Genomic DNA, 144,179 nt, shown 5'->3' with positions numbered 1-144,179 from the left:
TTAAGACTTCTTCTGGACCCAGGATATATGTCCCTGTAAATAGGGAATCTCCAGGGTGATATTAGCGGGGAAATTAAGCAGAAGGCAAGGTGCAAGAGAACATGTATATCTATGTAAAGCAGCCAATGATATCTGTGACTGAAGCGGCTGGGGAGAATGTTGTAACCAAAGAGATGTATTGTCACCATAACAAAATGCTTCGTGCTTTACGTTGCATGAGATGTGGCACCTGTCCCTCAGTGAGAAGTACCGTAGGAGTTTGCCTGACTGGCCAGTCACAGGGATCACAAGCATCCTCTGTGCAGCTGCATCCAACTGCACTGCTCTGCTGATCTCATTGCTCTGTCACTGCAACTGAAACAAGTCGCCATTGCAAAATGTTTCTTGCTCAGAACTCTTCTTTCAAGCATTTGTGTGGTGTCATGTTACATAATACACACCGTTCAGCAGTTGATGCATAAATGCACTTGCCTTGTGTTACTAGGAGGGATGTTAGCCTACAGGTATTTCTCATGTGTGTCTGTGTGTGTCAAGAGAGATTGATAGATTAGGAAGTCTAAAAGAGTGTTGTTCCACAATAGAGCAGTACAAAGTCACTCAGTGTCTGCTTGTTTCTGCACCGACCTCTGCAAAACGTTGTTACTTGACAGTCTAGGTGGTGGAAGGTAGATTTTTAAAGTACTTTTTTTCCAGTGAAACCTGTCAATTCAGACTTCTGCTTGAAGATGGGGTTGTTGTACTCAGCACCCAAGCAGAAACCCTTTTGGAAAGCACCAGACAAGCAGTCAGGTGGCTGATCTCTTGCAGCACCAACTGCTCAAATCTTAAAATAATTAAGTAATAAGCAGTAGTTCAAATCCTACCATTTTTTTTTTTTTTCCTCTGACCATCTTTGAACAAAAGTGTCTCTTCCCTCAGTAGACGGAGGATTTACCAGGCAGTGGAGACCACAAGAAAAATGACTGAAGGACTTTGGGGCCTGCTGGGATGCTCATCACTGGAGAAGAAGAAGTGGTATCTGAAGAAATACAAGCAGTACCTATTAGCTGACCTTCTTTCTCAAAAAAAAAAAAAGCCCTGCCTTGCTCCTTCTCTGAAGGACAATAAGAAAAGACCCACTACAGTCTGCATCCATGGGGAAGTTGGGAGGACAGAAAATGAAAAGCCATCTTTTCCCAGAGAAGGATGATCACAGGCACATCGAACTGTCAGGTCTACCATTTCAGGGTGTGAGCAGCCTGGAAGAATAAAACCTCAAGGAGTCTTAAACACATTTAAAAATGCAAGGACAAAGTGAAAATGAAAGAAGAAAAACTAGGTGAATAAAAAGGGGAAAATATGTCAAATAATATGGAGCTTAGCAGCCAATTAAATGATGGAAAGAGGTAATTACTGAAAGACATGCAAACAAACAAGAAAGAAAAGATTAATGAAAAGCCTTTAAAGAAGAGTAGGAACAGAAAGCCAGTGTCTCCCACAAATATTTTTGGAAGCTTTTTTTTCTTAGTTCAGTTCCATATGCTTAGAACTGATCCCGTCTTTAGAGTTGATGGCTTATGCCTTTCTATCAAGCATTTTTTCTCAGCTGTGCTAACAAGTTTTTTTGGGCAGGAATGCAGTGCTGTGTTTAACATAGAAAATAGAAAAGCCTGCTTTAAAGACTTTCAAGCTTCCTGAAACTCCGCTTTTGAAAAGCCGTTCTCTCCAAGATACACTCTATAGAAGAATAATAAGCTAAGGCGAACTGCTTGCTGTTCATGGCTGGTTCTGTAGCCAGGAGTGGTGTATGGGCCTATTTGCTGAGAAGTGTTAACTGTTGTTCAAGCTCATTTTTTGACAAAAATAGGATTCCTTATGGTTTGTGCCATAGCATTTCCATGCAAAAAGCATAAACAAAAACCAGGCAGTAACAGACAAACTCTATATGTTTTAAAGTAATAGTCTTAGATTCTGCTTTAAAGCACTCTGAGAACCTGTTATGGCAAAGCTGATTTCTCCAAACTGGTACATCTCTTACCGTAGGTAACATTCTTTAATAAGGTCTTCAGCAAGGTATTCACAATGCATTTGCAATAGAGAATTTGCAGTTCACATCCACTGCTGTTCAGAGAACTTTTAGGGCATGAGGTGCAGAGGAATGATAAGCAGCATTAGCTGTCATCAGAAAACCAACCAAAAGAAACCCAAGACTTCAGCTTTATCACGTATGGAGATGTGAGTATTTTTGCAAGTGATGGGATGGATATTGCATCATTGCAGTGAGTTCAGCTCCCAGTTAGCAGGTGCTGAAGCTGACAGCGTGTGCCTTGCTTGCTTGCATGAGCAGGGAGCAGGATCTCTGCCAGCTGCAGTATCCTGCCAGCTTCCCAGATCACAGCCTGCAGGGGCTGGAGGGATGGCACAATACAGAAACTCATTTACAAGTGCCTGAATTTCCACATTTCAGCTGCCCGGCTGAGGAATCAAGAATTTCTCATCTCAAGATATTTCAGGGTCTTTTCTGCACTGGGGACTCAGAGAACTTTTCCAAATACAAGGGAAGCATTTTAAATGCAGCAGTCTAAAGTGATTTGCAACTAGGGGTGACATCAGATTTCCAGGAGGCCAAGGAAGATATGAGTTTGCTGCATGAGCATATCTGCTATCAATTTTACATGTGCTGAAGAATTTTTCTCTGACTTTTCCTTTCTTCTTAGGAGCTCACAACCATTTCTCCCCCACATTGCAAGTCACGACCTAAACAAACACAGCAGATCCTGTCTGCGCTCCTCAGCAAGCAAAGGCCTATTTGTATTTCCGTACCATTGCTGAGTTCAGTGGAATATATTTCAAAAGAGGATAGCTCTCCCAGCTGCAGCCTGCAATCTGACTCCATGAAAAGCTGTGGTATCAAACCTGATCTCAGTGAACTATGAGCCACCTGAGTTCCTAACTCAGTAATCTTGGCTGTCCAAGTTCAGGGTGGGGTTATTGGCTGGTTAGATATAAACCTGTGAGTTTTCAAAGAAGCAGACGGAAACGTGATGGAAAGGGGGAAAAGAGTTTGGAAACTCAGCTCTTTCGCAGTGTTTAGGGTCAAATCCTCCTGTCCTTGCTTCTGCTGAATAGCACTAATTAGCTTCCCTGGTGGGTCCCCAGCAGTATTTGGGTGGAAGGAGAAAATGAGGATGTCAAAATCACTCCTTTATGTTGTTTTGCACCAGGAGTGCTGGTTCAGTGCTGAAGGTGACAGCAAGTTATAAAATCTTGTGTCCCTTCTGATGCTGGGAGCCCTGGGATTGATGCAGCATCGGAATGACCTCTGGTCAAGGCACAGCAAGCTGCGCAGACTTCCCATCAGGGGCAAGATTCACAGGAACTGCAGTCTTCAAAGTTTTTATAGGACTTTCTTAGAAATAAAATATGCTGCTTCCTTTCCAGATAAAGACAAGGACGTGCTAGTGGCATCATCACTGCTGCCAGGTGAGAGTGACCTCCAGGCTCTTCTATTAAAATTACCCAGTTTAGATTTAAAGGATATGTACAGCACAGCATGGTCCTGAAGGCCAAGCAATACGTGCAGCACAGTATGGTACAGCATAACATGTGCCTGCGTCTGCTCAGGGCAACCCGTGCATGGGTCACAGTCTCCTCGATGGACAGTAGTCTGCTTAGGGCAACTACATAGGTCCTGCAGTCCTAAGTGGATGCGAGACATCCCAGGAGGAAAACACATCCAGTTCTGGACAAAACTGGTAAATGGTTTAGCTTTCATGGCTGATTTTTTGTGGGGAATTTTCAGGGTAATATCAAGTTTTCCAGTGCTTTCTGCCTAGAATTGTTTGTATTGCAGTGATTAAAAGAGCTGTAATTGCATGGGGAGGAGTATTTCCACATCATTTACACTAGCTGTGTGTTGGTGACTGGTCATAAATAGGCACAGGACTCAGGCAGCTGTGTTGGTAATTCCTGGAAGAAAGCACATGGGATCCAGCTTCTCTGCATTGCTTAACCCCTCGCATTGCTTAACTCCCCTTTCAGGGAGGAGAGGACAGTTTATTCTCCCTGTTTGCTTCAGTGATCTTAATCAGTATGGACACTGCCAAGGAATAACTCCTGGTGCCAAATCTTGGCTGTGAGAAACAGGCCTCCGTCTGCTTGGAAAGCACCACAGCCTGCCACCTCCTGGCCTGCAGATGCAGGGTGAATGGTCTGGGCTGGCAATGTCTCCCTTCTCTCTCGTTTGGTAGTGTGTGCTGAGCTCTTGCCAGCCAGAAGGAGCCCTTGCAGCAGCTGCTGCTCCCAGGGTGCTGATGTTTCTCCTGCGCTGCTGGGGCCTCCCTGGGCTGCAGAGGATCTCCCTTCTCAGCCAGAGCCACAGGATACCAAATTAGACCTCCTGACCAAATTTAAAAATTAGCAGTGTCTAAAAAGAGTCTCCCTTTCCAAGCTCTGACCATTTCAGCCAAGAGTATGAAACTTAAAAAATCCTATTACCTCTTTTTTGTCTCTTTCCCTCTGCTGTGCAAGCACACATCATAAGGCTAAAATCTGGGCTGTGCTGAAGCCGGTGGTAAAAAGCCTATTTACTTTATCAGAGCCTGGGTTTTACTTCAGAAATAAACTGAAGAGCTATGCAATAAATTAATTGAACATGCTTGATGCAAACTCATACATTTTACTGGTTTAAATTGCATTACTTTGAGTTTATGGTAGTGCTATGGGAATGTAAATTATTCCAGTGTTTCTTGTATATTATTGAAAATCAGATGCCAAACACAATCTGCCTAAACTCCAAAACTAGCGACACACAATTCTTTTATAAATTGTGTGCAAAATGTGCAAGCTGCCAAAAGCAGTTTCGGTCAAATATGTGCCCAGGGGCTCAGTAATGGATACAAGGTTATGCTTGCTGGTTTATTGCTGTCTATACTTCCCTCACGCATACATCCTTGATTTATATTTTTACCTAACTGTAGGCTCATTTCTTTCTTCCTAAAATACTTAGAAGGGAACTGAAATGAAAAATTAAGATAATTGTATAATTTTGTACTAGCTGAAGGTTCTTTGGCATAGATCTACAGTGAAACAGGCATTATTGACAGCTTTGTCAAGTTTCCCATATGGACAGTTTATGCTGATTTCCAGGCAGTTACAAATAATTGAAGTCAAAGATCTCTGTAGCTTGTCTGACAAGGCTGAAACAAGAAACATGTATATGTCTGACTTTGGAGACCTTATCATTTGTGTTGCTGCTGGTTTGCTTCTCCAAGGAACTGGCAGGCTGTCTTCCAGCACAAAACAGTGGAGGCTAATTCAGGACTACCAGAAATGATGACAAAGTGACTTTCATAAATGATCACATGATGCAGACTGAGGAAAGCCGGCAATGTTAGGAAAGATGGAGCAAACCTTTCTGTTCAGTATGTGTTCAGCAAGAGCCTGTTTCACCTGGTTTTGCTGTCCTACAATCTCATTTCAATATGCAGTAGAAAGAGTTCTAGGGAAGGGGAAGCTTGCCAGCCCGACTAGACATCTTTTATACGGTGACGATGGCTGTGGCAGTAAAAATCTGTTTATTAAAATCTCTGAGTATGTATAATTATAGGGTACTGTGTGATGAATAAAGATGAAGTTGGGCATGAAATAAATGGTCTTTTAGACACTTTGAGATTGCAGTAACTGTAAATACCTTGAAATCTTCCTAGCTCACGTTGATAATGTATGAACAAAATGGACTTCCCTTGATGACAGAAATTGGCAAAAATACACATGATCAGATCTAACAAGCAGAATCACCCCAGTGATTATTCCTATTTTTTTTCTCTGTGTGTGACAAGCTTTGTGTCATCTGATATGTTTGCACTTTTCTTCTAAGAAAGTCAATAGGGGCAGGATCAAGAATCTACTGAAAACTGATCTGTGTTGTAATTATGTTGGGTCTGGTTTATGTCTAATGATAAGATTCCTGTGTTTATATAATTTAGACACCTGAAAAGAAAAATGGGTGTTTGGAGCCTCAAGAACCGAGATTTGTACAAGAAGGGAGTTTCTTTTTCCGCTGATTCATAGAAAATAATAGGGTTGAGGGTTGAGAGGTTATCTAGTCTATTCTCCTAAGTCAGTGTAAGTCCAGTGAGTTTTGTGCAGCTGCCATGGAATTGGGAGCAGATGAACACAGTTTACATACTCGTAGGCTACTATCATGCCCAGTCTTCAGTGTTCTTTTTTCAGACTGCTGCAGTAGTCTCTTCTATACCAGTGGTCCTAACCTTTTCTTCTTCCTCCATAAGGTTTATTAGGCAAGAAAAAAAAGTCCAGAAGCACCTACTGTTCTTGAAGAAAAGAATCCACAGTTGATCTTTTCAGTGAAAACGAATGCAAAATCTTGGATTGTGGCACCTTCAGTCAATAGCTTTACCCCCACGTGTCAGACTGGTGCATTTATGGAATGTCACAACTTGTTGCCCTTGTTAGAGGCCTTTAAGGTTAGCTGGTTTCCTACAAGAAATAGGTATTTTTTATCTTCATTGACATAGAAGCTCTCAGTGAAGCTCAGGTTCACACCTCACTGGTAAGTTTTAATGGGAGTACATACTAGAAAAGTCCACCTCCCAGTGTTAGCAGTATGGTATATTTGCTGACTGTTGGGAGCGTTCTCTCTGAAAGAAAAGCTCTGAAGTATACATGTTCGCTGCTTACTTTTAGAAAGATGTAACAGAGTATGTAGGTCAGGTATAGACAAATATGTTGAGGTATCCTGCACTTCTGTCTGGCTAGGGGCACTTTGCCTTTTGTTTGTTCTGATAGAAATGATGAAAATCATGAAAATGAGAAAAATGTTATCTCATTTGCCAGGTCACTGTTTCTGTTCTAGACCCATTACAGTTGTATTGACTCAATTGAGTTGATGTAATTAAGAATCTGAAATTGCCTCCAAGCTGTGATACTGCTCAGTTCTTTGCTTCACCTCACAAGAAGAGTCACATTGGAGTTAGGTGTCTTACAAATGTATGACACCTTTGGTAGCAATTGCTTCAACCACCACTACATATGATTTATTTTGAATGAGAAATTCTAGGAGATTCTATGAAATCTAAGACTAGGTGTAGTAAATGATAGTAGTATTTCCTTTTATACCCACAGTCAAGGTCTTCTCTTACTCCTTGCAAACCTTGTCCTGCAGTGTTTCTTCCAGTAAATTTCAATCACAACCTTCTGAAACCAGTGAGATTTTTTTTCATTGACACACAAAGGATGTGGTACGGTTGTCTTTGGACTATTCTGGTTTTTTCTCTCCTCATTGTTGTGCTTAACCTTCTCAGTGTCACCTCCTAAGGCTTAGCCAGAGTTTTCTGCTGGCAATAAAACTGCTGGCTTCTGCTAGGCTTCCCAGGGATGAATTTGGCCCTTAACCTCAGAGTGCTCTCTGAAGCATGTGACTTCTTTCTGAAGTCACTTTGATTGTCCTAAAAATCTCATTCAAATATCTAAAAGCCTACTTGACCAGACTCTTAAATGGCAAGCAGTGACATAGACCTCCAGAGTTCGTCCACTGGTTGCTGCCAGAGCTCAGCACCCAAATATCCTGATTGGCTGTACCTAATTGATGACTGTAGATAGAACTAGTGAACCTTTATAGTGCCAGCACATAAAAAACTTACACTGTATCTTTTCCTCTTCCTCACAAGTGCAAATAGGTTAGGATTGTAAACCATATTTTAAGTCATTAAAGATGCAGAGAATTAACCTACCTAGTTTTTCACTTAAAAATAATGTTCTCTTAAAAAAATCCCATTTGCAAATCTGTTGAGGCAAATCCATCAGTCTCATACTTCTGCACTGCAGCTTTTCACTGTAGTGTCTTATCACTTTCCACCATCAAGTGTGTAACCCTTAATGGTTATAAGGAATTTCTCCCTTTATGAGCCCAAACTTTATTTGTAAGGAGCTGGAATGAAATTCTTATCCTCTGAGCGTTTTGTCTTTTAAAACAACTAAGTTTTCCTTTAGCCTAAGATTAACTTCTCAAGTGTATCATCCTCAGGACAGATAAGGCTTTGATGTCAAAGCAGTAAGTCATGAATCTCTCTTGGAAAGTCAGTGTGCATTTCCAGAAGTCTTTGTGTTTTCCTTAATTTCTATCAATTAACGTGTGCATTCTACATTTAATGTGTGCTCTTTTTTTTCTCTGCCCTAAAACTTTGTACATCTTCGTCTGCTGATGGCAATTTCTTTCTTGTCTTTTCTTCAATTTTTGCTTCTTCGAGGAAATAAATTATCAAGTTTTTAATTAATTCTCCTAGCACTGTCATTATAATTGGCATGAGATTTTACAGTTTTGGCTGATCTAATTGGCCCAGTGACACCCTCCTCCTGTATACTGAATTCCTCTCCTGACTGCAGAACCCCATTTGTTTTGTCGGGGTGACAGAGTTCTCTCAGTTGCAATCCTTGAAATTGTTTCAGAAGAGCTTTTTCTTTCTTATCACTCTCTTCTTTCTTTCAAAATAAATTGTATTAATTAGTTTTTAAATCAGAAGTGTAAGGATCTCTGTGTAGTCTCATTCTTATCTGTCAGTTCTTTACACTGTGGCTGTCCTCAATTAGGTTTTGATGGCTATTTATATTACTCCTGAATGTTCATCTCCAATTATAAATCTGTACAAAAGGCCAAGTCTGAATTTACATGGAACATACTTCAGCGTTTCTCATAATATAAATGACTGAAATGTGATTAAAGAAACTAAAAGAGACTTGTGAAGGCAATTTAAGCTTCTGTTGAAGTCATTTGAGTTACTGAAGCTCTATTAAAGTGATGAAATCAGAATTTGATACCAGAACGGGGATTTCACATTAAATTTGGAATTCTAACTGTCAGGCTGTGGATTTCTTTTCTATAATATGGAAAAGAAATTATAAAAGATCTCTTAATATCATTGTACCTAGTTTACAAATGTGGGTTTTGTTCATAGATGCAAATATAAATGTTAAGATTTGGCTTGAGAATGGATTTTATCCAGCTGCCTAAGCTGGAAAAAAACCCCCACCTGTCTCTTTTTTCCCAGCTGAGTACCCAGTAACCTCAGGTGACCTTCATATGATCAGGGTTTTTGTCATAAAGCATTTATTTTCAATTGAAAAACTTGTTTTTAAATACAGCATAAATGAATGGCATGATACATTTAATGTAATAACCCTCTAGATAAAAGGCAGATGCAATCAATAGATTGAGCATAAGTGAAATCAAGATAAATATACAAATGTGAATGGAGGGCAGTAAATTGATCCTTGGATCTCATTCTTGTTTTGTGTAAAGTATTTAGATGGTATCCATTATTCAGATTCTATAAATAACACACATCTTTGTGTTGGTGTGTCTTCCAAAAATGGCACTCTCAGCAGTATTTTCTCTCCTTCATAAATAATCTGAAGATTGTCCATAGGCGTTCAAACCCTATCATTCCTCTATATGATTAACCCACAGTGGCTTTTGTCTTGCTGTTTTATGTATTCTTCAGTCAGATTCTGTTGTGGAGACTGACTTCAGGATTTCTGTAGCAATCTAGAAATATCTGCTGCACTGAGGTCTGCAGAGAACTGTAGCCAGAAAACTGTTTATTTCTAGACCCTGATTTTGCTTGGGCACTGTCTAGAGCTGTGTTGCTCAGCTATGTCACGACGGGGGGACCAGTGAAATATCTATAGACAAAATGTGCCTCCAGCATTAGCACCTAACTAAAATGTCAGGGCTTTAATTTTGGGTGTAGGCATCTAAATGACACTTCACTCTTCACTCAACTTCATCTGATTTTTTCCCTCTTTGAGACCCCGGTCTGTGTGCTTTCTTGATTAGGCTCAGGGTGAGGAATTAATCTGACTGAAGTTGTAGTAACTGGATAGCCCCAACCAATGGTTGCGTTCCTGGGCCTAATGTCATTGGGATTACACTAGTGATGAATTTAATGCGAGTTTAACAAAGATAGCCCAACTACAAAAATGTCTTCTACAAAGCTGAAAATCCCTTCACCCAGTTCATTAAACAACCTCCATGTTGAAGAGTAGTTCAGTGACACTTGTCTTCCATTTGTAAACATTTTCTTCTTGCTTTAAAAAGTCCCATTTATAATATATCTCATTGTAGATCTAATCTACAGTCTAGGGCAAACTGTACAGTGACACCCTTTAAACACTGCAGCATCTTCCCCCTAAGTGCTATTGCTCTGGATTGGTTCTCTTTTGCAAGCTTCTGCAAGGGCTGGGATGATTTTCCCTAATACTTTTCACTAGATCACAGAACCTCTCCCCTGCTTTCCTGCTAAACAGGACCATGTCTGGTCTAGCATTGGTACCGAACATAACTGTTGCCTGCTAATGCCTGCTAAATTCTCAGAGAATTCTTCAAACAGCAGAACTCTCTGGGAGTTCAGATTTGTTCAGAAGGCTCCCAGAAATATTTTACTTTCTGGAGGGTTATAGTTATGACTTATATCTTCTTTATAGCTATCTTGAAGTGATGGACTTCATGTGGGCAATGTTGTTGTATGAATGGCAGAAAAAACCAGCAGCTGTACTAATAGCCCTCCTATTTCTTATACTCCAAGTCAATGTGACTCAGGCAGTGTGTTTTGATCACTGGGGTCAAAGCGGAGGAGTCTGGGATCTTTACAGTTGAGTCTAATATCCACCTTGGTGTGACTGATGTCCTGTCAGCAGTTAAAAATAGCTTTTCTCCTGACTTGTGTAAACACTTAGAAAGGAAGGCACTGCAAAAGGAGATGCATCTGCAAAAAGTTTAAGAAATGCTGCTTTAGAGTTTGTAGAGAAAATAACACTCAGTTTCCTGAAAACTGGTGAAGCGTTCGTAGCCTAAACTTGAGGTCTCAGAATAGACTTATACAAACGAAGAATTTGATGTGAACTGTGAATTTATTGATGTAGGCTAAAAAATAAATCATGGGGATCTGAAATATCCTGATTGTAAATGTCTATTTTGAAGGCACTGGTCATGTGTTTTCCTTTTCTGTGTGAAGATTTACACTTGTTTTCATTTAGTACAGTTGACTAGACCAACACACTCTGAGTTCTCTTGCAAGCTTTTAATGACTTTTCATCCTTTCCCTAGTTTACAAATCAAGCAGGAAACTTCCATTAATAGCTGCCAGAATTTTTCTTCTGATTCCCACATCAAAACTAAATAATCCCTTTTATCAGTCTACCCACCACCCTCTGTTTTCCTGCACAACAGGACTGAGAGAAAGAAATTTAGTGCAGGTGATTATTAGGTCTTTCTTTCCATTATCCTTGCTTCTGTCCTTAGCATGAAAAAGAAAAAAGATTGTGAAACCGAGAGGAACTGATAAGAAAAGCTGATCCTTTTTGCTTAGTGAAGGAAAGAGAAGCAGGTGAGAAACATTGTGCATGTAGCCCACTCTTAGCAGTTCCCATCTAGCAGCACTCTTTAGCTCAGAAGCCACTGTTTTCATTTTGTACTTACACCTGCAATTGATGCACAACTCCTATATAGTACTGTCTTGAGAAAATAAATCCTTTTCTATTCCTCTAATGGTGCATTCGACTTCTTGTGCTCAGTTTATTTAAAACTCTCTGAGCATTGAAGGTCTAATATGTGAATAACCTCAGGCAGTCCAATCTATTGGGAAGAACATCTCCAGTTATTTATTGTGTTTCTAAAACGGCATATATGCAAAAGCAGGCTGTGAAAAATATCACTGCATAATAACGTTATCTAATTGTGTTTATCATAAAGAGAGCAATGTGCTATCTACTCTTAATAGCCAGTTCCACTATAGCATCTTGGGGCACAGATCTCTTTCTTTCTTTCAGTAATACTACTTGTTTGCTAAAAGAGTAACTCCCAGCCAGACAAATGGTGCTGTCACCTTTATTACAACCTCATAGTAATTTTGTATGTGCAGTATTGGGGCAGGATTTGAAACTACTTCATTTAGCCACATGTATTTCCCTTGTGAATAGCTGTGTTTCTGGGAATGGCTAATACACAGTGATCGCTGTATTTTGTGGATAGTTGCCTCTTTGCATTAACCTCTCTTCAGTTTTGTGGGGGTCTGCCTATGGGCAGCTCACTGTAATGCAAAAGGTCAGACTTTTCAAAGTACGTTGCAGATAAAAGCTGTGTGTAGGTGTTAAGTATTACTTATTCTGTGTTTTCTGTAGTATCTGCATAGTGTGATCACTCCTCTGGCTCTAGTCATCTGTCTGGAGCAGGCAAAGAAAAAGGAATTCCAAGGAAAGTAAGCCAAGACTAAATTGTGCCATGTGGGAGGCCATTACAAACTATTTCCCTTTAAAAAAAAACAAACAAACAAAAAAAAGCAGCAGAATTCCTCTCTTTGTATTTGCCTGAAACGGGGATAAGCCCGCACAGCGCTGAGCTTACTGCTCTTTCACATCCAACTCTCTATTGGAAAATGTAGTCTAGGTGCTTGGTGCAGTGGGCTAAGCTCTGTCAATGCCTCTTAATAGAGCCAAGTTGCACCATTCCAAAACAAACTTCAAGCACATCTAGAGCTTCAAGGAGTTCCAGGGAGTGCTGATCCTGTGTTGTCTTCCCTCCATAGACATTGTCTTCTCAGGGAAGTTTGGCTGTCTTTACCTACTTATTTCATATGGTCCACATAGTGCAATGTATTGGGAGGCCCAAATAAGACCCCAGGAACAAAATATTTCGTTAGCTGATCTCCCTTGGTCTGTTGAGGAGCTGAAGATGCTTTGAGTGAAGTTTTCCTACATGACACAGGTCAGAAGCAGAGACAGATATTCCCACCAAATTAGCGTGGGCTTCCCCTGCCATGTTCTTGTGCACAAGAGTGGTGACCTCCTCCCCCAGTTTTTCACATGGCTAAGACTAGCTAACACCTCAGGAATCCCTCAGAACCTCTCTAAATGGAATACAAGTCAGCCAAAACAAAGATATCACTGTTCAGGGCTATAGCTGGCCATCCTGCAGATCCTATCTACATTGCTTTCCTTAGTATGTGTTGGCTGAGATAATACCATGGGGTAGGCAGATCCTGAAGACTGTCCTGGAGTCTGAACCCAGGAATTTATGGGACATGCTGTGACTCCCCCATGCAAGGGTCTTAGGTTTCTTCTGATAAGGACTCCTTCAGCCTCATTGCTGGACCAGATCCTGCCCATGCCTGGCAAGGGATCTCTGAAGACAAGTGGCCTTTCTAAGTGAAGACCTTCCTGGTGGCTTTGAATCTATAGCTGAATCAACAAGGACCGTTGTCCTCTGTTATAACTTAATAAATCTATCTATTAGACCTTAAGGTTTATTTTGTGTGTGATCAGAAATGTGGCTACATGACTGCTGCTGCAGCTGTTCTTATTTGCTTGACTCTCTTTCCTACAACTTCCTTGAGATTTATCCTCTTTTTGGCACCATTGGATGTGAAAGCCTGAGATTGTTGGGTTTTTTTAACTTGATAGTAGGTAGAAAAGGATTGTTTTAACACTTGGAAATTTAAACCCATTTCTTAAATTTCTAACTTTCAAGAAAGAAAAAAAAAATCAATTCCATACACTCTTAGAATCGGAGAATTGTAGAATAGTTTGGTTTAGAGAGGACCATTAAAGTCCAACCCCCCTGCAGTGAGCCCGGACATCTTCAACTAGATCAGGTTGCTCAGAGCCCCGTCCAGCCTGACCTTGAATGTTTCCAGGGATGGGACATCTGCAACCTCCGTGGACAACCTGTGCCAGCACTTCACCACCCTCATAGTAAAAAATTTCTTCCTTACATCTAACCTGAATCTACCCTCTTTTAATTTAAAACCATCATGCCTTGTCCTATCTCTACAGGCCCTGCTAAAAACTTTGTCCCCATCTTTCTTATAGTCCCCCTTTAAGTACTGGAAGTCTGCTATAACATCTCCCCGCAGCCTTCTCTTCTTGAGGCTGAACAACCCCAACTCTCTCAGCCTGTCCTTGTAGGAGAGGTGCTCCATCCCTCGGATCATTTTCGTGGCCCTTCTCTGGACCCACTCCAACAGGTCCATGTCCTTCTTGTGCTGAGGACCCCAGAGCTGGATGCAGCACTGCAGGCAGGGTCTCACCAGAGCGGCGTAGAGGGGCAGAATCACCTCCCTCGACCTGCTGGCCATGCTTGCTTTGATACATCCCAGGACACAGTTGCCTTTCTGGGCTGCGAGCACACATTGCCAGCTCCTGTCCAGCTTTTCATCCACCAGTACCCCAAATCCTTCACTGCAGGGCTACTCTCAGTCCCTTCATCCCCCAGCCTGTATTGATACCGGGGGTTGCCCTGACCCAGGTGCAGGACCTTGCACTTGGCCTTGTTGAACTTCACAAGGTCATGGTCCCACACCTTGAGCTTGTCCAGGTCCCTCTGAATGGCATCCTGTTCTTCAGGCATGTCAACTGCACCACTCAACTTGGTGTCACGAATCTTAATTTATTTTAATCTTTTGAATCTGAATTTATTCAGCTGGGACTAGTTCTCATTAAAGTACCCCAAAGGTATCGACTGCACTTTTGTCCATAAAGAACAGCTCCCTTTCTCTTAAAATATAATAGTATAGTGCATATTTGCAACAGGAATTTAAGCTGCATTCTAAGCTTGATTCTTTTGGACATAGAGGGATTTGGGATTTCTGCAAATGGAATAAAACTGTACCTGAAAATATAGTTTAGTGCAAGAACACAAGCTGAGTTAGAAAAATATTATTTTTTACAACTAGTGGGAATTAAACTTTAATTAAATAAAACAGAGAAGGAATTGCTAACTGTAATACACAACATTAAATTAGCAACACATTTGACAAGGATACATAAAATTCTGGACTATCTTTGCAATTTACAACTATCTAAATTGTTTCATTATTAAGAGGGCTCAGCAAGGCAAAGAGAAGTGGCATAGGAGCAGAAAGTTGAAGGAAAAAAGAGTAAAGGTGAAAGGAGAGAGGAGAGAAAAGTGAGTTAGGCATCAGCAAAAGGATGGAAGGAGGCCTCCAGCAATTCAGCTGACCATACAGCAGCTTGAAAAAAATATATTAAAACTGTGAAAGGCAGCCTGCTATTGGCAACATCAGTGGCCTTTAGAGACACAAGGGAAAAAGCAGAAAAGCTCTCATGCACCACCCCTTGCTGTACCGATTCACACCTGCTGCTGGGGACATCCCAGCTGGCAGTGGCAGCTGCCTTGGTGGCAAAGAGGTCCTGCTGTGTTTCATGCCCCTGCCCCTCGAGGCTGGCAAAAGGAGCTGTGCCATGGTGACTGCCTGACCCCGTGTGTGCCGGACCAAGGGGCTTCCCTTTCACTGAGTGCAAAGTTACTCTCTCCTAAGTTTCACCCGGCTCATGCAGGTGGTTTGGGTTTGGTTTGGTTTTTGTTTTGTTTTTTTTTTTTTAAGCTTACAGTGAAAATAGGTCATTGCAGGAAACAGCTATTATGTCAACTCCTGACACATTACTTTTGGATACCGAAACTCTCAGAATTTTCAAAAAGCAGCTGAGTGAAGAGCTGGTGCTGCAGTATGTGATCAACTTTGTCACTGTCATAGCCTTCTTCTTATCAACATCTTTGATAACCTTATTTACAAAGTAGTAGTAAAAGTTAATGTTGAGCGTATGGTTTGAATTTCAGCACTGTCAAAACATTACTTTTTTTAGCAGACTTGCAGCTGCTTTTCAAGTGTTAGCATCAAAGATTCCACGCAAGTGCCAGAAAGCAGATAATCAAAACACATATCAAGGTCTTTTGCAGGCTCCACAAAGGTAGGCATAGCAGTGTCAGACACTGGTGGATGCAGAGGTGACCAGAGTAGCTCCCACTGCCCTGTTCTGGGGCCTTCCTTGAGCAGGTCAGCCAGCTCCTCCTACCCAGCCTGTCCTGCCTGCTTTGGGGCAGGGCTGTCCCTTCCGCTTCTGGTGTCCCGCACCATAAGGCCATTAGAGACATAACTGCTATGTCTGGAGTTTTGGAGGGAGTCAGGGCTGGTAAGCAAAATTCAGCTACAGCACTTTCATTTACGTGTATTATCACCTCTTATCTCTAAGCTATATTAAATCGAAGGGCCTCTCTGCCTTATCTGCTGCCAAATAAAAAGGGAGTCCAGATATCCTGGCAAGGTTTATAGGCAGGCTGTAGGATAAGATCTAAAGAAATACAGGCAAAATAGGCTAGAGACAGCATATTACTAGCCCCTTTAATTAAGTTGGTTTACTGGAGAAAATGGTTTATTTTAGGTCATTCCATCTTTTCTCCATCTCTTGGATGGCAGAGTTGCAGGCAGACAGTGGTAGTTGGAAATGCCAACCTCCTCCTTCCACTGAATTAGCAGAAAGGCAGCATGTCTGTCAGGAGAGTACAACAGAAGAAATTGCTAAAACGGTTTTGAATCATTCAGCAAGACTGCAGAACCTGGAATAGCAATGCTTCCACAGGTCCCTCAGCACCACCTTCCTGTTTCACTCAAATAGATTCGTACATTTTAGTCTGCTCCTGCATATTATGCCCGGCGATTGTACCAGAAAGTCTGCTACCTGTCTACATCCATTTTTAGCAGCTGAGCAGACCTTTCTGTTTTGAGTCGGGTTTTCATGTGGGAGACAATCTCAAGAGAAGCTTCAGTAATCTGAAAGAGCAGTAAGTTATTTAGTAGTCATGAGATGCTGCCATGAAGAAATGTAATCCCCACATTTTAAATATTCAAAACACAGCCCCGCAGTTTTGATCAGAAAACAATCTTTCAATTTCGATTGTCCTTCCATTCAGACAGGGGCATAATTTGGGTCACAAGGGAGGGCTGCAGTTTTGTGTTAGCAGAGATGCAAGCAAGGCAGGAAGAAACAAAGCCAAATATTTTACCACACTATTTCCCATTGTTTTTTTGATAGGTCTCCATATATTTGATATAGTATGGGTGCTGGAATCACCCATGCAATTAGCCAGTCCTATAAACTTGTTCAAGGAAACAGAGTAGACCAGATGCAACTCTTCATACCTTTGGCATTTAGTTGTCTGATAGTAAATAGAGTTTGGCACCTATTGTTATCTGATTATATAAAACAAGCTTAGTAGTACTACTAGGCACTTATTTAAAGCTGAGATATTCAAGGTCACAAATCCACCATTTACTTGCGCGGTCTGTCAAGTGTTGAGGCATATTTATGGGAAAGTGTGGGAGGAAGTTTGTGCATTTCCAGTGACTCTCTCAGACTGTTGGTCAAAGAGCTTTGAACACAAAATTAATTTGATTTTATTTTTAATCCCGTTCATTTCTGCCACTGCAGAAATGCTTGTTTCTCAGATAAGCTTTTGAAACAAGCAGTCATACCGAGGGGAAGACGTGAGGACTTGCATTTGTTTGAGGCCATTGACCTCCCAGGCTCCCTGTCATTCACACCGATGGAAGTGTGCAAGGAATTAACCCCAGTTCAAATTTCCATCATACTTTGCAGTCTTTTTTTTTTTTTTTTCCCTAACAAAACCTGGAAGTTGCTTAGCCACAAATATCTTTATATCCTTGAAAAAGCAAATGCACGTTCTTACTGATTATGGATAAAATGTTATGATGAGCATCTCTGGAGATTTTTTTTTAAGAAAAGTAAGATTGATAGGCAACTTTTAAAAGGAAAGAGCTTGCTGAGTCAGACCAGCTTTGACGCCAAGTTCTGTAATGGAAGCAGAAGATAATATAATTTCCAAAGTATTACTACTTTATTCCTTAATTGACAGTACCATGCACATGGGCAAAACCCACCTTCCCCATGGGGACTATATAATAAGAGTCAGGACGTGCTTTTGTCAGGACAGTAGAGCAGGAGTTATGGCTGCAGAAGGGCTCTTTGCATACTTGAAGCAAGATGTAAATATCTACCTGACCTGAAGCAAAGAAGGTACTTGCTCATACTGCAGGGCATGTTCACTCTGGGAAAAGAAGGAAAGTGTCATTGATTTAATTTCAGCTGAAAATAACTAACCAATAGTTAATAGTTAATTACATTCCACTTAAAGCACTGTAGGAGACATTGGAGTGAAACAGCATTTAGCTGAATCTAGTATACAGTGATCTAATATCCTTCAGCTGTATGCAGTTCCCAGCTGTTTATTGGGATTTTTTTAAATTTCAGTGTGCAATTCGGGAGGAGAAAAGTGGGTAACAATTCCACCAACGTAATTTCCCTTTCACTACTCCATCATTTCATATATTTTTTCTTCAGTTAGTATCCTATTCTGTCTGAAATGCTCAAGCTACTATTGGGATCAGCTCCAAAATACCTATCTGTAATTAGCAGCAATGTTGAGTTCCAGCCACTTTGTATTTGGGATCACCCAGGGATAATCAGTACTAGCACTCTCAGGGACAGCTATGGGCACTGCCCTGCAAGAGCAGCTAGTTCAGTTCCAGCCCCAGTTCTGACTGTTAAATTCAGCTGTCTGCTTTAACTGTGAAAAAAACCTTATTTTCAGGAACAAGCTGGAGCAGAATATCTACCCTGTGATATTCACTTTACATTTTTTTTCCTAGAAATGGGAATGGAGCTGGGCCAACAACAGCAAAAATCAGCTTTTTGTTTAAGAAGTTGCTGTAAATGGAGGTGTAAAATACTGGGCATATAAATTTCTAAATAGCTAATGAAGTGTGCTTGCAAGATGCTATCTCAAGAGCAGGTAAGAAGGAGCTGGGGTCTCTCTTGGCATGCTGCTCTTGGAAAGGCTCAGATGGGGCTCCATGGCTCAGATGGGGCTCCATGGCTCAGATGGGGTTCCATGGCTTATCTTCCTTGCTCCACTGGAAAGACAGGACAAATCCTTGGCAGATCCAAAGTGTTATTCTCCCTGTGCCTAGGCAGCTCCAAAGAAAATTCAGTTTGGTGGTACATGCAGGCTTCTGCCCAGACAACAGCCCTCTCTCTCTACCTGCTTACACAGGAGACAGTGTGCTGTCAGCATTATATTGTATAACTGGCACCATGTTTTTCCCTTACAGCTATTGCCAAGGCAAAATCACTACTTATATGTAACACGGGGGTCTTCATGCCCCTTAGACTACTTAAACTGCTTGCTGAAAATGAAATATGTAGCCTGAATGGACACAGGCTTATATGACTGCTTGGTGATACCAAGTCTTCAGAGAGAAATATTACACAAGCAGATGGTAGCTGTTTTCAGTAACCAGGAGATGAAGGGACCAGCTGGAATCTTACTAGCGATCAAAAAGCAAAGGCAGCCACTCATCGACATTTCCCTGAGCCACCCGGTTTCCACCAAAATGATTTTTAATGTGCAGAATTCCAGCCAGGAACTACAGCCCAGCGTGCAGGAAGGCAAGAAGAGGTTTTATCGGCAGAGACTGATACTGATGCTGTCACTGGCCGTGAGCAGAGAAGTTGATTGCCATATAGTCATATGACAGAGAGACATCTAATTCAGGAATTAATTCTTGGCTAGGCATCCCACTGACAACTGTAAAGTGCTGACAGGGCTCCTACACTGAAATGTGCAGTGGTTCAAAAGTAGCCAGCACGTGCCTCATGCAATCCAAATTCCCCTAGTGTAGGGTGGCTTGCTATTTTTTTCAGACTGAAAACTGAACAGCAGCCTAATTTTTTATACTTTACTCAAAAGTCTCAAAATTTCTCTGATAGTATAGTGCTGTTTGCAAATTGTTACGCTGGTTACAATAGGAAAAAAATTGCATAGAAACTGGGATTGCTTGGAATTCAAGCACACAGGTTATTTCAGTCAAAGTCTTAAAAAAAAAAAAAAGAGGTTTTCTCCTTTTAATTTGGACGGTCCCCCAGTCCCCTCATCATGTGTGCCAGGGCCAGCCTAGGAGCAAATCCCAGTCCCTTCCCTTTCTGCTCACAGTCCTTCTAATGACTACAGGCAGTATTTTGGCCTCAGTTGAAGTACAGATTTTAAAAGTAATAGAACAGATAATTTTGGAAAACAACTGGCAGACGTGCACGTGTATGTGTGCAAGGGCACTGAGCAGGTATTGCTAGTTCAGAAAAACTGCCAGCTTCCACTTGACTGCTGTCTGGAGGGCAGATTTCTGCTCCACTCCTTTGGAAGCTGTGAAGCAGGGGCTGGAGGAACTCTGCTGCCGTGCTGTGCCCTTCCCTAAAGCCTCCCTGTGGTGTGTGCACATCAACACTTGTATAACCAATGCCCAACTGACCACCAGATGGCCTTTGCAGAAACAAGAAGATAAGGTCAAGATTTTTATTTCCAATTTGTGGGTAGACACTGTTTCCAGTCATGCATAATCAGATTCTCTGTGCACCAGCTGATTTCCTAAGGCATAATGTAATTGATGAGTAGAAAATTGCTTGAGTTGTTATCCTCAAAGCACTACAAAGGTGAGCAACAATCCTCAGTATCCTTCTTGTACAGCGGCAGAATAGAGACATGAATTGTTAATCACAGAGGTTCTCCATTCACTCCCAACAGGCACTGCAGGGTAGTGGTGTCTCCAGCTGGCTCAGGAGGGCTTAGCTGGCAACAGAGTGGCTAACATCTGTGTGTTGTACCCACAACATCACAGAGTGCAGAATGTGCTGCAAAACAGGTTGGAGAAGCTGAACGAGTAGCAGAGTGGTTACTTCAACACCGAGTTTTATGCTACAGTGCAGCAGTAGCTAACCTGAAGAGTCCCTAACTTAGGTACACCTGCACTATTTTGTCATTGTGGCAGTGGTGCCTGACCGAGAGGCCGGGGCAGAAATAAAACCCAGATCATCTGACGTCACTGTCAGGAAGCTGATCATTGAGCTGTGCAACTTTCAGCATTGGTAATGTTAACGATGCCAAACTTCAGCCTTTACCTCTGCACTATGTGGAAAATAGGAGCATATACAGGCCTGCACTGGAAGGAGTTGTGCCTAGTTTCAAGGAACTGGATCCTGAAAAGAATTTCCATGCGGTTCCAGCCCTAGTTAGAAGTTGCCCATCCTGTGCCAGACTGGCACAAGGTTCCCACTCCTCCTCCCACTAGCCCCCTCGTGTCTAGAGAATCCCAAATCCTTCTCTGCTGCCATCTCACTTTTGTGTCTGCTGCAGCTCAAGGCCATCATTCTGTGTGTGCATGTGTGCGTGTGAGCGTGCAGTACTGCCTCCCACAGCAGCACCAGGTACCCTGGATGAATAGGTGTGCTATTTCATCATTCATTTGGCTCAAGGGGTATTTCTTTCTTCCCCACTCCAGGTGAGGCAAAGGATGCTTGTGACTCTGTGTTTGTGTCTCAAGGTGTGCTGCTGGGAGAGAGACATGGAATTTCTAGTTGTGCTCATTCAGCAGATGGGGCGAAAAGAGGAGGATGCTTGTCTGCCTTTTTCCTCAATGCCGATGGGTTAGCATTTAAAGCCTTCAGAGATTCACAGCAAAGGGTGGACTTGAAAACATACTAGCAAATTCAATCCAATTGTTGGCTTCAGATTAGATGGCAGGAATAATCTGCAGCTCCTCTTTCACGTTCAAGTCAGACCAAAATACTGATAGATTTTGCCTTTCACCATCAACAGAGACTTGTGAAATGCTCTTGTATGTCCTATAACTGCAGGTCACATCTTTCAATGAAGTAAATCACCACCCAGTTCTTGCCACTGTCAGAAGTATGCCGCTTTACACAAAGCGCGAATGAGTAGCACTACTTCTGAACATATACATATACACAGATTCACATCAGTGCATGTGGATTTCTGTATTGTTACACACCTCTGTGCCTTAACAGTCCTCCGTTTTCAATCTCTAGCGACTGCAATAATGCTGTTTTCTAAATTAAATGCTGCTTTACTCAGTTCCTTCATACATTTTAGAAAATGAATAACAAAAGCATTAAATGCTTTGTTCATAATTAGTTGGCATTTGTGACAGCTGTGGAAACTATTCAAGATTCAGAAAAATAAAGGTATCGAGCTGTAGGGACCAAGCTGAAGCACAGCTGTTTCTCACAGCATCCTGGCTGAGGGAGATTTGCCTTTCCATGGGAGGGAGGAGTTTCAATTTTGCAGGTGCAGGAAGAGGTTAAAGCATTATACCTTTGTCAGAGGACTTCAAGGTTTGTAGTCCCAGAGAGCAGTGGAGTTTACATGCTTGCAGAAAGCTACAGGTCAGGGTCTAGCAAGGCAGTTATGTGTGGTGGTCTCAATGAATGTACCCCCCAAAGAAATTGGGGGCAGAGGGCTATGAAGGAGCTGCCAGTGGTCTCCCAAGGAAACAGGAAGACAGTACGAAATCTGTGCATCCCGCTTGCAGAATACCACCATCACGGCAATGGAGAGGCTCATGGTGTATCTTATGAGAAAAGTTGTTTTACAGTATTCCTTACCACACAGGTTGAGATGTCAAACCCAGATCATGACTATTAAATGAATAAAAGTGTGAGTCCTGAGCAGAAACTATTGCAATGGCTGGATTCACAGGTCGAATCTGCTTAATTCTGTGCCATCACTAATTGTTGCCTTGTAGAGTGCAATCAAGCGTTGGGTGAATAAAGCCAAGAACAGAGTCTTTACTTGTATGAAACAATCATGCTTTTTGCTAGGTGACAGATCAAAACCATAGTAGGTATTTATGGGTTTTTTCCCAGCTCAATTTAGAGCCCAGTTTTGGCACAAAATCAGGACATACCTCATTCAGATCTTTGGCCAGCCAGGAAGTTTCACCTTTGGTTTCTGACCCAGCACTGTTCTCCTCATTTCTGTTCTGTCCCCAAGCCAAGTTTCAGTTAGCACATCATGGGCAGAGACGCGGGCCCCACATGACAGCATGTAACTCAGTGTGGAAACCATGGGGGATTGCTGGGCGACCAGGACTGCTAAACAGTCATTGGGAACTAGTGCAGAAAGAACTGAGGAGCAAAGGAGGAGTTTGTGTGGCTTGCTTTCACACAGGCGTACATAAGCCTGTTCTCAGTTGCAGTAGCTGCAGCTAACAAGTCTCAGCTGAAACCGCTGGTTTTACAGTTGACAAAGGCTGTTTGTGCAATGTCAAATAGTTGAAATGTAACATGTCTTGGTATTTTTTTTCCTCATTTTTAGGGTACTATTTGTCTTCTGAAAGCAATCTCTTATAAATCTCCATTATCTAAGGCTGTTTTAAAACACTCTTAGCCTCCATGAAAAAAATCTCTCTAATTACATGATCAATTTCTTCTTTTAGTGTGCTTTTTTTGCATGCTACATACCTTTCTTTCTACTGCGTTATCTTCTCAAGAGGGTAAAGAATAGCACTATTACCACATCTAAATAGGATTAGAATTATTTTTCTACTTATTTTTTAGGTGGATTCTTTTTATATAACTTATTCTCACCCACCCTTTCTGTAGTACCAAAGCCGCTTTAAGCTCCTCACCTGCTTCTCCCCTTGCCTGCTAAACATTTTCTTAACACAGAAGTCTCTGAATAAATCCAGACCCCAGGTCATGTATGACACAGGTTTTGAACCTTTTATTTTTATCTGGAGCCATAAACTTAAAAGTCTATATCTCTCCTTCATCCTTTCCTTGTGCTTCCCACCAGGAAACATGCACTAAATGGGGCAGTTCAGGAAGGGAAACATGCCCTCCCCGAGGCTGAATTCCCAGGAGAGGTTTTACAGGCTGTGCCTGGAGCATGCTGACAGTGGGGCTGCATGCGTCCTTGGCTGCACAGAGAGCTGGGCCGTAAGCAGCAGGAAGGGGGTCCTTGCTAGGCCTTGGCCCCAGCTGTGGGAATGGATGCTTTAGGGAGTGTGGCTTGAAGCCTTCACCTCATTTTAAATCTGGGCTGGTGGGAATCCATTTGGGACACTCCAAGCAGGAGCATTCCCCACAGATAAGGACCGCAACTAGCTTCCATCTCACCAAATCAAACCGAAAAGCCCCAAGAAATGGGTGCTTTTGCCTTTCATACCACAGGTCACTTCCCTGGAAAGGGGGCATATGGGGGGCTCAGACTTCCCACTCAGCTTTGAGCAAGGCCCAGACTAAAGGGGCTACTGGGAGATGCCTGGCGTGTTTGTTCAGAGGATGCGTGCAAGAGCTGGATTTGCAAGTATGATACACAAGCAAAAATACTGGTTTGATTGTTCAGAGAGGATTAGCCCAGAAAGAGAAATACAGATGCAATGGGGATACTACTGCTTCCAGGGCAGGTGGCAGCCCAGAGAAGTCTTGAGAATACCTACCTGAAACACAGAGCCATTACTGACAGTTTTGTTAGGCAGTCTCACTGTGTTCCCAGACAAGTCTGAGACAAAAACTTTGCTAAAAATCTCTATGAAAATGAAAGAAGGAAAGTATTTTGCTTTCTCGACACCCAGGAGTTTTAAATGAGCTGGTTGAGGACTTCAGTATTTTTTAGGATGAATTTTAAATAGCTCTTTAGACAAAGAGGAATCTCCAGCACTATGCCAATGTTTACAGTCAAAAGATGGCATGACCCAGATGCTTTCAACTGCTGTTTCTCATTCTGACATTCATTCTGGGTAAAATATTTTAAATGGGATACAATAAGAAAATAGAGGGGAGAATTAATGGGCTTATAATTATTACTTATTACTATTTGTTAAAGAGCTTAAATTGATTCTTTCATATTTGAAAGAGATTGCTAGATAAAGATAGGATAAATTTGGATAGCATTGGGGATGTAATGTACTTAGACATCTGGTAAGATTTTGACTAGATCTTGCATAATATTTTGCATAATAAATAAGAATGTCACAAAATTACCATAACACATCTTAAAAGTAAGATGGATGACAGGTCTTCAGTCATGGCTATAAGCGGGTACCCATAAGCAAGCATATGTGCTTCTAAAGTGGTCAGCTGGTAACCACTTCTTGGACATGGACTAACTGCCAGTAACCAATAAGGTTTACAGTGACAGCAATGTTGGGCTTAAAAGCCGTACAGAACAATGTGGTTCTCTGGATAAACCGAGAATAAGCTAAACAATGTCGGTCTTAACATGAAGTTTAATATACAGATACATGATCTGGATGCAATTTAGAATAAAAATGGCGGGAGGAAAGCTTCCTGCACCCCAGAAAGCAGCATCTCTGTAAAGGGTTGGGAGCATAATTTGAGCTGCTTTGGTAATAAGCTTCTCCTTGATAGGGCTGTGTCTAATCAAGTCCTCGGATGTATAAGCAGAGGTAGCTCAAATAGCAATGGAGTGATGACATTTGTGTTTGGCACTGGAGAGAGCACAAATGGAATACTGTGCCCAGTTCTGTCATCTGCAATTCAAGAAGGATATGGGCAAAATGAAATGGGTTCAGAGAAGAGTTATGAGAACAATTAAGAAGCTCAAAAATATTTATTATGGGCAGAAACCCTGGATCTAGGAGCTAGCATCTATTTTATAAAAAGAAACTCAAAGGGTGACTTATTTGTAGTCCATAAGGGTTTACAGGAGAGGAAAGCTTTGGTGATAGCTCTCTGCAGTCTTGAAGCCAGAAAAATGGGTCTAGAAATAAGACACAGGATTTAACAGAGTTTGTCTCATTAAAATTTATAGTAGTAATTTGTAAAACTATTTTTGTTGTGGTTTTTTTTTCTTACAGCTACACTTAAACTAGAGTTAACATGGGGGAGTGCTGCTCAAGAGTCATCCCTGTTGGCCTCGGGAGCTATGAATCTGAGAAAACTGCTGAGAGTATCTCAAGCAACACGTGAGTTAAAATCACGTGATCATTCACACACTCCTAAATCCAAGCATGGGGTCAGGGTCTTAATTAAAATAAATTCTTTCCACTGCTTTGAACATTGCGAATATTGTGCTAGACTGCTCACGTGTGCATAGAAAACAGACACCGGCTGTCACGAGAGATATAAGAAGGTTCCAGTGTTTGAGGCTAAAATGAAGAATCCAGTATTGGAACTGAAAAGGGTTGGTTGGGCAAATAACACAGGTAAGGTGTGGAGCAATGAGAGTAGCAGAGAAGCCAAGTAACCTCCTGCCAAGGAGGTCTGAGAAGAGTGGGGTTTCACACAAACACATGAGGGTAGAATGAATCCTAAAAGGAAAATGGATGAGGTAGGTATTTGTATTAGGCTTGCTTTTTATGCAGGTGTCCTAATTAAAGGGAGAGTAATGGAAACTGCAGATGATGTGAAAGTATAAGTAACTGCCCTAGAGGAAATAGAAAAGAAGAGACAAAAAAAGCTGTCGAGGATAACAACATGGGCATAGAATAACAGTGTGAGATTCAGAGTGAAAATATGTAAATTAACTCATTGAGGCAGAGGAAAAGATGGAAATAATCCAAAGGAAGGAAAAACTGTACAGAGCAGCTATGCTTAAAGATAAGAAATGTGCAAAGATAGGAGCACAGAGCCAGTGAAATGAGTCTGCAGATATTATATGCATATGTGATATAGTGGCATGAAAGACGGCATTAGTTCTGGATTTCGTATGTAAAACCACAAGCTCGGAGTCTAGGCTCTACCTGTAGGAAGGACTGCTGCCAGTTCCCAGGCAAAGCATCATGTGCAGTTGCCCTGCTAACGTTTTGCTTTCCTGGGAACAGAACTACCCCTCTGCAAGCTGAAATATCAGTAATACAAGGCAGTTTTGAAATCATTGAAATAAGTTCGAGCAAGACCCAGATGTGGGTTGAAGTATGTCCGGATCAGAATTTAGCTGGGGTATTTTGATACTTGACTGGCTTTAGCCAAACTCCCCTTTACACACTGAGAAGTAATGCAGATTGGATTAAGGCACGTTGCTGGAAGTTACAGGCTGCAACTGGGGGAAAATGAGGCTGAAACTGATCTGGAAATCTGGTCTTCCTTGGTTGTAAGACAGGGGATTTCCCTAGAAAACTTCTAATGACATTTTTGCCAGCTTAGATACAGCACTGTCAAAATTGTGCAATAAAGAAAAATCATTCAGAGGCAGGGAGATAGATTAGATGACCCACTAGGCTTTTACCATCTTTAACTTGCAATGACTTTATGAAAGCACTTTGTCAGCTCTTCACTAACTACTGTGTACTTAGCTCTGATCAGTCCTGTCAGACTATGGGTTGGGAAGTTAGATTTAGCGATAAGTTACTATCTGAGTCTCTCTGAAATCTAAAAATAGAATAGTTGAGAATGTATGGGCTGAATTATGGATCAAATGTGTCACTGCAGGAACCAAGGACAAAATGTATGACATTAAACTGGTGTCAAAGAAAAATTTTCTACTTGAGTATTTCTCTACTCATGGAGTGCATTTTTCATGCACAGAGCTCTGTCAAGACATTAGCTAATTAATCCTCATGGGATGTCAGTGGATCATTACTTACACCTCCATTTTTCTGACAGAAAAGAAAGCTTAGAGAATCTTTCCATGTTACAACTGGAATCAGAAATACAAATATCTTGCCCATTGCCCCATGCAGAAGTCTCCAGCCCATACTGCCACCTAATGCCTGTCCAATATATGTGAGAAAATGCAGCAGGTGCTTTGAAAAACAAATGAAGTAGGTATTTTCAAACTATCCACAATGTTTAATAGTTAAATTATATGATACATAAATTGACTTCAGGGAGGGAAAAGCAGGAGAATATGTGGTTGATGGTAATTGCATAGAGAAACATTGTTTGCTCCTGTAGGAGGCTGCAGACAGCCTTCCTGTGCTGGTTTGGTACAAATGTGACCCCTAGCAGCACAGTGCACAGTCCAGGCTCTTCCTTGCCGTTTTGAACATCGCTAATGTATCGCCCTGATACCTCCTGGCTGGGGCAAGCAGTGACTGGGAGGAGTTTCCTCATCACTTAGGGAGGCTTCAGGATTGATATGCTCCACCATTACCGAGGCAAGCATTGGTGTATGATCTCCTCCTTTCTGGTAGAGGGGGAAACTAGGCCAGCCTGTGTATTGCAAGCCTTCTTGGAGACTTCATGAGCCCTACATACTGATGAGGCCACAAACTTGTCATGGGACTGCAATGTCGAATTGCTGCTCCCTCCATAGCAGTAATTTCTATTGCATCATCAGTCACAGTTTCATCAGTTTCAGATCTGCCACAAACAGTTACAGTACCTATTATTCACAGATTCAGCAACAGCACGCTAATATTCATAGCTACACAGGCCTCTGTGTTGCCCCTAGATTGTTTGCAGCTGCTGAAGCAGATGGATGCATCCACGCTGGTGCTGGACCAGTAGCAAACAGTTTACGCAGACATCAAGTGGACATCTGCAGGATGCAAGTGTCCTTGAAATAAAAGGATGTAGCATACTTGTTGCACTGAGTTAACATTACAGTTCACTCTCATTATGTACCTACCCTCTAGACTAGCTAGGGAAACATGCGTATAACTACAGCGTGCAATTAGCAGTTGACCAGAGGCAGTATAAAGCAATCGTACCTCTTTCCTCTGAAATTCTGTAGCAGCTAGAATATTGCATTAACAGTAATATTTGCATGGTCTTGCTACTCATTCAGCAATTTTCCTGTAACTATTAAGTTTTGTTAGTATTAGTTTAAAAAATGCGGGTATTTTATTGTCCAGGCAGTGCTAACAGCTTTGCCACTGAAAGCAAATAACAAAGGAAAAGAAAACTATTTTGTCATCTTGGTACCATTGTTATGAAGGTGAACTTCTGTTTTGCTATGGTTGATTAACCTTTAAATGGGGGAAAAATCAGGCCTATACAAGCACTCTCTGTTTTTGAATACAATATGTTGAATGTAGGTGTTTGCTGACAAGCAGGGGAGCCTTTCATAGTGAAAACCAAGCTTTTACCATTGAAGAATATTTCTAATTGCCTTTCTGACCATCATTCAGAAATCCCTTATTACTGTAATCAGTGACTTGTCCAAAACTAGAAATCTATGCAGAGAAATGTAATTCTATGCCTTTGAGGATATGGAGATTTCACAGTTTGGTTTTGCCCTAATTTGAGTGGAAAAACCAAACATTTTGAGTCCCCTGTGTCAGCACCGAAGGCATCTTTACCCTTGACTAACATCTTCTGCATAGCAGGCTCTGCTAGAGCCTTCAGTCCTGGAAGTCCCCAAAATTTTTGCCTGCCAGGGATCTGTGTGCCAGGCAGACTAGCTTCCCTGGCATCTTTTCCCCAGGGATGAGAGCAGCCAAGTGACTGGGAAGTGGGACAGGCAAGAAACCTGCCAAAGAGATCTTGCTTACTTTCCTTCTAAATTTCACTGGCATGGGCACACATTTGCAAAGTATTTCAGGTTCAGTTAATTCGGCAACTTGCAGTGAAAAGAGAGGTTCCTCTGTTCTACACCACCCCCCCCCCCCGCAGCAGTTCTAATCTTACCAGAAGATGGCTAAAATTACTGATTATGAACTTTCATTAGAAAATGTCAAAGAGAAAAATTCATAGCCTAATATTTAAAAGGTAATGACTGCAAACTTTCCCACTGGAATGCTCATAGCCCAAGAAATTGGGTTATTTTCCTGTTTCAGTATCTTCCAAAATAGGCCAGATTCAGCTCTGGAGGAAGTAACTATTTGTTGCAGGGAAACTCAAGTTCATGGGATGTCAGGGTTTTTTCCAGGATAGCCTTGTGTCATTGTTTTTGTTGTTTTTATTTCTCTTAATTCTGTATGGCAGTCCCACTATGCTAGGTAATATAAGAGCACCCAAGAAAAAATACCCCCTACCTCAAATCAGGTAGTTCCCAAGCAGACGAGAGCAGAGAAAAGAGAGGAAGGGAAAGGAGAGGAAGGGAAATTGAAGTTCTTGCTTAGGATTTTGTGTATAGGCCTGGTTGGTCCTTGTCGGTCGTCTTCCAACTTTCCCCCACTGCCACTCATGTTTAAAAAGCAAATATTTTTGATGGCATCCACCTGTACCCCAGAGCACCACAGTGAAGGAGATAGCGTGTCAGTGCTCTGCTGCCAGGTTTCCAAGTGCATTCCTAGGCAGCCAATTAAAGCAGACAAGATAGGTACCAAAGGAAAAAATAAATATTCGTCAGCCTCCACCTCGTTATGGAATCCAAGCGCCTGTCTCCTGCCAGAATCACTGAAAGGTTTTTGGGAGTGCATAAATGCATAAATTGTGTCTGCGCGATTACAGCTACCATTGCTCCTGGAGAAGCACCGTGTGTCTTGCTAGCTTGCTTTTGAAGTGCAATAATTAAAGGCATAAGTGAGGATTGTGCAAAATTCAGAGATGCGGAAACCAGAACATGGACTTTTACAATCTTAACGGTGCTGCTGTCCTCCACATTTCTTGGCAAATACACTCCTTTGCCAATCATTTCCACTCAGCTGTTTACTAGACCTGGGATGGACTGAATTCAGGAAGAAGCAAAATCCTGGTTTTGCGTAAGAGTGCAGACCCAATTTCTTGCTTGCATAGTCAGGTAGACGCAGCAGTCACTTAAATGTTGGGACTTAGGTATGTTAAAAAATAAAAAATTCTGCCTCAGAAGAATAATATCTTATACCTATGAGGCAGCAGAATTCAACTTAGATTATTTATCAGGGATCAGCTGTAGTTAGCATAAGGGCTACACACTAGGCTTGATCATTTTGTCACCAGAGTTATATAGATACTGTATTTGTATAATCAGAATACTATGCTTTTTCTTTTGTTGCTGTTGCTAAAACCACTGTGCGATAGTGTGATTTGTTCTGAAATAGCAACTGTGGTGTGTAGGCCTCCCCTCTCCCCGCTGAGCAGAAGGTGGGAAAGAGGGTATTTCAAACTGTGATTTCTACCAAGGCCTTTAATTGCTACTATTTTGTGCTTAGAGGTAGGTTAGAAAGAATATGTATTTCTCAGCCTGATAAAAGAAACCAAGATCAAATGGTTGATCTTTTTCTTCTTAGTGACACTGCTGTAGCTAACTATATTACTTCGGAATGCAAACACAACAGATACAGAAAATGGATTGGAAATGTTCCCAGAATACCTTAATGAATGTATAAACAAAATAAGCATTTCAGCAACACACAGAACTTTCCCTTACGAAGTCCCCTTGCACAACAGTTAGCGCACAGTGCAAAGTACAGGAGGGAGGGAGGGCTTACGACAGTGACCCACTTCCATTAAGGAATGAAAACCTAATGACCGAACGTGTTTGCCTCAACTTCATCATTGATGAAGCTCGATAACGTCAGTGAAATTTCTCAAGAAACTTCAGGTTTCTTAGGTAGTTTTAGGGGACAGCAGAAGAGAAAATCTTTCCATTATAGTTCATTGGTTTAAATATAGTCCCGGTCACTAGTGACCAGACACATCGCTGCTTGACAACTGCCTGGTGGCACACACAGCCAACTCTGGCAGCCCAGTTCTGATGAGATGAATGTCCAGATCCCGAAGGTCACTATGACTGGCTTTACTTGCCCTTTCAAGGAAGGATTGTAGCTGGAAACTGATGTACCTTTCCAATTCTGGAGGCCAGTAAGATTACGCACACTGATTTTGGTATTTCTTCTCTGGAGACAGATGCTTGGCCTTCAGTCCTGAAGTCCGAGGCTCTGAAGGACATCTTACTGCCTTGCTGAAAGGGAACTGCCGGAGCAATAGGAGTGAGAGGAAGAAGTCCATTTCATTTGCACATTTGCAAGAAATCTGGCTATAAAAAATAATATCCACAGACCTTTGCAGAATGAGTAAAAACACCATTTCTGTGCCAAAATTCAAATGTCAGTTAGCATTTTGTCTTAAATGTTGAAAATCAGGAAATACTGACCAATTCCAACAGGGTCCAATTATTATTAAATGAAATGGAAAATGTATTTGCTTCCCTTAGCACTTAAGAGGAACTTAGGTGCCCATTAAAGCTATTGCTTGCTTCAGCTCCTACATTCAGTGGAGAAAAACATGGTTTCCCCCACGCCCTTTTAACTCTATGTCTCCTTATAAGCATAACCCTTACAGACTGAGTACCCCATAATAATGCAGTAGGAATAAAACAGCACCTCAGCTCTGTCAGTTCTCAGGTGCTTTCATGTAGCTCTTAAAAGCCTGGCACCTTCGGCAGCAAAACCCTGCTTTGTAAAATCTGGGTTGCTGTTTTTCCGGCAGAGCTGAGAAAGTTGTCGGCCGCCGAGCTGCACAAGAGAGCACCTTATTGTTCTGCTTGTCAAATACGATGCCAGGATCATTGCCTGCATGCTTCAGTGCACACCTCACAAATTATAGCTGTACCTGCACGTGGGTTTAATTAGGTACATTCATGCACAGGGGAGCTGAAACATTTCCATGCTGGCTCTGGCAGTACTGATTCCCAGCACTCTGACGTGGAAAGAAAGATTAAATGGACTCCTTTTCACAAGAAACAGCAGAAGAGCCAGAAAGGAAAGCTACAGTTAAAGCTGGTCAGTGCTTCCCATTATAATATTTACAATGCAGGTGGAAAGAGCCAGGGTAGCAGCGGGGGCCTGAGATGTGCACAGGTGATAGGGAAGGCAGGAAAAGGAGTGCCAGTGCTGCCACTGGGAAGCCAGGGCAGGCGTGCAGGGCCAGAGAGAGGTTGGGAACAGAAGCAATGAGCTTGAACCTGATGTATAGTGGTCTTTTTTTTTTTTTTTTTTTTAATAAATAATGGAACCACAAAAGATGATTTCTCTGGCTTTCTGGTAACTGAAGCCTTTAATTTTACTCTTGAGGGGAAAAGCAAAATGAAAAACCTCTTCAGAATGAAAATGTTAACTTTTAGGTTTCAATGGTGTTGAGATGAAATTTGGGATTATCCTAAAATATGTTATTGTGGGGCAGAGAGGAGCACAGGATCTAGTCTAATTCAGCTGAAGTCCTGTGTGATCACCTGAGACTGAATTCTCTATTACACTTGGCTGCATTTGCTAACAAAATTTCATCCAGCCTTGCTCTTTTTCTTTTTTTTGTTTAATAATTAAAGTTTATGGTACAACTGTGCTCATGCTGTACTCTAGATAAATCCTACACATCTGTGCCTGGCTCTAATGTTACTCCTCATAAATTTGCACTCCTCTTTATTTTTTATTTCTTTCTATTTAAATGAAGATTATTTCTGATCTGAAATAGTTTTAGATGTTGTTTAGATGTTAAAGAAAAATTGTTATAAAAATGACATACTGCATGTTTGAATATTTGATTTTGGTGAAAAACAGATGTGTTTTAAAAGTGTCAGCCCTTGCTTTGGTCAAATTAGACAAATCTTATCAGAAGATCCAATAAATATTTCTACCCCGGGGGGTGAAGGATGCTTATAATCTAGAGCAGGGTTTGCCCTTGAAGTATCTTCTGCAGTTAAGGTCCTTATGCCACTTCTATTTATGAATTATTTGAATAAGTGAGATATCAACCAACAGGTGATGGCTTCAGTTCCTTAACACCTGAATGAGGCCACCAGTTGTCAGCCAAGCTCTGAAAATGTGAAGAGAGCGAAAAAACAGATGCTGGAGCAAGGCGGTGATTATTATGGCCAGCAGGAGGACAGGGGCTACAGAGATGCTATACAAGTCCAGAACCTGCATTTCTGTCATCATGCTGTACTCTGACCCAGTCTTCCCTGCACCTTGAGCTACCACACAGCTTTTTTTAGAGAGGGTTTGCCCTGTTAGAAGAAGAGGGTGGTGACCTTCCAGGCTGAAACTGCAGATGAATGCCCTTCAAAAGGCAGTAGGAAAACCATCCTTAGTTTCAGGTGTCAAAAATAAAAGGTGTGTCCATGTCAGTAATGATATGTGTAGGTATATACAGTGCTGAATCAACCTCTAGTCCTACTTCATTTCAGTGCTAGAAACAGGTCACAATATACAAAAGACTACTTTATTGCATGACACGTTGCATTTTACAAAATACCTAGGATATATTTTACATTAAAGGTAAATGTTGTTTACCTTTAATATGGTGTATGGTAAAGTAAGGTGCGTGGTTGTTTAAAACACAGGTATAAAAAAGAAATTTATTTTTTCATTAAGTATTTCTATACACACAATCAGTGGTGTCAAAGATGAATTGAATATAGTTATTTAACACTCTCCCAAGAAAAATTCCCCTTTTTCTTTGGTTGCCTTTCTCTCCTTTCTTCATGGATCCTCAGCAGTTTTGTCCCTGCTCTTTGTCTTCTAGTTCAGAGCGTCGGCTCCCCTGTAGAGAAGAGTTTTGCCACTGATTTCAAAAGGGGCTTGATTGGACTCCAGATCGTCTTCCTGGCCATCACAACACAAGAGTAAGGGCCAAAAGACAAAGTCTCACAGCCTTTCTGGAAATTCAGGGCTTTATTTCAAATGCACTCAGGTGCAGCATTTCACAGGAATTTTCCAAGGCTCCAGCCAGGCAATACAAATCAAAAGTACAGTCTCACAGCCAGTCTGACCACTTTGCCTGAGACTGAAAATGATGAGGATTTCCTTCGAGCAGTGCTGATCCCAGCAAGTGCATCAGGCCTTTGAGGTTAAATGTAGCCTTTGTGAAAGCCAGTCATTAAATGTCACTGGAGTTACAGCAAGGATGTATTTAGGCCAATGTGTTTAGAAAAATTTGTGGTGTAGAAGTACAAAATGCCAAGTGCAGTTGAAAGGTTCTGGGGCATGTGTGTGCAGATGGGTAGAAAGATGTGATTTTTTCTGCCCTGTTTGGTATTTAGTGTTTTATAATTTTATTAAATTTTTGGAGTAATAATTTATTCTGTACAGTATGTAGTGCTGTTTGTCATCTTTATTCCCTCAACTATTCCAAAATCAAGGCTTACTAGTTTTGGGTGAATTGAGAAGTGACAGGTTTCAGGTCACTAAATCAGGAAATGAAATGAAACTGGAAAGTCTGTAGAAGAAAACCATCACAAAAAAAATCCTAAAAGACTGATATAATCAGAAGACTAAAGAACAAATATGGAAAAAATATGTCTGTGTTTCCTATTTATCTGAGTGAAACCGTGACTGTGACCTACATAAGCTGTGGGCCTGATACACTACAAGGTCTGTTTATCTAGGCACCAGCCACAGCTCCAACACATATAGCACTGGCTTCAGGGCTCCTCAGAGGATGCTTTAGACTGTCCATGGCAAGTCAGTCTGGAAGCTTTTGTTTAAGATGCCAGAATGCTGTTAATATGGGAGGATTTTCCAGTATGGCTCTGCAATTGGATTGAAATCTCTCCCATCACTATGTGTAGACCACAGTAATTTTGTGTGTGCATGAATATTAACTTTCATGGAGCACAATTTCCCTACCAAGGAGTCTCCCCTTGAAAGTGCTTAACTATTCTAAGGTAAATTCAAGGTGATCCCACAACCTTTCTTGTATGTGAGAGCAGAAACTATCCCCCAAATGCAGACCACATGCATCAATAGAGGCATCTCAGAGAGAATAAGCCAGTAACACGTTTTTCTATTCATTTTGGTCTCTAGGAGGTCTTCACAAAACCATGTAACAAAAAAATTATTTGGGATGTTTGCACTGGATGCAAAGGTGAAATAGAGTCCTCCCCTATGTTGCTGTCAGCAGTGGAAAAAGCTGTGATGGAGTTCGTAGCAGACTTTGACCAGCTGATGTATACTGCTGTGCTGCCACTGATGCCCACACAGCTAAAGCGGTTGATCCTCAGTAAAAACCTGCCCCAGTAATTCTGGCCCTTACCCAAATCTGTCTCTTATTAGCAAATGAGTTTCATGAAGTGCCTTCATCCATCTTGCACCCCTCATCCTACCTAACTATTTTCCAGAGTAGGACATCCTTCAGTAAAATATATTTCACTGGGTTCATTCCTCTAAGGTTTATAAATAATAAGTCACAGATGCAGAGCATCGTGTTTGCTGTATCTGCTTTGTTTAACTCCATATGAGCTGTGTTTCCCTGAGCCGAAGGAAATAGGTTGCAAGTACCTAACAATACTCAGGACAGTACAAAAGATGGTAGTGAGTAATGAACTCAGCATAGCTCAAACATCCAGTGAAGCCTTGACAAAAACCTCCCACAGTCTGCATCTTACACAGCCAAACTCCAAATTACCTCTTGGTGCAATAGTCTTGATTCTCCCTGCCAAATCAAGGAGGAAGCAACACTATGAGCTAGCTCAGCGGTAGGACCCACTTATCAGCATTTCCCAGTCCCAAGATTGGCACTTGCCTTCCCTCTATTCAGCGCAGGAGAGAGAAGCAGTCATCACCAGAGAAGGAAGCACGCTAGCAGGCTGGAAATTTTTGTACAGACTGCAGGAATTAATTAAACCCCTGCTGGAGCAGAGAGGAACCAAAGGAGAGTGTTTCTGCACACTGTGCCTAAAACTCACCTGGGAACAGGGAGCCAGAGCTTAGGTGCCTGCCCCTAGGGCTGCTGGGGGCGTTTATCCAGTGACCGTCCCACATCCAGCAGTGGCACCATTGCAACCAACGGGGACTTTAAAACCCACATGGCAGAGCTGCTACCAGCCCCATCCCTGTAGCACCAGCCTGGGAAGCACAGCCTACCTGACCCTAAGGGGCAGACACTGGTGGGAGTGGCAGGGGGCTGCGGATGACTCACCTGGACTTTAGCACTGGCTGGCATCTTTGCCCAAGCCTGATTTTGAGCCTGGTCCTTACCCAGCAGTGTCCAAAACGCAAGCTCCGCCACAGGGCACAGCACCCAGCAGAAGTGGGACGCTGGGGCAGTGGCAGTGGCAGCAGCAGCAGGAGGATGCTTCTGGGAGCAGAGATCCCCCAGCAGCTAGTGGGGCTGGCTCCTGTGGATGACAGCTACATCCTAAAAGGAGCTGAGGTTCTCCCTGAAAAACACACTGGTCCCTGCCACTCTCAAAAGAGATGCAGCATCTGCTTTGGGCATCGGAGCACATGATCCCCTGGTCTGGGCAGGTGAAAATAAGTTAACCCAGCCAGAATGATGCTTTTCTGCAGCCTTATATTTGATTTTATTTTGAATATGTGCATCAGGCAGGCTTCCCTGAGGCAGCAACTGAGGGTGACCATTTCTTCCCACTTGTATGGTACTTGAGCCAGGGGTAACTGATATGAGGTCAGGATGTATGACTGAGATCAGAATTTGGCTCTTGTTCTCTATATACAAAAAACTTTCACTAATTGGAGGGCTGCCTGGAGACCAGTGTGCTTCAATGATTAATTTTCTTGCATTGCATTGCAAGAAAATTAAAAACCACCAGCTTTAACTTGTAAGATGATAAGCTTTTGTAGCTGTTATGCCCAGTCCACCTGTGAGCTGTGGGACTGAGAGGGAGGGCACGGAGAGCTTTCCTCTCTGATCTGGGACTGCTCTGCCCCCTTTCCCCTCCATTAGCCCATGCAGCATTTCAAAGGGGGCAAAGCAGAGAAAGGGCATTCCTCTTTTTGAGCCAGCATGTGCAGGGGAACTGATGTACTCACAACAGGGAGGTACAAATCAGTAGATGTGCCCTCGTTGTGTGAGGAAGAGCTCAGGGAGTCCTTCCTATGATGCCTCCCTTTGCTCATTTTAGCTCTGCATTCTCCCCAGTCAGGGATCTCCCTCTGTGGCATAATTAAACACACACGTAGGTTTTCTCTTTTTGGCTCAGTAGATCATCATGGCAAGTGCAATCCTCATATTATACAACATGACAGTAATTAACACATAGCTACAGCACTATGGCATCTAGATCTTTCTTCACTGATGACCACAAATCACAGACAAGCTTTTATACATGTGATGGGAAAGTTCTTAGTTCTGCTCATCAGAGAAAAACTGAAGCAGAGAAGTGAGTTGTCAGAAGCATCTTTGAAACTCTGCCATTGACTCCTTTATGCTCAATGAATAAAAACCTTTAAAGTTCACATTTTTATGGTATAACCATAAATTACGTTTGTGTGTGTCTGCTTCTGGGGCCTGACTGAAGTCCAGCAAATGTTCTGTAGATTCCTGTAATTAAGAATAGGCAATTTGGCCTTTGGAGCTCATGCCATGAGTTTCTGGTGACACAAGTTATACACATATGAAGGAAATGATGACATTTCCTGTCTCCTGGGTGTTGGTGTGAACAGGTGAGATGGTTAGCTAAGAAATGTGTTGATTCACTGCCCTTCCTAAGGAAGATGGTGAAAAGCCCTAGATGGAAATGCAAAGAATTTGCTTTTTGTCAGGTCCCCATGGTGATCAGTGGTCATATCTGACCTCTGTGTATTCAAACCTTCATTTGATAATCATATGAGCATGCCAGAAAACTCATCTAGCTTCTTCGGATTGTCCTGGAAAAGGGAGAGGGAAATGACTGGGAAAAGGAGTATGGGATCAAAGAGAGACAGTGGTAGAGTTTGGTATCCTGCTACGGGACAGCATTTCTTACCTCTGGAAAGATCTTTCCCAACATCTGCACCTTTAAAAAATGCTGAAAAAATAACAGTTCCAGATTTTATCACTCTTTTTCCATATCCAATAATACTCACACAGATGTGTTCACATCCTACCTTATGTCCATGTGACAACTTATGACTTAACCCTAATACCAGAACTCTGAAACCCCTAATTTCCAAATCAGGATCACTTCAGATGAGGCCCTCTCCCACAAGGAGTGCAGGTCAGCCAAGCCAAGCCAACCCGAACTTGCCTCTTTCTGGTCAGAATAGCTGGCCTAGGGCTAACCTGTTTCAAGCACTCTGCTCCTATTAGTGAGAAGTTGTTTCTGCTGTAAGCTTGCACTGCTGCAGGCTTATCCTTAGACAACACCTGGCTGTAGCAATACGCATTTCCCAACTTACAGATCAGTAGATAGATGACTGAAGCAGTAAAACAAGATAAAGACAACCAGATAGCTGAAACTGAGAAACAACTTGTCTGCTTGTATACATAAAACCCAAAGAGGATTAACACTTCACATGTGAGCACCCTTGCCGTACTTAGCAGGTGCTCTTTCTTTCCCTGCCCATCCCGCAGCCCCTCGGCCAAGTGCATTGTTGCAAGAGTTGGCCACTGCAACCCGTGGACTCGTTTGGCCCCCTTGAGGGAGAGTGCAACGGCACATCCCAGCTCCAGCTCCACCACCAGCCACACTAGTCAACCCCTCCATGAGCCAGACCTGACCTTTCCAGGAGCCAATACAATTCACTACAGAAGCTATTTACTTGTTTTTTTAGGTGACTTACCCACTCGCTGTAGAGAGTTGAATCAGCTGACGGAGGGGTCAGGGGAGTGCCAGGTGTGGGGATGCAGGGGGACTGCATGACCTACAGCAGAGCAGGGAGCAGAAACTCCCCTCCGTGGCAACCAGACTGGCTCGGCCTTTCCACCCAGGCAGCCTCTGCCTGTTAGTGTGGCAATCAGCTGGAGCGCAGAGAGCAGGATGACCTGTTATTTTAGAACACTCCCCAAATAGCATTCATCCTGCAAATGACAGTCTCCAGAAGAGCCATTCCTGTGGCTCCTCTCTTGGAACACAAACAGCTTGTGGCACACAGGCATGGTCATGTACCCAACTGCACGTGTCTGCTTCCACAGGTAGGTAGGCTAGGGTATCCAGCACATCCCTGGGGCCAGCAGATAGGACATGGGATTTAGAGTAACAGCTGCTGGAGGCCAGGAAGAACACTGGAGGACGTCTCAAATGGCTGTACCAGATGCCTGCCTCTCTCAAAATGAGTTGAGACTGAAGTGACTAATGTTAGAGTCCTCAGCAATGACACAACATAGCTCCAGCTACACTGATGAAACTGCCTGCGAGATGGGGTACTCCTAGGCTTGAGTAGCAGTGGCAGAGCCTGCCCACAGACTTCCCCATATCTCTGAAATAGTAACAGCTGGGTACAAAAGCTTCCCTTTGACCCTACTGACTTCCTACAAAAATCCTGGCATTTTTGTTATTATCTTAATTTGTTCTTATTTCTTTATGTATTCAATTTAATGCTAACATAGAACACTCTTTCATGCCAACGAAAAGCACTTCTGAGGCCAAAAAAATACCTGTGAAGTCCAGAAGATGTTCAAAGATGTGTTTAAAAATTAAAGGCAGACCTTTAAAAACAGATTCTTTGTACAACTGTGCAACTATTTTCCTGTACGACTTTTCTTTCTTGTACTCTAAAGTGCATCCAACCCTAAATTGCAAAGTTCTTTTATAGGCTGTTTTTGCACAGATTCCAGATGGCACAGAGCAGGTGACTTTGCTATGTAAAGCTAAAGATGTTAGAGAGGGTGACTATAAAGATTTACTCTGCTTTTGTACCCCACTTCATCACTGACTGCAGGATTAGTCTGACTGATGAAGCGAAAGAACAACAGAAAAGCTCAGCAATCATTTCCCATTTTCAGCTTTGAAGAATCAGCCTAGGCATCTTTTGTTGGGTTTTTTGTGGGACTTTTTTTTGGGGTTGTCATGGTTTTAGTTGGGTTGGGGTTTTTTGGGGGGGATTTTTTTTTTCCTAAATCCCTAGAATAGAATACAATCAATATTTGTACGGTTAAATGTCTCATTGTTACATGGAAGGGCAAGACCTTCTTTCTTCCCTTTCTAATCAGTGAGCCTTTGTGCATACCTGTATGATCTCATCAGCAGCAGGGAGATTATACAGCATAACTGATGACTGAGTCCTGTCCTTCATTTTAAAAATCTCTGCATCGGATTTGTGTAGCGCATTCAGATTTGATTTAGTGACAGTGGTAAGCAATAGTAATCTTAAACGTAATAGTTAAGGAATAATTAATAAGAATTAATCCTGTTACTGCCTTCCTTCTGAAAGAGCCCAAGTGATGGCTTTAGTCTTCAAATGGGCAGCGAATGGGCTAAGCGCTATTTCCAAATCCCATCGCTGACTCCATTGCCTCAGACAACAAGTGTGCTACCACATCTTGTCCCTGCTGAGGTCAGCAGGACATTCCAGGGCCACTGCAAGATACAGCACAAAACCCTGTAAGAGAATCATGATCTGTATGTGCTGCATGCTGTGACGGTCTGGGGCAGAGCCTAGAACCATTTGGCTCTGTACCACTGTTGCATTATCAGGTTTTCTTTAGGGAAGGGAGAGAACGGATTTGTTCAGGAGAGATAGCAATATCACTTGTGCTGGCTCTGGAAGCAGCCAAACCTGCACAGAGCAGAAGCAGGTGAAGAGCCTAGGCCTGCTCGATGACACTTTCCTTACCGCAGTTGGCAGGTGAGCTCCATACACAGCAGAGAGGAAAACCCGACCACAAGATTTTCAGGGTGCCCCGTATTTTGCTCTGCAGCCACTTCATCAAAGTGCCTGTCGTTTTTTTGCTCGCTTTCCAAGACTGTGAAATATGCAGAAAAAGGCCTTCAAGAAATTCAAAGTATAAAAAAGCATGGAAAGTTAAGGTTGGAGTACACACACTTGTCATTATCTTTGTATCTCTCCACTCATCACCCAAAAGAGACACATACCCACCCATAATTAGACAACTGTAATAACAGCACTAATCACTTGAAGCAGTGCTTTCTGCTTCTATGGCTCTTCTGTACTGCAACATAAAATTAAATTAGTCTCTAGAACATGATTGCACAGACCCCATTACTTCAACCACCCTTTCCATTTTTAACCTAATACAGTTAAAAAGTAATATGTAGGAATGTCAAGCAAATACATGGATTGGCATCAAACATCATAAAAGTCAGTTCCTATTCCAACCTCCACCATAGACTTTTAGCATCACCTCAGCATTCAGACGTAGGAGGTTCAGTAGAGGCATCCAGCTCCAAACCGAAGTGCCTGTGTTTGAACCTTCTGCCTTTTGCTTCTCCGCCTCGCCTTGTTTCCTTAAGAAACAGATCATTTCTGTTGACCTCTCAGCAAAGAAAGTAAAATTATTTTCTCTCAGATTTACTGATATTGTCCAGCCCAAGGTTGTAAGGAAGGAAGTACGGCTGTTGGTGTCGTGCTCTCCTGGCTCGTAGGGATGAAGGTCTCTACAGGTCTGCAGATGTACTGGCAGATAATGTAAAAAAAACCTCGTGGTTTTTGCCTGTGAATGAATACCATCTGGGATATGCTTAGAACTGCTACTACTGTACACAAAGATGGGAAATTCAGATCCTGTGATTTATGTGGAAATGGCTATAATGAGGGAGGTCTCGCTGTTGGATTGCATTTTATGCACAAGACTTCACGTGCTTCAAAACCACAGAGATTTTCCACTGCTTGCCACAAACCATGGCCTAGAGCTTCGGCACAAATGGAAAAAAGCTTCTGCTTCTTGTGGCCGTGAAAAAAATACTGAAAGGGGCTGAAGAGGTGAACCGTGTGAAGACAAAGATATAATTACCCCACCTACAACCACAGTGAGATTTATCGAGCCAATCTAAGCCATGGCCCCGACAGTGAGGAGGGGCAGATTTCCGTCCGAGCTACCCACAAGGGCTGCATCCTGGAGCTGCTGCCTGGCCCCTGTGGTGCACTCTGCAGCTTGCTCCTGCCCATTGTCATTTCTGTTGTAACTGGCATGAGCTTCATTAAAAATATTGCAGAAGAGCCTAGATCTAGGTGATTTCAGCGCACACAAGTGATTTTTAATTGCATGATCAAGCTGAAGTCCCTGGATACTGTAGCACGATGGCACGGGAGTACGGTGAGACATGGGTTATTCTATAGACCTGAAAGATGACACAGTAATTCTGCTTTAAATTCCCTTATAACATTTTAATTCTGATTAGTGCTTACTATTGATTTATTATGAGCTGACACTTCCTGAGTACAACAATTTGTTCATATGGTCTGCTTAGGCTTACCAGGGCATCCATCCAAGCGGCTTCCCAGCGGTCTGTGGTTGAGTCCAGGCATAATGCAGTAGCACAGACTAGCCCGATTCACAGGCTTGACTTGCCAGGTAGACTTGGGCCACCCATAAACATCCCTTGGTCATTTTTTGTTTATTCCCTGGCACTTGATGAAACTTTTTTTGTTAGGATCAGTCAGGACCAGCTAGTAGTCCCTTATTCATTTTTGATACCAGCTCCTATTATCTTATTCAAGGGCACCACCTAATTGTTTCTAGATTATGGGGTATATTTTCCATGGCTTCCATTATTTGTATGTCACTTTGCTTTCAAGTACAGCAAAATCACAGAGAGATTAAATCCTTTAATGCATTGATTGATACAGCTGGAAAAAAAGCTTTCAAGCACACAGGCCTCCTTCAAGTTTTTGTTTGTTTTAGTAATTGATGTTACGTTTAAATCACAATGTCTACTCTCATTGCCACTTACTATACCCTAAGATGACTTGTCAGCGATATAGCATCCCATTTCCAGGCAGCTGCTAAGGGTTTAGTTGAGACTTTGCTATACATCAGTACGACAAACTATTCACAATTACTCCTTACAGCAATAGAAGCCTAATGGTTTTTGCAATAAATTAACACTGTGACAGGGAGGAAAAATATTTGCTTAGTAACAGGAATGATAATGGTAAGGTGCCCAACCTGATTAGAGAGTTCTTTGTAAATCCTGAATGACACTGCTTGCATTATTCCACCAAAGGGTCGTGGGTAAGACGGAGATGGCATTAATGCCTATCCAGTATAAAATACAGCATTTAGCTGCTACGCTTTCTATACAGCCTTAGGAGACATGCTAAATAAGGGGAATAAAAAGTAATGCTCAATAACTATCCACTTACTGAACGAGATGGGCAGCCAACAGAAAAAAAGACACAAAGGTATGTGCACGAATGCACGCAGAGGGACTAAGGTTGTACTCCCTGTCTCTTGAAACCATATCGCTCTCCCCACATCCGTTCTCCTAAAAGGTATTTACAGCTTTCACTTCAAGTTCCTGCTTTAACGTGAGAATTAATTAAATTACTTCAAAAATGGTTACATGAAAGTTATTTCCCCTTAAAATAGACTATATATTTTTTGTTTACCATTCTTGACCGCTGTTGATATAAGCAGCTAGAAGCAGGGCTTACAAACTCCTCAAGGCCAAGAAGATTTTATATATTCCTCAATCGTCCATGCAGATTTTGTAAGTGACCTTGAGCTTCGGTATTAACCTGCAGATAGTCACGTGCCACGGGGAATTTTCAGGTAGCCCCGCGGGACCAGGACAGGAAGGGAAGAAGGATTCAGTGCAGATTGTTTAACCTATGTAGAAGTCCTGTGAGCTATCGAAAACCTGGAGAAGCCCCTTGTGAGCCGTAGAGGCTCATATGAATCCCAGCAGGGTTTAGCATTTTGAGGCTGTTACTGTATTTCCTGAAACTGCTACAGCTGATTTTCAAGCATTGCTGGGATTTAACTCCTTTGTGATGCCTTGCATGGTCAGCGCTCCTGAATGAGCGCCAAATGCCACACGGATGCTTTGCGAGTCTGGATGGTAGCTGAGCTCCCAGGGTAGATATTTCCAGAGAGAAACCCTGCGGGCAATAGTCAACCTCATCTGAAGGCCCATGGCTGGCCTAACCCTAGAGGAGCCCTTGCCATAGCATTTTATAACCTTCAGCTTCATCCTGCGCACCTCGCCAGCTCTGGCACTGGCTATAGGAAGCTGGCAGTGTAAGGGAGCAGGTCTCAACCTTCTGGCTAATCTGCCACTTCAGGGTTTCTAAAGTCCATCCACGCGTTCTGGAAACTTCACATTTGGGGCACTTCTGTTGTGGACAACCATTTTCTGGGAGAAAGAAACCCATAGACCATAAACTTCAACCCACCAGATACTAATGAAATAATCAGGTGGGACAAGTCATTAAGTCACTCAAGTTTCTAATCCAAAATATTTTGGAGTTGGAGAAAAAGGGATATTGAATTTTTTCCCCAAAAAAATAAAATTTCATAATTTCTGGTAAAATTTCAATTTCTGGTAACCATCTTTCTGTAAGAACTCGACTTTTAAGATAGAAAAAATATGTTGTCACTCAAGGGAGTAAATGTACAAGACACACAATATTGTCTCAGAATTGGGATCCAGATTTCCATGTTTATTTCCTAGTCATTTTCAACCAAAGAGAGTTGACATACACCAGCATTTGTTGTGTCCCAGATTAATTTCTCCACATCTTTGTATTAAAGATGATGTTCAGATGGATGAGCCGAATCATCTGAAGCAAGCGGAGCAATGGAGCAAGTGCTGATACACGCTGTGGTGAGGGCACCACCAGGAGATATTTCAGCTGGAGGTGACACATCCGTGTATAATCCTATAGGAAGCACCTGGCAGAGGAGCAGGGGATGGAGGCCGATAGCTGCCATGGGGCAGCATTTATCCTCCAGCATGATGGCAAGAAGCAGCCCATGGCTCAGAGCCCAAGCATTGCAGCTGCAAGGAGCCCTTCAGCCTGTGCTTCATCCAGCCGCGCAATGTCACCTGTGGCTGCGCTGGAAATTCCTCCTTCTGTCTTCTCCCACCTGCCTTCAGATCCCCGTCCGCTGAAACTACCTGCTGGTGGAGATTTGGAAGACTAACATGCACCCTTAGGGGCAGATCTTGCGGAGCAGGAGTGCAAATGAAGAAAGATTTGCCCAAATGCCGCTCCCCTGGCCAGTTCAGTGGCCACTGAAAGCTGATGCGAAGCTGTTTTGAAAACCCTTGCAAGCTCTCTGAGCTTCTTCGTCTGGAAAGCAAGGCTGTGACTGTTTCTCTTCCCCTTCGTCTTGTCTATACAGACTGTAATCTCTTTGGGAAGGGGACTATGGGACCTTAATCTGTTGAGGGCCTCTGGGTACAATAGAATTAAATAATAATTTAGCACCGCCTTGCCGTTTCAGTGTGAGCAGCATGATGCTTGGTGTTTCGCTTAAAACCCACAGTCAGGTGACAATGCAAGAAACTCGGCCCTCATTAGGAAAGAAGAAAAGTTCTAATTGTCAGGAAAAAGGAAAAGCTTGAAAACATGAAAACATGACTATGAAGAGCACAATAGTCAAAATGCAAGCAGGAACACCACACTGGTCAGCTGTTGATGTCCCACAACTTGAGGGCTCTCTATTTTTCTTGGTGCTTGCGTTTGATGACATTAAGCAGTTCATGTCAGTGAGGACTAACAGCGAGCCCACGACAGTCAGGAGCACGCTGACCTGTGCCGGATCCGCTCGCTTGAAAGCTGTTCTCTTGCCTTCAGACTGCAGGCTCAGTGGGGGCTGGGACCGCTGTTTTAGCCCAGTTCGTACTGTAGAGCACGTCCAGGGTGATGCCGGAGTCGGAGGAACTCAGCTGGAGTCATCAGCATGTGGCAGATGAGACGGGAAGGCAAAATTAAGGGTGCATAAACACTGCGTGCCCCAGCTGCGAGAGGAGCTCAGCAGGCGATGGTTGGTAACGCTCGGGGTGCCTGCCCCACGCTCCGCCAGCCCCACCCGGGCCATAACACCGGGAAGCGTGTCCGTGCGCCGTGGGGAGCCTCGGGCTGCCCGTCCGTAGAACGGTCTGTGTCCCCCCCCTCAGCGTGGGGACCCCCCAGCTGCAGCCCCCGGCCTTGGGGCGGGCCGGGCCGGGTAGCGGGGGCCGAGGGCCCGCCCGGGGGGTGGCGGCGGTCACAGCAGGTGCACATTGAATTTAAATACAAAAAGTAGGGGGGGCGTAGTGGGTTTTGGGGGGAGCGCGTGCTCTGCTGGCTAAACCTCAGCTTGTGCTTTTTTATTTCCCGGGCGGCCGGGTCGCGGGCGATGCAACGCAGGGGTGGGGGGGCCGTGTTTTTGTAGTTATTTTTGACGGCCTGGGGGGGTTGGGGTGGGTGGGTGTTCCTCTGTGCCAGGCCGAAGCGCAGCCCCGGTGCGGAGCGGCGCCGCCCGCCGGGGAGCGGCGAGGGACGTGCGGGGGTCGGCGGCGGGGGGGGCGGCGTGGGGCGGGTGTCCCAGGCGGCGGCGGCGGCAGTAGCGGCGGCGGGCGGGCACTAAGACCGCACCGCCCCCGGGCGCTGCGCGGCGGCCGCAGAAGAGGAGGAGACCGGCGGGCCCGGGAGGAGAGGAGCGGAGCTATGCTAAACCCGGGGTACCGCTGAGGCGGGGCGGGCCAGGCCAGAGGCGGGGGCTCTCCGGCGGCGGGCGCGCAGGGGCCCGGCTCCCGAGGCGGCGGCAGGCAGCATTTCGGCGCGGGGAGCGGCTCCGCAGCCACCGGGCCAATGAACATGTCAGTGTTGACTTTGCAGGAATACGAATTCGAGAAGCAGTTCAACGAGCATGCGGCCATCCAGTGGATGCAGGAGAACTGGTGAGTGCCGCCCGCGGGGCCCCCGCCGCCGAGCCCATCGGGCTGCGCGCTGTGTGCGCCCGGCCGGCGCTGCGCGGCGCTGCGCTGCGCGGCTGGGCTCTGCGCCGCCGTGCGCGGGCACACGGGCGCTGCCTCCCGCCCGCCCCACCTGCGCGCCCGGGCGGGGGCCGCCCACGCAAGGCCGGGGCATCCCGCCGGCAGCGCGGCGCGGTGCGGGCCCCTGGCCCCGCCGCCGGTCCCCGCCGCCGTGCCCCGGCCCTCCGGCTGGCCCGGCGGCGCGGAGCCGCACACGTGCCCCGGCGCTGCCCTCGGTCTGCCCTGCCGCCATCCCTGCCCGCCCCGTCCCTCCGTGCCCGTCTTTGCCCGTCCCGTCCCTCCCGCTCCCCGCGCGGCACAACAAGTTGCGCGTGTGCCTGCGCTCCCCGCGCAGCCCCTTTTCCATCCCCCTCCCCTCCCCCAGCTCCTAATAAAACTTCATTTGCAGCCGTGCGGGTGTTAACTTTCCCGGCGTGTGCGTGCGGCCGGGGAGAGCCGAGACGCGGCGGGACCCGCCGTGCCGGGGCGCTGCGCAGGGACCCGGCGGGGCTTCCCGGGCCGCGGCGAGACGGAGCCTCACGGCCACGCACACGGCCACACGCACGCCCACGGCCCTGCCCGCCGAAGGGGAGCGCTGTGCCGGGAGCCTGCTGGCTGCCCCGCACGCATCCCCGGTCCCGGGCGTGGCCCGCATCGCCTCTCGGGCCTCGGCCGGCAGCGTGGAGGTGAGGGTGGAGGGAGTGCCCCAGCTGCCCCTGCCCCCTCCCGCGGGTCCCCGGGCTGCCCTCGGGGCCGGGGTCCCCGTCTCCATCATGCCCACCCACACCTTCCACCTGGTGCCCGTCCTGGCTTTGCCTGCCTGCGGGGGCCTTGTGTTCACACCTTGCCTCTCTGCTGCACCATCCCCGGCTGCCCTCGCCTGGTGCCATGTCTTGCCCTTTCTGCTGCTCCCGCGGTCTCCCTCCCCACCTTGCCCCTGACTTTCCCACTGCCCTCATGCCCTCCCCTGGCAGTGCTGCCTGCCCTCTCGGGCTCTCTCATCCCCATGTCTCCCAAGTGAGGACCTTCCCTAGGCCACCCTCTTTTGATGATGGCAGGACAGGACTGTCTCTGGGTCCAAGCTTTGGTGCCTACATTTGCAAGGGGCAATTGTCCCAGGTCCTAGGTGCATCTGAGCCAGGGACTTGTCAGTATCCTCCAGTGATTTGTCTGGGGACTTTTAAGGGCAGTATAACTGGAATGACCATTTAAGTGTGTGTATGTCTCCTTCTGTTCTCCTGCAGGTGAGCTCATGAGCTCTTGCAGGGTGTCTAGTGTCACTCATGTTTCAGGAGAAAGCAGACCACGTACATAGTCTTGGGCTGGAAGTGTTGGATGCTTCTTATTTTGTCCATGTTCCAGAAGAAAACTAGCATCAGTATAGGACGAAGTGGTAAAAGAGGATTGAGGGGGTGATACTTAAGTGTGTATAATAGCCAAATAACCCAGGAGAGATGCAGTTTAGGTTAAAGAACACAACTAGGAAACAGGACTCCTGTGTTTTCTTGGCTCTCCTGCGCTTCATGACATGACCTTGGGAACGTTACATAACCTCTCCTAGGCCTCAGTTTCCCCAGCAGGGAAAGCCCGGTGGGGGATAATAATGCTGAAATGCCCTCATGAGGCACTTTGATGACTTGGGTAATGTTTGCTGAGTGCCGTGAAGATGTTGGGTACTATATAAATGCTAAGTAGTGTTATTAAAATCTCCCTGGCAGTCTCATGTGCTGCAGAGGCCGCCAGCTGGGACTCCTGTAACACCAGGCTCGCACTTCCCAGGTTCAAAGGAAGAGATCATCAGTTTTATGCTGTTGCTGTACAGCTAAAGAGACATGATGATCCATGCGCACACGCTTTTCGGTCTAGTTTTGCCTTCTCTAAGGGAACTGATGAATTAATGCCTTTGATTCACATGAAAGTAAAGGAGGTGAGTGATCTGCTTGTGGCCTGGGAACATTTCTGGAAACGAAACGGGGCTGTGCCTGCCGAGGTCTCTGTCGTGGCAGGCTTCTCCTAAAAATGCTGCTGAAGACTCTTCTGAGTTTCAGGTTAAATTGTGTGGTTTTTGTCTTCAGGAAATACACTCACTTAATGAAACGGGTCCTGTTCCAGCTCTTGAATTTTGCGGGGGAGCTTAACTGGTAAAATACAGGAGTGAAGAGACATACAAGAAGGCTGTTCTGCTTTATATCGGGATGACACGATAAGTTTGCTCACACAGATGTTGGTGGCGGTACATGGCTTCTCCTGCCTTCTTGACTTTGCAGGTGTAGCCTTAATGTACACATCATTAGTGTAAGAGCGTCCTAAGATGAGGTTGTTAAGTAGTGGTTTGTAAGGATAAACACGGTTGTTCTTTTTTTGGGCAGGAAGATGGACTAAGTGGACTTGCTTCAGGAAAGACTGTGGCAGGATTTTATGCTGTAATCACCGTTTAAATTAGGAAGCAGTACTATTACAATGCCTAACATGGAGGTAAACAAATTCTATAGGTGTGGCGTTTGTTATTTTACTTCTATCTTGGAAATATTTCTTTTACAAATATTTGCTTTTACAAAGCAAAAAAAAAAAAAAAGGCTGTCGGGCGTTGTGGGGGGGTGAAGGGACTCTGAGGATTTGACCCTGTCTTTTGGATTTTGAGAAGTGTCTTTGGAGTCTGACTGGGTCGCACATGGAGATGTAGCCCAGTTTGTGGCAGGGCATGAATCCCTTTACATACCCTCTGGGTTCTGAGCTGGTTAAAGCACTGGCAAGCCCTTTTAATTATAACTACGTCAGCCTAAAGCTGGAAAAGCTTGAATGCAAAGCCTAGGGGTAGCGGCATACCCCTTGGTACTGGTATGGTTGGTCTGGCTGGGTCATGGTGCAAGAAATGAAGTGGCTGGTTCTGTTCAGCCAAGGCTCTCCCCTCCTTTGCCTCTGTCCTCTGAGCCTGCTCCAAGCACCATCACTCCCTGGGGCACGTGCCTGTTCTCTGCACTCACCAATCGCTGACACCCAGGCTTTTTTTCAGCACACCCCCATCGTAGGGTTTGTTTCCTCACTGCCATCTGCCCTAGAAGTTATCCCTCTGAGGCTGGTGTGAATGGAGCCTGTCTGATGGCAAAGTGGACTTGCTGCAGTGAATGAGATCCTCCTTGCTTCGTTCCAGATGTTCCTGCCTCACTTTAGGGAGGGCCTCCATCCTGCAGTGTGCATCGTGCTGGGACATCTTTAGAACCTGGGCCTATATTAGCAGTGCTGTAAAGAGGCTACTGTTTTGGCGTGGGAAAAATGAATAGTCTGTTCCCTGATACTTATAAGCTGATGGGTTTCATGCCTCCCTGAATGCTTGGCTTTATGTGTATGCACGCCCTTATGGTGTAGCCCCCAGGCTGCCTGGTTTTGCTGCAGGGAGGCATGAACGAGGTTGCAGGCTGCAAAGGCAGACTGCAGCCTGCTGGTGTGTCAGGGCGAGAGCCACCGGATAGTTGCCTTCCCTAAACAAGGGATAACGGGTTTGGAGGATGTTAAAGAGCTAACAGGTCCATTTACTCTCATAAAACTCCTTAAGCTTTATTTTGTAGGAAAGCTGTTGTTGATGTACATTTACGTAGAGTGCCATCGGGTAGGTTGCTTTTGATATAAGATATAGTGTCACTTTGATCTTATCGTGCTCGGACCGTGGGAGGTTTGATTTCAGTAAGACCAGGATTAAGCTAAATGTTTATTAAAATAATTGCTTAAAATGATTTCTCAAACCAAACTCTCCCAGCACCTCCTCCAGACTTCTTCAGAGGGGGAAGAGGGATGAAGTAAATAATCTGCAGAGGATTTTTTTTTCTCTTAAACTGCTGCATGAGAATTAATGCAGATCTAGTCCTTTTATTTCTTGTGAATAAATATATTACTACTTTTGCAGTAAATCTGCAGTTCAGTCAGACATACAGCAAAAAGGGTTGCAGTGCCGACATCCCGATTCCCAGGGGCAGCCAGTGAGGTAGCAAAAACCGGCTGGTGCTTAGGAAGGCAGGAGTGACAGAAACGCATGGACGGAGCGGTGACCGCCGGGGTCCTTCTCCATCGTGCTGCAGCACCAGGTTCGGGCATCAGCACAAAGTGACAGTTGTTCCTGTTATAATTGTCTGGCCAATAATAATTATCTTCAGATGTCTGCTGACGAGGGGCTCGCCAATGGGGAGGCAGGAGGCCTGCGCTGACTGCGCCGAGATATCTGGGCGAGATGACGTCACGTGAGGGCTTGCCTAAAATCACAGAAACTTTTCCTCTGCTGCTCCGCTGGCTGCTGCAGAGCTCCAGCCGTCCCTGCCCCTAGCGCCCTACCCTGCTGCAGGCTGCTGCCCGAGGGCAGGCTCCCCTCCATCCCCTCGCTTTTGCCTCTCCTGTTTTTCTCCCTGAAAAGCCAAGATTTAACCCTTGGCAGCCAGCAGCATGCTTGCAGGTAATAGCAGGAACCAAACTGGAGCGGAGGAGGATGAGCAGGATGAAAGCGGAGCTGGTTATTCCCCAGAGAGGCTGTGGGGCTCCACTGCAGAAAGTGGCTGTTTTTGTTGATGAGCTTTCAGTAAAGACAGTAGCACCATGTAAGGGCAGCTGGGCATTTTTTGGCTTTAAAGGGCGCTGGCAACTCGAACTGGACTCTGAAATTTACTTTGTAAACCTCAGATGAGTATAAATGCCTGTGTATTTGAAAAAAAGCCATCCTGGTTCAGGAAGTTACTTTTAACCTTTTGTTACCTGAAACCTTTATGTGGTGAGAGACAGAAAGTGCAGCTGATGCTGAGAGAAATTTATTCTTTGTAATTTTCTTTCTGGTCAAACCTGGAGATAGATGTGGAAGAGCAGAGGGTCAACTAATTTGGATTTGAAGGCGTGCTTGCCTTTTAATAATTCACACAAGCATCATCATCCTAGACAGATTTGTTTCTTAAATGCAGAACAAGCTTCCCTCATCCACTTAAGCTACTCTTACTTTGTGCAGAAATCAAGAGTGAGAGGCTGTGTGCGTCTCTCTCCAGGCATACGTGTGTGGCAGCCAAAAACTGATGTAAATTACTTTTTCTCCACACACCCCACCCCCCTCCCCAAGCTCTTGCGAAATGCCAGTGAAGGATGTGGAGGGGACACTGCAGTTACCCTGTCCTTCTCTGTGCCACAGCAAGGACTGAAAGGGAAGATGTATGAGTTGCTCTTTACCATAGAGAGACACTTTTACCTGAGGAAAATTCAGTCGGCCCAAGAATTTAGCCTGCCTCCACATTTCATCCCCCAGAGGGGCTTTCTGCTGCTCTCTTGTGCAAACTGGCCATAAAGCTGACAGGGCCACCAGTGTGTGGCAGCTTTGGTGCTGCAGAGATTAGAGAATACCTGCTCCTTTGCCTTCCCTCCATCCCACAGGCCTTCCTGAGCAAAAGGCTGATGTATTGGAGCATCACAGAGCGTTGGCTCCTTGAAAATACAAGGATGGAGTCTATGGGGAATAACAGTTCATGTCCTTTCAGAATTCAGGTATTTTCTGCCTGTGTGTGTGCTTGTGGGGCAGGGGGTGGGGGTGGGGAAAGGAAAACATAGTGGCACAAAAATGTCACCCTGAAGATAAATACATCAGCGTCTTCTGGATTCAGCCTAGCACTGAAACATAGGCATTGGCCTTTTGCTCACCCTATCCTTAGAGTATGAACACATCTCTTATCATGTTGCTTCATTAATTTTTAAGTGTCTGAGAGTGAAGACATCTCTTCTACTTTCTGAAACACCATGTGCTTGTAGGAATAATAAACTTGTAAGAATGGAGCAAGAAGTAATTTAGGAGCTGCCATAATTGTCAAAAGTGACTAAGGACATTCAGGAGCATTTTGTTTTGGGCTGAGATGTAGGACACTGAATTGTTTTGGCAGTTCTGAAAAAGTAGCTCATATCCTCACCTAGGCGTACGCTGTGAAAGCAGAGGGGTGTTTGTGCAAGCACAGGCTGAGTAGCAAGTGGTGGCGTGAACCCCTGCAGTCAGGGTGCTTTCTGTGGGTGGGCAGAGGAGCCGTGGGAAGAAGCTTATTTCCTCTGGGATTGGGATGCAGAGTGCCCAGCTGTCTCTTCCTTCTCTGAACACCCTGGCCCTGTTGAGTCACATGGAACTTTTCCCTTGGAATATGGTATTTTCACCTCTGTGGCTATTTCTGCTAACTTGTGGATACAGGCACCCACACCTATCCTGAGACAGGCAGGCAGACTTTATCCTTCACTGGTTGAATCCATGTGGAGTCAGTGGGAGGAGGGACCCTGCACACCGGTCCAACTTCCCAGTCTGCCAAGCTGGAGCTTCCCAAGGATGTGGAGTTAGGGCTGTTGCAATGACATGAGGCAGATAACATTTCGGTTACGAGGTAAAATCTCTACCTGACCAGTCCTGGTAAAAGTGCAACCTGAAATCAACTTCCACAAGGCTCTTCTGCAGCCTGAGCGCAAAGCGCATCTTTGGCCAAGGTCATTGCCCCACAGTGAGAAGACAGCAATTTGTAGGACGGCACATGAGTTGCTGTTGGCTGTTTTGCTGTCAGGTTGCACATGCTTCTGGGCAGTTCCTAGGCACCGCAGCAGCGTTCCTTTCCCCATTGCAACTTTTAATCATACCTTGGTGATGTGCAGTTGTTATGTAGGTTGGTTTTTCTTCCTGTTCAATTTTCTGAGGTGGACACTACGTGTACATGTCCCTTGCAACCTAGAAATCTTTAAAAGAGTCTTCTTTAAAAGCAGTGAATAAAATTCGCATGGAGACAGCTTCCATAGTCACTTCCTCCCTCAAACAGACACAATCTGGTTGCCCATAATCTGGTAAGAAACACACTGTAGACAGGCTACAATAATTTGTTAGATCCTGGACTTTTAATGAACTCTGTGCTGGTAGATGTTGCCTTTTAATGGGGCTCAGGGTAAGCAGGAGATCAGCGTGAGTAACTCATTGCGTGATTAGGGGTCTTGGTTACTTCGTTTTCTGCAATGCCTAACACAACTGGCCTTTTCCCTGACCCCCCTGCTGAAAATGCAGTGAGGAGTCACGTCCAGTACATCTACCACTCTTTAAAAAGTCAAACGTGGTCATGTTCCCGTTGGTCTCAGAAGAGGAAAGTCTAGCTGAGTGTTTAACTCTCAAATTTATGCACTGCGTTTGCTGTCGCTCTCTTCTCCACAGCCGTCTATAGTGGTGCTGGGAATAAAAGGATGTTTTGTACTTTTTCTTCCTTTATGTCATTGCGCAGTCTCTGCCCCTTGCTCAAGAGTCTATCCTAAGCCCTTTTCAGCTGACTTTGATCTGCTGACTCTTAGCAATAAATATAGAGATTAAAAGGGGGAAAAACTTGTAAGGGAAAGGCTGTATTATTTCTGTCTTCGTGACTGTGTTAGCCCTGGCAGGCTGCTACCCCTGGTGCGTTGGGAGTCCGGGGAGGGGGGGCAGACTGATGGGGAGTGCAGAGACCCTTGTCTGCAAAGGTATTGTCAGTACAGAGCTGGAGACATCGGAGAGTACAGAGCTGGGGTTTCTTATTTGACTTTGAGAGTAAACTTTTATTAGTGGTTATGGAGCTTTCTGTGGCTTTGAGAATGATTTTGTAGTGCAGGGTCCACTGGGACTGCACAAGGCAAGATGACGTAAAACGCTTTTTGGAAAGCTTAATCAAGAGATTTTAGATGCTTTTGCTTTTAATGGAAATGGACAGAGGTTAAAACATGTTATTATTTCTAAATGTAAATTAGCATTGGCTAAAATGTAAAATAAACTTTTCACTGACTCAGACTATATCAACGTGTGAGCTATTAGTGTAACCACATTACCCGCATCCTGCTACCCAATGCTTTTTTTTTTCCTTGCGAACTATTTTGTCAGCCCGCTTGAGCCTTGTCCCGGGTCAGAGTAAGAGCAGAAGGGTTTTGCATTTGCTTGGTGTCTACACAGCACCTAGCACAGTGGTGCCCCATCCCAGACCCGCTGCTACGACGAGCCATGCTGTTTGCTGGCCGAGGCCGGTGCAGCCTGGTGGGGTGCTCTGCAGGGACACCCAGGTTAGCATTATGCAAGCCGGCAGCAGAATGGGAAATAGCAGGCCTCTGACTGCACCCAGGCTAATTCAGGGAGAAAATTGTGTCGCTTCATGTGCAACTTTTGCCAATGTGGTTATTGCTGCCTTCAGATCCAAAATAGCAACGGTTGATATTGCCGTTTGCTGTGTGCCTTGTACTATACGCTCCACTGCAAACCTTCAACTGCGAGTCTTGTTGACTTTTGTGCAGACCTCTTACGCTTCGATTGCCAAAAGTCTTACTTATGCACCAGGGGCAAGGTGGAAGGACTCCAAAAACATTATGACCTCGGTTTGGCTACAGAAGGGACCCAGATCCTGCAGAGCAGACATGCCATGAAGTATGCATCTGCTGAGCAGTCCTGACCTGCTGTGGGAAGAAGAGAGGGTGATGCAAGTTAAAAGTTTATCTTATGCCAGGGGACTTGGGGCTTTGCAGAATACATGTAATGATTTATGCACTACACCGCAGGCAGGGGAATGATGATCAGTACGTCTCCAAGGACATGGGGAGCCTGACTTCAAACTGAATGCAGCCATAGGCGCTTCGTACAAGTCGGGCATCAGTCAGTCAGGCCCAGTTCTTTGGAAAGTGCCCGAGTCCCACCATTTTGATGGAAATCAAGGATCTTTGTCATCTCTGAAAATTGCTCTTTGTGCCTCTGTTCCTCAGCTGTAAAATAATGAACAATTCCCTTCAGGGATATTCAAAGATGGTTTTTTTACCACGTCACAAAGGTGATCCCGAGGTGGTAAGACATGTATGAGTAACTACATTAAAAGAGTACAGAAATCATAATGGCCTTACAGTATTACTATGCAGCTCTATACTTGTACTAGTACTGAAGAATCCTTTATTCTCACCAAGGATGTGGGGCAAAGTTTGTCTCCGTGATTGCGGTAACCGAGAAGTAAGAAGAGCTGCTGTAATATCAGAGGCAAGGCAGTTTATTGTTGGTATCATGGGATTAAACTGCAGAGGAACTGTCCTTCAAATAGTCCAATAAAACATCAGACTATTCAACATCTTCTGATGATAACTTTTAAATAGAATTTTAAAAATTTGTTGGTAATTAGTTTCAGCATATGAAGCCTTTAAACTGAGTGAAAAATGATTTGGACATCATCCATGATTATGAGCTCCTCAAATTGAATGCGTTGGTTTTGATATCTGATGGCCTCAGTTACCCCTGGACATAAAAGTTAAAAGTCTGTCAAGAGCATTATTAAGGTTAAATATCTGCCCTGTATGTCTTGAGCTGTATAAATACATGTGGAAAGAGCAATCCCGGGGAGTGTCAATTAACATTTTAAGGGGAAGAAACAATGGGGCAAGTTCATCTCAGTAAAAACACCAGAGTGATACTTTTGCAGAGTCTGATCTTCTGTCTAATAAAATTGTCTGGTTTTCTACCTCTATTTTTTTTCCTGTTTTATTTTTTATGTAGGACTGTTAAGAGATACTTAAGGTGATCGTAAAATCCTCCTAAGTATAAACAAAAGCATGATGCCAAAGTTGTTGCACTGTTCCTTTCAGATAGTGGATTTATTAACAAATCTTTACAAAGTCTGGCTTTTCCCTTGAGTAATTTTCCTTTTAGCTTTAATTGGGAATTTTCCCTCTAGGTGTCCTGTTGTGCATCTGCTGAATGCAGGTCCTCTGTAAACATTAATTGGGATTTTGTGGTTGCCAACATACGAAATCTCCAGGCAGCTGCAAGTCCTCGGTTTTCTTCCTTTTTGTTCTCCCTGGAGTGGCTGGCTGTCCGTCCAACTCCTTTTCCATGTCTTTGCAGGTCACAACCAAGAGAGGCACTGGTTATTAGCAGGAAATTCTCTGGACACCTTACACTTCAATTCCTTACTTCTTTCTTCATCCTCCTTGGCTTCACAGCCAAGCAGAAAACTCCAAGCTATTTTGTACGCCACAATGATGTCTAGATCCTCTTGTCTTCATTACCTGCCTTCACTTTTGCGAAGACTTTTGCTCCATTGACACAGTAACTCTGGGGCTGATGGCTGCTCCGGCCCATGTTAGACCTCAGGGTCTCGTCATCAGTGGGGCTTGTTGGGTCCCCTCTCCTGGGTGTGGATGAGGACCCAGCCCTTGTGAGGGCATCTCCGTGCTCATGAGCAGCTGACCCAAATCCAGCAAAGCCTGTGGAGAATTCACTGCATTTCCTAGGTAAAAGCTGAAGCTGTGAGGATGTGCTCAGTGGAACTGCTGATGAGAATGCACAGCATTGATTGCAGACTCTGATGAAACAGTTGTTTAACAGGTAGAAGTATTCTGAGATACATAATGTTTTCTTTACATTATTTTGTGAGGGCATTGCCCCATTACATTTTTTCATAAGATACTGCTGTTGGCCACTGTCTGAAACAAGGTATTGACCTAGTTCAACCTTTGTCCTGACCTGATCGCTCCTGTGTGCTTAAATACCCTTTTTTGATCACATGCCTGGTAAAGAAAATACTATTTTTGGTACCAGTCACGCCAGAACTGTCTGAAAGTGACCATCTCTCTTGCAATGGCTCCGTGTACGTAGGCCATCAGTTTATTTTCTTAAATCATTATTTGTTGTCTCAGAACTCTCTAAATCCTGTGGAGTTATATCCATTATTTTTTAAATCTTACTTTGCCAGTTCTGAAAATGCCCAGAAATCCTATGTACTGTTGCATTTCTGGGGGTCTAATGCTAGGTGAGATTCCCCTTGTGCAAGGTGCTGCCCATGGATGCTGTGAAAAATTCTGTCTTGCCCCTAACAGCCTGTGGGTTTAGTTTAAGACTAGTAGCACCCCAGGCAGATAAAATTCATTCTTATTTTTTAAAAGGTTTAGATAAATTATTGCTTGGACTATGAGAGCCAGACCTGTGCAGCTACATTGCCACCGCCTCTGTGACCCAGTGAGGAGTTTGCATCTGTCCCAGCGGAGGGAGGGTGGCTCTAGGGAGCCAAGCACCGTGGGTAAAAATAATGTTATACCGCTGAAAGGAATCCTCAGTTAATATGTCTGTGTTCACCGACTTCAAGTAGTATGTCTGCAATGTATTTTTTTCATTTTTAACAATATCCCATAAGCTTTCCAGCATTTTCCAAGAGCTCCCGTCCTACATCAGTGCTTACGTCACGGACAAATTTCAAAATCGAATTTGAAAGGTAGGATCAATGCCAGGTGTTCCTATTGCAACACTTAGAGCCAGACTGTCGCAGGGCTGTTGTACCCAGGATGCTCATGCTTGTTAGGAAATGAAAGAAAATGTTTTACTGAAGGAAACATTTTGAAAACCTGGCCCTGGATGTTCATGAGTGGTGGTCCTTATGTAATGGTATAAAGATGGTAGTTACAGTGCACGCTTTTCCCAGATTCCTCCACCTATGTCTTTTCATCCTGCTCGGGAGGTTCACATGTCCGGGATCCTGGTATTTGGTGATTACAGACAGTTTATATTACTGTTCACTCATTCAGTCCTTCGAGCACCCTGCAGACACTGGTGATGGGATTTGTCTGACCACACATAGATGCCTGCTACATAAGGTGTCTGAGTCATCTCATCCTGAAATAGGGAGCTGAGAGAGACAAGTTGCATCCTAAAAAGACTCCCTTCTCTGCACCAAATATAGACTCCAGGGAGCTAACTGGACCATAATTCTTTCCAACCATCCTTCTTCCTTTTTTCCCCACCATGCATTTTCTTCTTTCCCCAGATATCTCTTTGCTTCTTCCTTTTTATCACCCTTTCCCCCTCCCTCTTTCTTTTTCTGTATATCTTTTTCCCATTTAGGAACAGTCAAGCCAGCAGCGCGGGTGGCTGGGGAAGCCCTGTATGCTTATGTAAAACAGCCTGCACAGTGGGAAACAGCTGGGGTGTGTTTTGGTGCTGGGCTGACAGAGCTGGGCAGCGCAGGCCTGGCCCTGAGCTGTCTCCAGATGAACAGAAAAAGTACTGCATTGGGGCAGTCCCGCTGCCACCTTCTGATGAAGTTGCTTGGTCCTTGATTTCTGGAATAGGGCAATAACAAAAAAAAGAAGAGTGCTTGCTTTCCGCAACCCCCATCATGTCCTGGTACAAAAGCAGCCTCTCTTTTAAAAGCCACTTGCCAGTCACTAGCTGGAAAAATCCTAAATGAAGTCTACAGTAAAACTTCTCTTGGCTTCAATGTAAGAGATTTAGTTCCTAGACTTGTATGTGTTGGCTAAATGTAATGTAGCATCTGGTATGTAAAATGATTGTGACAATTCACGTATTTGGAAATGGTCATTACTGTAAGTGGAATAACTGGAAAAGATGGTAGAAGAGTATGAAGAGAAAAGAGATTGTGTCTGCGCTTAGGAAAAAATACACACCACGCCGATAATATGGGCAATTCTGAGTTAGGGAGTAATAGTAATTACAAGAGCTACCACAGCTTTCTACTGTGTGGTGAATGAGCAGAGCTCCTCCCTATGCTTTCTGTAGTAACATTCCCTTGTTTGAGAAGAAAAAAAGGACTAACATAACAAAAAGGGATCTGTTAGTGTCTATCGTGTATCGGTGTTAAAGCTGGGAACGCAGATTTTGACCTCAGGCTTTCCAAATGCTCTTCTTGCCTTAGCAGTCATCATGACTTCAGCTGTTGTGGTGTCATGGCACATCTTCCCTAATGAAATGCCAGTGGTTTCAGGGTAGGCATGCAAAGTATGTGAGATACTGAGGGTAGTCCTTTGGTTAATCTTGATGAACTCTTGTGAGTACAGTGAGCAGTTTTGAATTGCATCAATTAAAATGGCATATACAATTGAGGGAGGCTTTTGACAGACCACAAGTATCTTGCCTACACTGTTCTTTTACGATTATTTTCCAGCATTTTGTCTTCATAGGCTGGGTCCTGCTGACCTTAATTATGATCTGTATTTATTGCTGGCAGAGAGTAGGCCTCCTTCTATTAGACTGGATCGCATTGTATCTGTTTACAGGGGACATGAATTTGGCTTCAGATATCTTTAACCCATTGCCTAGTTTAAGTTTTCATGAATGAGTCTTGACTTGGTGGAACTTCAAGTAGCTCTTGTGGTGTTAAAATAGCTGTATATCTTGAAAGAGGGACACTTGTGTTCACTGTATTACCATGGAGAGTTACGGTTTTTTAGTATCTTTGCCCTTTGCTAAGGCTTAGGCTGAATCGCACAGTCGCATTCTTGGTGAGTTACATGCTTTAATGACAGAAAGCTCTATGATGTAACATTTCTAACAACAGGAGGGATGCCTTGAAAGTGGTGGATCTGCACAGCTCCCAGGGCTGCTCTGAGAGCTGCCTGAAGCCATGCAACTGGAAGTCTTGCCAGATTAGAATGACCAATTTAGTTGACTTTCAGCTGAGATCTCTCTTCTTAGCTCCCATGTTCTATATGACATTAAAAGTAAGCAAGACTGATTCCCAGCATTTTCGAGAGCTTCCCATTGCACATACAGTAAGCCAAAGCATGTTAGACATAAACTTGGTACCACCACATGTTTTTCCTGGCTGCTGGATGAAATTCTGCCCCTTGAATGTCAGCTAGCCTGTGACCCAGGTTGCACAAGGGGGTGATGCAAAGGTGGGTTGCCTTGGGTTTGCTGGCACAGGAGTAGCTTCCCAGGGCTGAACTTTTGCCCCATGCCACACAGATACAACCACCACGGTAGGTAGGTGAACAGCCGCCTGTGCTAGGGCTGTCTGTCATGACTTCTCCCGGGCCCGTGACCTCCTGCGACAGATTGGAAGGGGCCGATGGAGGCAGTAATTGTCAAGCTGCTCCAGCTGCATTTCCCGGAGGCTGCCTGCATCGCCTTCCTGAAAGCACTCCTGGAAACAGCATGGCGTGGAGGTGATGGTATTTAGTACCCATGAAAGCATGTATGCTGAGGTGCTCGTGGCTGTGTGCCCAAAATATTACACCGATGCGGTCTGAGCCGTTTCCTTCTAGCTGCAAGAGTGGGGACAAATACTCTAGGTTGTCAGTTAGACAAACATCCCTCTCTAACTGGATCCCACAGTCTGCTATAATGCCCTGCAGTCTGGTCCCTAGACTATCCTGCTCAACCTGCTTCATTCAAAGAGTGGGTAAGGCACCCATCCGGAGAACTACAGACTTTCAAGGACCTTCACTATTAAAATTGGTGTCTGGGATTTGTCCAAGTTAGTGAGAGACATGCCTGTGACTTGAATGGGAAGAGGATGTAAATTTTTGTGCGTAAGGACATGAGGTGGCTCTAGCGTTAGCTGTAGCTTTGATTCAGACTGAGATATGAGTGCTGCTGAAGGCGGAATAAGCCACCATCCTGCAGGCTTCCTGCAGGAATACTAATGAAGAGGATGTAAACACAGGATGTGGCTATGGAGTAAATGGTAATATGTGGGGGCTCAGTAGAAAGTATGACTATTAAACCGAAAAGGGCTTGTCTGCCAAAGATTGGCTTACTTGCAATCCTCCCTGTGCAAGGGCTCCTCTTCCAGAAGTATTTACCTGTCTCCAGTGTTGAACCAGTTAATCTGGGCAGGGGCTTAGGTTGCCTTCTGCCATGCTTTGGGGTAGCGGCTGTACACTGGAGAAAGCCTTACAGAACAGAAAGGGGAAAGAAGTATCAGTTCGAGTCCAGGTGTGTTGACTCATAGGAGACATTTTGAAGGTTATGGATATATGTTAAGCATGTATTAAATAGCTCTTGCTTTATAAATAACATTTACAAAACCAAGTATCCTCTTCAGGCCACCAAAGTGTATAAGAATATGAGTTAATTAGAGTCTGCATTTTCAAAGTGGCAGAAAACCAGGATTTAGATGAGAAAAACTGCAAATAAGTTTGCTGGTGATTTGAAACCCTGTGATTTTTGTAAAACTTCCTGGCCTCGTACTTTGCTTTTTCTTCCTACTCACTGCTCTCTGCAGCTGTGTCCATTGAATTCAGCGTAGTCGCTTGTGATTTGTGTGACCCGAGAGAGGAGAGGTTCAGACCTGCCGTGCGATGGCAGCTTGCAGAGGGGCAGGTCTGCCCGCTGAAGACGGTACGTTGCGGACGTACTCCGAGGCACTAAGTCACTTGTTTTGCAGAGAAGTGTGGGCTGGCAGGAGGATGAGCCAGACCACAGGCTAATTTGTAAACAGGCTCAGTGGAGCGTGCCACGGCCTGCAAAGTGACCGGGCTAATCCTGGAAACCTGCAGCCTTTATCGTGACACCTGGCACAGCAGCACCGCTGGCCGCCTCTGCTTTACCAGATTTCCACGCTCACATCTCCGTCTTTCTAAACACGGCACATATTTTTACCTTTCCCAGACTTAAGGCGGGGGGGCGGGGGGTAATGGAAGAAATCTGCAGTAAAGCCTTCCCCAAAACACCATGAAAAAGCAGAGGCCCCCTTGCAAAAGGGAGGGGGCCCTCACACCTAGGTGGTGTGTTGTCCAGGTTATCGGGGATGTGACTTTGTCTGCAGCATGAATAACCTCACGGCACGTTCAGAAATGCTCGCCTGACTAACGTATTGCTTACATTTGCTGACTCACTCTTGCACAGCCTTTTTCTTTCTTGTTCCCTGGATGTGTTGATTTTTATCTCTGTTACTAGGGCTGTGCCCCAGACACTGTATAATCAGCGTGTTTGTGTTTGGCTCCTGTGGTGGTGGGAGGTATCTACATTTGGATACAAATGTTAACATAATTCACCCACAAGTGAATAATAGCAACAAAATACAGGGGCCTGAAACCTGCCCCACGTGGGAGGGCAGGCTGCGAAATGCTGCTCTCGGGGCAGGGCCGTCCCCAGCATCGCTGCCGGGGGCTTCCCACCACCAGCTCCGTTTGGTCTTACTGTCTGTTCAGGTCCTGCTCCCCAGTGCTATTTTGACCAATTAATTTAAATTCAGCCTCGTGCTTTCCACCTGTAGAAGACACCAACACAGGCAGCCTGTGTCTGAAAGCGCTTTCAGGGTGGGAGCCGTACACGGGCATGGCTGAGAACCACGATGGAGCTGCCGGGTCTCCACCGTTCTGCTTTTCCAGGAGGCATGTGGGTGATCAAAGGCCCTGCTTGCCACCCGCCCTGGTCACAGGGTGCTCCTGGAAGGGCTTCATCTGGCTCCCCCTCTCCGGGTGAGCTGCAGCAGCCCTGCACCCTCGCAGCCCTGCTTGCTTTCCCACTTTGATCTTTCACCCAGAGCCATTAAGCGTCCATGTCTCTTGCCACTTCAAAGGATGTCTGTTCCTGATGTGTAATGTTTGTGTGCTTATGGAGGTAGGGCTCATTCCCTGCACGTCTTCTCAAATACCCGCGGTCTTAAGTGACGTTCCTAAAATGTTTGGTGGTCCTGGTTAGTATCCAAGGAGAATTGTATCTTCAGGTTTTTTTCCCTGTACAGGCCAGGCTCCTAAATTTTGTCTATGGTTATCCCAGATGGTTGCAACTATCTTGTTTTCTCAATCTCTTCTGAGCGGGCCTCCATTTATTTTTCCTGTCCAGCTTGCTTAGGGCTAGTTTGAAGCCCGTCTCATTAAGTTGCCGTCACATAATGGTCTTTTCTCGTTTTTTAATCAGATGATGTCCAATGTTTTCCCAGCAGTCGTCATGCAAGGAATGACATTGCATGGCCAATTACCAGGGAACTAATTAGCAGACAACTTCTTCCCCCATGGTTCAAAGAGCATTACATACGCATTCCCAGGAGACTCCAGCGCACAGCATCACCTTGCAGCAGCGTTGCTGTGAAAGAAGCGCTCTTTTTCCCTCTGTACCTTTTCCTGTTCATCAGTTTTGTGTCAGACTGGGAGCAGGCAGGTGGCACTCCCCAACGTCACTGAGCAGAATCCAGCATTGACAGTGCCTTCGAAACCCTCCCTGTGTTGAAACTACGCACCCTGCACACCAGTTCTGCACAGCAGTGGCAGCTGAAGAGACTCAGCTTTCTGAGTGCCTGGGCACGGTAGCTTTGATTTAAGGAACTTCAACCTGGAAAGGGCTGTCTTTCTGGTTCTTTCAGGCACGATTGATTTTTTTCAGGCTAACCAGTATTTATGGCACTTCTTATTGCAGGTTTCAGTATTCCCGGTTCAGTGAGATCAGTGATATTTAGCATTTGCAAATAGAAATTCTAGGTTTGAAAATCTTGGCATTTTTGATTGTGACTCGTGTAAGTACTGGAGGGCGTTAAACATGCAGCTTCTCTGGTGTCTTCTGTTAGCTGTTTCTTCATCGTGGAAATGACTGTCAGCTTCCTGAACCAAGCTCTGAAAGCCCTCCAGGCGTTTCAGCGGCAATACTAACGACTTGTGACCAGCTTTGCTCACTTTTGGATTTACATTTTTGTCACAGATTCTGCATACATATTGGACCAAATCATACGCAGACAATATCAGGAGGGGGTGTGCTTGTACTCTCCCCACTTATTTTTACTGATTCTCAGAAGGAGTGCCTGGCACCTTGGACCCATGCAGTGAGGACTAAATGATGAGCAGAGCTGTTTTGCATTAAATTAGTCCATCTTCTCTATCCCAGCTTCCTCCTAATTCTTGTTATTTTTAATGGCAAAGAGCATCTGGCATTACCTATTTGTAAATCATAAATTTAGATTTATTTTACCCAAGTAAACAAAAACCAGTCCCAGAACAGACAATCATATGAGAGCTTTAAAAAGATGCCTTGTCTCTGTTGAGATCTGCTCTACTAAAATATTTCTTTGTGTTTGTCACCTAAGGTGAGCAATAAGCTTTTTCTTCAGCATGGCATTCTGTCACAGGACAGGGTGAGCAGTGGTACTGGAGCAGACGAAGTCTCCTACACCTCCAGACTGCAGCAGCTGCTCCTGGTAACATTATGTCCCCTTGTGCAGCTGCATGATGACTTTCTGGGATGAATAGCTGCTTCAGTGCAGAGTTTAAAATGGAAACCAGGACTTTGCCACCCAACTTTCAAATCCCCTCTTCTAGAGAGTTGGGGAGGAGGCTTCATTGCCTTACCAGAGTATCCTTGCAGGCTTGGAAGCCTTAAGCCTGCTCCCACCCTCGTTAGCCCCCAAACTGCTGGCCATACAGCTTTGTGCCATATCCCCTCCCCAGCCCAAAACTGGCCACTTGGCTTTTTGTTTAGGATAAGGGAAGAGATTTGTACCGCTGGAAGATGCTTGGGGCTGTGGGCAGAGTCAAGGAAATATCCATATATTAGTTATATGGATAGTTAGGCCAGATTTTCCAGCTGCTTATTTTACAAGCATGTTGAGACATCTCAATGCAGTTAGAGGTTATTAAGTCTAAGTTGTTAAGTTAATTTTAATGTCTTTAATAGACCTGTAGCATTCATGTTTAATCTAGTACTACTTATTGGCCTACATGGTATGTTGATACTTTTTAAAGCTTCAGACTTGGCAGCTCGCTGAACGAGTACTTGTATTTCCCAGATACTTGGATGAATTTCTTTCTGCCGCTGTTAACCAGCGTAGACTTCAGCTCTGCATTTGGACTAAAATTTGAAACCATCTGCAGAAGGGAGCCCGATGTTGTAGTTGTAAGCAGCGTCACTGGCTGACTCTGAAAATGGGGCCTGTATGTGTGTGCCAGGTGGAGGCATCGGGTGGGAGGCATCGGGAGAGAGCGAGAAACAGATTTGGTTTGGCTCAAATGAGGAATAAAACCTTGTATGAGCCAAGGAGGTCTGAGAAGCTGCCCAACAGACCATATAACCTTGTTCACTGAAACGAAACCTAACTCTGGATGCTTCTGGCCTTCTTCAGATCCCCAGGGAGAAACATCCTGCTGGTTACAGCACAACAGGGTAAGTGTCAGCCACCACTTTTTTCTGCGTTGTTTAAACATCTTTTCTTTTGGCATAAGAGTGCTTCTCCAGCAATTCAATTTTAAGTTTCAGAGTCTCTGGACTATATTAACATTTAATCTGCCCTCTTCTAGCTGGCAATTTCTATCCTGATTTGCAGTGATTAAAAATTAATCTAGCTAGGATTTGGTGGTGCTCCAGGATTCAGGCATTTTGCTCTTGTAAATCAGGTTTTAAACTAAATGCACATTACATATACATCTGCTTTATTTAAAAACTAGAATCAGTGTTTCCTCTGTAAAATAAAGATTATTCATGATTTCTTGGTATATTCAGAATTGCAGGTGTATCAGTGCAGCAAAGCAGTCAGAGAGTATCTTCCAATTGACTGTTCATCCCTTTGGAGGGATACCTTTCTTTTGTGTTTGGTATCAGAAACATGTACAAAAGGAGATTTTAAAATCTGTGTGTGTGACTGCTATGTTTTTGCTGTTGTGTTTCAGCTACCAAACCTGGCCCTGCCGTGCTTTGCTGAGGCAAAGCTTTCACTAATGCTGTAGGACAAGTTTTCTTTTTCACTATTAGCAGCTGTAAAAGAATGCTAACTTAAAAAAGGAAGAGATTCTAAGCCGTATAAAGACTTGATTCTCTTGCAGAGATAATCCTTGTGTGATTTTCCAAAATATTTTGTCAGGTTTTTTCTGCCTCTTGCTTTCTTAAGTATGCATTGGCACTAAAAGCCTGCTGACCTTCCTTGGATCAGCTTTTATCATCTAATTACTTGAGGTAATGTGTGCAAATCCTGGGATTTACATATTTGACTGATCTATGAGTAAATACCTCTCAGTTTCTGTTTAAATCTGAGTCTAAGGAGGCGCTGGTGTGGATACCCCACAGACATATTGCAGTCATATTGCAGGTACCTGCACATGACAGATTTTGTTCATTAACTCTTCCCCAACTATGACAGAATACGTCTGCACCAAGTGGAAGCACCAGTTCGGGTATTTTCCATCAGATTTGTGCAGTTTTGTGGAAGTTGTACTAAACCTGTTCTTCTGCAAATATTAACACAATTTTGGGTTTTTTACAAGTATACCACAATCAGTATGCCTCTAAATTCTTCCTGGCAGTCTATTGTGTTAGTTCAGGAAGGGCTACAGCATTTTCACTGGTTAAATTCAGGGGTTAAGGTGTATACGATGAAACCCATCTAACCAAAGTTGGAGTCTTTGGTTCCTGGTGTCAGTGCTCAGTCCATATGACTTTCTTGGCTTGCTCCTCACCTTTTTCAGGTTATGATCTGTTTAGCTTAAAACATCTTTTGATCTTTGGCCTGTAAACAAAAGCAATAAGCACTTCTGTAACGTGTTCAGGGCTATGTGGAGGGAAGTGTCCAGTTATGCCATTAGGTAACTGTTTTGTGAATAGCTTATCCTGGTAGACGCTGAAATGTATTTAAATGGTAATCCTATTTCTAACCTGAGTTAGGTAAATAAGTATGTTTGTATCTGAACTCTTCACCAAAGGTTAGTGCATTATCCAGTAGGCTGCAATCACACTAATGACAAACATTGTTTTATCACCTTGAGTAGAAAATAGTACCATCCCTGAGTAGCATCATGCAGTGTCTCAATTTTATTGCACTGCTCAAAAGCAAATGTAACAAGCATTGCTTTCTAGAGCGCTTCCCACACCTGCAGTCACTGACATGTGGGGATAAACCCCCATTTCCACTTTGCTATGTGTTGTATATACTCTGTGTTTTACAGTGTCGCATTTTTTTGATACCAGCCTGGACTGTGGTGCTGCGTGAGGTGGTACCCTTTCGCTGACTTCTGGGAGCTGCTTCCAGTTCATCTCAGGATGAAGATCCAGCCAATCTGTATGCACAAAGTGAAAGATTCAGGCCCAGGTTTCAACTGTATTAGAGTTTTTGAATATTGCAAATCTTTGCTTTTGATTCTTATTCATCTGTTACAGTGAACGTGAACTAGATCTAAAACCCCAACATGCTGTACATTTTAGAGTTCGGATAAGTTCAAGAAGGTTTCAAAACTTTCAGGGTCACTTTTTCCAAGAGAAATGTAGAATGACCACTGTTACTGTTATTTTCTATATAATTTGTTCTGTAACTTCTCCAGCAGTACTTTAGGACAGTACATGTTTGGTGTCACTTGTGTTACCATCCCAAGTCCAATAAGAGGTGAATTTGGGAGACATAAGACAATTCTTAAATCTGTGCAATTGTAGCAATTTGGGCTGGAATACAGTAGCAAAGTTTTCAGCTTTTCACTTTAAGGCTTTTATGCAGGTAGATTCATAAGCCAGGACCAAGTTTTGGGTCAAATAAGTAGGAAATGAAGCATAAGTACAGACTTATAGAAGAAAAAAAGCAGAAGACAATTTCAGGTTTTAATGAGATGTGAAATGTTCTCACCTTGCAGAAAAAGCACTCCAAAGAAATATCGCTGTTGTGGTTTAGCTGGCAACTCAGCCCCACACAGCCGCTCACTCACTCCCCCACCGGTGGGACAGGGGAGAGAATCGGAAGGTCTTTAGGTTATTCTGTGGGTAGAGTTGTGCTTTCTCTACTAATAGCTAATCTCTAATACAATTACTGTTCAGTTTTAAAGTAATCATTTTACTTGGGACACCAAGGCCTTCTCTTGTTTAGTGCTGCTTCTTTTTGCTCTTCACGGATGGGACCATAATAGCTGTGCTAACCATAAAATAGGCATAACAGACCAAATTTAGCTGCAGTAGTCTTTTCCCAAAGCAAAGGTTTTCCTACAGAACAAATAAGGTAGAATCAGACATCGGAGTCCCTGAGAGCATTGAAACTTCAACACATAACATGTGGGAATCTGGATGCTCTACATGGGACTTCACATGAGAGTTAAGTGTAGAGACAGACGTAGCTCTTTATTTAAATGGTAACCTTTTAGAATGTGATAAAATCTCATCTCTAGCTTTTACATAAGCTATTCCTCAGTAACGACAGGTGATGCAGTAACCTGCATGGTTTGGTGTGACCAGATGGGAGTATTCAATACAGAATTACAGTAACACTGTTCTTTACTATCCGTCAGTAAAAGAACGATGGACAACCCCAACTGCAAACTCATGTAGACACTGGGTGCTCTTTCCCCAGTCCCATGTTTGCAGAACTGCGCAGAGATCCATCTGTTCTTCTCTGCACTTCAATGTCTATGTGGGGAGAGAAAAATCGCAGGTTTGTGATGTTTTTAGGGTCAGTCACAGCTTTCACAAAAGGCGAATTCTGAAGTAATTTTAGATTATCATATTGAATGAATCAGCTGGCTCTGTACTTTTTAATTGTTGCTAGGATGATTACATAATTCTGTGTTAGATTTAGTTCAATTTGGTATAGTTCAGGCAATTAAAATAACTGGAAAATAAGCAGAAAGACTGGAGAATGAGTCCAGGAAAAAAAATATAACCAAAACCTCCTGGTCAACATCTCAAAGGCTTAGAAAATTAGCTTCTTTGTAAGGGACTTCAAGCCGCCATTTCCTGCAGGGCCACGCGGAATTCACTGTGTTCTGTCTAATCTTTTTGGATCACTCCGCATGGCTCTCAAGTGTAAAGCTAAACCTAAATGTGCTTGATGGTCGGTAGAAAAGGGCCTTTTATATTGAAACCTCTTCCTCTGAGTCCAGGGCAGAGAGAATTTGAAAGAGAAGCAGTGGACAGTCTTTGAGGCATAGTATGGACCTCACTTGGCAGACCTGATTAACCTGGGCAGCCCTTAGTAATTGCAGTGTTTGCCTTCATAGGGTTCCTTCAGTGCTGGGTTTCATGTAACAGGAAACAATTAGAGAAGAAAGGTGGTGCTATATTTCCATTGCGTTTCTTGTGCAAAGCTGAGGGCTGAGCCATCGGGGAATTTTCCCCTTAATTGCACCCTTGGTTGTATGAGGCGTGTTGATTGTCTTTACTTGATGCCCCCACACACCTGCTTGGAACCAGTTCAGGCAACCCACCTCACATAACGAAAAGTATTTCAGCTCGGTTTGCTGTTTAAAAATATTGAGGGCTGGATTCAGTGGCTGGTTATGCAAGAGAAGTTGCCGAGAGATTGTGGCCGTCTTGCCAGCCACCGGAGGGAGGTGGGACGGTATGGGCTCAGTACTGGGCTCCTTGTAGGCGTTCCCAGAGAAGGATTGGCATGATTACAGCTTGTGCGGGCTGCAGGTAGTCACACTGCATGGTTGGGGAACCCAAGCTACATGCCCCAGCCCTTTCGTTACGCAGGAGGTTGTGTGTATTGCACAAATAACCATTATCAGGTATAATCCTCTGAGCTCTGCAGGATGAGCTGCTCTGCTTGCCTCGGGGCTCCCTGTTTGTTGCCATGTTGCAGTAGTAATGATGTAGCTCCAAATCAGACGAAGACAAGACCACCTGAGGCAGGCAAGTCCTTTGAAAGTTTAATAAGTGCCTATGAAATGAAACTAGGACACCAAGATATCCATAAACCCTTGAAAGTTCAAGGAATTTGTGCATAATTAATAGCAGTAACCAAAACAGAGCAGCAGGTGAATATTGGTCTCAGCTTTCTTTTGGCAACTCCCTGGCAAGTCCATTTTCTTGACTGAGAAGAAGCGAGACCAGAGGCAGGTTTAAATGCTATCAAACTGTACCCAAGATGCCACTGGTAAGTTTTATCACTGGTGAAGATCTCAGAATAGTACCATGCTTTCATTTGGCCTCAGAGGTGCGTTAGCTCTGAGGCATCCAACAGAGGAATTTGACTGCATAGACTCGAGGCTGAAAGCTTCTGGGATTGCCCAAGAGGACTAAGATCTTTCTAGAACTGTGTAGGGCTGATTCAGAACAAGACACAGGTAATGGTTCTCTACGTCCCGCTGTAAGTCTGCAATTAAAAACTATAGGGTTTTGTAATACTTGCTAGATTATTCATGTGGATTGTTCAGCATATGTAGCTGTGATGGATGGATGGATGCATATATGTAAACTTCTGAAAGGCAATCTTTATGGCGAAAAAATGAAATAACACAGTAGGGAGATTACTGCCAAAAAAATGCTTTGTAAACCACAGAAAGGGAAAGAACAAATAAATACCGTGTTCTTACTCAAAATCAATTTTTTGTTTGTTTGGCTGGTGATTCACGTACTCTTTGCCAAGGTGATTCTTCTCAGTATTATTGAGATACATGTGTGAAGATAATGTGGTGGGGCTTAGAAGTTTCTATGTGAAGTACCACTTTGCTTCTGCCCCATAAATTTTCATTAAAAAGTGTTTTATGATCATCCAACATGAAATATGAGATTGGATTGATAATATATCCACAGCTACAGAAAAGGATGCCTTTCAAATCTATGTGCATGGTGCGGAATTTATCTTTTTACATAGTTGTATTGGAGGGATGGTATTTAAATTACAATGTAGAATAATTACAGGAAAGCAAACAATTACATCTATGCATCTAGCATTTTAGAAGTTCAATTTCTTACATATATTTGCTGAATAAATGTCACCTTGCTGGAACTTGCACAACCAGGTGGTGTGTTCACTTGCACAATCAAGAGCAATTCAAACATGCAAGAGGACAAAGATAAAACTGGTTTTGTAATGATAAAGCCAAAGGCCTTTATTTTTGTGCGATAAAAATTTCACCTCGAAATTGTGTAGTGAGTTGTTTGCACAGCTTTTCCTTTGATTCTTCAGCCATCTTACCCCAAGAAGGATACATAAAATGTGTGTTAAGCAGGTGCTAAGCTGCAGTTTGTTTGGGTGCCTTCTGCGCCGCGGTGCTTACTTCTGATGAGGTGGTGGTGAAGGTCTTAGGTTGTGCTTTTGGTTGTAGCCATCCTGAGTTTTTCTTCTTTGATATTTCTTCCCAAGGGCTGAGAATGACCTCCAGTAAAACATTTGTGGGTAGCTTAACCATTTTTCAGTCTGTCTTGTGCCGCTCAGCCGGTGAGTGCTTCAGTATTTGTTTTTTATAGCCAAGAAGGAAGAAATCTGAGCTTTTCTTGATGTTTTTAATCTTTGGTAAAGTGCCTTGTAAAGGAAACAAGCACACACAGCCAGCGTTTGTGGGCTTTAATGGTACATACAGGGGTGCTTGGAGGTACTGTGATTTCAAACAGCTTTTTTGGAGGATGTGCCTGTGCATCAGCTGTTACTATTTTAGGCAGGTCAGGTTTTTCCGTCCACAGAACATGCTCAAGTTGATGTCCAAAGAGGCAAACATGGAAGAAAGTAGAAAGATTATTTTGGATGTTGAAAAAAACATTATGCAAATTTCCACATTGACAATGTTATTGGGAAGATTGGAGAAGTTGTGAAAGAGCTCGCAGATGATTCAAGGGCCACTGAAGATGCCCTCTGAGGAAAAATTTAAGTGTTTATCTGCTGATTTTATCCAAAATCAGCATGTTGGCGCTAAAAAGGAAAAAAATATTGAGCACTAAAGAGCTCTTCCATCTTGAAAAGGGAGGCTGAGCAACGGTCTGTGCCTGGGAGGTGAAGTTCTGTTCACAGCAATTGTGACTAGTAATAAATATGCACTGGAGCAAATTAGTAAGGGAATTGGTGCATTCGTATCTGGATTTCTTCCTCTCAAGAGCAGATGCCTCCCTGGAAGATATGCCTTAGCCGAACCTAGCTGCTTCAGCTCAGTGTAGGAGTTCCTAAGTTAAATGTGAGGGCTTGAGACACTCAGAACGTCAGATGAGATGATGGTCCCTTCTGGCCTTTAAGCTGTTAATAAATGACTGCTTTTGAACTGGAAGTGTTGTCCAGATCACTCTAATATAAACACGCACCAACTGGTTTTGTAAAACACGTGGAAAGCTATGTAATGAGAGTGCTGTAAAAGCTTGTGGCACCTTGGAAGATTTTGCCCTTTCAGCAGTGTTTCCTGTCAGTTCATCCTGAGATAGTCACATCTTTAGAAAAAGCATGTATTCTTTTAAGTCCCTACCTAGAAGCCTTGAATGTTGATTTTCTGGAATTTCTTGAGTGAAACAAGATTAAAAAATCGTATTAATCTCACTCCCACGTACATTTTCTCATTCATAGTGTTCCATGCTTTATCAGCACTGATGGTGGCATCTCTGGGAGATAAGGCTTGGCGCCACATAAACAACTGCTGGAAACAAGCTGTGTCTCTCTCTTTGCTCTTACTCACTGTCATTCCTGGGATCAGCTTCAGTGTTTGTTCAGTCTATTACCTACATAATTTTATTACATGCTATGGATGTAACAATGCTTATGGATACCATTGCCTTGCATTTCCTACTGGATTGTCATGTTCATTTACTTATACCTTTGACCAGATTAATCAGATAGAAGGTGAAGCTCTGAAAATGAGGAATGGAAAAATACTGTGGCCATTGAGCTATGGTTATGGATAGCAAACCGTTTTTCCTCTGAAGGCAAAAAGTGATGGCAGTGTATAAAGCCAAAGGATTACATGTTTTTTTGATCAAATACTGCTCCTCAGAGCTGCCATTGGGGCTTCAGAAACCAAATTTTCAGATCTGATGGAACAAAATCACTGAAAAGAGAATTATTAAAGTTTGCATCAACATGCAATTTTCTCGCTGATAGCTTGAACTGAATTGAGTGCTTCCTAGTTTCTTTTCCATAAGGCACCAGTTCTGAGGTTTAATAATAGCAGTTTAAAGGCATCTTTACTGATTCCCTTGTGGGAAAACACAGAGGAGGTAGGTTGGGGGCATCACGTCTAAATGCTCTTTGCTATTACAGGAGTGATGAGCTGAGTCGTGAAGAGAGTTTTGGGTTTTTTTCCAATTAAATGCCCTCTCAACCCAGTACCTCCTGATATCAATATATATATAGTGTATATACAGTGTATATATCCCTTTCGCACAGTGCAAGAGACATAGATGGTCCAGATAGTAAATTCCACAAGCTTATCTTTTCCAAATATGTTAATAAAAAGCCCATTATTGGCTCCTTCTGGAGCAAAGGCAGGAAAGTTTATGGTGGGCAGAGGAGAGGAGCCTGCCTCTTATGTAAAAGATGTTGCCGCAGTCCGGCTCAGCTCTGGGCCGTCCCTGCTGGTGCTCAGATCTGGCAGCAAGTGACCTCATGCTCTCTGCAGGGACGCAGTGACTCAGTAGCAGACAGATCCCATATAAACACCGTAGTGCTGATTGGCGAGCAGTCAAACACAGCAGCCAGCAGGGATTTGAACACAGTGTCTGCTCTTGAGAAAATGAATCAGAGGCAAAGAAAAAAAAAAAAACTAAATTGCTGGAAATTAAAATAAAAAACCCCACATAAGAACCTTAGCACAACATTGATTTGCTTATTGAGATATCTGTCTCTATCCCTCTTTCTAGTAATCTCATCCATTGTTATTTGATATGTCTGATTTTTGAAAGACTAGGATTTATTTTTAATAAGAAACTAACAATCACAATGTTAATTAGTCAATTGTTGTAGAAGCAGGCTGCTTATTTTAGTTTATTGTAGGAGTAGAATATGCAGTTAGGTCAGCAGAGACTAGCTAAGCCTTGTAAAGCTGCTTATGTTGTATTAGAGAACCTGTAAAGTAAGGGAAGGCTCATTATTTCTTCTTCAAAGTTATTTCAGGAATGTCACAGCGAAGTGCAGAAGATCCCACTTTAGCAGAATCCCAAATACACAAAAAAAAAAAAAAAAAAAGGAAAGAAATTATCATTGCAAAGAGCAAAAATGTCTGTCAATAGGAGAACAGCACCATAGCTTGCTGTTTGAGGAAAAATATAAATACATAATAAAATGCCCCATTTCTAGAGAATCAAAGCATAGCATTCAAGCAGTGCTATTAAAAGTGCATTTTTTTCCTGTCGAGTCTCTGAATTCAGACAGATTCAGTTTTGCTACATTGAGGTCTTACCTCATACCTATAACCTGTAAAGTTTTGGAAACTGCCATCCAATCTGTTTGGATTAAGTACTAAAGTCAATAAACAAATAATTTCAATGCCCTTGTACTTAAGATGACAACACGGACTGACAGCATGGCTTCCTAGATGAGAGTACTAGACACTCATCAAGACACAGTAGTCAGTCAAAGGTTTTTTGGTTTGAGCCTTTTTTAGTGTCTTTAGTGTCTCATCTTTATTGAGAGAGGCTGTCCCAGACTGGGTGCAGTCAGGGACTCAAGGGCCCCAGGGGTAACTCCATATCCCAGCTGGAGATGGTCAAGTGAAAGCATGGAGCAGCTGGGTCAAGGTTTCCAAAGTGGTAATAATACCTCTCCAGTAGGTTCCTAGTCAGTCTGGTGTGCAAAAACTACTGAGGAGCTCCACTCTAGAACACAGACTTGCTACAAAGATCTTGGTATCTGAAAACTGCAGGCATGTACAGTCACTGTCCCCTGTGAAATCTAAGACAACACTGCTCAATAAATTCTTCTGGGCTGTTTCATGTATTGTCAATGGCTGATGTCCAGTCATATACATGTATATGTATGTGTAAATAAATATTTGACAGCTGCCCAGTTTGATGAGTTACTGATTTTTATCCATGCTGCAACCCTTTTTTTTTTAAAAAAAAAAAGCTAGAATTACGATGTCATATGATGTCACTCTCAAAAAAATTAGTGCAAAATTGAAACCTAAGTCTTGATCATTGTTATAAAAATTTCATGGAATACCAGTCCCCTACAAGCATTTTGTTTATGTTACATCTGCATATATGGACATTTCAAGACTGTAGCCCAAAGCTAAGTTTAAAAGAGTGCCCTCATCATAGTGTCAAATCCACACAGGCCTGGGTGCCACTCAGCAGTTTAATTGCATTTTCCACAGCCAAGAAGGATGGTGAGGGTTTGTGAGATCTCTCACTGGTGACCTTTTGCAGAAGATAATCTAATCCAAATAAAACCATATTCTTAGGAGACTAAAGAAGGGGAAAGCCAAGGTAAGCTAGGGAATTGCATTTATTGCATGTATTGCCTATATTTATGGCATATATTGCCTTTTTGTTTCAAAATCGGCACTTCAGGATGGGGCTTGCTCAGGATTCGTTATGTTGTTGTGTTGTGACTTAATGTAAAGCCAGGAGCTGGATGGCAATGCGAAGGAATATGGTGCTGGAGGTATCATCCTCTTAGTGAGACACGCAACCTCGGTCGAGCCCATGTGCAGTCACAAGAGAAGGGTTGCCGGCTTGAGTGCAGTGTCTCACTTTCTGTTTGAGTAATCATGTTGTGCCTACCCTTCCTAAAGCTCCCCATGAAAACTTAATCAGTCCGAGTTCCTCCAAGTCCTTGAGCAAATAATTTTGTCGAGTGTCACATTTTACTGTCTGTGAAAAGGTAGCCATAATTTTCAAGGCTTGCACTGGTGTGCTGTCAGGGTGAATTTATGAATTTTGGGATGTGGTTATGTATGGGCTGAATTATATCACTACCCAAACAGAAGAGCATAATTTTTTAGAAGAGTGGATGCAGTGTGTGTTGGCCACCATTGAAGGTCATATATGACCCTTTGGTTCGCTGGAGTGGCGATAGGGAACAGTGTACCAGGAATAACACGGTTCACCCCTGAAACGCTTTTCTGGACCTAATGAGTGACTTAGAAACACCGAGTATGATCTTTTATGGGTTTAGTATTTATTTATTTTTCCAGTTCTCTTCAGAAGTGTGCGAAAAGCAAACAATCTGTGGCAGTGAGTCAGAGAGGCTAATTGTATCTGGCACAAAAAATCCACAAGCTTTTTCAACGCAAATGATTTCTCTTCCACCTGCATTGAATTCATTGCTGGTGAAAGGTGCTGGGTGAACAGTCCTAATGACTGAAATTTTCTGACCACAGCTACATAAAAGTAGCACACTGCAGTGACCTTTCTCCACTTTCCTTTTCTGCTGAGAGCAAATTGTAAGGCTGTTTCTTGCTAAGCGTGGGCTTAATGCTACCAACTTGTCTCGCGCAGATTATCAAATAGTCTTCAGGTATTAATGACCTTTGGTCATGGTTGACACGGGCCAGATCTGAACTAACAAACTGTAAAAGGATCTATATATCCCATTACCAAACCACTATCCGGTCTTACTCATTAACATTTTACTGGCAAAAGTTCAAATTAGTTATTTCATTAATAGTCATGAAACTAATTACATTGAAGTGCATCTGTCAGTAGTAAAGGCAACTGACTTCTGTGCTTCTGAATAAATTCAGTCTGCGTTAGGAAATGTTATTCTGCCTCTAAATGAGAGACATACATTACAAATCATGAAGAGGTATTAAAAAGGAGAATGCAGATGTGTCCTAAATGCGATGTGCTTGGTGCTGCGGTTCCCTAATGCAATCAATTAATGACATGAATAATCAGAAGTGTGTTTGAGTAGAGGAAGGGTCTTGGGCAATATTTTGTGCCTTATTTCCTCCCTCAGACACTGAAAATTCTGTAGGATAAAAAAGGTTGGGGGGCATCATTGACTTGGATAAAATCAAACTCAACCCAGTAGCAAGATTAGTTTGGATATGTAGAAATGAAACCTGGGTATATTGAGGAGATCTGACCACCAGACATGTTGCAGGAGACAGTGTCTCCAAAGTTTAAGATGACAATTCAGACATTGAAAGTGTCATTATATATATTTGTTTTACATTGAGGCAACTAAACTGGCATACTTCAAGTGACCTACAATGATATTAATGAGGCGGTACTCACATAGGTAACGTACATGCTGTATCCAGTGAGCTGTTGTAAAACAAAGATGAAGCTCAGTTACTTTTGCTCCTAGTATGTTCTGGTTTTATTTCTATTCTTCAGACATATTCTAGAGAAACCTGCACTGGAATAACTATAATGAAGGTGTTAGTGCAGATTCACAACACAGGCAACCTGGTACCGGTGCACATATGGTCGTGTAGCACTGCTGTGAATGCTGATAAAATGAACTGTAATGGGCTCAGCTGTGTTGGACAGGCCAAAAATTAATAGAAAGAGACAATATTTTTTTTCTTCAGTAGAGAGCACCTTGCTCTCTTCAAGTGGAATGGTCCTCAGCAGCCTGGGGTCTTCTCAGCCTGTCTGGAGAGGAAGCTAAGCCATAGTGGGACCAGGGGTGACACCACCTGTGTGCAGTGAGTGAGAGTCACACAAGCATGATCTCCAGGAACCAGGAGGGCAAGCCTGCAGTGATATCTATCCCCTTTTGCTTCCAGCTAACAAGTGTTGTAAGAATGCAGAGTTTTTAAATGGCTTGAATTGACTCTTGTGGTTGACCAAGCCAGGAACACGGGTAGTTCCCCTCTTCAGATAACTTTGTTTAACTCATTCTTGGAAGCTGGGCTGTGTGAATTTTTCAGATGAGGAATAGGTTTTTCAAATGTAGCTTTTACTTAGTAAGCGATATAGATATAGTCAACACACCCGCAATAGGGAGTGGCGGTCTTGCCAACCAAGTCAGCAAAGAACAGTATTGAACAGTAGAGGTACTACAAGGAACCCTAGGGAAGTGGAACAGACGTTCAAAGCACCTCTGCCCGTGAATAGGTCACACAGAAGGAGAGATCACTGAAAGCTGATCTGTCCCATAAGAAAGGTTGCTTAATCAACAAAATATATTGGATGAGGGACTTGGAGGAGTAAGAAATAAAATAAGATTGTTAAAGCTGTCAAGTTTTGCTGTCTGAGTTAGGGATGGCAAGTGAGAAAAACAGTATTCACCAACTAATGTGTACCTTTTCCAAAGTGCTCTAAAATCGTAGGGAATTCTCCATTAATGCCCCTGAGCTCTGGACCAGACCTAAGCGTTTTTGTGGCAGTGGGAGGTGCAATCTCTCCTAGCTTCTATGCAGTTTCACCACGTATTATGGCAGTGTTTGGCCTCCTCACTCTGTTATTTCCCACTGGCTCTGTGCAGATGAAAAGGACAGGATACAAATACGTTTGTTATTTGACAGGCAGTAGAGCAGCTTTGCCGGCAGCAGTTATGTTTGGCTTGGACTTGCTGAGCTGTATTTCCCAGCTGTAGAAATAGATGCTTTCTGCTCGGCTTATGCCCTTAGCAAGGGTTGTTCCCTCCCCTCCCTGCCCAATAAGTTGCAGTAACCTATGCTACTGATATTTTTTCTTGATACATGTGTGGTCACAGCTAGAGAATTATGTGGAAAAGCACAGTGTGCTCACTCACAAAAAGAAAGAATTTACAACCGGGAGCAATCACCAGCTTGGAAGCCCTGTTGGCTTGCCAGGTTACACTGAGCTGATCCGTGCAGGTCTCTCCACACCACCTCAGCCATGACCTGGGCTGACCTGACCTGGAGTGAAAAAGTGACTCAGTTAATTCCCCTTCAGCCCTTTCGTCGGCCACTGCAGCAGTGGCCGAGACTGCCAAGTACCATCAGTGCAGTGCTGTCCTCTAGGAGGCCTCTTGGGAAGGGGATTGAGACTACCAAAGACTTGTCCGCATCAGTTGGTCAAAACTTTTAGTTACTAAGACTTCCAGCTCAGATAAATACTGTTACTTCTAATAGACAGGCTCCCTTTCTCGCTCCTTTTGCACGCACAGTGTAGGGCCAAACCCTGAAATCTTTACCCTCTTCTGTGGTGATGCATAACTGATCCAAACCAAGCCAAACAAAAATGTGCCCTTATTACAAGTGACATATTTACTAGAAATGAGCTAGCAAATAATTTCCTGTTGAGTTCCCAGAAATACACTGTTGTCAGCCAAATCAACGCACTGATGCATCAAATCATTTCAGCGAAATAAACAAAAAGAAAGAAGAGGTATCCATGCATGGGCACACCTCGTGAGGTTTTCCAAGTGAGGTGTTTAAACATTTTGCTCTGAGTTGCCTTCTAAACCAGAGCCCTTTAAACTGTTTATGTAGCTACAGGGATGCAGAGTGCTGAGCAACGCTGGGCTTGACTTGGGGTGGTGTGGGAGCCTGGTCTCAGGTAAACTGCAGTGCTTCATCGTTCTGCCAGCGAGGGAGATGAGTACATGGGGGAAGGGAAGCGCAGGCCAGTGAAGAGGCTACAGTTCTGCTATGAGTCAGCTCCAGTGGAATGTCCATTTTAATTTATTTGTTTTGGTTTGAGCTACCAGCATTTATCGATGCAGCCAGAACCCCATGGTCTACAGACCACTGTGCCGGAGGTAGGCTCTCTGCCTTGCCAGGGACCGCTTTGGGATCCCTGCTGCCCCAGCTGCCAGAGCAGCTGCAGCTGGTCCAGCCCATCTCAGGGTCCAGAGTAACGATACATGCCCCAGGCCTCCTCCCAGCTCCTGGGCTCTGTTGGAGTGGTTTAGACAGCCCTGGTCTTCAGGGGCCCTGGGACATAGACCAGCCTTTGCCACTGGGGCTACAGGCATGCAGAAGAGGATATAACGACTGCGATGGGTTGACATTCACTATATGGCTGTGCAAGGGCAGACTTAATCTCTCTGTCCCTTAATGCTTGCAAACTTGCTTTTCCTTTCCTTCCTTCCTTTTCTGAATTTCTTTTCCTTGCAATAACTCTGCTGCTCTCCTCAGGATGCAGTTTGTATGAAGGTGCCTGCACAGAGGATGGCTGTATATTGTTGTTGTTTCTATGCTGTCGTGCTGTGCTGGAGTCTCAGTTAGAGTTTCACTGTGTACATCTTACTCAACAAGTCCCAGGCTTGCAGTCTGGGAGGGTTTGTGTTGGCACTGCAAGTTCCAGAAAGCACGGGAGAAGCTTTTGCAAATTAAAGGTGCCAGTCTTGCATGCTTGTTCTACTCTGTGGTAGGGTAGAGGTGAGACTTCTCTGCCACCTCCGTGCATCACACCCAGCCATACCAAACACCACCGAGCCTTTCCCCTCCTGGATCTGTGTTCCCAGTGACCACTTTCAGTACAGTACAGTCATCCTGGAAGTGATAAGGTTCAGGCAGGAGTGCCCAAGCCCAGTTTTGTTTTGTTAGTGACCTGCAGGGTCATGCAGCCCCTCACCTGGTCGGTCTTTTTTTTTCCACAAACTTGCCAAGCCCCATCTTTGAAGGCAGCAAACCTTTTTGCACTTGCACAGCAGAGTCTCCCAGAGTTTGGATGTCCTAATGGTTGGGAGTTGTCTTCCTGCCTACGCGTAGTGGTGGCTGGCGTCTGCGGGTTTGTTCTGGTGCCAAGAAAAGTGGAGAGATTATATACCTTCCTCACCTTCCGCCTTGCATGAGAACAATCTCAACCTGTCCAGTTTTTTTAATAGACATATAGCAGGGAAGAGCTGTGTGAGCCTATGTAAGGCATCAAGAGACCTTTTTATTTTTTTCAAAAGTGTAAAGCGTGTGTGGTTAGCACACACTGAGGATCAAGATAGTCTTTCCAACCTCGCAAGATCAGCCACCCGCTGTGTTTGTTGTGATAGATTTGCCCCAGCCTGTGTGCTAGAGACTGTTTCTCACTGTTATTTTGTTAGTGTTTATAATTTAATATGAATGCAGAAATCCTCAGTCATTCAAGACACTCACTCATTCCCCCTCTCCCTCCCAAATTAAACACGGCTGAAAAATAAGACTGTATTTAAGCAGCAGCAGCAGCAGCAGCAAAGCCTTTTCCCAGTCTTAAAAATGGAAATGACTTGTGTAAGGCAGCTGCGGTATTTTTTTTTAATGCAGAGAAGCATGTTTCCTTTTCATTTTTTAATTATAAAAGAAAATTCACCGGGGAAAGTCTCTTTAAACAAGTATGGCATTGAAGGAGAGAAAGAAAGAAAAGAAAAGGACCTGCATTTACTCAATAGCTGGTTGACCCAACTCACAGCCATGATCTGAATTTAGTTTCCTTCAGATTTTTGTTTCCACATTTTTCGTCCATTTTTTTAGTCCCTTCCTGACAGCTTCAGGAAGGATGGCAGAGCCCTGTATTTTGCCCCAGGCACACTATGAAAATGCTGATTTAGAAACTTAAGCATCAGGTATGGAGTTATTTCGTGTGACGTGCACTTGCAGCCCAGGGAGCAGTGGTGGGTGCCCCTTGCTGGCAGGTGGCTGTGGGGACTTTCAGTTCCCAACCTTCGCACTGCCCATCTGCCATCCTCTTCCTTAGACCTGTCAGAGCCGACTATTTCCCCAGCCTAGTTTACTTCTTTATAAATGTTTAATTTGGGGAAAGCAGAGAGGTTTTTTTCTAGACACACTAAGAGGCAATGGGGGTTGGAGCATTCGAGCAGTGCTAGATGAGCTGCCCTTGCTCATCTGAAGTCGCTGAAAGGTCTCATGCAGAGTTTTGACTTGCGTGAGAAAAGAACTACAGCTCTTGGTCTAAAATTGTGCCCCCACAGAGGGCATCTGGAGACCTCATGAGTTTTGCTGGGTGACCAACTACCTATCCAGTGAAGGAGCCCTCATTGTCTGAAGGAGCCCTGGTCCCATTGGGTTCAGGGAGCCCCACATGTGGACGGTTTTCCAGGGCTGTTCACACTGTCCAAAATGGACTAGCATGCAAGAACCAGCCTTGCCAGCATCCCTCAGGACATCAAGACTGCATTCTGTCACTTTTCAGTTATATTAGCTGCAGGATGATTAGGTTTCATGCCAGGGCTTTCACATTTTCATTTTGGCTGCAGGACAGAAGGCTGCTTAATAAGCCACCCCTATGGTTTAAACCACTTTAATGCTTCAATATACCACGGTGGGAAAGAGAAGCAGCTGCTTGGGAACCTTTCTCTGTTGCTCTATTGGCTAACTGCAGCCACTAAATTCAGATAGGCCCATCATTGGCAGCCTTTTCTTGGTCCCAAGGAGCTCCGAAACTCTTGCTCATTAGCACCTCCTGTCATCTGTGCATTTTAGGAGATCTGATAGAACAAATTCATTTCCTCGAGACTTCTCAGGAAGGTGTCAGCCTAGCACAGGCCGTGAGCACCACATTTAGCCAAATAATTTGAATATAGTTTTACAGTCTTTCTGTGAATGCAAATGTAGCAGTGCTTTTGGGTTAAGCTTCAATTACATGAGCCCACATTCTCGCATACTTATCTGTTTTGTGAGTGAACCCGGTTTCTTCAATTATTATTTAACAGGATCATTTAGCATGTTATCAGTAGTAGTATTATCAGTATTGTTTGGTTTTATCAGTACTATTGGTATTATTCAACAGGATTGAGTGGGAAGTAGAAGTGGGATTTATTCTTCCCGCCATCCAAGCAAACAAGAGCACTTCTGAGACATGAATAAAATGTGTTACAATACTATAGGGAGTTTGGTATATATCAGCAAAATATTTAAATACACAGACAGAAGAAGAAAGAAGCACAAGCTGATTTAAGTAGTAAGGACTGGTACTGTTGTGACTGAAGTCTAGTTAAGTCCATAATTTTTTCTGTAGCCACGTAACACCCTTGTTTTATTTAGGGGAAAAGCTGCCAGGGGTGGGGCGGGATGGGTGGAGTGGTGGCTATAGCACAGATCCAGCATTTTTCAGAAAAGTGGTTGAGAAGCTCAAAGCCATATTTATAAGAATTCAATCCCCAAAAGAACAAACTTTTGCAAATGCAGGTTTGATATGTCTTTGAACAAGTCACCAGCGTCGTGTGAGATCACTAAACGTTTAAGGCAGGGAGATGCTGATTCTTTTTGCTGATATACCTGGTAGCTAGAGGGATTAAAACATAAACCGTAGGCAGAAAACAAATAATTTGCAATGAGTCACAAAACTAAATATGTTTTTGCTTGGCCCAGCCTGTCATGCTTGCTAGCCCCTGCTTGGGTGAGGGACGCAGGAGGTCTGCTGGGATTGCGGGTCGGGGTACTGGAGCAGCACACTGGACTCTGCACACTCCGGAGGGGCTCTGCGCCAGCGGGACACTGCACTGCTGACAGGGCTGAAACTGCTGAACTGAAGGGGATTCTGGAACATGTACTTTGTACCTTCTCAGAAAAAGAGAGGGAACATTTTTTTGTTGGAGACCTCTCTCCGCCACTCCTCCCTCTGCACATGCAGTCACCTCGGTGATTCAGGCTAGTGAGAAGGAGGAAGATGAAGGGCTGCGGTGGAAATTTCCACGTGAGTCGGTGCACCCCTGTACTGTACTGGCCACGTGGAGATAGCAGCTTGGAGCCCCAAAGCAGCAAAGCAGAGGTCATGCCCAAGAGCATTACCACTGGCTCTCAGCACAGGTACGGGTTGACCCCAACCCAGCAGTACCGTGTCCAGGACGCAGGCGAACGCAGGGGCACATGTCTCTGTTTGTCAGTCATTGTTGGTGCAGGTCAAGGTCTCTAAAATATTTTTGTTTTCAATGGGCTGGAGTCCCAGAGAGCTGGAGAAAATAAAGTAGAAAAATACTTGGAATGGAGGAGAATCATTGCCATAGGTCCCTAAAACATGAATAAACTCTTTCCCATTGGCATTTTGAATACAAGACTTGCTGCCTTTTGGAAAACATGCTGGAGTGAAATCTTGGTCCAAACACAGGGTAATTGTGAAACTCTCTGATATGTATTTATACTGTGCTTACATTCGTGAATCTCAAAGAAGGCTACGGCTGAAGGAAAAAAAAACACCTGAAAGCAGTAAACATTAGCAAACTTTAATTTGCTCTAGGGTATCATGAAAGTGGAAAAACTTGTTGAATGCACAGTGTTACAACTTTTTCTCTGGGCACTTAGGTTAGCTGGGTGGCAACTCTGCAGTTGCATTGATCATTACCAACGTCAAAGAGATATCATTTACCTTTCCCAAGTAGTGAGGCTTGTAAAGGCAAGCTATTGTTCATGTGTACTTAATGCACAGAAAGTGGAGTGCCCAGCCTGTGGAGACCACGGTAGGCGCTTGGTTCACGCTGGTTTTAGCAGAAGGCTTCAAGCTGCCCAGCCTCAGCATGTGCGAGTTATGTGACAGGGCAGCTGGGTGCAGGGGCGTGAGGGTGACCGGTGCCGGGGGGTGCGGGTTTCAGTTCAGCTGCTGGCACAGGCTGTGGTGGGAGCGCTGCAAAGTGCTGGAGCACCTCTCAGCATCTGCTGGGAAAATAGTATCTTTGGGAAGATCACTTTCTTCCACCTCGCTGTTGCCCACCAGATCCTGCCTACAGGTGCCAGGGGACTCGTATTCCCTTTGCAAATGGGAGAAGCAACAAAGCATCCCTGTATGAGATACTGATGTAAACAGGTTCGTGTGTAGTTATGACATCTGGTCATAACATGACAGAGACAGTGCGTGGGTGCAAGAGGCAGATTTATTGTTGCTCTTACAACTTCTGCATGAAAGAAAAGTGGTAGGAATAGGTGACGAGAATTAGACAGTGTTCTACTATACTAGCTCTGTGATACAGCAATTAGTTTAGGAGTAGCCTGGCTTTTTATTAGAACAGATGGGGTTTTTTACCTCTTTATCGGCCAGCCATAAATTAGCAAATCTGCCATGGGGCGAAGTTAGAGCATAATCCACAAGTTATGGAGGTAATCAGAGGTGGACAATCCAATTAAGAAAAAGAATAGCAAAAGGAATATGTTTGGAGATGTAAAACAAATTTTGGTTATGTGACCTTTGGAAAAAAACAAAGGTCAGATCATTTATTTAATTTCTCTACCTTCATGGGAGGCTACTTTCTGTTTAAAAAAAAAAAATCTAAAACAGTATTGCTGACATGCTAACAGGCTTTGCTGTCCATTTGCAGTAATCTTGTTCTCCCTTTTGCCCCTTAACCACCATGACAATTAAGTTCTGATGGTTGTTGTATTTGAATTGTTTAAAAACGTACTTGTTTCCTTCTTTTGCTCCATTTGTCTGCCTGTCCAGATCTGAATGTCAATTACTGCTTGCTCCTAGTAATGCTCCTTTTCCTTCTCATGGTGTCAGACATACAGCCACATCCAGCATAGTCCAGATCCATTGCCTTGTTTGTCCGTGGGTTCTTTGCTTTTGGCATCTCCTATCTTTTAACCGGCCCCCTGTGACCAAGATTTAGCAGACACTAGGACAGGCAACTCTCTGCGTATATATAACACTATAATGTTATACTTGCTAATCCTTTAGTAACCTGGTCCCTTTATACCACGATGGAAAGTGAAGTACTACTAAGCAGTTTAGTATCCCATCTAATCAGGTGAGGGGGTGGCTAAGGGCAGGACGCAGTCAGCCGAGCCCTCGTGGCTGCAGGCAAAAAGAGAGACCCAGACTCTCTAGTTCAGGAGAGCTGGCGGGTCCTGCCACCTCGAGAGAGAGACAAGGGTGACCATGCCAAGTAGGCAGGGGTGGAAAGCCAGGACAAGCTGTTACAAACATACTGCTGACAGGACAGAGATAAGCTACATTAATGCGGTGTACTTTGTACTGCCTTGTGCCACTCCTGCTAGTTTATTCTGATTGTTTTGGGCTGGTTCAGGACTGCAAGTGGGATGTCTGCAGGAAACGCCCAAAAAACGGCCAGGCTATGCTATTTAGGTGAGGAACAGGTGCCAAGTGCTGGTGATTGTACAATGTTTGCTATGTTCCTCTGTCCCATCTTCGTTTCCACTACAGGTTTAGGAATGCCATCCTGCCTCTTAAATTTTGTCCACATCAGATCCTGAAAACTCTGACAGTAGTTAGAAAATTACTTCTACTGGTTTATCGCTCACGGTATTTCCCACAGTGTTTTATGTTCTCTCCTCAAAAAATTTTAGTTGGATTCAGGCCAGTTTGCCTCTTCCTTTATCTTTGAAAGGGTCTGCTTTAAAGGTACTGCCTTGACTGATTTCAAGTAGAGTAATTCCGGATTTAAGGAAGAAGCTATAGGTCAAGGTCAATGACATGGGAATCGTGACAGATTGAAAGTACTGGGAAATTTATTAGCAGATTAGTCTGGGAACTGAAGCCTCCACTGGGAATGAAAAACATAAAATTCTTATGTAAGTAGTGGTGAGGTTTCGTTCATGAAGATGCCATTTGATAATGATAACGTAGCCAGCTACTGCACAGGGCTACCGTCTCTGCTGGTGGATGTGTTGGGCAAGCTGTAAAGCATCATGTTGTAAGGAGGTAGCAGCATGTAAACCTGCCCCCTAGCTACTCCGAACTGCTCCCTGTTGTAAGTCTCGAGCACTGCTGAAGCACCTTTGTATTTGTCCCGACCTGCTTCCCAGTTGGTTAAGATGGAAAATGGCTGTTTGGCAGGGCTCTTTGTTCTGGAGAGTGGTTGAAAAGATTACGGCAAGATTGCCCCTTTTTTTTTTCCTGGATTTTGCTGGTTTCCTGTCACTCAAGGGTTAGGTCCAGGTTTGCTGCAGCATTTCCATTAGTATCCTTTGTCACTTGGTCTCTCAACATTAGACAAAGGTCAGATGCCCTTGAAGATTTTATTAGATACATCAAGCAGTCCTTGACATCATGTATCAAAAAGTACTGCAGGACTAGTCAGAGCAGGCAGTGGCTCTCCAGATGACCTGATTTTTCTTCACTAAGGGATGCTGGAAAATACTCTTTCATTTGCTTCTCTACCAAAATGTCCTTTTTTATGAGCTCCAGTCACTGCCTTCTCTTCCACAGGGCATGTGAGCATTTACAGGGTTTGAAAGCAAGACGTTCTGTTCTGCAGTTCCATTACTGCAATGTCACTGGTACCAGTATCCCATTTTAATCAGACCTAGGCCACAGAATGTCATTGCTGGCTTGCTCCAATCTGTCTATATAGTTTTAGGTCTTTAGATGGGGAGGATAAGGGTGGTAAGTGTATATTCTAATTTATTATGCTTTTCAGACAACCCCTCAGTTTGGTTTCCTCCAGGTTAATTTAATGTTTTACGGCACTGAAAGAGATACGAAGTGATCCTTTCCATAAGGTGGTCGCCAAGCCCTAGCTGTAAGGACTTATTTGTACAAGGCTTTTGGGTGCCCTGTTTCTAAGGTTGTTCTCTGCTCCACAGGAGAATCTTGCATGTCTTTTTTGGATGGGAATGCTCTCAGGAAAATCAGAATGGTTTTTGTTTGTTTGTGTTTTGCAATCCACTGGCAGTTGCAGCAACATCATTTTCTGAGGTCATATTGGAGAAGGCTGGAAGGGAGCAATGTCTGCTGGAATGTCTTTTAGGGCGGATAGACAGAAAAACAATACACTGCTCGCTTTCAGTCCCTGCATTTTCCATGTTTCATTTTTAATAACTGCTTTTTTCCTACTTAAATATTTTTTTTAGATCAAACAGACATTATTTCCTAGACTGTTTACAAGTTGCATTTGCATTGGCAGAGAGACCTGACCATGCCACTGTGGCTTTCCTGCAGATACAGGGGCAAAGGTAGCTTTCGTAAAGCGTTCTTATCGATGTGTTACTTGCAGTGTTGTCTTGTGCACTGTTAAATAAACATCTATCCCCCAAGCAGTGAAAAAAGCAGCACTTGTCAATATAAATAACATTTGCGAGTTGCTTCAGGGATCTTCCTGGATCTGAAGGCCTTATATTGATGTACTCCTTTAAGTGTAAACATTAAATGTCATAACCGTTGATTGATTTGATCAGATAAAACAGATCAAATAAGTAAGGCACTATGGAGATCCAGTAATTTTCTTGCTATGCCTATATGACATATCTCCACTAGCATCTTCATTAACCACTTTCAGGCGAGACATGGGTACAAACAGAATGACTTCAACTGGAGAGATGTAGGTTAGTAGTCCCCAAGTTCAGTTGCAGTTGTGTTTGATAGCTCCAGGTTTTTACTGTGGAGGCCAGAGGTTTCAATTTACATTGATGAAATTAAAAGTGAACGTACTGCTGCTTTTCATCAGAACTGCAGTGCCCATGACCTACATTAGCTTCCTTGCTCTCTGCCATCTCTCTACCAACTGCCTGAAAGTCCCAGCAAAGCCTGGAGAAACCCACGGTGGGTCCAAGGGGACACCGGGACGCCCTACTTTGTTACCTGTTATAACCCCAAGTCTTTGTATTAAGAACTAGGTATGTTGTCAGTGTGATACAGGTGGATTTAGGAGAGGCTCCCAGTAGAGGAGGAGTTTCCCTGACTACACTGACCTCCTATGAAGACTATTAACAGGGACCGAGAGGGTCATCATTTTGCCTATAGGCTCCTATGACTATTCTGGGGCTAGATTCAGTTCTTAGCACTGGTGACATAAATCTTGGGGGGTGTGTGCAAAAATGGTTGTTACTTATGATCATCGTCAGTAAGTGAGGTCAGATGCTGGCCCATCCCTGGGGAGGAGTGGAGGCATCAAAGATGGGGTGACCCAGGCTTCAGTGCAGGCTGAACAGCGTCACCTGGGACGCCAGCTGGGTAGGAGGGTACGATGGGGCTCACCCCAGCAATCCAGCCCAGCGGGCTGCAACTTCCACTGTTGTCCATGCAAGGTGGAAACTCAGGGATGGCTGCCTGACTGCAACCACACTATCACCTGCCATGTCCACTGGGTGGGTCCCCATTCAAAGCGTAATTTAAAAGTGGAGGAAAGGTGGGGCAGAGCCAGAGATTAAGCTGATTTGCCTTCAAAGGTAACAAAATTTTGGCAAGCTGCTTTCAAAACCCAAAGTTTTGGAGGTTGTTTTGTTTTTTTTCTGAAGTGCTTTCCATTTGAGGGGAAGTTTTCTGTTGTGACATTGCTTATATTTGGGACTGTAGCTTATGGAGTTTTAAGGTTTTATGTTTTTTTCCATTAAGCCTGTATGGAGCTTAGAAAGAGCAAGGGACTTCATATACTTCAGAGCTGAGTTCGCCTTTTCTATCTGAAAAATAAATTGTCCCTGAATTTTAACTTCATTTTCTCACCCTTACACTTCTCTTACATTTTACCACTACAACGGGAAAGCAAGAAAAATTTGCTGCTGCTGTTTTCATCCCTAACTGCACACATTTTGGTTTATGGCTAATACTCTGTAACACATATATTCTACAAGCGTGAGTGTGACGAACTATGGGCAAACATATTTCGACAACACAAATGCAGCCATCAGGAGGTGCAGGACATGAGCCACCTTCCCCTGTGCCTCCACACTGCTGTGCCCTTGTTTCTACTGTCTGTAATTTTAGGGCTATTGCCTGCCCTGCCAACAGCATGGCCTGGGAGTGCTTTCCTGCTGCTGGGTCTCGTTGAATGCGATGTGGGAGGAGGCTTGTGTGGGCACAGCCCCCTGCTCCCCGGGGAGGATGCCCATGCAGGTTGGCTTGTGGGGAACTGGGGCTTTCTGCAGCCAGGCCTCTGGCTGGACCACAGCAGGCCGTGACCTGGTGATAGAGCACAAAAAAATAGTTGCTATACTCTTTAGAGATGGCTGGCCCTGCAGCTCTTCAACCTGGGCAGTGGCGGACCTGGGCTTCAGGCTATGCCTCGGCTCAGCTGTTAGCACTGGTGGAGCTAGGAGTGCCCACGCAAGTCCTTCTCCTCTATCCTTTTCAGCCCAGTCGAGGCTGGGACAGTTCCCACAGAACTGCCCCTCTGGCAGCCTCCCAGCACCATGTTTCCTTCCTTTCCATGGGTTAAGGAGCTGAGCCGATGATACAGGTACTCTCTGTCAGTAATGACATGAATTGGGTGCTGGAAACATCCTGAGAAGAGACAAATGTGGGGGAATAGCAGTCCCTGACTGCAATGTGTTCCTGGAGCCTTGACTCCTCTTCCTTTGCGCCCAGCCGGGAGAGGGGTGCCTGGGGAGCTGCCGTGGCCTTGCGGGGAGCACAGACCTGTGCACACGACAGTATCTGTCACAAGGAGGCTGGTCTTTTGGGAGGCAGGCTTTAGAAATCAAGGGATCAGATGATTGGTATGAGATACGTCCCTGTTTACTCTATGATAGCCTGTTTCGTCAAAGACCATCATCAGTGAGTCACCTACCCATGTTTGTGACTGTCGTCATTGCTGCTCTAAATATAAATGTCAAAGGATATTGAGCTGTAGGAATAAGTCAGGCTGTGTTGGCATGCATGTATCAGACAGGTCTTCCTCTTCTGCATGTCCTTCTCTCTCCGTTGTTAAGGCTGGTATGGCCAATGGGAAACAGCTGCAGAAACTCAAAGCCAGGAGTACAGGTTATATTTTCATATGCAGATATGGCGTATCCACACATTGGATCTTTTCTTGCTGGTTCTGTCAAAATTATATCTGGTAAGAGAGAGAGAAAGGTTTGCTTTGACAGTATTTCTGAGGTAGAAACACTGAGAGACTGAGAAGCGTTTTCACACCCTTTTTTATACATACAGAACGTGCGATTTTTAAATAAGCAGGTTTTCGCACCCTTTATACATACAGAATGTGTGATTTTTAGATAAGCATCAGAGAGAAAGTAGCTTTGCCAAGGCTACCAACCACTGCTTGTGAGCCATGGACACGGGTATGCTGTGTGATTTACACTGGTTCAGGTTAAAGCACTTTAATTAGACTCTCAAGTTATGAGTTTCAATTACAAACAGGAGTGGTAGTATTTTTCTGTTGAAAGCTGGGGGAAACTGGTACTAAAAGTCCCTTATCTTTCATCTTACCGAGCATCCTTTTTTTTCTTTTTTTTCAATAAGATCTATTTTTTTAAGTCAATAAAATGGTGATGAAGCCAAAAGAAAAACAAGAAACCTGGCATTGCCCGTTTACATGCCAGAAGCACTCTGCTCTGGCAACTGCAGTGGGGTCTGGATTTTTTTTTTCACCTGTTTTGCTCCTTTAGAACATATGAAGAAGTGGTAATGAATTTAAGAATAAGCTCTGCCTGTGCAAAGAAAATACATCCTGATTAAAAAAAAAAAGGTTTTAAAACCCTATAGAATGTAAATAGAGGGGGCTAACATTGCTTTACTTTACTACTTGCCTACTGAACACTGTTACGAGGGTAATCCTGCATTACATGATATAGTTAAAAGATCTATGGTAAGGTTGTCCTTTGTGCGTTTCTATAAGGATTTTCCTTAATGATTAAAGAAAGTCCTATGGAAATATTGAATTTTGTAGCAGATATATATATCTGTTTCAGTTTACTCATTAACATCAGAGAACTCTACAATAATGACTCAGGCTGCTATTTTCAGTGGAAAAATGACAACAGTGCATCTGGGCTGAAACCACCTCCTTCAGCAGCGCTGCAAAATTCAGGGTTATTTCACTTTGCATCAGAGACGCCAGGATGTCTCACGCTGCTGCGCATGAGGCTCACCCTCAGGCTTTGGCCCCTTGTTTTAGAATACTGTGTATAATTCTTAATTATATTATATTCTTAAGTATAATTATACTGTGTATAATTCTTATACTTTCAGTATTTTATAAATCATCTGCTTCTGGGGGAGCCAGGATTTCTTACTCCTTAGCCATCTGTTTACCATTGCTTTCCTCTTTGGATTATTTGCTGCTCCTCTCCATGTTGTGTTTTCCTGCCTGAGGCTGGATGGCTGATCTCTCCCGGTCACTCCTTGGTGCCCGAGTGGACTTTCCTGGGTGGGACTCCTTGGCTGCGAATGAGGAGAAGCTTTGTTCCTGGTAGAATGGCTTTCCTCTGTCTTCCTTTATCAGCCCCAGTTTCTGCCCCCTCTTCTCAGTTATACTTCTTTTCATTTTCTTCTTTCCTGTCTCTATTCCTCTGCCATAGGGCAGACGTAATAACTGATTCCAGTTTCTAAAAAGCACATCAATGCCCAAACCTTCATCCATCCTCGATAAAAACATCACCTGCCTAGGGTTTACACAGTGCAGAGGGACAAGCAGAACCCATGGGCTGTAGACCAGGGGATGACAATACCACCTGTCCCTGTTGTAGGATTTTTGCGGGAGTGACTGAAGCTCTGTGTTCAGCATGGGTGCCCTGAGCCCATTGGTGTGCCCATAGGTGCAACAAGCATCCCTCCAGAGGCTTCAGCAGAGAGAGGCCTTGAGGCCTCCTTCCCTTCCATACTGTCCCAGCATCATGTCCATCTCTTGGCTGCCAGCTCCCATCATTTGCTGCCATACTTACCAATCATCCTTTCTTTTCTGTTTTTCCCATCGTGTCAGCTGCTTCTGCCTTTCCCCTTGCCTTGTGATATGGCCACCTCTGTGCTAGTGTCCTGGAAGATCTGCCTCACATCTTCAGCCTGTAGTCCCAAACTCTTGCCTCCCTTTCTTGTAGTATGCCCCAGCCCGAGCACATTTTCTCCAGAAAATTCCCCTGCTTCCCTTTTGGGGGAAAGAGCTGGCAACTTTCGATGGGGAAACATGGAGTTGTATTCAGTAGAGATAGTACTTAGTCCCTGAAGTCTGAAAATGTAGGAAGGTGGGAGACAACTGTGAGAAACAGAAATGCCAGAAAAATGTGGAGGATTTGGCAGCCCTGTCTTTATGTCTACTGTGTTACCCTGCAGAACAGAATTGAAGACAAACATATGAATGTGCTAACGTTGAAGTTATTGGATGTGAGTCTGCTACTGAATTACTTTGGGGGATTTTTTATTATTTTTTTTTTTAGTTTCAACGTTCTGCTCTATTTAGTTTCTCTTCAGATAATAGTAATGGAAAGTTACAGTCCTCCACAACAACTCCAAAATTCTGTCTTTAAAAATGCTCAGTTGATATTAGCCTCCTTTGGCTAAAACCATATCTGATATAATTGAATGCTGTCAGATTGCCATTGCTTTATGTCACCAGCCCAGGAAACAGACAGTAGTCATGAACCATTCAGGAAAATGCATCATAAAAACACTGTTAGGAAACTGATTAATGCCAGTCTAATGCAGTTAAATAGATTATCTTAAAAGTACATACCTCTGCAACCCCTGTATATCTCCTGGACCACCCAGTCCCTTTAACCATTATTATGCTGCAAAGAGGGGAAAAATTCAAAGTCCTTTGGATGCAAAAAGTTATCAAAAGTTGTCAGCAGGTGTCAAAATAGAGACATGATTTCAAAACCAGCCTAATCGTTATTCAGTATTGTGCTTACCTCTGACAGGAGGTAATACTACTGTGTCCCTCCTTGTCTGAAACTGCTTACGGCTGCTCTGTGCAGGTCACATCACGCGTACAGTCAAATCTTCTCGTGTCTGCCACTGCTGATACAAAGCTGTATACTGCGGGAATACCATTTACCATGATTGCAAATAATGCTGAACTCATTACAAAGCTGTTAAAAGTGACCTAAAATTTATCTGTTCTAATTAGTATAAGGTAGCTGTTGACCTCAATAGAGTGACTGAACTCTCAAAAAAATAATTTCAGTAATAAGAAGCAAATGAAATGTTTCTTGGTGTAAATATATAAGGTATCTTGCCCAGGAAGGAGGAAGTCAAACACAGCACAGACCTGAGCTGCTAACTCATTCACCCTGGTCTTTTTTTCTTGAGTTGGAACTTAAGTCGAACCATTACTTTGAAGTCTTGTCTGTATTTGTTCCAGAACTGAACTGCTTCCTGCCTGCCTACCTTCCCACGAAGTATCTCTAGCTACTTCTCTTAAATCCTGACCTCCTCCCATGCCAGCCCCCGAGGCCCGCATCCTGTTGGCAGCTGCATGGCAGCACTGTCATGCAGCTCTTTTCCTCTGCACCGAGGTATTGTCCTGCACTGCTCTTGGTTGCTTTGGAGCTCCATGCATGGATCGGTGCAGGACAGACCTTTCCGGCCTCTGGCGTGAGGGACTCCCACCGCAGTGTGCTGTAAGGTGGAGGTTTTGTACCTCCCTTGTGGCGTGGGGCTGCAGGGTCCCTCTGCGGGGCATGTGACCTGGCTTAAGCGGCCATACGTGTGTATGCATATCTCCATACTTCGTTGTGTGCATTGCTGTCTGTCTGCACTGAGCGCTGTAAGCCCAGACTTTTGTGGATTGAAAGGGCAGAAGCATGCAGAGTGGTCGTCTCTCCTGATGTCCTGGGGCAGCCAGGACAACACTGCAGACTGTGGTACAGCCCATCACACTCCCTCTGCCTTCCCTAACCCATGCCCAGGCTGGCGACGGGCTGCTCTGCACACCGCTGCTGAAGAGGCTGCAGAGGGAAGGAGATGGGAATGCGGTCCAACCTCACACTGAGAATCTGCTCCTCTCCCATAACCCATAAATCTTCTCTTCAGTTAGGTTGTTAGGTTTGAGCAGGTTTGAGGTGGTTCATCAGTACCCAAGCTGGTTAACAAACATTTACTGACCTCCAGCCAAGCTAAACTGCAATCATGCTATCAAATGTGGTAATTCTGCCCCCTCCCCGACTGTGAAATTCAAGATCATAGAAGTGAAAATTAATGCTTTTTTTCTTTGCTATGAGATGAGTAAGGGCTGAGGCTTTGTCGTTTTCAAAACCTGGTTGATAAACATTGCCATGGCAATTAGACCATCTCAGTGTGCAAGGTGAGAAGGCATTAGCTCTGTGGTCATCCCAGTCTTCCTGGGGCTTGTTGCCAGTGCAGATGTTAAAGCTCACCCAGGGGACTGCAGTCACCGGGTCCTCCCTTCTCAGTGCAGAGCACCAGTCGCATTTTCATGCAGTTACCTATGGTTTGCAACACAGAGCTATAAGCATGACAATAGAAAGAGAGGAGTTCCTAGGTGGGCAGAAATGGCGTGCCGCTGGAGGCATACTGATATGCCTCTGTCTCTTTGGACTTCCCTTTTACTTAGCTTTCAAACTCCTATAAAACTCATTTATCTCCAATGAAGGCTGCATGTGTGTTCTTCGTACTTCCAATCAGATGTGCTGCTACAGCTTTTCTGAGTTTTCATGGACCTCATGGGAAGACCCTTGTCCATCGAGGAGCTCATGATCCATGTACCAGTTGCCTTGAGCAGGCACAGGCACATGCTGTGCTGCGCCCTACTGTGCTGCATGTAGTGCTTGGCCTTCAGGACCGTGCTGTGATGCCTATATCCCTTGCCATGGGGTACCCTCAGCCGGCTAATCATAGTGGAAGAGCCTGCAGGTGGCACCTACTTGGCACCAGTGGTGACACCACGAGCACATCCTTGCATTTATCTTGAGGTGAAGCAACATGCTTTCATATAAACATCCAATTGAAAATCCTATAAAAACTGTAAAGACCACAATCCAGGTGAACCTTGCCCCCGCGGGGAGTCGGAGCAGCAGGCCGTGCCCTGATCGCAGGTCTGTCTGATGCTGCATCATCTCGGGGTTCCAGTGTCAGATGGAACGTAAGATCTTGTAGCTTGCTGCCACCTTTTTCTGGGATATTAATGGAAGTAGTTACCTTTCGTGTGAGTGTTTGTCTTTCTTTTTTGGAGTCCAAAAAGAACCAGATCCTCTTAGTGCAAAGCCGTAGTCCGCTGATGTTCTTGAATATAATCATAGATTTTGTAGGGGAAAATATGTTCCTAAATACATGCCCATCCAGTTAGGCCACCATTAATGCTGTACTTCATTAAGTCTTAGTCAGTGTAATATTGTGCTATGTGGGAAGGAATCCCAGGCTGAATCTATTTTTGACCTCTAATGGTTGATTTACAATGAGTTATAGTAGCAGAGTTTAAGTGTTTGCTGATTATTGCTGAGCTGGACTACTATCAGGCAATTTTAAAAATAAAACTTGCAATTCTAAGAGTATCATTGAAGTTCCTTAACAGAGCCCTGCTTGACCTTTCAGCAAATTCACTGGATTTCCTTTACTGGCACTCACAGACAGGGCTTATGCAGCAGGGCGATGCCACCCAGCACGGTCACTGCTTAATGGGGCTGTTGACCTCTTCTTGCTGGTTCTCCGCTTTTCATGAGGCTCTTCATGTTGTGTTGCAGTGCCTAAGATCTTTAAGTGTCTTCTTGGAGGAAACAATGGGAAACTAAATTGCCAGGTAGCAAGAAGCCTGCAGGAAACAAAAATTAATATGAAAATGATAAATGAGCCACAAAACGTGATCACCTGGTTCAAGCAGCAACTGTGTTGTGCTTGCAGAAGTGTCTGCAATATCTATTCTGTTCCTCACAGAAGTTCAGTCTTCAGAAACTGGGGAAGAATGGGAGCCAAATTTGGCTGTCCTTTTTCAGAACCTCCCCAGGGTCAGTTTTGCCTGCACCTGGACCTGGCCCTGTGTGCAGGCCTGTAGGTTCATACGCTGGAGATAATCTCAGTGGGCTGCAGGAGTGTCTTCAAAAGTTTCCTTTCAAGGAATGCACAAGCCCTTGGCAGTTATGACCAGGTGTGACTCTGCTGCGTATCTAATACTAATTAATTACTTGACAGGGTTTTTTGTTTTGTTTTGTTTTGCAGGAAGAAATCATTCCTGTTTTCAGCTCTGTATGCTGCCTTTATATTTGGTGGTCGGCACCTAATGAACAAACGAGCAAAATTCGAGCTGAGGAAACCACTAGTGCTCTGGTCCCTGAGCCTTGCCGTCTTCAGGTAGGCATTTCTTCACACCGACTGCCTTTGACAGTACTCCATAAAGAGGGTTTGGGGTTCTTCACGTACAACAGCACTGCTAACGTGACAACAAGCTCACCCAGAAATGGCATTTCTTTAGTTCTGCTATTTCAGGGTCATGTCCTGATCCACTTCTCACCATTGATATGATCCCCTTTGACTTGCCAGATCATACGGGATTTGGAAAGGAGAGAAATCAATAACCCTCTTGAAGAGCGAAGGTGAAAATAAAGAGAGGACACAAGAAAAAGCGCTTATCATTGCAATAAACTTACCATGCAAGCTACAAATGGAAATAAACATGTTAAGATGTTAGTCTTGTTCTCACTTACTAGTTAGTATTACATTTATATGGGTGCATGTATGGAACATTTAGTCAAGGCTCTGAGCTCCATTACAGTGAGGTAAACCGAAAGTCACTGCTTTGATGATGGTTAAATTAGGCCACTGTAACTGAAGTCAGAATCTCGCTTCTGGTTATTCCATCACAAAGAGGTTGTGAATGTAGTGAAAGTGTGGCTCCACAGGGAAAGACTATTTTTTAGTGATGTGCATCTCTCTAGCTGTGTGTTCACTCTGTATCATCAAGAATGGGGAAAGTCAGGTTCAGATTCTTGGTAGTTGCTGAAGTCAGGAGTAAAACTGACCAACCTGAATTCCACTTTATCTGCTTAATGTGCTAATTTTTAATGAGGCTGAAGGTAAATAAATGAATGAACAAATGCTTATAAAACTAGCCTTTACAAGCACAGAAACCTTTGGTACAATCTACTAATAAGCGTACACACAAGACCTGAGGATTAGCCTTCATTTCAGTGCCTGATGGGAGTGTAAGTTACAGTTCACTCAACAGCATAGAAACCATTTGCAAATCATTACCAAACATTGATACCTGCATCTTTTTCTAATATCAATATAATAATTACTGATTATATTAGTTCACAAGTATATAGACAAGGTTTGCGTAGTGAGCAGCTGTGAATGGTTCATGATTTTTCACATGATGGGAATAGCTTGAGCTGAGAGTTTCTACAGAGTAAAATAAAGCAGGAATGGAGAAGTTTGCTTTCTTTCGTGGCTTGTCCTTTCTTCCTCCAAAATTTTTCTGTCACATTGACACTTTCTAAAACTCTGACAGGGGAAGATGAATTGTATTTCTAAGTTGTCTCATCCAGCTAGGATATGCTAACAGAAGAACTTTATGTTCGCCTGATTTTAATAATTCATCAATACCTTTTAAAAAAATATCCGGGTGCAGACAAAACTGCGCAGTCTGGATAACTTTGAGTTAAGTTCTAACACTGTGAAAATTTATAATTTCCATCTGATTGCATTTGGCGCTGTACTTCTGGCTGTGTGTCTAACATAGTTTTGCTGTTAGGGTCCTTTAAGCAATTGTCATTGTTTGTTCCAGAAATGGCTCAATTTCAGCAGCTGTTGAATCGGTTCCTAGATGGCATGTCATTTGTGGATCACTTTGTGAAGTGATTTGTAGCCAGCAGAATCCCAAAATGCATATTTCAATTACACTTTCATATTGAATGTAGACACTAGCTAAGTAAGTAAGTAGCTGACTTATGCAAAACATTTGTAGTTTAATTCCCAAGCTGTGGGGAGGAATGATTGCAGAATTTGCAGCAAAGACAAGACACCTTTGCAGAAGGTGTCTAGGATGAATTTTAAAATCACGTTTCAGTTTGAGAGGGATTCACCACTGCCGGGTTTGCTTCCTCCATCAGCTCCAATAGCACTGTTCAGGGACAAGTGTTCCCCAAGCACCGCAGAACTCACCCTTTCCTCTGCACATTGGGAAATGAGACAGCAGGGTGGAGAGCGGAGGGATGAACAGGAGTGTGAGATGTTTGGACTACCCAGGAGCACTGAGCGCATAAGCTGCTGGATTTGCTAGTGGGGACCAGTTGATTATGAAAATTATATGGCTATGCTTAGAAAGCTTTGCTCTTCTGAAGTGCTAAGTTGTATGCAGAAGAGTGAAGTAGGGAAGGGGAAAAACGACCCAAAATATTTGCAGTAAGACAGAGCATGATACCCCTGTATCTTCCATAGTAACATGCAGTCCGATACATAACGAACCCAAACACAAAAACCCTTGACTTCTTGCCTGGAAAACAGAGGAAATGCAGAATATTCATTAAAACCTGAGATGCAGACTTCCTATAAAGTGTTAATTGGAACATCCATTTCCTGGTGTTTCAACACCACTGTCCTTTCTAGGGCCATTGGTCACTCACAACCTTATTGACTTTCTTAGCAAGCTGCACTAGACTTTGAGTGCTCTAGACTTTCCAAGTAACTTGGATTTTTTTGCCTGGCTCCTTGCATAGCTAGGTGTTTCATTTACATACACTTGGCCTGAAAGACATTTCTGTATCCTGTGAAGGTGAATTCAGATAGATTTAGATGCTAGTGTTCTGCCTGTAGACTTACTATGGATCCAGAAAAATGCTCCTTAACTCTAAAAAGACTTCCTCTTTGGATTCTGGGATGCTATGACTTTTACATTACCTTGCAGAAATTCTAAGTAATGTATTTTTCTACCATGAGTGGTTGGACTGAGGAAGAAAAACCTGTCTGGAGAGCCCTCAGTATTCTGCCTCAAGGTCAGCGTGAGGCTTTTTTCCGGAGTCCTTGTTTATCTCCCTTCTAGCACTCCTACCATTTTACCTGCTTGAAATATCCTCAGAAATAGTAACACTTAGCAGAGGCTGGAGAGATGTGTTTTGGGCTTAAAAAAAAGGGAAATTGCCTGCCAGGCAATGACATGGTCCTTCTTGAGAACGTAACCTGTATGCCTTGCTCTTGCCAAGATCATTTAAATGTGGTAGCAGCTACAGTAGGAAACTTGCCACGCTTATAAATAAACAAAACAACTACAACACCCTACTGAGCTTGCTGAGCATTCAGGAGCTCGGTCAAGAGTGAGTTTTGTGTCAACACTGGCAGCCAGCAGGATTTCTGAGGCAGAAAAGCAGCTTTATTTCCCTTTGGAAGCATCGACTAGCTTTGAACATTTTTGTCTCTGGAATAAGGTTACCACTTCCAAGTGAAAACTTGTGTAGAAGCAATGACAGTAAATCTTGCTTTTCACTTGGAAACCACTGTGAACACATGATCTTCTGAAATCTTTTGCTGAGAAATTAGTTTGGGATTAATTAATTTGGGAACTCAAGTTTTTGGGTTGTTGAGTTGTTTGTTTTTTTTCTCCCTAGCAGGTTTTTTGACTTATTTCAAGCATAGAAGATTTATTGTTGTCGGAAACGTTTTCAGTCTTTTCTTTTGTTTTGCACACTTTAATTGTTTTCACCCAGGCTGGTTATGTACTGAGGTTCTGGGGGAACAGCTCTGTGCTGCTCCCTATCAACAGGAACCCTCTGTTAGGAAGCTGACACAAGTTCATTTTTCAGTCTCATAAGACCCCAAGGAAACTGTTGTTGATTCACCTGCACATCAAAGTGACAGTCAGCCCTGTACTTCTGAATATTTCCTGGGGTTAAGAAATCTGCAAAAACACATCGAATCTGAGTTGCCAGTTTTATATTCATGCCACTTTGAACATAAAGTTGGGGTCATTCATTGAATTTTTTGCTTGGAGTATATGAAAAGTGTCATGCTGGCATCTCTAGGAATCAGCAGAGCTGAAACCAGGATTCTCACAGAAGGATACAAAGTCATTAATTCACATTTTCATTACATCTCAGCTGGATTTTTGTAATTCCTTTTATAGGCTGTAGAGTCTGTGTATGGGTAGCATTGCTATCAAGGAGCTTAAACATATATTTGATCACCTCATCTTCACACAGGACAGCAGCATGGCACCATTTTCATTTGCTCTCCATCCTTAAGGGGCTGCCAACAGAAGTCTCGGGGTCAAGGCACTAACTATTAGTAGTAAAAGGTTGTCTCCCCTAAGCAATACTGTCACGAAGTATGGGGTGGGGACGACGAAGAAGCTAAAACATCCAACGTGATGCAATAATTTGTAGGCAGAGGCTAAGCCTGACCATGACTGGTGCAGTCAGAGGAGGGATTTCTTTTTGTCTAGCCAAACCACACAACCATGATGCTATTTTCCTCACACTTAGATTCTAATTCAGATGCAGCTATGCTTTGTAGCAGTGGTGGGAATCAGTTGATGTCAATACAGGGTTTTCAGATATCTGTATTCCTGGGAAACGCTTTCTCACGAACTAGCAGGAATGGTATCAAAAGTAGCTGAAGGGTCACTAGCTGCTTGCCACAAAGCTAACCAGAGCCTCAAAAGCGAAGTATCCCAACAGCAACAGATCTTATATTTGAAAGACAAAACCAAAAAGGCTCGCTGGAAGAAGGAGACTCAGTTTGCTTTTATAAGACTGGTGTAATTGATTTGTTAGTGCAAGCACAGCAACATTTTGTAGAAGGATTTGCACTTGTTCCGCAGAGAGCTCCTGACAAGGCAGTCCGAAACACGTCTTTATGTGAGAAACTCAGTCCTGAGCTGAACTGAACAGAAAAGACTAAACATAAGTTTAAAGAAAGGATTTCAATTGCTTGGATTTGTGGCTCTGAAATACATTCTAGTTGTTATGCTTATAAGTAGGAAGATTGATGAAAAATCATTCAAATTTATGTCCTATCTCAAGAGCTGCCATTCACAGATACTTGCCATGGAGATTAAAACACACTTAATTTCGTATGTTGCTGAGCAACGCATCAAAATCTTAAAATACTCCAAAATTTTATAAAGGTCTTGACAGTACATTCAGACGGGAAATTAATTACTGAAAAAAACAATGTTTACCAAATAACATTAAAATTAATAAGCAGAATTTAAGGTTAATTAATAATCTGCTCTCATAAATTTAAAAGCAAGTGAATTCCATGTGAAACATTCCTTATATTTGTAAAGCATTAATGCATGTTCTCAGTAGGACATTTCTCAGAACCCAAACTACTAAAATGCTTAATAATTTATTTCTATAGGACAATGTTCATCTTTATACCGTTACCTGATTTTCCTATATAACAGATATTGGAAACATCTTTTAATCAGCACTTTGGAGCAAAAGTTGAAAGTTGGGTGAACAGTAGGAATTCAAAATGGTGTTAATCCCTTGGATGAGATTTAACAGTTTAACAAGAAAAAATTATTTTCTGTGAGCTGAACTGTAATCCCCATAGAGAAATACTAGCGGTGCTGTGTAGGGTGAATTCATACATTGCAAAACAAATGCTAGCTGGCATTAAAAAAACAGTGTAGAGGTGATAAAAATATATAGACTAAGAGCAATAAAGTACTGTCAAGATGTATCTCCAATATGTACCTTATTTATTCTAAGTAAGAAAAGCATCCCATGACAAATATCTTTATTCCCAGAATTGTAATGGATGCCATGTGACAAAATGTTGTGCCCATCCTCTTCTGAAATATCACCTCTTCGTTCGCTCTGCTGTGACTGCTGTGGACTCTGTTGCGTCCACCAAAGTCATTTTGGACGTTATCTGGTTTTACTCTTTTTACCTAATCAGGCCTAATTAAAAGTAAGCCAAGAAATCACAGTGAGACCTGGCTGAAGTTACTTTACAGGAGATATGGATGGGCCAGGCTAAAAATTCCTACAAAAATACCTTTTTTCAGTGCTATGCTGGGCCTCCTTTCTTTAAAAACTTTTTTCTCTGACTGTTTACGTGCTTGTTTGTCTTTATTGCTGGAAAATGGAACATCTTAGCAAAGTGAATTCAATACATTATTTGGAAAGCAGCTGTTGCACTCATTTTGCCCCTATTCCCTCCCCACTCTCACAATCAATGAGAGCATTGACACTCAGTTTGTCACTATGATTTATACCTTTCTCATGAGATCACCCTGTCCCAGCCCGAGGGAGCCCTCGCAGGCCACCACTCAGCATGAATGTCGTACTCAAAGCAGAGCCCCCTGGGAGTGAGACTTTTCCTCTCCATTTTAAATGGGGAGCAGACTGAAAAGTGTATTTGATGAATAAAGAACATCTGTCTGGTGGCTTAAGAAGGGAACTGTAGATAATTCATTCAAAAGAAATCAAACCACCCATCTGTCCCCCTGTGGCAGCACTTCTGCATTTCACTCAGCCTCAGTACTTGGGTCATGTGCCTGCTTAAAGGTCCCCCCCCCTGCAGAAATCCCTGGGGAACAGAAATCTCCGTGTATTTTCTTCTGAGTAAGTCCCCCAACAGCTTGTGCTTGTTTGAGACAGTGGGAATAAAACACTGAGAGGTGTTAACTTGCACGACCTCTCAAATCCAAGCATTGCACCTGCGGACGAGCGTGTTAACACTGCCAGAACGAGCAGTGTTCACACACAGGGTTGCAGACAGGCGTCGAGCCGTGGTTTAGCAAAATCACTGTTCTGTGATGAGTTTAACCTCTAAAGAAATGTGCATCTTCATGCCTGTACCATTCAGCATCTTCCCTAGCTTGCTGAATAAACAAAATATATTTATTATTTACCAACTGTAGGAGAGTCCCTGAGATCTGAACTTCTCTAGACGCTTGCAGGAGCAGTGCCCCAGGGAGGACAGACTGAAAAAGGAAGATCGATGGTCCAGGCCTGTAATTGCCATTAAATTTATGGATCTGAGCAGCTCATTACAGCTGTATTATAACTTTTAGCTTCTTTAAGCCTCCTTTATTCTGTCAAATACTAGTCTTTTCCTGTAACTTAGAATTTGCTTACTTTGTTATCTGCCTGTTTTACAGCTTTAGTGGTGGCTGGCTCCATTGGTTGGCTTGATTCTCTGCTAAATCTTTTACTTTATTACTTTTTGGCTTTATTTGCCTAGGATAATTTCAAACTCCTGAATACATACATTACAGTGCTATACACGACAGTTACTCTTCCAACTTGATACGTTTGATCCTGTAAGTATCTTTAATTTATCCTGCAGAAATAGATATGCCACTTTTTTCGGATTATCATTTAAAACACTGCAATATCACAGTTATTCTAAAATTTTCTTGAGATAATGTTGGATGCTGAGAATAATTTCCATAATGACACAGGAACAAGTGCAAATGCCCCTGAAGCATTCATTAAGGACTACTTAAGAGGTACACTGTGCTTATGAATCCTCATGGGCTACTTTAGAAATACTTAGATAGATTCCTTAATTCTTACGAGATTTTGCACCAAACACAGGGCTTAAGTTGCAAATTGATTTTTTTTTCTTTTTAGTAATTTAGCCACAGTCCAAACTTGCTGAAATAAATATCTAAGAACCGGGAAATGTTTCCTGACAGAAAAACATCTCACCGAGTATACAGCCTTCACAGGCTGCCAGGGATCTTCAGCTGCAACAAAGGTCCAATTTCTATTTAGTGATGGAAGAGTGAGTTATTGCTCGAGAAATAACAGCTTTCATCAAGAAATATTGTTCCTGCAAGTTGCTGCCCTCCATGTGCCAGATCATCAGGGAGCAGTGTCAGGTAACAGCACGCTGAGGAGGGCAAGACTGGATGATAGGTAATTACTATTGATTAGCTTGTAACTGAGTCTTTGGAAGTCAGACAAGAGGTACAGGGATGTGTGGGTAGAGCTGAAAAATTATTTTTCATTCATTGAAAGAAAACAGTTGTGTGTTTTTCAGCAGTGTATGGTTACACAGGTGTCTTGTAAGCAGCTTGTGCTATTCTCTCATGTTCCTAGGGTAATGATTGAGTGCAACTGCCCTTCAGCCTGACCATTGCTCCTTGTTTATCTCTACCATAACCCAGAGGGCCTTGTATAGCCACTGAGTGCTCTGTGTAAGACTCTCCATGCGAGTATAACCCTTTTTACCTCCACCAGTTATCTTCTCCTCTGTTGCAAGGACCACTTGTGGGAATCTGGCCCTGGCATTTGTTTTTCTGCTATACTTTATAAGCAGTGCAGGTTCTTCCACTGGCTCACAGAGCTTTGCTTTATTGATTATTTTTGTACTCTGCTCCTCAGGATTGTCTGAATATAGCTAATCCCAATCATAAAGAAGGCAGTTCTGGGGGATCAAATTGCATTTCCTGGAGAGGGAATTCAGGTTCCGTGAGGAGGGACTGGAAGACGGTAGCCGTGGTGGATTGATTTTTATCCACACATATAAATAAGCCTTCCGAGTAGTAGTTGCAGTAATTGGCAGAAGTGTTGAGCTTGCCACTTTAGCAAGGGAGAATCAGATGGATTTTACTCTGCTGTGGTGTTAATGTGATTAAAATCTCCAGATGACAGTGTCCATTGATCCAGAGCCCTGCAGAGATGTCACTGTTTAGGTGTGCTTAATGAGGTCCCTGGAGAGGGAAGGAAATAAGTTAAGCCTAGCTTTCTTTCCAGTTTTGTCAATAAAAAGGACAAAGAAATGTTTTTTGGGAGCCAGGTGAGTTGTGACTAGGAAATCTGTCGATGAGAGGGAAGGGTTGAAGGGAGTGGCTCCATGTCGAGTGGTTATTTGCCAAGGAGAAAACGAAGACTGATGCAAGGAGCACAGTATCTGCCCTCACTTGAAAACCACAGAGTGAGCTGTCATTTTAATATACCTCATTTCTCTCCCCAGAATTTATCACACGGGAAAGTAATAACCACCCAGGCATGTATGTATGTTCTTATGGGTATATAAACCTGCACAAATGATATATTATTTCTTAGAGCCATGTAAAATATTTGCACAATTTTAAAATCACTCTGAGCTGGCCTGGTTTCAGGTTTTGGACCCAACTGAAAACTCAAATGGTTTGGACTGAAAAGCTTGCTGGAGAGACATCTGGATCAGATACAGTAGAAAGGTCCAAAAAGCAGGTCTTGTGTGTTTGGTTTAGCGATAGGAGGTTTTTTTGGAGACGGAAGGAGAATTCTCTCAAATTTTGCTTTGGGATTTTGATAGGACTGAACCCAGACCTCAAAGTATGCGTGAACTTATGCAAAGAAAACTCTTCTGCCAAAAAGAGTGAAAAAACCTGCAAAGATCAGCACAACTTTTGCTCACACACATGGTGCTGAGACCTAGAGCACCCTATTATAAAACACTTCCAGTACTGCTGACCTCCAGGCTTTAGGGTAAGTGAGCACCACACTGAGAAAAGCATATGTTCTTTTTCATCTCCCCCTTGTCTTACCTTTTTCTTAACAATGCTGTGGCTTGCACTCCACCCTGAATGGGGCTCCATCACCTTCATGGAGGGCGAGGGAGGACTCTGCAGGTGAGCCGCAAGGCCCATCTGTTCTCCTTCTCGGTCAGGAGGCGGGCAGGGAGAGAGGCTGAGGAGCAGCTGAGCGGCAAGACAGTAGAAGGAAGGATTTTGCTGTTGGGGCATGTTAAATTCTTGGTGTTCTCATGCCCTTGCAGAGGTGGTAACTAACTATTCTAGTAAGTATGTTTTGGAGGCACCCAATTCTGTTATTCAGAGCAGCGGGTTATAGAGAGAGAATATGTACCAAGCATATATAATGGGCATGGTGCTTAATACAGCGTCGGTACGGTTCCTGCAACATTCTCAACCATATCCTGAGTGTGTTTCTGAGCTTTTGAGTCCGTCCTGGGATTTTTTGTCACCCTCTAAAGGAACCGTATTTGAAACAAGATCCAGCAGAGAGATGCAAACCAGTGTCTTAAATGCCTTTTCAATGACTTCCCAGAGCAGAGTAGCTGCTCAGAGCACAGCACCGCATTTTGAACGCTGTAGAGCCATGAATGGCTGGAAAGACTGCCTTCCCTGGTCTTTGTTTTCCCGGCTGCGACTGAGAGCAATGAAATCATGTCATTAAAAAAAAAAAAAAGTGGAGGAGAGACTATTTTAGCTGCATCATTCACCAGTCCAGTTAAACGGCACAGCCATGCAACCAGCCAACCCAGCACGATCGGGCAGGCAGCAGGGAAGTGGAGGCAGCAGCCTGCCTGCGGAGCGAGTGCTGGAGTAGCCCCAGTGCAGGAGGACCAGCGGAGCTCACTGTGGGACGCACAGGGACGAGACCTCAAAGCAGAGGAGCCGCAGAGAGTGCCCATCACTAGTTATCACATACACCTCCCTGAACAAAATGAACGTTTTTCAAATAATGCGTTCCCTCAGTTGAGGAGGTAAAGTTGCAAGCGGGAACAAAAGTGTTAGTCATGTCAAGCTTTCAGGGAGTTTGGGAAGCTAAAAACATTTCTTAGTCTAAAACATTTGTGAAAACTGTGCTTTTAATGACAATAGTTTATAGTCATTACGAAGAATATAGATACCTTATGGCCTTTCGGACACGTAGGCTGAAGGGGGTGAGTTCTGTGTTCTTTTTAAAGAATGAGATTAACATAAGTGCTGTTAAAAGACTCTTATGTTAATTTTTGAAAATGTGCTTTTAAAGATGTTCACTTACCATATGAAAAAAGGTAAATCATGGGACCAGGGCACTTTTTCCTTATTTTTTTCTTGTTCCTGCCCATTGTAGGAGAATAAATAATGGTCCCAAATAATTCTATCACTAGGCTAGGCCTTGGAGGACACAGGCGCACAAGGGAGTTACTGTGCTTCAGTTACCTGCCAGCAGCTGAATTGTGTAAGTGAGCACATGATTTTTTACGCAGAACTACAAAGGAGTAAACTATGGTAGCACAAACCTCCTTCTCTGATATTACAGTTTTACAATAAAATTGCCTTAGACAGAATGAGCTTGTAAATAGTTACCATAGTTCATTAGTACCACAAAAGACTTGGTAGCATGTTTTCACACCTGTGCCCAAAGTTAGTTTTGATAAAGGAAAATACAGGAAAATGATAACCAGAGTGATTTTTTTCCCCAGTGAAATGCAAACAATATAGGGCAAAAAGGAGTTCAGCTTAGGTGCACAGTAACATCATGATAGTCCTAAATCCCAAACAATCAAAAAACAAGGATTGCAGCCTTCTGCAAGACTGACTTTGAAATAATGAGGTTTTTCATTTTACAGTGAGAGTCTGGGGTTCTGTTTTTGGCCGTGGTTGACTCACTGGTTATGTCTTCAGGCTTTTCCTTCATAGACTTGGGTAAATACAAGCCTTTTAAAATTAACTTCCCACAGAACCAGTTGCCGTTGTTCAGGATTACAACCTGCATTTTTGTAGTTTTATCAACTGAGGGCATTAGTAAAGGAAAACAGGAGTTTTTAAAAACATTGGCATTGAATTTTCCACCTCACTAGCGTGTTTTTTCTACCTGCCTATGCCACAAGGAGTTAGGCGTTTAAAGCCACCTGCCACCACCGATTCTGATCCATACCTGTGTCTCTTCTGGAGATGACTGGTGCAATTAAGGGGATCAGGAGGGAGCATTAATACAAAGGAACTACAATAGTTAGAACAACTGCAAAACTTCCATGAGGGAGAAGAATCCAAGTATTTTCTTCTATGGCAAGGTCGGCTGGTGCAGTCCAGTCCTGTGTGAATTCAAGGGGTGGGACAGTGGAGGGGAGATAGAAGCAGGAATGCTCTTAAAAACTCACTTTGTAGGTTCACATTCTCTGAGACTTGTGTCCAGCTATGTCAGGCCAAATCCACGTTGGTATTTGCCTAATACATCAAGGGCAAACAGAGGGAAAGCAAGAGTCTGACTGCATCTGTGGAAGGCACATATTGCTCTTGTCTGGTCTTTCCAGGTAGGTCAGGAAGTTTTCAACTGTTTGTTTTTCTAGGACAGCACAGCTTTGTAGACTTGCACTACATCTCTCTGCACATCGCTCTGTATTTTTAGGTCTTGAGAGCATGCTGCCTAAATATCAGATGTGCAGACAATAGAAGTTTGGTATTAAGAGGTGTAACAACAGCTTTTTTTCCTAGAAACTATTTCTCTTTAAAGATATAGGTGTACCTTGGGTAATTAAGATGGAGGGTTTGGGACTTGAAAGTTTAGAGAGTAACTTTAGAAACAGAAAAGAAAATCTATAGTAGGTCGAAGGACCTTCTGAAGAAAATTCCTCCTACTGGAGTGAGTTTACTGTTAATTCAATAATGCTGTTTTCATTGATACAGAGTGAGGTCAGACCCCTTTCTGCTAACATGAAATGGATCTCATGGGTAGGGCACTGAACCACAACTCATGATGTTGCACATCATTTCTTACCCCGGCTCAGACCCAGATTTTGGACAGGACACGTAAATATCAGTTTGCCTCACCTCTCTGTCTTTGAAATGGGTCTTATGGTTAGCCACCTTACAAGGCTGTCACAAGAGTAAAGGCCATTAAGGGCTGTGAAATATTCACAAATACAGTGCTAAGGGCCTTGGAGGTGCCAACACCAGCAGAAGTCTGAAGGAAGTGAGGTCTGAACCTGAAGAGACCCGAACTTACAGACAGCTTTGTACTTAGCAGTTCTTTACACAGGGACGTCTGACCTAAAGCGGGTGCTGGTCTGAGGCGCTGGTAATTCTGGGAACAGCCCGAGCTGGAGGTGGTAGGTCACTTGGCTGCTGGAAAGCAGACAAGACCAAAATTTTGGTACAGCAACAGGAAGGTCTGCTCTGTGGTAAGAATGGAGATATCCTTCTCATCACAAGGGGATTCAATGAGGAGACAAGGTCTTCCTGGGGGGTAAAACGGGTGCTTTACAAGTGTTCTACAAGAACAGTTTTTCTGCAGGATCAGGTCTCCTTCTCTCCAATACTAACCTTGGCATTGCTTGAAAGCATTTCAGAAATGCTGAAGGATGATGAAACAACAGCCTAATTACATTAAATTTCTTTGCCATTTCTTATAAAAATAACAGGTGGGCTAAGTTCATCAGCCGTAATTTGATCAAGTGTCTCTCTAGGATTTCAAGGTAACTCACTATTAAGAAGTCCTCCTTTTTAAATGCTTGTAAAATGCCTCATAAATGTTACATTTAGAGTTGAGAGAGACCAAATCCAGTCAGTACTGTTCTTTGTCAAACTTTTTTATCACTTAGATGAACACCATATCCTTCACTTACCAAGAAGCTGATTCATTTCTTTTGGAAAATGTAACCCTCAGTTTCACAAACCCAGCAAAATATTTTTAATCACCAGGTGCAGACTTACAAAGCTGGTTCTTCTAGTCAGTTATTAATATATATAAAAATTTCATCCAGGCTGTCCTTGTGTCACATTGACCAGTTAGGATGTTGGGTGCCAGATCCTTTTCTAGGCTGCTTTTCAGTGAGATTAGAAGACATGTCATACTGCACTGCCTTACCCACAGCTCTCATTAACTCCTTGAAATCAGAATAAGATCCATTAATTCCATGTAGGTCACTGAAAAACAGCTAAATGGTATCTTTCTGTCACTGCCCCCATTTCAGTTGTACTTAATGATTGGTTTCTTAGTGTATGGTTTCTCACTGTACAGTAAAAATACCATGATTTTGCAATCAAAGATTAGCCTAAAGCAACCTTATTGTTTCTACGTATGTTAAAATTAAAAAACCAGGATTTGATGGAACTGTGTTTGAATATAGTCAAGGCAAACTACAACAGGAGTCACATCTGAGATAACATTTAAGTAGTCTGATGACCTTCTAGTGAAACTATATGTTAAAATTGTCATAGGATTAGTTACTTCCTTCTCTCATTTGGAGGATGTATTCTATCTGGAAAATCCAGCATTTTCAAAATATTGCACCATCACGCATTGCACGCTGCCCATGAAGGTAGTACTGCTCCTTCTTTCCCCCAGCAAAGCTGCCCAGATGTGGATGAATGTGCACAGCACTGGGAAAAAACAAACAAACAAAAAACATTAAAAGAATTAAGAGGTGATTCATTTTTTAAAAAATGGAAGGGGAGGAAGAGCTGCAATGAAATCTAGCCAGTCCACAAACACTGAAGAGCAGCTTGGGTGTCAGAAAGCAGGGGAAAGCAATTGCGAATTCTGGTGTTGTGCTGCTCCTTCGCTACGTTCTTACACTTGTCCACCCCCCGGAAGGGGGTCCCACGGGACCTGTGTTCGCTCTCTGTGATACCCTGTGAACATGTGCCTGTGGACTTTTAAGGAAACTTAATTAACCAGGAAATGTATTTCTCATGCACCCTTTACTTCCATATGCTGGAAGGCTGGTGTGTGATGGCAGGTCTCACCAGTCCCCTCCCTGCAGTGGAATGAATGCCATCTCTGTCGGGCAGGCTCTTGGGAAGGCTACTCTCATGGTTTTAATTCTTCCCCCAGCCTTGAAAAAGCCTGGCATGTCTACCCACAAAAGGATTTTTGGAACAATAGGCTTCAAATAAGCACCCAGACACGAGTAGAAGTCGGTAGGAGTAAGCTGTTCGTTCATAATTCTGGTCAGCATAAACCAGACCCTAATATCCTTTCCTCATTTGACACCATCCAGGTAACCACCTTAACCTGGACATTCCTTAGTATTTCAGCTCAACTTCAAAAACAAATTACCCTGACTACAGCAATATCCTGGAAAAAAATGCAGTTTCTTTTTTTTCTTTTTTTTTTTTTTTTAACAGTTGAGGGCAGACCCCACTAAACCTCCTGATTTAGCTACTAAAATTTTGTTTGACAGTCTTCTCTTCTTGACAGAAAGGTTAGCGGTTTCCCAGAGTACCCTGCTCCTGCGGGACCTGAAGCCACTGCAAAATGTAAGCATGGATTTTAGGTTGGGAGCAGGCCAACAGTTCATTAAATCTTCCGTCTTTCCCACTGGTTTGTTAGTATAATCACCACAGCAAGAGCAAAGCAGCAAGCACACTGTGATCTGACATACAAACGCATGTTCCCAGAACTCCTGCCCTGTTTGCTAGGACCCATCCTTGTGTTCTCCCTCCCAGGAGAGGGCCATTTCCCAGCACTGGTCTGCCAACTTTATCTGAAGTCACCTAGGAAAAAGAATTCTGCATCAACCTTGGAAAAAGACCTTCCCTCTCCTGGGTTGCAAGACAAGTGGTCCCTTCAACACCTGCATCCTCCGGAGGCGTCTGTGTTTTTCTAGGTAGCCAAATCTACTGTTCTTCTCACATGGCTGAAGCGGGGTTCTGTGTGAGACAGGTAGAAGTCTCCCACAATTTAATTTCTGGCAACAAAATCCATCAGTTTCTTAACAAAGCTGTCACCCAGCCCTTTTGCCTCATCCACTTGGTGCATATCCTTGATGGACTGGTACTCTCAGCGTGTGTTTCAGGAGACGGCAGAAGGTAAGAGTGATTTGAAAGAAGCTCGTCTTTACCAGCCGGAGAAGAAAGCCTCTACAAATACTTCCAAAGAACTACAAAACAAACCTACTGGTCATGTTGCAACATTGCTTTGTTACAAACTTATTTTTAGGAATTAATCAAAAGAACACAGCGAGCGAATGGCTGAAAGATATTCATATGGAGATTCACCCACCTTGGCACCTGCTGCTTGGTAAAACCAGGTGTTTCTGAGTTTCTTTACTGCCTTGGGGGTAACCGCCCAGTTGGGGCGTTCAGAGCTGTCTGATGAAGGTGGCTTCAGCTGCACTTCTTTTCAAGAAACTTAGTTCACAGAGTTGTTTCTCTTATAGATGCTTTCTCCGTGCATTTTGCCAGTATCAGTCCATATTTCACACGTTTTCTGTTGCTCGGCTAAGCACAGAAATACTCTGTTGCCCTTTTCCAGTAAGTGCTTTCTCTAGGCGTGCTCTCAGACTACCCTGCTGCTCTGACCTGTCAGACTGACCACATGCTTTCCGCCACCTCCCTGTGCTCCTGGGGCACAGGCTCACCTGCTGGGACTTGCTGGAGTCGCCATGTACACAGGTCAGGGCAGAATTAAGATTTCTTCTTTCCTCCAGCCAGGCCCCGGGCTGGGAGCTGGAGCCAGCCCCATGGGAGCTCCAGCTGGGTGCCCGGCCGGCTCGCTGCCAGACTAGCCCAGCACACCTACGGCAGGAGATAGTCTGACACCACGGAGACTGGTCAAACCAGCCGGGCACCCGTGGTTTGGGCCATGTTGAACAGCCTGTGGGCCTGGAAAAGGAGATCGCTGCTTGAACTCCCTACCAGGCCTTAATCTTGTGCAGCACAGCTGGGTCTTGCTGTGCGAGGGCTCCCTGCTGCTCTCTGCTGGTGCTGCGTACGCAGGATGGCATGCTTCAAAAATAAAGACACTCCACTTTTGACATGTAGCTTGTAGCTGACATATTTTACATTCACCTTAGCCATGGTTGACCTGTTATTCCGTTCAGTGCCATCTTTACCTAGTTCTGTGGATACAGTCTGCATGGTGTGTTTGGTTAGTTTAAGGGTTTTTTTAAGATGCAGACCAGAGCAGAGAATTTCTGCTCTGTGGTTATCACAGCAATAAAATCCTTTAGGAAATGTTGCTATATTTTGTGCAAAACTTTTAAGGTTTTTTTTTTTTACATGGAAGTCACATTCTCTGCTCAATTCTGCAGTGTTGATCCTGGACCGGGATGTCCAGAGGTGTCAGGAACCAAGTGCAGTGATGGGTCTGCATAGAAAGCAGCCCTAGCAAAAATGGGCAGTGTCGTCCTTGCTGCGAGGAGGAGCTGAGCCTGTTACAAAGTCCGCAGGGGTTGAACTGGAGGCTTGAGCTACCAGCTGCCCCCTCAGGCCTTTGAGAAACAAGTTCTTCACTCCCTCCTGGTAAGTAGGATGGAGGGAACAGAAAGTGGTAATAGGCTAACTAACGCCTGCATTGTCCTCCCATCAGCTACCTTTCCTTAATGCTGTGCCTAGCCCACACTAGCACGGGATGTGTTTTGAGGCCCTTGTTTGAAAACAAGTTTGTAAGGGAAAAGTATTCGTTTTTATTTTATTCATGGATATGTTTTGATCATATTATGGGCAGTAGAGTATCAGTTGGGCACTTGTTAATCTACCAGAGAAGTCACTGCCTGAAGGGAGGAGAATGTAGGACATTTTGAGTCTGAATAGATGAGAAAGCTGCATTAGCTGGTGCAGTTTGTTTCTGCTTAGTCTCTCTAGTTGCACAAGGCTGTAATTGTACAGTAATTCACTGCTACCTTATTTCTAAAATCCCTGCAGATGATTCCCACCAGACAGACTGCTTTGGTAAGCAGTTCATTTCAATATCTCACAAAAGCTATAGCAGAGAGCATGGCAAGGACAAAATGAAGCAGAAGTGATTTACTGAGCAAGCAATGTCATCACTCTGCTGCACATCATGTCTTTGCAAGACAGAAATTTGTTGGCTGATCTTACCTTACAGAGCAAACAAGATTAAGTGGCAGAGGCACAAAAAGCAGTCCTGGCTCTCTGGGTCCAAGGCACATTTGCAGGCATGCATTAGATATTTTTCTGTCTCCGGTGGCGTGTGCTTGTTGGCAAGATAGTGTTTTGGCATGCAGCGCCTCTCATAAACAGCTACCTGCTCATGGTGTCTATTTAGGTAATTGAATCAGTTACTTCCAGTTTGCCATCCTCCTTACTTATAAAGCCTTCCCTTGTGAGTTGTGCAAAAATGTGATTTGGTTTTTACTGATGAAAAATTCAGGGTAGACTAACTCACACCATGTAGAGCAGCAGCTGGCATCACTTCTAGAGTCATGGAACCAGAGGAAGCCACTGTGCTGCGAAATCATAGAAAAGTAAGTGTGTGAGTGTGAGTGCGCGCACGTGTGTGTGTGTGTGCTCGCGCGCTCCAAGGAGAGCTCTGCAGTATTTCCTAAACGGAAAGATAGGAAGAATTACATTGTTATAATCTCAAGGACAGCGAAGTGAAACCCTGTAATCCCCACAGCTCAAGTACCCTTTGGCTCTGTTATCAGTCCAGATGAAATCTCTGGGTGTCCATACTCAATCACTTACAGTTAAGTCAACATTTGCCTGTTGCCCGAACAAGAACTCTTCTCATCTGTGTTTGTGTTCATGGCACAGAATTCTCTTTGGTTTTAAAACGTTAATAATAAATGATATTTTAGAAAAGCAATACAGCTTCTGTACCAGGAAAGGCATGTTGCTTGTAGCTATTTGATTTCATCATTTAAAATTTCCCTTTTTTCCCCCATTTTAATGTCAGAACTGAGGTATTTGCTCATAGGATAACCAGCATATCATTAGATATTCTGCCTGCTCTTCCTCCACCCAGTTTTGCCACCACCCAAAACATAGGAGCAAGCAGCAGCCTGCCCTGGCTAGCTTGAGGAGTTCACTGCCTCAGGAAGCGATCAGATCACATCTCTGTCAGGATCTCCTGTCTCCTTGGGAATGAGAAATGGAACTGTTGAGAAAAAAAAAATGGCATGTGTTAAACACCAGAGAGAAGACAGAACGAGTTGCACCTCATTTCAAAACTCCTCCTGCAGGCTTCGGCACACTCTGCCAAGTTAAAAGGACCGATCCCCAAAAGATGTGAGAAAAGCACGCTGAGAGCATTTCTGGGAGGGAACAATCCTACACGGGCTGTGTGGATGCTAAGAATACTGCACTTTCTTCCACATGCAGGGGTGGATGAACATGAGAGACTGCAATGGCTGTCTTGCCTAAGCGTGGGAATATGTGCATTGCTTTGGGCAGTGCTAGTGGGAAACCCAAACACAGCCAAACTTCTTCAGTACACCTGTACCGCAGCAGGATGGTGTTCCGTTTGCACAGAGCACTGGAGGACTCATCTGGCAGTAGAGCCCATGAGCAAATACCACCATACAAATAACAGATAATAATAGTAGCTTCTTCGGTGCTCACTGTTGTCTGAATTTCCTGATGGCCCAGTGAAACCTCAGGCATCAAAATGTAATGGTGCAGGAGCTGGGATGTAACACTTCTCCCTGGGCGTGGGCTGGCTGTAGCGCCCAATCTGTGATGCCACTGACAGAAACCGAAGAGCACCAGGTAGCGTTGCACTCCGCTTGGTTGCAGAGTGCATGCAGTGAACAGGGGAGAGCAAGGTGCATTGCTCCTTAGCAGCAGGCAGGTTTGACTGAGTATATCAATGCTGCAGATTTGGAAATCCAACTACTTTGTCCAAAAATTATAAAAACTTAGGTTAACAGTTTTTATGCTCAGTGGGCTTACTTGACCCATCTAGTCTAACCAAGTGTCATAGAATTGCCATAGACCTCGACTTTTTAGGCTGCCTTGATGATTTTAAAACACATTTTTTAAAAAATACTGACTTCACAAGACAAGGACAAGTAACAGAGAATCCATAACTTCAGATGAACTGTACCTTATTTCACACATTTGGCATAAATGTTAGCTTGCATTGCCCACATGTGTCTACACATCAATTTTAGGTAGCTTGGTTTGCTTGCTGTCAGGCGATAGTCATGAAAGGCACCCAGGCAGAGCAGGAACCAGAGGATTCATGAGTAGGACAAGGTCACAGAGAAGTTAGAGGTGAGATAAGATGGAGCTGGGTAGCGGCGTAAAGTAAGATATACTCAACCCCAAAGGAGATTGGGCCTTTCTTTGCTCCATTTTTCTAAAAGCTGCTTGTTTCATCCAGTATTATCACAGCTTTTGAAGGACCAACAAACTACAATGTTAGACAATGGGCAAGCATGTTCTTGCCATGAGGCAATTCCTTCTGCAGAGCTCCTCGCTGCTGAGACAGAAGCCTTTGTTCCTCACATCAGCTGGATGTCTTTTGTTGCCTGAACCTATCCCCTCTGTAACTGCACTAATTAATACCATTGCAAGTCTCTTGATGTTTCATATTTACAGAACACCGTTACCTTGCACCGCACTTTGATGAGGTGAGGGTGAATCTGCTGTCTACAACTTGATTCAATGAGTCGATTCGTCTGTTAGCAATGACCTGTTAAGAGATGAAATATGGAGTCGGCACGTGCACCGAAACACCAGCCCTCACTGAGACCCCCCATCAAAATCTGCACACCCTACCTGGGTTTGTCTGTGCTCAGAGCTCCCGTGGGTATAACAAACATAGGGAGAGACAAGGGGAAGCTCTGAGGAAATCAGAAGGGGGAATTGGTCCTGATTATGTTGATGACAGATCTTTTTCAACTCATTTCTTGTAGTCTCCCAGCCGTCAACATCAAAACTCTGCACGTTGTTTTCACCTGAAGTAGGTGTCTCCCACTGCTCCTGAAAACTGAAGGATCATTCCTGTAGTAATGAAATAAAAACCATTGATGTTATCATTCCAGAGTTTCACCAGGGGATACAGCTGCAGTCCAGTTTACAAATCTGAGTTCGGAATAACTTCCCAGAAGCCAGCAGAGTTGCTCCACCTTTAAGGCTGTCTCAAACTTCTTATTTCAGCACATTTATGTCCTTTTTCTCATATTGATTTGAAGTGATGGCACGTAGGTTTCAAGTGTCCGCTCAACTTTCTTCATTTTCTTTTTGTTTTAAAGTATATTCGGTGCTGTTCGAACTGGTGCTTATATGCTGTACATTTTGATGACCAAAGGCCTGAAGCAGTCAGTCTGTGACCAGAGTTTTTACATTGGACCTGTCAGCAAATTCTGGGCATATGCATTTGTGCTAAGCAAAGCACCCGAACTAGGTGAGTACCCTCTCTCCCTTTCTCTCCCTGTGCATATTTAGAGCAGAAATATCTGTGCAGGAAGCACAAGAAGGTTGTCGATGCTGTCAAAATCTCATCTTAGTCTTAGAAAAACTAAGTAAACAAAACCAAGCCCAAACTCTGCATGTTTTAGTCTCTAGAGATTAAGTCCCGCTTGGCTGAAGTTAGAGCAGTGTGCAGTTGAATAAGACCATTCCCAGCCCAGGAAAAAACTGCAGTGATTATACACAGCAGGGAAGTCAAGAGGTAAGAGCAATCTGGTCCATACCTCTTCCTCAGCTACATGTAGGCAAATACAAGTAGCGTAATTGGTAGTCGCTCACCTGGTGGGTACAGAAGTGAAGGGTGGGCTGCAGCAGCTGTGTCAGCAAGAAGCTTTGAGGCAGGTTCTGCCTCCATTCTGCAGCGTTCATCCTTAAATACACATGTAGGCGTACAATTATGAACAGTAGTATGCTTCCTCCCTAAACATTGAAAGCTGTGGCTGTCTGCTTCCTCCAAATAGAAACCAACTTCCCATAATACCATTTGCTTTTCCAGTCCTGATTCTTATAAAATCCTGACTCTCCAGCAATTTTTTTTTAGTAAGGATACTTATGATATAGATGCCAAAGCCAACTTAATAGCCAGTCTGCATGTGTTCTCATCCCATGGCTTATAAGTGTAAGAAATGATTGGTTTAATGGGAAGGAGGAGACAGCGAGTTAGCAACCCGCCAGCTTTAATTTCAGAGATGCCCTTACTAAACCTCAAAGGGCTGCAGCACTCACTGTGTTCAGGTATACAGCAAAAATAAGTCTTTTCAGCAGAGAATTTGATTCAGCAAATTACAGGACAGCAATTCATCAGCATAAAAACTGGAAAGAGACAGACAACACTTGCCTTGCTGTGTCAGAATCCCTTGGTTTCCTGCTGCTTAAATTACTGCAAAACCACAGAAATGTAGTTGTTAAAACTAGAAAACGTCAGCTAGAACAGCACAGCAACAATAAATTGAATATATGATTACTTATGAAAATGTGAGTGAACATCTTGCAGCTAATGATGTAAATAGTAGCATTATGGCTTATTACAGACCTTGTGCAGACAGCGCAGTTTTGGTTCCACCCGTCACTAATGTTCATGATTTGGATTTCCTGGGGTACATATACGTAGAAATAAGTCCCCAGATTCAAATCTCAGGGATCTTTTTGGAAACACCATGTCTATAACAATAGAAAGCAAGTAGCATACCTATATACATAGATCTAATCCAGATGTTCAGGGTAATCATGAGAAGCAGAAGGAAATAAAAAGCAGGAAAGAGAAATAAAATTTACTTTTCTACAATAGCACCATGAATTTGCAGAAAAAATTGTGCATTTCAGCATAAACCAAATTCCTGTCTAGAAGCACTTTTTTTTCTGGCAGTTACGTACCTTTCAGTATTGTAGGTTGCACATGCAATAGCTTTTTGCATATTAGCTCAAAAGGGTCTACTGAGTTTAACTAGGTTCAGTTTGCACGTAGGCATTTGAATCAGAGGACACTGTGCTGCTTCCCCTTTGGTTTTTCTGCTCTCTGTTGAGCTGCATTTCTCTTCTAGTCCCGGTATATAATGGACAGTCTCACAGTCAGGGATGATACACAGACATCCACCTACCTCACCTCAGACTTTCACGGATTATGTTTGCAGCAAAGGGCTACCAGGTAAACCTAGGGTGTAAAACGGGTTATCCACACAGGAAAATGTGGATACGTTGGTTTTCCAAAGACTGTGTAGAGATTAGGAGCCAAGCTGGCTGTCAGATCAGACAGGCGCTCAGATCTAAAGCTGAGGTGCTTTTTCAGGCTCCAAAATATCATATACTCCAGCAACAGCAAAGGGAAGAGAGCACTGCAGTAATTATGGAATTGTTCAATGTGTTTCTCATTTCCTCCCCTCCTTTTTTTTTCCTTTTTTTTTTTTGTTGTTTTGTTACAGGTGATACAATATTCATTATTCTTAGGAAACAGAAGCTCATCTTCTTACACTGGTACCATCACATTACTGTGTTACTTTATTCTTGGTATTCCTACAAAGACATGGTGGCTGGCGGTGGCTGGTTCATGACGATGAACTATGGAGTACACGCCGTTATGTACTCTTACTATGCGTTGCGGGCTGCTGGCTTCAGAGTCTCACGCAAGTTTGCCATGTTCATCACCTTGTCGCAGATTACTCAGATGTTGATCGGTTGTGTGATCAATTACCTGGTCTTCTCCTGGATGCAGCAGGGCCAGTGCCATTCCCACGTGCAGAACATCATCTGGTCCTCTCTCATGTACCTCAGCTACTTTGTGCTCTTCTGCCATTTTTTCTTTGAGGCCTATATCGGCAAAACCAGAAAAGAAAGGAAGGTTGACTAGTGGTAGAAATGAGACAGAAGCCATAGCTCAGGGTCATCAAGAAAAACAAAATTATAAGAAAAGAAAATGGCACAAGGAAACACATATATGTATGTATATGGTGCAGCTAAAACTTGGCAGCTTAGGGAAAGTTAGCTTGGTTTAACCCAGTAAGTTTATGATCCTATCGTGGTGAGGACTCGCTGAATTCTACTCTATCTCAAAGGACTGCTGATGAAAGACAACTTCCTTCTTTTACCTGTCTGCTCTAGAAAAGAAAGGAGAAAAGAAAGAAGAGAAAAAAGGAAAGAAAAAAGGAAAGAAAAAAGAGAAGAAAAGAGAAGAAAAGAGAAAAGGAATAATGTTGAGGGGAAAAAAAGTACATTAAATAAGCAGTGTGTTTCCCCAGGGTGGAGGGGAGACTTTTATTTTAAAAAAAAAAGTTTCTAAATCCTTTCTAATATTTTTTCAGCGTTAAACTTGAACAAAACAAGGCAGAGAGGTGACAAAAAAAATCTGTCTATGATACAGTAAGATTGCAAAATTAAAATCTTTTTCATAGAAAGTTGATACCTTTAGCCAAAATGAAACCCAAAAGGATGTTTGCTGCATGGAAGGTGGCTGAACTCCACACTGTGGTCATGAATGGAAAAAAGAAGAGATTGATTTCTCTGCTGTGTACTCTGCTGGGGGAGCAGATCTGGGGCGCAGAGTCGCCTCCCTCGGAAGGTGGAAAGGAGCAGTAGTTTTAAGAGTTTAACATGAAAAGGAGCACTTTTGCAATACATATCTCAGAGAGTGCGTTTTTCAGTTAAAGGCAAGGAATTTCTGCAGCAGGATAAGTCATAGAGGGTTAAATCAATCAATATTTGCTAAATTACCACGGGCTAATAGCAGAGGGATGTTCAGGAAGGAGAGGGAGACAACTCCCCTCAAGTGATTTTTAGGAATTACCTGTTAATCTCAATTTAACCCGCAGCAACACTGAATTAAATGGGGGAAATCAGAAGAAATCCTAGTTAGCGAGAAGAGAGTGATATATCTGCCCGCTGTTCTCAGAACAGAGCCCTGTGGTACAATACGGATTCTGTATTTTTGTGGACGCAAGGATACCTGCCTGGGCAGGAAGAGGTGGCAGGACTGTGTGACATTGGGTAACACTGTGCTTTTGCATCTGCCCCCTGGGCAATGCAAAGATGTTCAAAGTGCCCTCCTCTGGTCATGTGGAGATACTACTACAAAACATACTCGGAATAGGTTTTTCTTGAGATTTGCGTAGAAGAAAATTAGTCTAAATGGAGTAATTTTGCTGCAACAGCTTAACTCTAAAGTCCAGAGAGAATTATCCGTCATAAAATATATATCTCTCTCTCTGCAGAATCTGTACTGTAACATCAGACTGACCACTTTAGAAGACACTATTTCCTCTCTGAAGTCAGCTACAGATATAAGGAGAAACGTATTTCACTCTGAACCTTAGAGTGTTAGTTGAGAACAGCCATATTCTTTCAAAGACAAGTAGATTGCATTATCTGTGGTATTCCAGTCCTTACAAAGCCAAATAAAATGTGTAAAAGTTCCTAGTATTTCAAAGACGCAAGTATGTAAACTTGATGTTAAATGTGTTAATGTAGTATTCTAAATTGTATCAGTTAGGTAGTTTAACTAAACAATTAGAAGAACTAGATCAACAAAATAGGGACTGCTGTTCTGCGTAGGATATACACACACCTATAACCACACCCATATGCACATTCTGTGAATTGTCAACGAGAAAAAAAAAGCCCAGTGGCAGAGAATCATGATTCCTGGCTAATGCAAAAGATTGTCATTATCTTTCTTGCTTTAATTTGAGATTGTACAGTACAAAGGTTTTGGTTTGGTTTTGTTTTGTTTTTTTAAATTATGATTTTTAGCTTTAATTGTGCTGTCATTCATGAAACAGAGCTGCTTTAGTATCCTGTTAAGAGATGACAAGGGCTTTTGGTGTCTCATTATATACAAAAGAAAAACAAATAAAGTTACATTCCATGTTATGTGAATGGTCTTACAAATCAAAAAGCCTTTGCAGGCTAAAATCATAATTATAATGAGCAGAAAATGAGTTTACATTTGTGTTATTTAAGTTATTGATGTGCTGACGTTATTTTATGGTACACAACAAATAGCAAAATGTGATATGCAGTAATGAAGCTATGATATTCATTAATAGGACTACTGTATACGTGGAAATATTAGACAAAACCAATTAAATGTGTAAACCATTTTGTTATACAGCTTGGGAGTAGATAATTGTGATGCTGAATAAGCCTTTTTCCTCATGCTTAATTTTGCCCTAGCTAAGAAGCTGGTTAAGACGACCAGTTAAGAGTGGCAAAGGCAAAATTAAAGTCAACTGCAATTAGATGAGAAGCACTGGTAGAAGCCCACCATCGTGCCATTTAGATCCTTAGTCCTGTGTGTCTTAGGTCTCTCCAGTAAAGCAAGAGGGGCTGGAAGTGGTCTGGGGTCTGAAGCTGGAGCAGAAAGCTTGGACCCTGTGAAGTCAGTGGAGGCTTGGCTTTGCTTTGGTCAGAGCCAGTGTGTCCGACTGCCTTTTATCTGAGCCAAGGGGAAAGAACCGCACATATCTCCTGCCAATTTGAGGCTTACAGCTAATGACTTAAAAGCCCCATAAACTTTATCAATAAGAAGCAACACTACAGCAAGGCAAGGACTCGCAGCCTAAGTTTAACACAGGTGGAAAACAGGGTGGGTTGCAAACAACCTACTGTGTTTCATACACTATTTTCCTTAATTGCATAAGAGAAAAGAACCACACCTGCCCATGCTGGATTTCAGTGCTGGCAATGCCAACACTGACTTCAGCGGAGCAAGAATTTCACCCGCTCTTACCCCATCCTCCCAAAGCCCTCGCAGGTACCTCTGCACTGTTCCCAGTGCCTGCTCCCCAGTGTGCCCACCACCCCACCAGCTGGGGCCAGGCAGGTGAGGCCGCCTCCTTTACTGCCTGGGAAGCACTTCCAGTACAGAAACCAGCCCAAGCAACCGCCTCAAAATGCAGCGCAGGTGTATCCCTGGCGAGCAGGGGAAACTCAGTGCTGAATTCAGTGGGCATCCTGGCAGGCGACTAGGCTGGAGGCAAGCATATGTGTAGGGAAGGAGCCCCAAGATCAAGCATGTAAGGGACAGTGGAAAATTAAGGTATATACATCGACACACTGGAAATTGGCTGTCACAGTGTCATTTGCTTTAGGAGATGATGCATCTCACATGCATTTACACAGGTCCTATAGCCCTACTGTGTCATTGGGCTTTTCCTCTGAGGGTTTCCACTGGAGTCAAATGTGGTAACTGGCATTAAAGAAATTGAGGATAAGACCAAAACCAACTTATACTGTTTTTCTTTTTTTTTTTTTTCCTTCTTAAAACATGCACACGTGATATTTAGACATCACATTTAACCCACTCGCATGTACTTAAACACTGAGCCAGTCAACCCTAATGTAAAGACACCTCAACAATACTCCAGCTGTACCGGCGTATGAGCCACACGACATAAACGAAGCTAATTGAGTCCTATTTATTTCCCCTGGTTTGAGCCTTGGGGTCACACTTTCAAGTTTTTCTGTCCACTGTCAGAACACTTTTTTTCCTGATTATATTCAAGAAAGTTGTAATTCTGCTGCATTCCCACAGACCATGAGGAACTCAAATGTTATATAAATTACACCTGTGACAACCACCGCAGATGCTGGGAATGCTGTTATTGGATTCACTGTTAAAGTCAGGAAAGTTACACTGGTGATAAGATCAGTCTGCCAGGGTCAAAGTCTGTGGTTTATGTTTTGACACATTAATCCAATGTACTGAAATAAAACCAGAAAGGTTGGTATGGATTTATGGTTAGGCAGCTGCGAGCAGAATTTGTCTCTTTCTGAACACCTCTGTCCAGTGAACACTTCAAGGAAAATATCTTCAACTAGTTAGTGGAAGAACAAAAATTTGGATAACTCTTTAAATAGTGCCTGTGTGAGAAAGAAACCCCTCGTGCTTACACACCTTCTGTAACTCGGAGTCACAAATTATTTATGGCTGGGCTCACTGATAACACCCGATTACGAGCGGCTGGCTCCAAAAGAGACGTCTCACCAGAATCTCACAGTAAGCTAATGTAAGCTTTTACTTACAAAATAAGGGCCAAAGCATGCAAAATAAATCATTCAAAAGAGCCAAGCTGGGTAGTAGGTATAAAGTATTGAGCACAAGTTGCAGGAGAGACATGGAGGGAGAAGACCTATTCCATATGCCGGGAGAGAGTATTTCCATGCTCACTCCTTCCCAAGATGAGGAAAGGCAAAGCTGGAGGAGGGTGGGCTGCATAATGCCAGGTGCCCGTGATTGGGGTGGCTGGTGGCATAACGGGCCCCTCCTGCAGAAGTTTATTATGCATGGCTCCCTGAGTGCAACCGTGGGTCTGTGGATTTGTTTGGAGGAACATCGAAACAAACAAGTCTAACAGCTTGTGAACTTCAAGACCTGGGTGCATTTAATTTGCCTCTCCTGAAAGTAAAAATCTGGGACAATGTTTTAGTTGAGAGCAATGGTACATCAGGGATCGATATTCAGGTGGTTTTCAGGCAACAAAGAACACAAGACACCAATTTTTGTGACTGAAACAGCAGCCTTCATAAGCAGGGCCAGATATATTAGCACAGTAGTATCTCTAGTAGTTGTAGTCTATCCTGTACTTCAGAACCAGTAACAGAAGTATAACATGTTTATATACAAATCATAAATACAGACAATGGGTTTGATTAAGGAAGAAATCAAAGCAAATTGCAGACCATACTGCATAATTCAGGGTTTGGTCCAATGCCTACTGAAAGTGAGATTGTTGGTGAGATGTCCAGTGACTTCGGGGAGGAGCATTGCTTCAGCCCGCTGCAGCCCAGTTGCAGAGGGCAATGCAAGACCTAAATTCCCTTGTTTACTGAGTGGTGACATGACCTGCTCAGGGCATCGTTCAGGCCTTGACGTGGGTCTTCAGTCGTATTATCCAGCCTAGCATCAATGAGCCCTCTAAAAGGGAAGAATTATAATTCAGAATTATCGGTGGGTTTCTACTGTTTTATTTCAATACATTTTCCATTCCATTTATGTTATTAAAAGTAAGCTAAAGGACAAGTGCCTGATCCTGCAATTTTAAACGCCCAGTTGCAGTCAGCGCAGCTATACGTGGGCACAGAAACCTACTGCTTACAGGGGCAAAGGCAGGATCAGTGCCTTGTTACAGACTTATTTTCTAGCAGAGCAAACACCACAGGGTAGGGTTTGATTTCTTAAATTAAACCAACTCTACCAACACAAATAAGATTGGATCTGCACAGAAACTCAACAGCTAAGGAGAACCAGGGGCCTCCCCAGTGCATCATAAAGCTCAATAAAATGCTGCATGAAGTGGGGTTGGAGTGTATTTCCCAATGGGTATAAGATAATACTCCCCTGAAACAGTGACCTTCCTGAGAAGTCTCACTTCTGTCCAGTCCTGGACAGCTTCAAACAGGCCTGTCTGCTGAAAAAACACAGCTCTGATTGACTTATCTGCTTTCTCAAAAGAGCCACTACATGCTTTGGGCTTTTTGGAGCCTTAAAGCTCAAGTTAGATTTATATTCAGAAAAAAAAAACCAACCTTAAATATGTGTACAATATCTAGGAGAGAATAATATGAGAAATATCTTTATTTTACCATTTTCAAATGGCTATTTCACTACATAAAAGGAAGTTTTTATTTTTATTTTTTTGGGGTATATTGATATTCCAAATAAAATTTTAACTTTTGGTTCAAAATAAAACCTGTCTCTTTGTTTTATTTATCGGTAATGTCCATTTTGTTCACTATACTGCCACCAAGTCCAGCTATTGAAAAAGACAAGTGGTTCTCCAGCTATGAAACTACAGCAAATCTCTATCAGGTTCATATTTTTGTGTCCCACATAGAAGCATTATATGTTTTTGTTTTATATATGCAGGCACATGCGTCTGTATGATATGGGTGCACTTCATACAGATAATCAGTGCTTGAGTGTCCTGTTTCTACACGCTTACGCTTTGGAAATCCTAATCTCTGCATCTCTGGTAAGAAACAAAATCCCTCTCCATCATGATACCTTCTGAGCAGGGGACCACACAAACACAGCCGTACTCGCCAGCAAGCCCAGCCAGCACTGTCATACAGCTCCCGATGGCACTGTCTGCTCTGTAACATTTCTGCACCAGGCTTTTTCTGAATGATCATGTGTCCTTTGCTCCCTGAACATTACTTTTACCCATCCCTCTGCCTGCAGCACAACTATGCAGACAAGCACCCATAATGAATGATGGGCATAGCCATCCCCGCTCTCCACAGCAAGAGCATTTCAGGGCTTGTTTTCCTCTTATTATTTTGTAGTTAAACCAAAGCAGTCTACAAAGGAAAATAAAAGCTTTGTTGTCCCATATACACAAATCGATAAGGTGACTTGCACCTACCAGCAGGACTAGCCAAAGACTGGCAGGACCCAAAGGGTACATGTTTGGGCTGCAGCATATCCCTGCTGAAACCCCACCGCTCTCCCCCTCGAAAGGTTTCCAGCATCACAACAGATTTCTGAGCAAAGGCAGCGTGAGCTGGAGGTGGAGGAAGGCGTAAGAGTGGGAAGCCCACGATGGGTAGTGATGGGGCTGTGGGAGACCCTGGTGACCTTCCTGAGGACTGGTTTGGGAACCAGCCCAAGGAGCAGCCTGGAAGTGGAGCAGCAAGAAGAGGGAATTGGATATATGGACCGGGAAGTGCTGCCTACCATCTTCACGATTATCACAGGGAGAGTGGAAGAGCAAATGTAGCAGAGCAGAGGAAGATTTCCAAGGTAGGTGCAGCTCTCCTGTTGGGAAGAACTCTAACAATAACTGGGGGGAAAAAAAAAATTGGATGTGGGCAGTATAGGATTTTTTCAGGCTTATGGCAGAAACAACATTTCCTTGGCACCACTACCCACCTATCTATGCTTCTGACAGCTGCCTGTGACCCAGGCTGGATTACAGCTGTATTTGAGGTAGGAGCAGAGATGAAACATATAAGTCCTTCTTTTATAAAGATTTTGAGGAAAGCAAAAGGGTACAGACTACACACCTGCCAGTACCTTTGGCAAGGCTATGGGTACGGTGTGTCATCGTTTATACTCTCCTTTCTAGTTTCCTCTGTCAAGCTGCCATGACTTGCAATGACCTTGTGCTGAAAGTCCCCAGCAGAGTCAGTCATCCTGACGTCCCGCCAAATATGGGCTGCCAATTACCCAGAAAGATAATAGCAGGACAAAAGGAATTGCATCATGCTTGTCCTTTAGCACTGCGTGGCCAGGCAGGTATCCATCACCATGTGGCTGTAGCAGCACTATGTTGCAATCCCTGCAAGAACAAACGTTTTCTGGCCTGGAGCAGATGCCAGGCATGAACGACTGAAGCTTACCCTGTGCAGGAGCCCAGCCACAGCAGAAGGGAGCCTCAGGGCCGTAGCTGCTGCTCTCCCGCCTGCTTGTCCAAGAGCACAGTGCAGCCTTGCCTCCAGCTATGCTTTGCCCCTCATGCGTAGCAATTGCCTCAACAACAAAGCTGAAATGTTTCACAAAGCTGCTGGTAAGTCCATGCAAGCAAACACAGATTCACAGTGATGCTGGGCTTGGCCAAGCAGTTTCTGGAGGCTTTGCCACATCACTTAATGTGAAAACACTGAATAAACATTCTTCATCTGTTCTCCTCCAAGTGGCTTGGTGCCCTCTGTACTGCCTCAGAGTGATGTGTCCACAAAATCCCTTCAGGAAAAACCCACATAATCACCTTCAGCTGCACCTGCTCTGCCACCTTCCAGCCCTTCAGAGGCCTAAGGGCTTGGCAAGGGAGCAAACCCTTGCTGCTGCTCTGTCACAAGCTCACCAGAGAAGGCTTAAAAGGAGTTATTTATAACATCTTTCACAGCAAGAGAGTAGGCTGTGTTGCTTAAATTACTGATCTGGGGAAGACAGGTGAAGCCAGATGAACTCTGCTGTGGTACAGTGCTCTCTCTTGCCTCTCATCTGCACTGCTCTTCAGCTTCCCTCTCCATGCTATGCATTGAGCCTAAAGACAGCCCTGGGCCCTTCTGCTTCAAGGATACTGACGGTCTGCCTTTTCAGTCCAGGCTGAGCTCCACTGCTTTGCTCAATAGATTTGTCTTCATTCCTGAGCTGCCCTGAGCTAGCTGCATAGGAGGACTTTTCCATCTACGTGGGAGGGTACCAGCTTCAGTCCCCATCCCGCTATCACCCACTGCAGTTCCTTGAATTGCATTTGCAGTTCAATGCTCAAGTCCTTTCTGCCACTGCAGTCACTGTAATTCTTCACGCCCCAGCAATGCAGCTCAGCTGCTGCCACCCAGCACCGCTGGCACCTCCATCAACCCACAGTGCAGTGAAAATTGCGCTAAGCTTCTCCACATCCTATTTTGCACCTCCAGTAGGAATGAAACTGCAGAGCATGGTGTCACCTGTTCAGATCATGCTGGTTTAGGGATGTTAATGCGATTCACCATTAATAGAAATACTGCATGTCAATGCAAACTTACTACTGAAGTACCAACACATAACTGTGTCAGCTGCAGCATCAAATGTTGCAGAAATTCAGTTTCATCTGCTAAAAATGAGCCACGTGGCTTCTTGTGTATTTTACGTCTATAATCATAGAAATTGTAGTAGATGAAGTTATAATAAAGGAAACAGTAATAGAAAATATTGATTTTGGAATGTGTTATATAGAATAATTTATTTTTGCTAAAAGAACCTTAAAGGTCACACATAAAGACAATTTTTTTTGCGGTCAGTATTTTTCCTTTTAAATTTTACTAGAAATACCAGGGATCCTAGGTTTGGTCAGTACAATGCTGGCACTTAGACCCAAATGGTGGCACTGGAACTGCTAAGGGTGTTCAAATCCTTTTTCCCAAGTATTCATTAGACAGACAGCTAAATACATTTAACAAAGACTTCACTGTTCACCTCTTCTGCTTTCTCACCAAAGCTTTTCTTTCAACATGACTTTATCTATATAAGATAAACTGAGCACACGTAAGCTGATGACCATTCAAGCTATCTGTCTGTAAGGTCACAACAGTTTGGGGGAGTGCTGTTTGCTTAGGAACATTTTTTCTCTTGTGTAACAGAGGTTAGGTCTGCGGAGATAAAAGCAGTTTGGGCCTGTTATCACCTAAGAGGGTTATGCATTTCGTTAAAGCAACTCTGTGCCATTTCAGAGTTTAATTCATGACCACCAAAGCCTGTGGAGTTTTAGGCTGGAAGGACGTTACATCACCTGTTGCTTCAGGTGGAGCTTTTTGCAAGCCCCAAGTAAATATCACCTCGTTTGCCCCACATCTTGCAACCAGCATCATGCAAGTGTGGGGCTTGGAGCCACACACAAAAGCTAGAGAGAGTGCACCTGCAGGAGATGTGCTGGGCCTAGCATCCCGCAGTTGTGAGAAATACCCATCCCAGCAGGTCCCTGGCCCCAGTTATGGGCAATGACTCCCCAACAGAGGGGGAGGCAGGTGCTTCCAGGGGGTCTGGAGAAAAACTAGCCAGCCTTGGCCAGTGGGCTGATCACGAGGTATGGTCTGGAGGCTGCTTTTGGTGGGACTTCTGCCCCTCGGCTTGCCCCATGCAGCCATTTTTTTAAGTTGGCAGAAGATGACCTTGACCCACGCACACAGAATGACTGCAGCTGTAAGATGCAATTTGAGTGTGTGGCTGCTAACGCTGGTAGTATGCTGAGGACAGTGTAGATGGTCATATTCCTCACAGGGCTTTTTTAAACAGGAAAGGAGGGTACATATAGGCAACTTGGCTTCTCAGCTGGATCTGCTGTTTTTAGCTGAGGGGCATCCAAGAGAAAACTGGGAAAACTAGAAAGACTCCAGCCTAAGGCCTTGGTTCTAGCTGAGTTTCTCTGTGAACTCCCACCCCACTTTCCACCACTGTAGCCAGCCTTGTCACTACAAAACCATCCAGTGCGACACATCTTGTGAGGCAGGAGGAAAATGTGTGAGTTAAACATTTTAAGTATGACTTATGACTACACCCAGTGAACAAACTTCCAGAATATCTGCTCCTGTGCAACATATAACTCTTCAAGAGGACACCTTTGAGCTTATATTTTCTTTGATTGATCTTAGATTTGTTTGAATTAAATCAGGCAAAACCTGTTCCTTCAAGCAAAAGAAGAATACAAGAAATGAGATGTGGCAGTTGGCCAGGATCATTGCATGTGGTGTATAATGTTGGTGGCTTGTATGGATTTACGTAGTGGCTGGGAACTCCTGGCTTGCTCAGTGTAAGCAGATCAGATAGAAATCCCTGGCAGACAGCTACGGAGGGCTCACATGGCCTTGGCATCAGGTTGCTTTCTTCCCTGCAGCTGTAAGCAGCTTTGACCTTCCTTTGCTAAATTGCACGTCCCTGCTGTGGTAGGAGGTGGTGGGCAACATGCAGTACCACCGTAGCACCCAGGGGCTGCTCGCTTCTTGCGCTGCCTTGACAAAATATAACTTGCCCCTGCTGTGCAACTTCAAGATGTGACCCCTCTCTCTGCATCAGTGAGTGAGGCAAAGGGCTTTGCCCTGAGCAGAAGAGATGATTGATTTATAGCTATGAAGGAGGTGGCTGCTGTGTTAAAGCTGCGTACTGTCCCGGAGAGCAGCAGGAGAGCTGGTGGCAGGCCCTGTGCGCTGCCTGTGGGACTGCTAGGGGCTCCCAGGCCGCGTGCATAAAACAGCACAGCTCAGAGAAAGAAAGCTTGGCAAGGAAATACTGCACAGGAGCCTCAGAAACAAAGACATCTCTGTCTCCTAGCATCATACAACACCCTAGGGAGGGTCTAGTGAAGGAGCCGTCAAAAACTGGGCAAGAAAAGGCCTCCTTTCCCTTCCACCTCCCTCAGAAGAGCAGTGCTAATGAGCTTGAGGGTCTTACTCAGGGAAATAAAAGCACTAAACTGCTGAAAAAATTAAATGATGTCAGGTGTAAAACAGAAAAAAAATAAGTTGCTGGTATTTGGAAGAGGACAAACAAGTTGTCGTCGTTACCTGGACAGTCTTTCCTGAGCCTGCCTTTTTGTAATTGCAGATACAGCATATCTGACCAAAAGTCTCTGTCACAGCATGGAAAACCAGCACGTGCTGCCGTGTCCCCGGCACTCGGCATCGGTACAGCCGGCGTCGCCTGCTCCCCTGCGTGCCCAGGGGAGGCTCCTACGCCGGGCCCTCCGGCCACCTGGGGCTGCTGCCCACCCGGGCCTGCCGGTGTGCATCGCTCCTCCATGGGGAGAGGTTTCCCGTCTTTTAAAGCCGTGAACTTCAACTGCACACAGCTTCAGTAAGTCCAAGCTGTATGAGGGTCTCTAGGAGACGCTCTTAATTGCTCTCAGCTGTGTGGGGTTTTTTAATTTTCTTTTTTCTTTTTTTCACTTTCTCATCCACCTTTGTGTAAGACAGCGAGTGTATAAGGCACCAGGAGCTAACTTTACTGCTCAAATTCTGTAAAAATCTAGAAAAATCATCAGAAGTATGTGTGCATTTATATATAAAAATACTGATATTTAACTGCAAAGATCTCATAGGTGTATATATGATGTACAGAAGGTTTTGGAGTAATTTTCTTAAAAGGTAGCAACTGAGTTTGTTCTTAAAATCAGGAAATTTTTAAAGGAACATATAACTTATTTGAAAGGCAGCTCACTGCTTGAAAGTATCCCTTGCAAATTTTAAATTTGCAAGTGTTGCAAGCAGAGCTGTGCAATGGCAACCAAAGTATAAAGTAAGTTTACAGAGTACAGTTTTGTTCCTGATGCTGCCTTCAAAAAGGGTTTGTATAACTCTGTATGCAGCATGCACTTGCCTCTCCTCCATGAATTCACTCTCCCAGTGGGAAAGGCCTCAATAGTTAAAAACCCACAGTGCCAGTCAGCTGCCTGCAGAGTGAAGTGTGTTCATCAGACATCAACAACTTGGTTTCTTTGCAGCTGTCACTTTTTTAAAGTTAAACAATAATGGCATTTTAAAAGAAAAAGTCCAGGCTATTGCTTCAAGTAAACTGTTCTTCACTCCTACTGATAAACTTAATGTTACGCTATGGCAGACACTCCAGGTTTATCTGTATTACACTTATGTAGACTTTCCTTTGAAAACTCTTACCCAGTGTAATTCTACACATGACCTCCTGTTCCTGAGTCATCCCCTGCTGAAGAGGAGTGAAGCACACAGGGTTCATCTGGCATTGTGTTTATTACTTTGATCAAATGTCTCTCCAGTCTAGTTCCTCTATAACACACTGGCAAGTCTAAAAAAGGGGAAAAAGGGGAAAGGAAATGAGTTGCTTTTCCAGATGATGCCTGATGAAAGAGTAAAAGGGTCACCTGAACTTGCTTCACATGTCTGAGGGGGTCATGTACGGAGGCTGCTCATGGTCACTTCGTTGCCACCGGGAGATCTGAAATGGGACATCCACGTCTTCAAAGCAGGTGCCCCAACTGCTAAACGCCCTGGGCTGGCTGGGCACTTGTATCCTCTCTGCTGGGAGGAGTTTGAAAAAGTGAGTCTGAGGCATGTCCCCAGACAAAACACAGAAATGAAAGTACTAAGAATAACAAGAAGCAAAGGCTTTGCACGTGCTGTAGCCTACAGAGCTGTGACGGTGGCACTGCAACGTACTGAACCAGTTCATTTACCAAACTGGATGTAGGATTATTTATATGCATGGCTTAATGACTCTGACTTCTTGATGAGATGTGCATAAGTGCTAAGTGCTTGTAGCTGGTCAGTTGTGAGCTTGCTGTTAGCCACAATATGTTTGTTAATAGATTATTTTTATTTTTTTTCTTCCTGATAACACTGGGCTCAAATGCAGTTATTGATGAGCTTTCAACACTGATGGCCCCATTTATATCAGTGTACCAAACCCAGTTATCTTTACCCTCACAATCAGTGTTAATTACACAGGTTAAACACTTCAGACTTTGTAGTTTTTACTGAAATTGCCTAGATAAGACAGACACAATCTGTGTAAGGCAATGGTTGTAATTCTCTGGGTCTCCAGAGCTTAAACTACTTATTTAACTTTTCCCTCAAAGTTCTGCCCAGGTATCTACAAGCTACTTCTTTATTTCACCATTTGCTCTTTGTTGGTATGCTCCATTTAGATGACTTTCACTGGTTCCAAAAAGTAAGATAATATTGTCCACTGACTTTCATAATTCTTTATAAGACCTGCAAGCGTGAAACTTCAGGCCTGCTTGCTGTTTGATTGAGCTATTCCAAGTCACACTTCCCTGTACCTACTGCTGTCCATGGCAGCAGTCATAAACTGTGCAAGACTAGTACAAAGAGGCCTTCTTGAATTCATAGAGACTGTTCATAGTGTTAAGTAATATATACCTTGCCAGGATTATAACTCTGTACAGGGAGTTAGAATAACAAAGTCAAGTTAAACTATAAAACTTTTACTTTAGAAAGTAACATTCACTGAAGAGTGACTCCTAAGTTCGTTCTTTAAGCATCTTCCACAGTTGCAGTTTGAGCTGAGTACACTCATAATTATTAGTAACTGGGGAAGCTTTCACAGCCAATATATAGAAAGACCCAGAAGAAAATATTTTGGTATTTTAACTAAAGCTAATCTCTCCATTGGTTATGTAAAGGTAGAGTGGGAACCAATGTTTTCCTTAAAAAAGAAAATATATTTCACCAGCTGGGCTTATTTATGAATCCTAAACTTTGGAGTAACTATTGCATCAGCACTTCTTAAACTTGCTTTCAAAGACACAAAATGAAGATCTTGATGTCTCAATTAAAGGGTAGTACAAAATTACTGTATTTGTGCCACCTACTCATGAAGCATAAACCCTCTTCTAACAAAGTTGTTGCCGCTCATTCCTTTAGTTTCACTTGAACATGGCTGTCCTCACTTAGCCTGGCAGCTCTCTATTTGGAGGCCAGCTAGAAGATGTGCACAAGAAATGCCTTAAAGAACCTTTCCTGGTTTATAAGAGACCAGACTGGTATTACCAGTCTCTGCTCTGCAGTGCAAAATTACACAGATGCACAGTACATATGTAGGCTTTCTACTGACCTGCCTTTCTCTATTCCTTCCAGTCCCTCCAAAAATGGGATTTGAGAGTGTCCTGGTTTTGGCTGGGATAGAATTAGTTTTCTTCCTAGCAGCTGGCATAGTGCTGTGTTCTGGATTTAGGATGAGAATAACGTTGATAACACACTGATGTTGTTGCTAAGTAGTGCTTACACTGGTCAAGGACTTTTCAGCCTCTCATGCCCTGCCAGCAAGAAGCTGGGAGGCACCACAGCTGGGACAGCTGGCCCAAACTGGCCAAAGGGATATCCCATACCATGTGATGTCATGCTGAGTTTATAAACGGGGGAGCTGGCCAGGGGGTGGCAAACCATGGCTCAGGAGCTGGCGGGCCACTGGTCAGTGGATGGTGAGCTATTGCATTGTGCATCACACATTTTGCATACACTTTTACCATCATCATCATTATTATTATTATTATTATTATTATTATTATTATTATTATTATTATTTTCCCTTCCCTTTCTGGCCTATTAAACTGTCTTTATCTCAACCAATTAATTTTACCTTTTTTTTTTTTATTGTCTCCCATCCCACTGAGGGAGGTGGGGGGATAGGGAGTGAGCGATCAGCCATGCAGTGTTTAGCTGCTTGCCAGGCTAAACCACAACAGAGAGGCAAAGGCACTGGATATATTGCAATCTGCATGTTCGTGTGCTGAGCATAAAGGGAGAGTGGGCTCTGCAATGGCCTGCATTCCTACATCTGGGTTGTACCTGGCTGACCAGTGACTGTTGCTCTTCACAAGTTCCTTCCCTCCAGAGATGGTATTTTGGGGAATGAGGGGGTATTTAACTTCCTTCTGCCAGCTGGACACAGAAACTGTAATAGCATTTTTTTTCCATCTTAAAAAAATTCTGGAATCTCCCATTTCAAGAAAAATATTTCACAGCAATCATCGCAAGCTTGGATCCTAAGCTACTTTCAACTTTCTGGGCTTGAACTTTAAGGCAAGATTAGTTTTGTTCTTGTGCTAACTCCTCTTCCCATTCCTCCGGCACCAGGATTTAAGAGAAACTCTGAAAAAATCATTGTTGTTTAGGTTTGAAAGGAAAACAATCTCTATTCCTGCTTGGGACAAACTTTTTCTTCCCCTGGAGGAAGTCATCAGGTAGCTGCTAGGTCATGACTGGGTGAGCAGCTAGCAAGTGGGGTGACAGACCTGCTGGCAGAGATGCTTGCTTCAGACATAAAGTGTGTGGAAATTGCTGGTCAACATGAATACATGCCTTGGCATTTGAAAAGTCTTGCTTCTCACTGCCAAGGCATTGCATGTCGGAGACCATCCATTGCCTGCAAGCAGAGACCACGTCACTGAGTCCCTGAGCAAAGAGGAGCAGTAGCAGCGGCGCAGCTCGTAGCAGTGAGGACTGCTGCAGGCTGGAAAAGCAGCCCTCAGTTTCAGCAGCCAGTACTTTTTCCTTCCTAGAAATACATTTTGCTACTGAACTCTTGGCTAAAAGCAGAGGGCGCCGATCCTAAAATCACAGAGTGCCTAGGCTTTTGCTATCGCAGCTCGGGAGGAGAGGAAGCAAGCACTCCAGCCAAACTCCCGAGGTAGTTATTTTTGGAGGAGTCAGGAGGCCCGGGTTTGCTACTGCAGGGGGAAATTAATAGCTTAGGCAGGCCAGCCTGCCAGAGGAGAGCAAGCAAGCCAGTGCACAAGCCTCTAGAGGGCTTTAATTTCCCTGCCCTGATGCCATTTCATACTCTGTCTCATGATACTCAGTTACAGGATGGAGGAAGAAATACTTCTTCAGGTTCTGGAAAGGGATTGTTTTATTTTTGCGTTTGTACGAGCTTTCAAGTATGTAAAGGGATATTCATCTGGAAAGTTAGCCCTGATGGAAGGAAACACACAGGTACTCAGTGGGGACATGGCAGGGAGGAAAGAGTGTTTTCTCTTACATATTCCTTTTCTTCCTTCACACATAAGCCTATTTGAGGTTTCCTGGACAGAAGCTGAAGGAAAGTAAAAGAAGCAAGTTTCCATCAGGAGCACTGTGTTATAATGAACCTGTACTGTGGAGGGTGTGGATGAGAGGTAATTCTGAGCATGCTTCCACCATGCAGCATGGCACTCTGTGATCCATGAGCAAAGCCTACAGTTAGGTAACGTGCAAAAGCCAGGAGGGAAAATGTCTGGGACAGTACCTGACTGCTAACAGCTGCATAGCTTCCAGAGGAAAAATACCTGTTCGACAACCCTCTCAGGCAATCTAATAAGGGGGAAAAACTCCCATTCCCCAAAATTCCTGCTTTATAGACAAGAGAGCTGAATCAGGTGGGAGCTAGGAAGCGACTGCAAATGAGTGAATAACAAATACCTGTGCCAACACATGTGTCATCAGAAGAAAGTGAATGTCTCTGTTGCCTTCTTTCACCATCCAGGTACATACCACTTAAGAGGAGGAGAGCAGACAACTTGGGAGGGAAGGAATCTTTATTTTATCTTGCTGTGGAAATCAAAAATGAAAACCAATGGATGCTTTGTGAAGGAGGGATGGCTGCCCCCTTCAGAAGGAAGGTGGGAGGCACCCAGCTAAGCTGTGAGTCCCCATAATGACACAGATGCTCACAGGTGGTGCAGCCACAGCCCTGCATCAGTAATATGACCTGCCATGGACCCAGCCCGCGCAGGGTGCTTGGTGCCTGCCCAGCTGATGGTTGGATGAAGCTGGGCTGCAGCCCTGCTCTTTCATAGCAGTATGCTCAGTCATGCTATGTAATACTGAGACATGCCATAGAAATCTCAACTATAATTTGGATGCTCCATGGGACACCAGCCTGAGTGCAAAGACCCTGCTAAAAGCAATGTGGGGCTGGAAAGTGACAGCTGCCCTGTTTTCCTTTTGCATGAGTGAAGGCAAGACTCCTGAATATGCTAATCAGCCTACTTCACTAGCTAGTAAAAAGTTGGTCCCTTGAAGAAAAATTTACAGTCTTCAAATTTAAAAGAAGCCATGTTTCTCCTTCTGCCTGCAGACTTTCTCAACGGAGTTCTCTGAAATTCTGCTGGAAAAAAGGTTAACTAAACTGATTTTCCTCTCTAAATCCTCACGCAGCAGGACAAGGTGACAGGCACTAAATGTGACAAATCCAGAGAAAGGGAACCGAGTAAGTACTGGCTCAGTGCCACTTGCCCCACAGCTTCCCCAAGCATTTTTCAGTTCCATTTTTTTACACTCATTAAATAGCTGCTTTCCTGCTAGATAGTTAAAATTTTTTGCTTGGAAGACCAGATAGAGTTTGCAATGGAGTGGCTCACTTGATGGCCTGGCAAATCTGGTTTTCCTGTGTAAATGACCATAGTTCACATAAATATATTTTGTATATAAAAGAGAAGGACTTTGTATGCAGAAGCTGTGAAGAAAATCTGCTCTGCTCAGCCTCTCTTCAATTAGTAGCCTGGGGGTTTTCCTGATTGATGAATAATGCCTTTTCTTACCAAGTCTTATATGAATGAAGCAGAGTGGGGTCTGGCAGCATCATTTCCCATACCTCTGGGAAAGCCCTGCCTGACAGCCGTGCTGTCTCGCTCCTGCTCTCACCCTGCCTTTGGCAGGCAGAGCAGACGGGCAGGAGGACTAGGAATTTCTCTCGGCTGGTGCCTCTGAGAGGCTGGATCACCCAGTAGGGCTCTGGCAGTGGGAAGCACCCCTAGTGCCTCCTGCCAGCATCCTTCCCCATTAAGGAAAAGGGCAGTAGGACACAGACGCGATTGTTGGCTGCTTGCACATAAGGGGATGGACAAAACCATTCTCCAGTGACAATCATGACTTTACAATTTCTTTGGCAATGTTCAGAGCACCAGAGAGAAAACTGCAATCCTGGGAAATTTGCTTCAGCTTAGAGCTGACAGCATGGTGGAAATGTTCTCAGCTGATATGCCAGTGTGTCAGGGTCAGGTCCCTCTCTGACTCCTACTAAGACTGCATTTCAGGTGCACGTCCTCGCTCCCACCTGTCGCCCCTTTCATCCTAGCTCCCTTCTTACTCCTCCCGTCTGTTGCTCCAAGCGAGCAGACCAGGAGGAGATTCCATGGTAGATGGGTCAACTCAGTGGTTCTCTACTCTGATCTGATGCACAAAACAACATTTCAGTCCCAGACATCACTCATGCTTTTGGGTTAGTCCTCAACACCTACGAAGTAAAAACAAGTATGAGCTAGCACCAGGGTTTTCTCTATGTTAAATGTGGTGTCTATGTGATTTGGTGGAGTGCGTAATGGAGTAGGAGGTACTCACATAAGCTTGTAGGTTAGCAAGCCGGTGCAACCGGCAAATAACATCAAAGCAATGGACTTGATCCCTATAGATAGGGCCAGCGGCTAACCCAAAAGAGAGAAGGCAAGGCTAACAAATTTTTTCCTCACGTTGCATAAATAACACAGGTCAGCTGGCAAATCAGTGGGGAACTACTCACCCAGTGCAAAATGGCAAAGATGACAGCATCCCCTTGAGAAGATTCAGGAAATTACATTGAGGGAAAAAGGTTCTTATACAAGTTTCTTCCCATTCACTTAAGTGCTCCAGCCTCAGTTTTCCTCTTAAAAGTTTTTTTCAAGCAAAACCTCTTGATGTTTCATAGATTAATATTACATACTGCTGTTACTAACGTCCTGTTAAACTTTGCCCTTGAAGGAGCTACCCAGAAAGCCAGCAGCCCAAGGGGACAGACGAGCCCTTAGGAAATGATAAAGACAGAATTGGGATTAATCCTCTAAGGGTGTAACCCCACTCACCCAGAGTCAAAACAGATGCATGAGACTGGAATAAATGTGGAGAAGGACAGCATGAAAAGCAAACAGAGACTCTAATTAGAACTGTGCCTTCAAGCGAGCATGAGTTCATCTCACAGCATGGGACCAGCTACCACAAATTGCTATCCACCACTTCACATCCCTTTCCATATCTCATCTCTTCTGTGTTCTTCCCTTTTTCCTACTGAAGCAGTGGGAAATTTCTAGCAGAGCTTCCCAAGAGAGGATGAAGGGGTGTTGCTTTTGGTTTTTTTGTGCAATGTTGTGCAATGTTGTAAGGAATTTTAGCAGGAACAAGACATTTTTTTCTGAATTCAGGGAGTAATCTTTGATCCTTCCCTCCCAGAAAGGACTAGTACAAGCCAGGTAAAGTCTCTGCAGAGTAGCATGAATAGCATGCATTCCTGTTAGGACAGGTCAGTGCACATGGCAATACATCAGCCAAGAGACCAGATTCCTGAGATGTTAAACACATGGTTTCTGTAGGTTTGTGCTTTGCCACCAGAAGTGTCAGAATCAAATTTCTTTGCTTCAACTCACAGCGCCAGGAGAACTTTGAGAATTTTACTTTCTTCTTATTTTCTTTTTTCTCTGTTACGAGAAGTCTTTGTATTGCTGTGACAGATGCACTTGACCCCTTAACCAGTCTAGCAGTAGTTTGGTAAAGGTAGGTAAAGGCCTGAGCCGTAGCCAGGCCAAGAACTCCTCTAGTTTCAATCTGCACTCTGATAACCCACAAAAGACCTGGGTGACACAGTGAGCATTGACACATATGAGTTTGGAATACCAATCATGCCGGTAACACATGAATAGGAGGTGGCTTTTCCAAGACTCATTTATCAAGGAACAAAGTTGTTGGTACAAGAAGCCCCGTGCATACCTTTGCCATTGCATGTAATTGACTATGAGCCAACCATTTTATTCCATAAATATGACAGCCTAAGTGAGCCTTCTTTGAGCTCTCCCTGCTAGGTAGCATGGCTGCATGGAGGTGGTCTCCTCTTGGGCTGGGATGACCCTCAAGGTTTCTGCTCAAGGCAGAGACACCTTTTACCACGAGAAGATCTTTGGAAAGTGACCAATATAGAATCATAAAGGTTGGAAAAGACCTCTAAGATCATCAAGTCCAACTGTCAGCCCAACACCACCAGGCCTCCTAAACCATGCCCTGAAGTGCCATGTCTACACATTTTTTGAACACCTCCAGGGATGGTGACTCCACCACTTCTCTAGGCAGCCTGTCCCAGTGCTTGACAGCCCTTTTGGTAAAGACTTTTTTTCCCTCATTTCCAATCTAAACCTTCCACGGTACAACCTCTCGTCCTATCACTTGTTACTTGAGAGAAGAGACTGAACCCCTCCTCGCTACAACCTCCTTTCAGGTAGTTGTAGAAAGCAATAAAGTCACCTCTCAGCCTTCTTTTTAAGCCAGGCTAAACAACCCCAGTTCCCTCAGCCACTCCTCATTAGACTTTTTCTCCAGACCCTTCACCAGCTTTGTTGCCCTTCTCTGGACACATCCCAGCAACTCGATATTCTTGTGTATCTCGCATAATCTTGTAGTATGGTAATTTTGATTTGTGTCTTGGTAGTTTTGAATCATTGTTCAAATGATTGTGCCATAAAGTGATAGAGTGAGCCTTGTCGTCGAACTTTGTTAAGTTGCACTTTTACAACATCATATTTAAATGACTTTTGCTAATACCTTTGCAGTGGTTCTTTAGCAATCTAAATCATGCATTTGTGACAGTTGCACAGCTTGCAAAGTCATTAAGGCCGGAACAAAGTAGAGCAAATCAATCATTTTTTCATCTTTAATGAAGTGATCAAAGAAAGAATGAACATACACACTAAAAGTGAAGTGGATGCTCAGAGGTTTCAACAAAACAGACTCATTTGGGAATAGAAACCACTATTTTTCTTTCTTATGATGCAGTTATTTATGTTCTGGGAATCTGACATAAAGTATACTGAAGCAAATATATCTTTCCTAATAGCTTGACTACCACATGGAATTTTAGCAGCTGTATTAAAAAAAAAGCTATATTATTGATCAAAAAAGACAGCTTAAAATGGCAATGCTAAAAAATGAAGAAGGAATCCTTTTTCTAAGATATCATTCAATTACTGTTAAGACTGTAAAGATCTTGCAAATGGAGAAGATCAAAGAGCATCACTAGAGTTAAGTTCATAGCATTAACTACAATATCTGTGTGTAAAACACAGCAAATTAGAGGTGGTTTGTTTGCCCGTGCCCAAAACCCTTCTGCAGGAATAAAGCAGCATTGCTCATCCTTCTATTTTTAATCCAGAGAAAAAGAATGAGGAAGAGGAGGAGATCTGACTCCTGGGCCTATCTACTAACTTGCTAATATCCCTAGCAATACCTAGGGGTATTGCAGCACACTGCTGTAGGAGCTTAGCCGGTAAACAGGGACTTCTCCTTGGTTTTAATCCCTCCAGGCAGTACAACTGCAGCGATGGTACACAGCAGGACTGTACCAGCTCAGTCAGGCTCTGGGCACGTATTTGGCAGTTAAAGTTCATCCTCCTCCAGTTTCTTTGCTCTCGGTGCCAGACTGGTGGAGTTTTAGTCAGTAAGATCTTTCTGGCCATGCTCTGCCCAGAAAACCGTGAGGTGCTGAAGATGCTTCCTGCATGTCTGTGCAGTAAACCTCTGTGTTGAATTAGCAGTTGCAAGCCTCACCTAAGCTGCTAGGCCAGTTGGGCTTTGCCATGAGACAGACAAGTCCTAAGTTAGTTGCCCACTGCCCAAAAGTAGGTTGTCTGTTTTTATGTCAAATTTTGATGGTAGGCTATTCTGATAGTCATATACCAGATATGCTTTGAACGTATTTTCCCCCCAGTCAGTGTACAAAGCCGTAATGCAGGCTGAGCTTTTCTGTTAATTCACTGCAGTATAATTTTTCCCTTTGAGTATCAAACCACAAAAACAGCTTAGAGAAAATCTTGGCAAAAGTTACTCCCATTTATCCAAACACAGCAACTATTCAGTGTGATAAAGAACAAACAAGGATCAGAGGTTTGCTTCTATTCCTAAGTTACAGACAGGAACTCGATCATTAGCTATTTATGTATCAGCTGAGATCTGATTTTTTTCCTAGTGGTCTCCATCCTTTACCTTAATGCTTTATAAAGGCATCCTGAGGATAGGTGGAAATTTTGCAGAGGCAGCGACAGTTTTTAAAATATTACAGTGGCTTTCGGTCGAAATGATTAAACACTGTGGGACATCTTGTTCTCTGCTGTTGAGTCATTTTGAAACTTTGTGAAATATCACTTGTGGAGCTTCTTCTGAACCTTGCAAACCACAAAGCAGCTCCCTCTCTGGAGATGAATAGGAAACTAATTCTGTTTTCAAATATACACATTCACATATATGCATGTTACAATGCTATTTTTCATATCACAGGATGTATAAAGGCTTTTCTTTTGGGGACATTTTTCACTACTCACAGTCATGTTGTCATTTGCTAAAGCGAAATCAAGTTTCTTGATCATAGTCCTGATTATTCTTAAAACAGAAAGCCCCGACAATTTCAGTGACGCTGGTTTTGCAAAACTGCCATTTTGAGCAAGGTTAATTAGAAGGTTTTGTGAAACAGACAGGTAGTTTGACCTTTTCAGGCTTATCTATTGTATTTCAAAGCACCCATGGAATGAGTGAAGGATTTATAGCACACACTTAAGGTTAGACATAGGGTAGTGGTAAGACGTAAGAGAAGTTTGCAGTGGATTGATTGTACGGCAAGGTTGTGGTGTGGTGTTTCCATCACCGGAGGTACTGAAGAATGTATTTGGAAGATATAATAACAGAATACAATATTATTATAAAGGTAATTGGCCTTATCCTGGAGCTGGAAGAACCAGGCAATCTATTGGATTGCCTTTCAGCCCTGAGCTTTTTCTTATATTTTTTATTGCAACCCTCAATGGGTTTTCCTGGCATTTTTTTTTCCAAGCTAGAACTATACAAAGCATTTACTAAGAAACATAAAACTCGTGATTCCAAGTTTTATGCTTGGTAATAAAGCTACAAAAGTTCACTTTCTAAAAATGAACAGACAGGTTTTATTCCAGAGGGTCAGACATGACCAAGAAAGTGTACTTGCAGAAAATGGCCAAAAGAAACCCTCAAGCAGCTACTAGGTAAAACATTATTAAAAGCATAATCAAACTATATGTCACATATGAAATCAATAGCAAATCATAGTGAAAAAACAGCAACTCTATAAAGCAACTGGTATTTCTCCAATAGTCACCCTGGGCCAGTGGTTGTGGCAGAATTTATATGGATTTTCAGTAGCAAGCATTAATGTATTCTGTACTAGGTATAAGACTAGGTGTCTTTTTTTATTTATTTTTTAACATAATGAGGTATCTTGTGTCTTCCTACTGAGTTTCAGCATGGAGACCAAGGATTAAACCACTAGCACAATTTAGCACAGGACTACACCTGAAGAATAGGGTCTGATATTAAATTACAATGCATGGTCTTTGTGCACCACCGAAGACTTGCAATATTAAAATAACATGTTTATTTAGCTTGTTTACTTACTTACTTGCAGAGGAAGTTTTGGTGTTTTGCTACTTGCTGCTGGACATGCCTCAGTAGGAAGAAAAAAAAATGAGTCAGAAAAAAAAGAAGCTGAGAGAAGCACTGTCAGATTTGGGTTAGTTGAACAAACTACGCTGTGCTAACTTGTTATTCTTTGTGGCTGTGCTATAATTCATACAAATATAGATTCCACTCTGTCACAGGGAGTCAAATGCTTAAAAGGGAGGAAGGGATGGCAAAAGATTCACACTGTTCAAACGCTTTTCCCAAGCAAGTGCATTCCATCTTGGTTCCAACATTGTGTCCTTTCTCCACTGTGGAGACAGCTCACAAAAATAACCTATTTCACCTGCCTTCCCTTGTATAAATGCCTCTGCCTTGCAGAATCCTGCGTCCAAAGACTTAGCTAGTTTCCTGGATCTTTCCGTCAGTATAAGGACTTCCTGATTAAAATTTTTGCCAAACTGATAATAAACACAATGCAAAGAAATGTTCAGGAAAAAATTATCACTCTGAAAGTGAGTTGCAGGAGGAAGTTCTCATGAAATGCAGATTTCACCTTCCTATCAACTATTCCATTGCAGCAGCCATGGCCTTCCTACAATGCTTTCAGTAAGGATTTAAGGATGTCCAACACCTTTGTCCTTTGCCCCCCACTTTGTTGCTGAAATACATTTTTCTTCACATTTGTC

General features: G+C 43.6%; 1 protein-coding gene and 1 long non-coding RNA gene across 4 annotated transcripts; one reads left to right on the top strand and one right to left on the bottom strand.

The window, feature by feature from the left end:
* Positions 1-30,932: 30,932 nt before the first annotated feature.
* Positions 30,933-39,098, bottom strand: LOC135313282 (uncharacterized). The gene is made up of 3 exons (XR_010372901.1): positions 38,991-39,098; positions 38,195-38,236; positions 30,933-31,464 (listed from the first exon to the last, which is right to left on the bottom strand). It is a non-coding gene; the product is annotated as an uncharacterized LOC135313282 (long non-coding RNA).
* Positions 39,099-46,082: 6,984 nt separating this feature from the next.
* Positions 46,083-121,974, top strand: ELOVL6 (ELOVL fatty acid elongase 6). Of its 3 annotated transcripts, none has more exons than XM_064450115.1 (5): positions 46,083-46,101; positions 46,938-46,999; positions 97,002-97,133; positions 117,399-117,550; positions 119,535-121,974. In XM_064450115.1, exons 1-5 carry the CDS (start codon positions 46,099-46,101, stop codon positions 119,957-119,959), a joined length of 774 nt encoding a protein of 257 aa, XP_064306185.1. In that variant the 5' UTR covers positions 46,083-46,098; the 3' UTR covers positions 119,960-121,974. The 3 variants fall into 3 exon arrangements, with proteins under 3 accessions (XP_064306185.1, XP_064306184.1, XP_064306186.1); XM_064450116.1 differs by lacking the exon at positions 46,083-46,101 and adding an exon at positions 46,714-46,780; XM_064450114.1 differs by lacking the exon at positions 46,083-46,101 and having other exon boundaries at positions 46,712-46,999.
* The last annotated feature ends 22,205 nt before the right edge of the window (positions 121,975-144,179 follow it).

The sequence above is a fragment of the Phalacrocorax carbo genome, chromosome 4, assembly GCF_963921805.1.
Source record: "Phalacrocorax carbo chromosome 4, bPhaCar2.1, whole genome shotgun sequence".
Taxonomy (NCBI): domain Eukaryota; kingdom Metazoa; phylum Chordata; class Aves; order Suliformes; family Phalacrocoracidae; genus Phalacrocorax; species Phalacrocorax carbo.
The sequence above is the reverse complement of the archived record's forward strand: the minus strand, read 5'-3'. Positions and strand labels throughout refer to the sequence as shown.

Excerpts from the sequence above, each read along its gene's own strand:
- ELOVL6 (XM_064450114.1), top strand. The coding sequence starts at position 46,911 with ATGAACATGTCAGTGTTGACTTTGCAGGAATACGAATTCGAGAAGCAG. Across the intron at positions 47,000-97,001 it reads CAGTGGATGCAGGAGAACTG|GAAGAAATCATTCCTGTTTT; the intron begins GTGAGTGCCGCC and ends TTTGTTTTGCAG. Across the intron at positions 117,551-119,534 it reads AAGCAAAGCACCCGAACTAG|GTGATACAATATTCATTATT; the intron begins GTGAGTACCCTC and ends GTTTTGTTACAG.